This window comes from Equus quagga, chromosome 5 (assembly GCF_021613505.1).
Source record: "Equus quagga isolate Etosha38 chromosome 5, UCLA_HA_Equagga_1.0, whole genome shotgun sequence".
NCBI classification, from domain to species: domain Eukaryota; kingdom Metazoa; phylum Chordata; class Mammalia; order Perissodactyla; family Equidae; genus Equus; species Equus quagga.
Window position 1 is genome coordinate 66261992 of NC_060271.1, and position 138630 is coordinate 66400621.

At 39.1% G+C, this 138630-nt stretch overlaps 2 protein-coding genes across 3 annotated transcripts; both read left to right on the forward strand.

Moving 5' to 3' along the window:
* The first annotated feature begins 3569 nt into the window (after positions 1–3569).
* On the forward strand, positions 3570–22686 carry RNF103 (ring finger protein 103). 2 transcript variants are annotated; one of them, XM_046661007.1, is made up of 4 exons: positions 3570–3798; positions 6037–6176; positions 14858–14973; positions 20673–22686. In XM_046661007.1, the coding sequence occupies exons 1-4, from the start codon at positions 3573–3575 to the stop codon at positions 22246–22248; spliced, it is 2058 nt and encodes a 685-aa protein (XP_046516963.1). In that variant the 5' UTR covers positions 3570–3572; the 3' UTR covers positions 22249–22686. The 2 variants fall into 2 exon arrangements, with proteins under 2 accessions (XP_046516963.1, XP_046516964.1); XM_046661008.1 differs by lacking the exon at positions 3570–3798 and adding an exon at positions 3831–5454.
* Positions 22687–47267: 24581 nt separating this feature from the next.
* On the forward strand, positions 47268–121613 carry CHMP3 (charged multivesicular body protein 3). The gene is made up of 6 exons (XM_046661009.1): positions 47268–47427; positions 84213–84273; positions 102055–102234; positions 116434–116555; positions 119821–119935; positions 121069–121613. The coding sequence occupies exons 1-6, from the start codon at positions 47383–47385 to the stop codon at positions 121218–121220; spliced, it is 675 nt and encodes a 224-aa protein (XP_046516965.1). The 5' UTR covers positions 47268–47382; the 3' UTR covers positions 121221–121613.
* Positions 121614–138630: the final 17017 nt, after the last annotated feature.

The window sequence follows — 138630 nt, forward strand, 5'->3', positions numbered from 1 at the left end:
TTCCTCAGCAAAAAAATTAAATTAATTAATAAATTAAATAAAGAGGGCTCTTTGGACCCTAAATAAAATAACCCTGTTTCATCCAGCTCAGCCAAAGACTTTGATTTTCTTTTCCTCTAAAATTAATTCTTCATTTTAAATTAAATACAAGAAATACATTTGTTTCAAAGCACTTTTTACATTCATGACCTCATTTAATTTTTAGAACTGCTTCATGGGGTAAACATTCTATCCCATCTTACAGAAGATAAAAACAAGGTTCAGAGAGGTCTTGTGACTTCCTAACAAGATGACACAGCTAGTAGATACTAGTCCACACTAGACCAGGCCCTCTCATGATAGTTCCTATGCTCTTGCCACAATATCAAATGATAAGGCATTGAAGCCATCCCACAACAGAACAGAATCTGAGATGTAAGATCAAGTACCCAGATTAACAGCCTAGCACTTAAAAAAACAGATTATGAAAAACATCCTTTTGTCAGCCTGGTCTTTTACAGAAATTCAAATTAGTCTGCCCAGGTAGGCATAGTGGAAACTGAAATCACCCTCATGGGAGGACAGCCCACAGTTCCCTTGGAGTCCCAGAGGATGAATTCCTGCTGCTAAACCTCCAGACTGGCAAAGCAGTCTTAGTGGTTGTTTTACTTTTTAAAATACATTTTAAAATTATAAACATAACTCATGGGGGGCCGGCCTCGTGGCCGATTGGTTACATTCGCATGCTCCATTTCGGCAGCCCAGGGTTTCCCTGATTCAGATCCTGGGCGCAGACGGAGCACCACTCATCAGGCTATGCTGAGGTGGCGTCCCACACAGCACAACCAGAAGGACCTACAACTAGAATATACAACTATGTCCTGGGTGGCTCTGGGGAGAAGAAGAGGAAGAAGAAAAAGATTCACAACAGATGTTAGCTCAGGTGCCAATCTTAAAAAAAAAATAATAATAATAATTCATGATTATTTAGAAAAATAATAAAGATAAAACAAAAGAAAAAAATTTATATCATCTAAGTCCCATCACCTAAAGATGAATATGGTTAACATTTTAGATGTATTACACTTTTTCTGATACAAATACAAAAACAGGATCATATCATGTAAACTTCTCAGTAACCTGCTTTTTCCCCCAAACATGGGAGAAATGTCCATAACCATATGAAAGCATGGTTTCATGTCCACAACCATGTGTCTTTCTTTTAGGTAGCTGCCTAATAGTTCATCATTTGGATTACTGTATTTGACCAATCCTCTGTTGCTAGAGATTTGGGTTGTTCCTTCCTTCCTTCTTTTTTCTATTATTAACTTTACAGCAACAACAAAACTCTGCACACATATCTTTGTGCACATGTCCAATTATTTCCTCAGGATATGTTCCCTTAAGTGAGATTACTGTGCCAAAGGGAGCTTTCTAACTCACACTGTAAATTGCCCTCCTGAAAGGTTGGATATTCGCATCAATAGAAGATGTAAATGTCCATATCCCTGTATCTTGCCAACTTTATGTGTTCTTTTATCAGTGCTGTTATCTTTCCTAACAGCTAAACCTTGGGGGAACACACAAAGGGGGATGGGATAGGAGGCAGTTGAAACAAACAAGAAATGTCTAAAGAGAAATGTCTAAAGAATCCCTTCTTTCTAGTCCCTCTCATACTCTAATATTTTTCCAATTTGAAACTCTAGCCTGGCGGGTTCTATCCTCAGCTCACACCCCAACTTCCCCTGCCTGCCCTCTTTTACGTAACTCTAGTTTGGGTCCATCTTTAGTTAGAACTAATACAGTCTCCCACGTTGATCTGCCACCCATGGAAACAAAGCCACATTGAAGCTGGTTAACACACAGGAGCCAGGCCAAGCACTGGCCCACATTACTCAGTCTATATAAATTCCTTTTGCTGGCAGTGCCCACACTCAGGGAGGGTAACGAAAGAAAACACACGTTAAACTTTGCACTCGGACGTATCAACACTCAACAACATTTGTCCTGGGAACTCAGCGCTTCCATGCCTGGCTTTTAACACCCCTGAGACTGCGGAGGGTAGAAAGATTGTAGCAGGCCTAGTTCTAACTCCCCTTTCGGCCAAACCTTATTTCCACCTAGAGATGAGAGTGCACAAACTACCTTCTCACCTAGAGATGAAAAATCAGTTTTCTGGATTTCACCTTCTACCACCTCAAACCAACTGTGCTAAAATTTTCCCAATTCACCGGGACCTAGCACAAACGTACTCTTCTATTTTTACCGATTTTAAGAGGATAATTAAGTGCTTTATTTTAACAAAAAATATACACAGTGACACAGGCCAAAGTCCAACCCTGAGACAAAATCAATTACTAAACATCTGCAGGGCAAAAAGAAAGCGAGCGGAGAAGGCATCTGAGACGCAACTTGCGGAGCTCTCGAGGAGCCGCGCGAGGCTGCGGCTCCGCGCTTCTGGCCCGCTCCCCCCGCGCCCGCAGGCTTTCACCTCCGCACACTCTCCCGCCGCCGCCCGCGTGCCCGGCGCTCCCCTCGTGGCCCCGCCCCTCCGCTCGTGGCCCCGCCCCGGGCCCGCCCGAGGCCCCGCCCCGCCGCCGACGTCAGTTGTTATGTCTCGGCTCCTGCCGCGGCAGCCGCGGATCTCTGCTCCCGAGGCGACGGCCGCGGCCTCGCGAGGTGGCGGGGGCGTCGGGCGCGGCGGCCGGGACTCGCTCGCGCCGCCCATCCGAGCGGGGCGGGCACTGCGTGGCCGGGAGGCAGCCGGGGAGCCGTCTCGGGCCTATTTTGCTTTTTCCCTCCGGGACGGTCGGCCCGCGCGCCCCATTTCCCTCTGCGGAGACAGCGACGCCCCCTCCCGAGCCGGGCCGGGCCGCGGACTGAGGCGCCGCCCGCCGGCCGGAGCGACCCTGGAGCCGCCGCCGCCGTGCCCGCCGCGCTTCTCGCGGAGCCTGGGCGGCCGGCGGGGCCTGGGGCCTGGGCGTCAGGCGCGGTGCTGCGGCGGCCGCTCCTCCCCGCGCTGGGCTCCGGGCCTGGCCAGGCGGAGCGCCGCGCCCTCCTGACCCTCAGCCGCCGGAGCCCGGCCGCGGCCCAGCCGGCCCCAACCGCCTCCCGGGCCGCCGCCCCTCCGGCCTCGGCCTGCAGCGCGGACCCCGCTTCCTTTGTGGATCTGAATTATTGTCTTGGCCTCCTCCTCCTTCCCCCTTGAGATTACGGTGCTGCGAGACCGACCCCGTCGCCTCGGTCAGTGACCCCGGCCCGGGGAGACGTCCCTCGTTTTGTTCTGCCCCGCGGGCTCGCCCCGCGCTGCTCTCCTTTCGGTGTTTAATCGATGGGTTTTTTAAAGTTTTTTCCCTTTATTTTTCTCGCCTCTTGACTCAAGGCCCGGTGCGAGGCTCTGCGCCTCTGCCGCTGCTCATCTTGTCCTCATCTCCGCGCAGAGACCCCGATCCACCTGCCTCCCGGCCAGGGTGGCCCGACGGTGACGGCGGAGGGCTGGACCGCACGCTGAGAGTGCCCTGCCCAGGCTGCCCCTCCACCCGCCGCTCTCTTGTGTTCTGAGCTCTCTGGAAAGAGAGAGGACGCAGGGGAAGATGTGGTTGAAGCTTTTTTTCTTGCTCCTCTATTTTCTGGTCCTGTTCGTCCTGGCTAGGTTTTTTGAGGCCATTGTGTGGTATGAAACTGGCATCTTTGCCACCCAGCTGGTGGATCCGGTGGCGCTGAGCTTCAAGAAGCTGAAGACCATTCTGGAGTGCCGGGGGCTAGGCTACTCGGGGCTGCCCGAGAAGAAGGATGTCCGGGAGCTGGTGGAAAAGTCAGGCGAGTATCGGGCTCCTCTGGGGTCCCCTCCACTCGGAGGAGGGGGCGACCTGTACTTCCTCGTGCGTGGGGGTCCGCCGGAATGAGGCGTTACCTGCAAGGCTTTTAAGCACACCACTCCGAGAGCTGCCCAGGTTTTCTACCGAAAAAATACGTGCATCCCGGTTTTGAGAAGGGGGCTGGAATTATTTGTAGTGGTGTTGGCGTTTCTTTTTAAGGTTGTTTTCAGGTAACAGTTCAAAGTGCAGCTTCTTAGCATTGTTTACTAAGTTGAGTGATTTTCTCAAAATTCGAGGCTGTCAGCCGGTTCTAGACAAACTGGAAAGTATTATTTGTCAGTTGAAATTCATAAGGATATATAAGAAAAGAAAAACCCCAAAACACTGTCTGTAGATAGCAGTATTTGTCACGATAGTAATAGCAAGCTACCCAGAGGGAAAAATATCAAATACTGGAATACCAAATTCCATATTGATATTGAATATTAATATTGGAATACTTAATATCAAAGAGGCATTTAGGTGTAAGATTTAAGTTTTAAATAATGAGTTTATAGAGAAAGTGTACACTGTACAGAATTAGCTTTTAATACTTTGGTGAAAAATAAGGTGAATATTTTTGTGAATGCCTACCTTGTTTGTTTTGAAAGTGGTTGTTTATATTTATGTCACGATTTTTAAAAACCCTTGTATCTCGGATGTAAACTTTTTTTCCTTATGTGTGACAGGCCCTGCTGCATCAACTTCAGTGGGTTGAGAAAGAGAATTGAAATAGTGCTGAGAATATTTAACATCTTGCAGAATGCACTTTCAATAACTGTTGGTTTGGGGGTAGGATTGGGTGAGAAATAGGGTGAGTTTTTTTCACCCCTGGACAAAGTGTATCTTTGTTTAGATACACTTCCTGGAAGAGGCATGTCCGTTGGGTTGAGAAGGGCATTCTGGGTTGCTGTAGGAAGCAGTTGAAATTGATGGTTATCTTTTCTGTTGTTTCAAGTATATCTGTCAGCTGTGTCTTTTACAAGACAGATTTTTTCCTTCTTTAGTACCTGGTAGCCAGGTCGTGTGATAGACGAGAATACTAACTCCAGAGTTTACCACTCGGGGCTTAATCTGCAGGTGAATGGTTATCAAACTCATATCTCACTACTGAGGTAGAGGAGGGAACCCTCTCTGTAAAAGTGATACATTTTCCGGTAGAGAAAACATAAAATTGTGTATTATTCTTGCCTTTTGTTTACTGACAGGTTTATGGTGACTTTTATTTCTACCGCGGCAGGGTGGGGGTAGAGAATGGAGTATAGTAGATCTCTAATAAATAAACTCTTTAGGTTTAGAAATAAGAAGTGTCTTTACTGCCAAAGCCAAATCATCTTTCATGGTAAAATAATTTGATAACACGTTTTTTTTTCCTTTGACTTTTCTTTCATGTTGCTTTCCTTTGGGCCTAAAAATATTTGTCACTTGGAGTGTACAAGGAGTGCACATATCATTTGAAGAATACAGCCCACAAAAATATGACTCAGATCACACGTGATAAAGCAGAGAAGTCTTGGTTTGGCAATTTAGCTTTATAATTTAAATATTCGTTGTGGATGGTTCTGCTGCTATCCTGACACAGTGCTTGTTTTCTCATTGTTTAATGTTGAAGGCAAAGGTAAAATAATTTGACATTACTGTTTTCCTTTTTATTTGATGATGCAAGCTCTAAATTTACATAGTAAATTTGTGTGTGAATATGGAGTTTGTTCTTATAGATAGTCTTTCGTATCTAACCTCCAGCTCACGTAAGCCCTGTTGCTGTTTTAAGCAGGTGGTAATGGCAAATTCTGTAAACCTATTTCTGAATCTTGTAGGTCAGGAGTATAAAATCATACTGTTTAAAAATTATCTGAAGACTGGGCGTGTTATACACAAAGCTAAGTAATATTGTGATGGCTTTTTGGACTGGTATATATTCAGTAATATCCTAATAAATTATGTGATGACCCCATTAGACTATAAACCCCATGAGGAGATGGATTTTTGTCTGTTTTGTTCGTTTTTGTCTGACATATAGTGGGTTCTTATGACATATTTACTGAATGTATGAATCTTAAATGGGTGTGTTCAGGTCCTACTCTTCTTTTCTATAAAGTGCAATCACATGATTTATAACAGTGTAAAATGGAATTAATCATGGAAGTTGGGAACGTGGCATTTTTGAAATCTTATTAGTGCTGTTTCTTCCTTTCTTCAGGTGACTTGATGGAGGGTGAGCTGTATTCTGCACTCAAGGAAGAGGAAGCAGCTGAATCTGTTTCTAGTACCAATTTCAGTGGTGAAATGCACTTCTATGAGCTTGTAGAAGACACAAAAGATGGCATCTGGTTGGTTCAGGTATCAAAAACAGTGATAGAAGTGAAATTATTTTTACCAAAATAGTATTCACCAGTTGGTGACACTTCTTTGTACTTGTGTCTATTTCTGTTTCGGTTTTTTTTTTTTTTTTGAGGAAGATCAGCCCTGAGCTAACTGCTGCCAGTCCTCCTCTTTTTGCTGAGGAAGACTGGCCCTGAGCTCACATCCATGCCATCTTCCTCTACTTTATGTGTGAGACGCCTACCACAGCATGGCATGCCAAGCGGTGCCATGTCTGCACCTGAGATCTGAACCAGCGAACCCCGGGCCACCCAAGTGGAACATGCACACTTAACCACTGCACCACCGGGTCGGCCCCTCATATTTCTTAGACATAATTCAGTTTTCAAAGGGAAGCGCCAGCATCCTCTTAAAGAGGTTTCGGAGACCAAGGAAGAGTAGGGGCGGGAGGAAGTGTTGGGGAAGAGAGTTGACTGCTTTGTTTAGAATCAGCAGAAGCAAATCCATTTTAGTTATTAGATCTTCATTAAAGTAAGAAATGTATATATATATTCCTTTTATTTAGTGATTTGCACTGTGGTCTCAGTTTTTCTTAACTGCAGTTTTTAATTCGGTGATCCAAATAACTTTTGTATCTAAAGGAAGAACCCTACAGTCAAAGTAAAGGAATCCTTCCATTAGGGAAATAGCCAACTTGGCAACTATAGAGGAAGAGCTGTGGGTGGAATGGGGGGAGGTTCTCTTTACTTTGCTTATGAAATTGATGAGATTAGGATTTTAAACCCCAGCTCTTATGGTTTCAAAACTGTGAGGTTTAATTAGCATATTGGAATTTTAGAGCTATGAGGGGCCTTAAAATTCATCTTTTATGCTTCCCAAAGTGTGGTAAATGAGTAGGCACACATTATCATTTATGTATTTTAATGTAAATTAGAAGAATCAGTATTATATTAAACATGTAATTTCATAAATATTGCTTAGGGCAAGGCTAAAGTTACTTAAATTTTTTTAAATGTAAGTTCACTTAAAGTGACATATCAAGTAAATTAATGGCATGAATTAGGCTAAAATTATAATGATTGAACCAGGACCAATTCCTGGGTACCCTGATTTCTTTTCTCTTGTCATTTACACTGGGGTTGGCAAAGTTTGATTCAGCGTATAAAAATCAAAATAGTTACTTCTTCATATTGCTTTCTGAGAATAATGACTGCAAAATATGGTAGAAAAAGCTGGGTTCAGAGACCTTTGTTGCAGATCTGGTCCTGTCACTTATTACAGTATGATTGTAGATAGATACATCTGTTGCATATGGTCTCAAATAAGTATCCATCTAAGGATGGAATAATACTGTGGTCCACTGGGCTAAGGAGTTGAGGTCTGGGAATTCGTCAGGTGATTGCATTGGATATCCATGACCTTTCCTTTACTTGCACTTTCCTATTGCATTTGACCTTTTACCCTCCAGATATCTAATTCAGTAATTTTTAAGTTCAGCAAAGGGAGAACCTAGGATGGTATGGATACTGTCTAAGCATTATACATCAAATTCTAGTTTACTTCTCTGTTAATTATTTGGTAGAAAAATAAACTGTAGTGTCTTCAAAGCTTTTCATTTATGAGTAAATTGTTATTCCATTTCTTTTCCCAGATATTTATTTTTGATAGTCTGATCGAGGAAGACTTATTAGTTTTGATAATTTGTTTTATTACTAAAATTGAGTTGAATAGCTAGTCCCACTGCCCTGTGTTCTCTGTCTAAATGTTTGTCCACACATTGAATGATCCCATAGAGATCAGGGTAGAGATGCACCTTCCAAACTTGGAAAAGCCATGTCAAAAATCTGGAAATTCTTTTAGTATAGGGTGCTGCCTATAGACAGCAAACACAGTCTGGTTCACTGATTAGCAATATATTCTTGGCTTATTAATTATCTACTATTTTTTGATATTTTATTAAAAATCACCATGGGTTAAACTCCCTTAATATGTGATAAAATTCACACAGTTTATTTACCAAATGTGTGTGCGCCAGGCCCTAGAAGTACCAGGAACATACACCAGGCTAAGTCCTTTCTCTCACAGGCATCTCACATTTTAGTTGGGAGAAGTAGGCACTAAATAAGTAAATGTTTAATATAACATCAGTTAGTGGAAAGTGCTAAGAAGAAAATAAGCAGGGTAAGGAGACAGTGGCAAGGAATTCTCTAATAAGCTGATGCTTGAATGAGCAAATAATGATAGCATTATAGACCCTAATCACTGAATTATTTTTCTCTGAAAATATTTTTTAAACCTCATAGGTATTAATAGTTAACAAATGACTCCTAAAAAATGTAATTATATGATTTTCTGTGTGTTAATGGTACAGTAGGACACACACTTAATCATTTTTCCAGTGACCTTTAAGATTTGCACTGATCACCATTGTCTGGCTTCTGTTCCGTGGGGCCAGTGTCTTACATCTGTCAAATGGGTGGCTTGGGTGGGAAGAACAATCTCTGGCAAGACAACTGAAAAGACTGAGATTGAAACCCTGTCCTCAGTACTCTGGACTGCTCTTGAAAGAAGGCTGTTTTTTTTATTTTTTACAAAGATTAGCCCTGAGCTGACGTCTGCCAATCCTCCTCATTTTTGCTGAGGAAGATTGGCCCTGAGCTAACATCCGTGCCCATCTTCGTCTACTTTATATGTGGAATGCCTGCTACAGTATGGCTTGATAAGCAGTGGGTAGGTCTGCACCCAGGATCCAAACCAGCCAACTCTGGGCTGCTGAAGCGGAACATGTGAACTTAACCGCCACACCACCGGGCCAGCCGCCGTTTTTTTTGTTTTTTTTTTTAAATTGAAAATATCTGCTGGAAACAGAAGAGAAATATGCTGTTGGTTGCTTGTCATTCTTTCAGCTCAGATCATATATTTATCTAGTCTCTTGTAACAGATAAATTTCAGGAATTCAGTTTTTAACAATTTGAATTATTCTTTTCCATTTATTTTGAAAGAAGCTAATTTCAGTTTGCTTTATTATTTTTTTCTTTTTTAATCTGGGAGGGTGCATAGATCCTGGCCAGTTCAATCCTCTTCAAATTACCCTTATTTTAGGTATCCTATGTAAGAAATGTTTAAGTACTTTCTTCTTTTCCTCTTGATTTTCTAATGTCACTTTCTTACTCAACTGAGTTATAGTTTCCTTTCGTATTTATTGAGGAAAAGTGTAGTTAGGTGGCCTATAACTGATAATTAACACTTCAGACTTCGTGTATCCTGTCACTGAAAGGATGTTGGGATTTACTTATTTAGGGAAAATGTGATTTTTATAACTGAGTCAAAAAAATGTGCATGACTTAGCCATTCCATCATTTGGTCAGTTCATTATTTTTCTGCAACAGATTGCTAATCTAGGTTGATTATCTTTTTTTGGTGACTACGTGTGGAATGACGCTACCAAAGGAAAATGAGTTTCTATAATTTATTTAATTCACGCTGTGTTATGATTTGTATCTTCTCTATAACTCAGGAGATACTTTCTGAATAATAGCTGTAAATGGTCTTCAGATCTTTCTCTTCTTAATTGTTTTAAGATGTATTAGTGCTCTTGAATTATGTTTACATTAATGCAGAGTATTAGGATACTCTTTTTCACGTCAAGCTTTTCCATGTCTGTCCTATGTTTTCTGTAATATGAGGTGGAAAGAACTAATTTAGTTTTCAAGGCAACAATACATATGGGACATCTTTACCGATAATACGCTTTGTAATCCAGGGAAGAACCGAGTCCTGTTTTTTCCTGACTATTGTTTCTCACATTCTGAGTTTTCCTGCTTTGTTCCTAACCTCAGCTCGTATCTTTCATTAGCTATTTATTTTCCAGTGTTGTAGGTTCTTTGATTCTGCTCCCACCCAATCTTCTTAGCATTACGAATAGAAGACGGTTCCTTTTCTTTCAAAAGACTCTTAGAGAGGCAGATGGAATGGTGGAAAGGCTTCTGAAGTGGAAAAGTTAGCCTTCTTTATGGATTTTATGGATTTATCCTTATGTTAACATTTCTATTTCTCTGTTTTGACTTTTGTTCAAAGAAGGGCAGTGGTATTTGTTTTCAACTGGCTTTGTCACATCATAAGGAATTTAACAGCACTGGAATTGAGGTAGCAGTGAAGAACATCATATGATTTAAAATAAATCTTTGGGTCAGTATTTACTGAAGTTATTATGTTAATATATTTCCTGTTTGGCTGCAAAGAGTTAATAGCTGTTTTAAAACTTGCTTGTCTCTGCTTCTCGACAATGGTTTTGTTCAGGGAGGTTCTAACCTATTTATTCCTTTCTTGACACTACTCTAAGGGTGAAATACATGACGAGCCATTTATCCTTTATTTTGTATTGATGAAAAACTTTTATTTGTGTTTACTCATAAGACAGCTAGTGAGGATACCAAAGAAATAATTAAATTCCAATGAGTTTTGTTTTTGTCAATCTCTCATCCTCACTTTTAATAATTTTATATAATTTACGTATATATATTTAGGTTGGTCTATGATTTTAAAAGTAGAAACTCCCTGTTATAATGAAATATTGAGAGATGCAGAAAATATCACAGCACAGCCCTCCTGTTCTGTGGAGTTATTTAATTTAGCCTAGATGTTGTTGCATGGGGATTAACAATATTAAAAGGGATATGCCAAATGTTTTGACTGGTGGTACAATACGCAAAAGTGTGTGGCTTTTTTCTTATGCCAATGTACCACCTATAATATATGTGGAAGGGACTGGGCAATAACCTGAAGCCTAGTTTTTCTTTGTAAGTTTAACTGGACTACACAAGGTTGATATCAGAAATACGGGCACTTAGCATCACACACTGTCCAACTCAGTTCCATCCAGTGGTGTGCTGGAGCAAGCTCTTACTGCTTCATGAGGGCGATTGTTAAAATCTCTTCCCAACTCCACGTTTAGAGATGTCACGTTGGTAACTTGAAATCAGCCATGTGGGGGTATTTACACCAAGGAAATCAGCAAATGATAGAAATCAGAACTGCCTTTTTCTTCTGGAGAGTTAGTCATTAAATATTTACCAGCAAACCATAGGTTTCATCCATTCATCGAACCATCTAACAAATATTTATTGAAATCTAATGTGTGCCAGCTGAACCTCGTGATAAGCACTGAGGGCACAAAGATGAATCACCTATGGTGTGTGCCATGCAGCAGCTTACAGTTTGGTTTACTAGAATGTGTGGACCAGTAAAAAATCTTATCCAGCTGAGTGAGATGGTCCATAAGGGTACTAGCATTTTGAGGATCCTAAAGAACTCTGTTAGACGATGAAGTGTAACCTAGGAAAATTGCAGTAGTTTTTTTCTGGAAAAAAGTGTATTTTTAAATACGCTGAATTAGAAGTTTTTATGTCTGACTAGGGTCAAGAATATTGATGTGCAGTTGCATAGCAAGGTACTATTTATGCTAATATTTGTCCAGAAAACATTCCAGATGACAGGCTGCTGGAGAAGGGACTTTCATTACAATAGAAATCAAAAACTTGGAACCTTTAGAGAACCTGTATAATCAGAAGTAGAAGAACCAGTTCCTAAAGCATAAAAAGCTGAAATGGTTTAGTTCAACATAAATATTTAATGAGTACCCGAATGAGTTAGGCACTGTAGTAGCTGCCGGAAATACAAAGGTAAGCAAGGGTAGGGATGCCAGTTAGAGAGACAGATACCCTGGGAAGCCGGGTGGAAAGGTGTCTTCACTTCTAGCCCATGTTGCCAAGTCTGTTCCACACTTGGAACTCAGGCTGTACTTTCATCTCGTTTTTTTCTAAGTCTCTGAAAATATTCCCTACAGACAATGCAGCATCCTTCCTGAACTGCCAAGGAATGTGTCTCTCCTTTTAATAAGACCAGTGGTGTGAATGCCACTCAGATTCATCATGCATACTTTTGGATATGAGCTATACGTTGGGAACTCTTACTCATGTGACACAGTGGTGATAGGCTTAGAGTAATTTGTTGTGCCGTGTGACTCAGCCAGATGAGTTATTTCGTGAAACATTTTTAGTAGTTATTTAATTCGGACACCACCAAATTTAATTTAGGCTAAAACTTCAGTTGAATAATATAAGTGTATAGGCCATGGGACAAAGCTATTTCTAATTGCATAAATGTAACTATCGAGTCAAATAAAATGCTTTCATGCAATGCCTAGGGAATTTTTCATTCTCAGGGAGGGCTTATTAAACTCTTTGAAAGCAGGTATTGGAACAACTTGCTGAATAAATAGGGCCCTGGGGTTAAACATTGTCATGTACCTGCCTCGGGGATATTCCCTCCTCTCTACACACCTTCTTTTGTCTGTGCTGTAACCAGGGGTGCCTGGGAACAACCCCCTCTCATTTCTACTTCCTTTCCCGGCATTTGGAGCTCTGATAAGTGTGAAAGATACCTGTGCGGAGATCTGGATCCTCATATAAAAATGCCCCTAGACTTTGGGCCATAGCCTACATTGGTTAAAGCAACCTCTTGATTAACCCCTTGATGCAGTGTCATTATAAACACATACCTGAAACGTTTGGGTTATTTGCAGCCTTGATCAGGAAACGGGAGTGAAAAGGGACTTCTTTTAAAAAAAAGACAAAGGGCAGGGAGTATGGTGATATGATTGCACAGAGACTTCATCTTCCTAAGTAATGTGAAAAATAAGTTCAAGATTTCTTTGATTACTTGACGGAAAGAAGAACTACTGTGTTGACTCTTGAGTGGTAGGAAAAGAAAAGAAAAATGCCTGCCTTTCTTGATCTCCCTTATTCTTCCGGTAAAATTTATAAAGCACTTTTGGACCATGGAAAAATGTGAAAGAATGTGAAAGTTAAGGACTCCCTGGGTAATATAACTGGTGTGCACCTTCTCAGAAGAGCTTCCACCTAAGACCATGTCCTCAAATTGCCCTCTTTCTGGTTACCTCAGCCATCTGAACATTTGAATAATAACTCATGTGTCCCTCAATAAGGTCATTTATTCTCATTAAAAAGTACTATCAAGGGGCCACCCTGGTGGTGCAGTGGTTAAGTTCACACATTTCACTTTGGCAGCTGGAGCTTCGCCAGTTCGGATCCCGGGTGCGGATGTGGCACCACTTGTCAAGCCATGCTGTGGTAGGTGTCCCACAAATAAAAGTAGAGGAAGATGGGCACAGATGTTAGCTCAGGGCCAGTCTTCCTCAGCAAAAAGAGGAGGATTGGCAGCAGATGTTAGCTCAGGATTAATCTTCCTCAAAAAAAAAAAAAAGGTACTATCAAAACCATTTGTCTAATGACCTAAATTGTGTGTTTGTGTGTGTGTCTATTTATTAAGCATGAAAGTTGTGTTACACAATGTTACCAATGCATGTATGTCTCTATAGTTATGAGGATGATAATAACAGTGGTATACGGCTGGGGTTATTGGACAGTGATCTGTTGGCAGATAAAGTAAACTTCAGGTCACTTGTCACCACCATGCGCTCTCTCTTCTCCTGCTGCCCTTGAAATTTCTTCGAGTTCCCGGCAGAGGCCACAGATGAGGCAGCTGCAGCCTCTCCTGCCTCTCGCAGGGAACTAACTGTTGGCAGCCGTTTCACACACCCACCTGGGATTTCAGTTTCCTGGAGGCTTTGTGAACATGAGAATGGCCCTTCCTCCAAGAAAAATTAAGAGGCCCACAGAGTATTGTGTTGTAATTTTGAATTAAATAGTACTAGTAGTATAGCACTCTTGAAAATACCCTGGGCTTAAAATAAATCAAACAGATGGTTTCATGAAGACTTTTAGAACTTTTGACTTTCCTTTAAGTTTCCATTTAGTTATTTTTGCTTTTGTTTTTAATGTATAATTTTTTTTTATTATCTTTTACGGGAAGGAAGATTAGGGAATAAAGGGAAAAGGTGCTAATGATTAGAAAGGCTGAGAAGTCATTACATGTTTCGAAGATTTATTTACAATTTTTTCCTTTCTTTTCTTTTTTAAAAAACCTTTTTCTTCTCCTAATCCTAATTATGTTTGAAAGCTGTCTGCAAATTTGAAGTAGAAGTTCAAGAATATAGAATTCATTATGGTAATTCTTTATATATGTTAGAACCTTTCATGATTGTTCAGAAGCAGTAGTATTGACTTAGTTTATTAGTACTCTTAGTTTAACAGAAACATATGTTTGACTCTTGGCTCCATAATTATACTTTAAAAAAAGTGAAACTTGAACGTTTTGAACCCACAAGTCATAATTTTTAGTAAGTTTTATTTGGATTATTGTTTAAAATTTTCTTTTCAGAGCAGAGAAATGACTCCAAGGCCCATTTTCTTCTTGTATAATTTTAAAGAATAGGCCACATGGTAGACAATGTGGCTGGCTTTTTAATACGGTTTTGACTCCTCTATGTAACTACCAGAGACTGCGGGAGTTTATCGTATCAGTGTTTTAAGTCTTTTCTGGTTGGACAGCTGATCCTTCTACAAGAATTGCAATGATAATGTGATACGGTAAACCGGAACTGGGAACAGAATATCTTTTTCAAAAAAGTGAAGTTATATTATAACTTATATTATAGATACAAATTACATTATAGATACAATTATATTTATTATATTATATTATATTATAGATACAAATGGTTGATTTGACTCCATTTTAGGTAATTAAGGTTTTTGTTTTTCTTTTTTGGGGAATAGGTCATAGCAAACGACAGAAGTCCCTTGGTGGGTAAAATCCACTGGGAGAAAATGGTGAAAAAGGTGTCAAGATTTGGAATACGTACAGGCACTTTTAACTGTTCCAGTGACCCCAGGTAAGTTGACTAGGCAATTCTTAGAATTTGAGTTCTGACCAGAATTTTTTTATATAATAAAAATAATGAGATTAGAAGCCTGCTTAAACTGAAAGCTAATTAGAATGTTTAATACTCTTGGTTACATGAGTGCTTGATTAATAATTTTTGATACACTGGTAGTGATTTACTTTCTTTCTGAGATCTTTTTTTTCTCCATTTGGTTTTTCTGTGTTCTTTCTAGTGGGGGTGATTCTTAAGAGTATGTCTTCAGTCCTTTTTGTTTTAATTTTCTTTCCAAAGAGACTTCTGCACATTTATGGCTTTAGGTGACACCTTTGTGCTGATCTAAATCTTCTTCCATAATTCTGATCTCTACTTTGCATTTTGACACTCATTTCCATCTGCCCTACAGCTATCCCTAGATGTGTCCTTTTCCCTAAACCAAGTGTCCAGATTCAGATTCATCCTCTTTTTCTTTAATCAACATGTGCCCTTTCTGCCTTTCCTTTTTGTGTCCTTTACTGTTGGATTTTTTTTCCCATTTTCTCAGACAGAAATCTTTGCAGGCATTTTTGTTTTTCTTTTTGTCATCATATCCAGTATTTAGTCTGTCACATTAGTTCTTGTTTCATTGTTCCATTATTTCTTCTTTGAAATGCTTTTTCAATTTCGGGTGCCTCCAAGTTGCAACTTACACTCACTTGTTCATTTACTTATTCATTTAGTAAATATTTAATAAAAGGTTAGCATGTCCAGCATGGTCTGTTTAGTGCTGATGGAGAGGCATGATATGTATGTATAAAATCCTGCAACATTAGGTAGTTTCTAATGTAGGTAGATATGCCTGACTTGCCTATGTCTCTTATATGTGACCACAACGAGAAACCCATTAGTTGTAGAAAATGCTCCTCCACCACTGCTGGACCTCACATTTTCTGTCCTTTTCCTCTAGGCTCATGTTTGCTTCAATTCTCACTATCCTTGTTTTGCCTGCTCGTAATGTAGAGTGAAATCTCTGGTAGGAAGACACCCTAAGAGCTGGGGATAAGAAGGGAAGTTCTCGTATCTCCTAACTCACAGTTAGTCTCCTCATGTACCCACGAAGCTCCCGTTCTCGTCTTCACCCCCAGAACCTTGATCATGTTCCTGTGCCTTTGTTGAAATGTCTACAGTAGACTAAGTGTTAATATTCTTATGAAAAGGAAGTCATTCTCATTTCTGTCCTTTGTTTACCAAAGACAGTTGTGTTTGGTCCGATTCCATCTTTCCCAAAAAAAGCCTAAGCAAAAATCTTTTTTTCTCTCGCTGGTGATTGCAATACCAGAATAAGTGACAGTGCTGATATTCTGATTTTTTTCAGATAGTGCAAAAGTCAGTCTTAATATCACTCTTTTATTGGAAAATATTCAGAATTGATTTTTTAAAAATCAGTGAACTAAAAATACATTTCAAGAACTGTAACATGAAAATATTAAGTAAAAACAAATTTATAAAAATATAAATATTAAACATTACAGTCTAATATAAGTTATTAGATAATGTTAATAAAGAGTTCAAAAATAAATTAAGCACAATATAAGCATAAAAAGCTGAAAGAAATAGTAGTATTTGATTTTTTTAGTATTTAATTTCTTATAAAGCAAAATGCATCAGAAATGTCATAACTGAGCCCAGTGGATTTCAGTGCAGATTTTTCTAACATTTCTTTCGAAAAGCTCTTTTTGATTCTATACTAACTGAGGAATGGTGAAGAGATCCATATAAGCTACCTCCATATATTTTCCTCCAAATTCTTCGTCTTCATCTTCAAATAATCCCACCTCTTATTTATGATGGAAGAGATCTTTTTGAGCAACTTTGCTTTTTTCTTGACTGCAGCTATAATTTTTTGTTATTAAAAAAGTACTTTTAGGGGCTGGCCCCGTGGCCGAGTGGTTAAGTTCGCGCGCTCCGCTGCAGGCGGCCCAGTGTTTCGTTGGTTCGAATCCTGGGTGCGGACATGGCACTGCTCGTCAGACCACGCTGAGGCAGCGTCCCACATGCCACAACTAGAAGGACCCACAACGAAGAATATACAACTATGTACTGGGGGGCTTTGGGGAGAAAAAGGAAAAAAATAAAATCTTTAAAAAAAAAAAAAGTACTTTTATTGCATTGTCTTCAGTTTCATCACAAAGATGAAGATTTTGATGCAGTTTTTGTATTAGTTTCAATATTGTTATGTCATGTTTCCTTTTATTTGGAAAGTCTTCCAACTAGAATAAGAACTATTCTTGCCATAGAAGCTGTGCTCAGTCAGGGTCATTTTTTTCTTTTTTGAGGATTATGGAGGTATAGAAGAACAAAATAGGGAGATACAGAAAAGAGTGTTCAGAATGTCAACGCAGGATGTAACTGAGCAGAGAATAGTGTTATTCAGCAAGTGTTTTAACCAAATGTGGAATAATTGAGTCATCGTCTTAATCTCAGATTTTTAAAAACGTCAAAACTCTCTACTCCACTGTCCGTGTTGCTTTCTTTGCTGTAGTTCCTTCTCTGGGGTGGGCTCCAGGGCAGCCTCCTTTGATGTGCTGGGTCCCATTTTTCAGCAGTACTTCGCTGACCTGTTTCATTCCCTTGAGAACACTGAGGGCCACCACCTCTGGGCAGCGTCTGACTCTGTGCATGGCAGCAGTTTTAATTTCTTTCCCTGCTTACTCAGCTTGCCTGGCCCTAAGTCCTCTATTCCCCAACCAAGCAATATAGCTCAGCAGGCTTTTCCTGTCCAATGTATTCTTGGTTCCTTTTTTATTTATTTTTGCTGAGGAAGATTGTCCCTGAGCTAACATCTGGGCCCATCTTCGTCTATTTTGTATGTGGGATGCCGCCACAGCATGGCTTGATGAGTGGTGCATAGGTCCGTGCCCGGGATCCAAACCTGTGAACCCTGGGCTGCTGAAGTGGAGTGCAGACTTAACCACTGTGCCACCAGGCTGGCCCCTGTTCTTTTTTTTTTTGAGAAAGTGGGAAGTGAGGTGGGGCGTTTATCTTCAAGGGGTTGGAGAGATGGGAGGTAGTAAAGAGCGGATGGAGGACATGGAATTGCTGGAGCTGAGTGGTAAACGGGGACCCGGGAGCTTATGGTGAGACTATCGAGGATGAGGCCCGTGGAATAAGCAGGGAAGGGCAGGAGGCGTTGGAGAGCAGGCCAGGAAGGCCAAGGAGGCCAATGACCTTATCTGAAGAAATAGCATTATATGCACAGAATACAAAGGTTTCTTTTTAAATGTAGCATGCCACACCAGAAACTGGAGTACCAAAACTCGCTAGCCTTGTTTTCTATCATTTTTATTTCTTAAATTCTGTAAGAGATCTCAAAAGGTTTACTTTAAGAACTGGAGGATATTTTCATGGTATTGTCATTGAATTTATTCAGACCTTCAAAACGTTTTTTTTTTAATTGGCAGTAAAAGTTTTTATATTTGTACAAGGTAATATAACATTATTCTTAAAAAATAATATGTACATTAGTCTTTATTTTTATTTAGCAGTGTTTTTTTTAAATTAATATGATATACTTTATGTGTTGGATTTCTTCAGACCAGTGTTTAGATAAATATGTATTAGTAGCCTGGTGTTTTATAAGTATTAGAGTTTTTTTCAAATCTGAAAAACATGATTTAAGTTGAAAGATATATGATACTGAAAAGAAAGCATGTACTACATTTGTTTTCCTACATGAAGAAATGCATGTACTAAAACTTTGCCTGTTTTACAGACTAAGGTTTTCTATGAGAAAGACTGTCATTTAATTTGTGACACAAATCAGAAGCCACAGATTCTCTGAGGTAGTTATAGAAAGGTAAAAAGAATGCCCAAGAGTAGAAATAGGTCATCACAAGTCTCATATGCAGTTAAAAAATTAAAGCTGCTTAAAGATATTTAAGATGTAAATAAGGCAATTATCTTTATGCATTTGACTTGTTGCTTTTGGGGGAAAGGTAAAAATAGAATTCATGTCAATGAATTATTTTGCATTAGACAAATACAATGTTAAGGGATATAAGATATTTTATTTTGTAGGAATATGTAATTCTCAAACCATTTCAGTTAAAGCAATATTGATATTAATGGAATCTATCTTGTTAAGGAATTGAATCAGCTCAACAAGAAGCTGAGTCATAGTCTGTGATTCTGAGTCACCCACATAGTTTCCTAGAGTCCTTAATTACTAACCTTGTCTTTATGACATAACATGTTGTCTTCACTTATCTTAAATTATATCACAAAATTCCTAAGATCAAATTAATCAAATTTATCATTATAAAACCAGATGCCACATGCATCAAGACTTTCCTCTCTCTTAATCTGATCGTGTAAATGTGTGATATGCTTAATTTGATAAAATATAATGCTTGCTTACTAAGTAAAGCATAACATATACGAGTTTTACATCAGTATTCTGAATGGCAAAATAAATTAAACATTTATTTCCATCATTTACAAATCTAGAGTGAACAAAATGTATCCATATGGTAGATTTTCTTTTTTCTACCTTTATCCAAGTACATTTACATATCGTAAAATTCCACATGGTAGGTTTTTGGAAAAAAAATACTTTCTTAAAAAAAGGGAAAATGTTTCACTTATTGTCTCTCCACTGTAATACGACAGTTGTTTTCATTTTTCAGTCTTGCCTTTCATTCGTCATCTAGTTTTTTCAGGGGGAGAGGGATGTCATAGATACAACAAGAACCTGTCCATTTCCAAAAGGATTGGAGTCATGACCCTACTGGATAAATTTAAACAAATGATTTAATTTTAGTTAAATTCTTTTATACTTTGTTGTAAAATGGAGGTCATCCTTGGACTGAATCTCTTCTTAATCTGAGAACTTTGTTTCCTTTATGTTAAATATTCCTTTTCATGGTCTTCATTAAAGAGAGATAAAAGAATACAAAAAAAATATGGGATTTGCTCTTTTCTAGATTAGCTTTTGTGCAGATTCCTTTGTAGCAGTGCCTGTGTGCATCAGGCATTGTGGTGGGTGCTTGGGTTGATAAATGGGTACAGCATGGCTCCTGCCCTCAAGGAGCTTGCATTCAAGTAAGAGACTCAGCGTGTGCGATAATCTATTTCTTTTTCTCTTCTTTATACATGAGAATCTAACCATCCTCTCAGACCTAGTTCAACTCCCAAATCTTTTATCAAATCTTCACCAGTTCAAACTCCCAATGGTATTCCCCTTTTTTAACTTCTTTACGTTATTTGTTAATAGAATATATACAGTTTTATATTTCTTATAAAATAAGTTTTATTTCCTTAATAGGATTTTAAATTCCTTGTGAACAGGAATTATTTTCCTGTTATCTTTTGGATCTTATTAACACATAGTGCAGTAGTAAGTACCTAATAGATGCTGAAGTATTTGCTGATTCCCTTGACTCAGAGGCTTTCAAGCTACACTTTCCTTTAAAAAAAAAAAAAAAAGAGAAAAGAAACATAGAAATATCAAACAAAAATACTACAAAAAGAGAGATTGCTTTTCCTCTTATACAACTGCTAAGTATTGTTGCTACTTTTGATTATCTGGAGGAAATTTGCTTTTGGGGAGAGGGTATCTTTCAAGTGCTAAAGAAATTTGTTGGGGGAAGACAAATTGCTTGCACAACAGTGAAGATGAGCAAGTGAGCTCATCTAGCAGCCAAGCTGTTTACTTACGGTCTACTCTCTTATAGATACTGCAGGAGAAGAGGCTGGGTGCGATCCACACTCATTATGTCTGTTCCACAAACGAGTACTTCTAAAGGGAAAGTCATGCTTAAAGAATACAGTGGACGCAAGATTGAAGTAGAGCACATTTTTAAGTGGATAACTGCTCATGCAGCTTCTCGGATCAAAACCATTTATAATGCTGAACATTTGAAAGAAGAATGGAATAAAAGTGATCAATATTGGGTAAAGATATACCTATTTGCAAATCTTGACCAACCCCCAGCTTTCTTCTCTGCACTAAGTATAAAGTTTACTGGAAGAGTTGAGTTTATTTTTGTTAATGTGGAAAATTGGGACAACAAGAGTTATATGACAGATATTGGTGTATATAACATGCCATCATACATACTGAGAACTCCTGAAGGAATTTATAGATATGGAAACCACACAGGCGAATTTATATCCCTTCAGGCCATGGATTCATTTTTGCGCTCATTACAACCTGAAGTCAATGATCTGTTTGTTTTGAGCTTGGTTCTAGTTAATCTTATGGCTTGGATGGACTTGTTTATCACACAAGGAGCAACCATAAAGCGATTTGTGGTTCTCATAAGCACTTTAGGGACATATAATTCTCTATTAATTATTTCCTGGCTACCTGTGTTGGGCTTTTTACAGCTCCCTTACTTAGATAGCTTTTATGAATATAGCTTAAAATTGTTGAGATATTCCAATACAACCACACTGGCTTCATGGGTGAGGGCAGACTGGATGTTCTATTCTTCACACCCGGCCCTGTTTCTCAGTACGTACCTTGGACATGGTTTACTAATTGATTACTTTGAGAAGAAGAGACGGCGAAACAACAACAATGACGAAGTCAATGCCAATAACTTAGAATGGTTATCAAGTCTGTGGGACTGGTACACCAGCTACCTCTTCCACCCGATTGCTTCTTTTCAGAACTTTCCTGTAGAATCTGATTGGGACGAAGACCCTGACTTGTTCTTGGAGCGGTTAGCTTTCCCTGACCTTTGGCTTCACCCTCTGATACCAACTGATTATATAAAAAACTTGCCAATGTGGCGATTTAAATGCCTTGGAGTCCAGTCTGAAGAGGAAATTTCGGAGGGTTCTCAAGATATTGAGAATGACTCAGACAGCGAGAGCACAGACACTTTTAGCAGTGAGAAGGAAGTATTTGAAGATAAACAAAGCGTAGTTCACAATTCTCCAGGAAGAGCAAGTCTCTGTCATGCTGAGGCTTGTTCATGTGCCAATAAATATTGTCAGACCAGCCCATATGAAAGGAAGGGGAGGTCGTATGGATCATATAACACTAATGAAGATATGGAACCAGATTGGTTAACTTGGCCTGCTGATATGCTGCACTGTACTGAATGTGTTGTTTGCCTAGAGAATTTTGAAAATGGATGTTTGCTAATGGGGTTGCCTTGTGGTCATGTGTTCCATCAGAATTGCATTGTGATGTGGTTGGCTGGGGGCCGACACTGTTGCCCTGTTTGCCGGTGGCCTTCTTATAAAAAAAAGCAGCCATATGCACAACACCAGCCCTTGTCAAATGATGTCCCATCTTAACCATGTGCAATTTGTCCTTTATAAGCTTTGAGTATCTTACAGCTTGCCTTTTTAATGTTAGTCACAATGTTTTTGTGGTTTGAAGTTTAGTTTAATGTTAATGCAGTGACAGGAAATACACATTATGCTAATGTTGATGACAATTATTTGGTTGCCTTGTGTGTCAATTGAATGCAACTTAATTGTAAAAATTTTTATTTACAACATTGGAAATTCAGACGTTAATGTTTTTTGTAAGCACAAAAGAAGTATGATAGAAATTTATCCTAGCAAGACTTTACAAGTTAGGATCAAATTCTAATGGAATTGAGGCCGTTTCTTTTCCTAAATGTTTCCTCCCTTTTTACAATCTCTGTCCAGCACCTCTTGGTTAAATAATGTATGCTCTGAGACATGAAATTAAAACAGACCTATGAAATAAATTATTTTAAAATGAGACTATTCCAGCTTTTCCAGTGTTAAGTTGTCTTTGATGAGGTGGCTGAGTGCTGTAGGTGCTTTGCTGGTTTGTTAATTTCACAGGCGAGTCAAACACAACTCTTGACTCATGTGGGGGAAAAAAAAGCCAGAAATTACGTTGCTGCCACTAGCCAGAGGCGATGTTAGTCTGCCTTTTTAGCTTGGCTGGCTGTGATGGGAAGGAATTTCATGGTGGGCTTTTTTTTTTTTTTAAGTATTAAGTCATTTATGAGTATTTAATATATTCATCTAAATAAAATCGACTATAGCGTATTAGCCACACATAGATTATTTTTTTCCCCTGACTTATTTTGAAAGATTTCAGAACTACAGAAAAGTTGGAAACATAGTACAATGAACATCCATTTCTCTGTCTAATTCACCCAGTATTTACATTTTGTTAGATTTGCTTTATCTCCTCTCTCTATATTTATCTTTTCTGCTTTGTTTTGGATTTTTTTGCTGATCCCTTTGAAAATAAATTCAGTCATTATGATGCTTTTTTACCACTAAATATTTCACCATGTATCTCCTAAGAACAAGAACTTTTATTTTACATAACCCCTATACCATTATCACACCCAAGAAATTTAACATTGATTCAGTAATATCTAATATACAATCCATACTCCCCAATTGTTCCCAAAATATCCTTTTTATCTTTGTATGTTTCTGCTTTGTTTTTATCGTGAACTCAGGTAAGGTTCATGCATTGGGTTTAGTCTCCTTCCTTTCATCCTGTTCTCTAAAGTAGTTCCCCTGCCTTTTTATTTTTTTAAGTCTTTTCTGGTACTAGCATTTTTGCACAGTATAGCCTAATTGGCTTATAGAACGTTCCACATACTGGATTTGTCTGAGTGTTTCTTCATGATTAGATTTAAATTAAAGAATATTGCCTAGATGGTGTGTACTTCCCATTTGTATTATATTAGGAGGCACATGATGTCAATTTGTCCCAGTGTTGCTGATGCTAAGTTTGGTTTAAGTAATATCTGCCTCATCTTCCATTGTAAGATACTTTTTCACTTTCTAATTAAGAAGGAACCTGTGAGGCCACATGAATACTCTATTCCTCAACAACCTTTCACCCAACGCTTTTAACATCCATTGATGATTATTAGTCTGAATTAGTTATTAAATAGGAGTTGTAACACTGGGATTTTCTAATTCCATCTTTCATTTTACATTTAGTAGCTGGCATTTTTTTGTGAAGAAGAGCTTTCCATTTTTTTATTTTCCTTTCTTTCATGCTTTCAGTATCCCCATGGACTCGTAGATTCTTTTTATAGTCAATGTGTTAAAATTCATTATTCTTTTTGATGCTCTAATCCCACATTTGACAAATGGGACCCCTTCTAGGCCAGCTCTTAAGCACTTCTTGCTTTTTGACACAAGGTATTCCAGGCTCACTGTATTTTCCCTGATGCAGCCCTGTAATCAGCCATTACTTCAAATGGTCCAAGTTTCATGGTGGACTTTTAAAATCTTTTATTGACTGCCCCTAAAAAGGTAAGAAAATAAAATTTTCTCATTCTGAATTGCTGCTGGGTTATTAGCAGAAACATTTTTATTCATGGTGCATTGAGCCTCATTGTCATATACTAATGGAAAACAGTAAAGACTATCAGTTACTAACTTTGTATTAATATTTGGGAGCTTTTTAAAATTTTAAAAATGCAAACACTGCTCCTTGTGCTTTAATTTTCCTTTGGAAAAAAAGTAATCATGTTATTGGAAATGTTAGTGTTTCCCAGAGTTCTGCCATTGGTCCTCTGCTCTTCTCTCTTATGTTTTCAGTGGATGTCCCAAATCTGCATGTCCAGGCAAAGGCCCCTCCCCAGATCCTCAGTTTTATACACAGCTATGTGCTGAACAGCTCCTCCTGGATGCTTTTTAAGTACTTAGTAAGTCTAAAATAGCTTTTTTTTCTTCTTCTCCCCAAAACCCCCAGTACATAGCTGTATATTCTAGTTGTAGGTCCTTCTGGTTGTGCTATGTGGGACGCCACTTCAGCATGGCCTGATGAGCGGTGCTAGGTCTGCGCCCAGGATCCGAACCAGCGCAACCCTGGGCCTCTGAAGAGGAGTGTGCAAACTTAACCACTCGGCCACGGGCCAGCCCCCTAAAATAGCTTTTCATTCTCTCCCCCCACCCCCAGTCCTCCTCTTATGGTCCTGATTTCAGTTAATGAGTTGTATACATATAATGTCCATTATGAAATATACACAAAAGTATAAACATTTTAAAATACAATTAAAATTTCTCCTCTAGCATCCCAGAGCACACCACACTTTGGAGACTACTAATGTAGAAGATAAACCAATCTTAACACTGGCCTTCAAGGCCCTTCATAATCTGTTCCTGGTCCACCTCTTTGACACATCATGATACCCCGGACTGCTTGTCTCTCCAGGCCCATGCTCTGGTTTTTCTCAGCTTGGTGCTTTGCTATCCCCTCTGCCGGGTGTTCTCACCCCTTCCTCTCTGCTTTGTCTGGCTACATCCCACTTTCTCCAGAAATTCCACACCTTCCTACTCATCTTCCCTTCCAGACATACAGAGACAAAGATATCTGCAATGAAAGCTCAGGCAGCTGTCATCTTACTCAAGTGATCAAACTTAGCATCACCAACACTGGAGCAAACTGATACGTGCCCTTCTACTAATCCCACTGATACCCTGTACACACCGTCATACTTGGCTGCATTGTGTTAAAACTACACATGCATCTTTTTCAGGTGAATTTCTTTAAGGTGAGAACCATGGTTTATTCATCTAAATATCCGCAGTGCATGGCATAAAATAGACATAATACATTTTGAATGTTATACATGCAATAAATATTATAAGGAAGTTGAGGGGAAAATAATTGCCCAAGGTTCAGGTCTCCAGGGAAGCTTGACTCATCCCTTAATTGTTAGGCATAGCAAATAAAGCTTTTGTCAGACTTTCCTGGAGGTGGAGAATTGAAGGAAATATTCAAGGTCACAGACTCTAAATTTTAACTGTGTTTAAAAAGAAAGTTTGAACTCTTAGAGCAACCTACTGAATTTAATGAACTAAAGATTCCAAGGATGTGGGCTTTGTAGTTAGTGAACTCGATGGTTAACTATAACAATAGGACACATGATTGTGTAGGGGAGGAAGGCATATTCTTTTACCCTCTAGTTTTTTTCTGGGTGGTCTAAGAATTAAATTGACATGAGACAGAATAACAGGAGAAAATTAAACAAATTTAATGACATGTATACATGAGAGTAACTCAGAAAAACTGAGTAAGTCACCAAAATGGCCAAAGCCACCACCTTAAATACCATCTTCAGCTAAAGACAAAGGAGGATGTTGGGGGTAGTGTTTTTGGAGTTCAAAGGGGAGGAAGGCAATTCATATGGAGACAGAAAAGCAAATGTTTGGTAAACAAATGTTTGCCATACTGTGCAAAGACAATGAGACACGGAGAGGACTGATCAAACAGGCCTTGCTAGGTTCTTCCCTGTCTGCCACATCTAGTTTATATTATACTATAACTACCTATGGTGATAGCAACTTCCTGGAAGAGGCCTTTTATCCTAAATCCTTTTAGGCAATTAGGGGAAAGTTCAAAGTTTCTTTTTGGGTCATTTTTTCTTAAAAATAATCAAGCCAAAGAGACACATTTTGGGGTGGCAAATTCTGATCTCCTGCAATTCTGCTCAAACGTTTTTCTACTGTCCCCTCTAATTATTTCTTGTGTAAATCTTTTCTTTAAGGATGATGACGAGCCAGCCCTGTGGTCGAGTGGTTAAGTTCGTGTACTCTGCTTCGGCAGCCCAGGGTTTCACGGGTTCAGATCCTGGGTGCGGATGTGGCACCACTCATCAGGCCCTGCTGAGGTGGCATCCCACATGCCACAACTAGAGGGACTCAATTAAAAATACACAACTATGTACCGGGGGGCTTTGGCGAGAAAAGGGAAAAATAAAATCTTTAAAAAAGAAAAAAAAAAAAAGGATGATGAGCTCCCTGAGGGCAAGAGTAAAGCTATAATTTGGTATATCCTTAACATTTTAGACCCAGAGCAGACATTCAGCAAGTAATTCTTGGCTTGAATTTTAAAAATCTATTTTAATTTTACCCTTTACCAAACTTTTTACCACCCATAAAGTGTAGGTAAAAGATTTTTTTTTAATTAAAATAAAAAGATTTAAAAAAAGATTGTATTTTTAGTACCCATTGGTACTAAGATATCACTATTTATGGCCTGTTCCAAGACAAAAATCTTAATTTTTTTCCTGTAGTTACATACTTCTTTTCATCTCTTCTTTAGATTATTTGGGAGTATGGAAGATTACTCGTGTGATCTTTGTCCTTGCTCACACATTTTTCCCCTTGGCCATTTAATTATTCCTTAAAACTCTATCAAAGAGAAAAAAGGTAGAGAGAGGTGAAGTGTTAGGTCCTTTTTGCTATTGGATCTGATTAAAAATTTAGAGAAGAAAAAGTGGAAATTTAATTGTTAAAATGATATTTTTGAGGGGCCGGCCCAGTGGTGCAGTGGTTAAGTTTGCACATTCTGCTTCGGTGGCCCGGGGTTTGCTGGTTTGGATCCCGGGTGTGGACGTGACACCGCTTGGCAAGCCATGTTGTGGTAGGCGTCCCACATATAAAGTAGAGGAAGATGGGCACGGATGTTAGCTCAGGGCCAGTATTCCTCAGAAAAAAGAGGAGGATTGGCAGCAGATGTTAGCTCAGGGCTAATCTTCCTCAAAAACAAAAATGATATTTTTGAGTCACCTTTATTTGAATCATTCTGTTCTTGTTCTTTGTTGTCAATAATTTAAGTATATTGATTTATGATCAGTTTAGGCAATCTCTTAATTTTTGTACCATATTCTCACCAAAAGTTTTTTATTGTTTCATATATAGTAGATCATTTTACAGGTAGAACAGAAAGAATTCTCAGTTAATAAATGATCAGAACTAGGACAGCCAGGATAAAGATGTAACTAGGACAGAGCTTTCAAATTCGAATGTCTTCAGGGCCCAGGGAAACAGAGTCTGTGTAGGGAGTGGTGGGGGCAACAGTGCGTCTGCTCCACCTAAAGGTATTCAAATATATTTTGAAAGGATTGTGTCAGCCAATCAAAGCTGGTGGCGGCCTCTTTGTAACCTTTGGATAAGTTTCTGTCTATCTTGTTCAGGACTCTTTCTAGCATATTTTCACTTAGAAATAAGTGCATTTGTGGAAAACACAATTATAGGAAACTGCCTTTTGTCAAAATTATATTATCCTTTATGCTGGTGTTAATTGCATATTGGTTATTGTCAGGTTCTCTTAGTTTAGGGATAATGGGATAATAGGCTCTTTATATATTAAACAAGTGGTGCTTGAATATTCTTATTTATAGTCTGTGTTTTAAAACATAGTCTTAGTATTGGCATAGAGGATACCTAACTGAATTTATAGCATATTTATCTAATAATTAAGAACAAAAGTAAGCTTAAAAATAGGCACCCAAAGAGATGTCAAAGTTCAGGCACTACGTGTTTTCGATTTTTCTTTGGTTTTTTAATTCATTTTTTCCCAACTTTATTGAGTTATAATTGGCATGTAACGTTACCTAACTTTAAGGTGTACAGTGTGTTGATTTGATACATTTATATATTGCAATATGATTACCTCGGTAGCACCAGCTAATACCTCCATCATGTCAATTATTTAATTATTTCTATTTTGCAGAGAGAACATTTAAGAGCTACTCTCTTAGCAACTTTCAAGGATATAATGCAATATTGTTAACCATAATCACAATGCTGTGCATTAATCCCCAAAGCTTACTCATCTTCTAACTAGAAGTTTGTATCCTTTGACCAACATCTCCCCATTTCCCCCACACCCTAGCCTTGAGTAATAATCATTCTACCCTCTGTTTCTGTGAGTTTGGTGTTTTTTGGATTCCACATATAAGTGACATCATACGGTATTTGTCTTTCTCTGTCTGACTGACTTTATTTAGTATAATGCCCTTAAGGCCCATCCATATTGTGGCAAATGGCAGGATCACCTTCTTTCTCGAGGCTGAATAATATTCCATTGTATGTATATATACATCATCTTTTTTTTCAAATAGCATTTTTTTTTAAAGATTGGCACCTGAGCTAACATCTGTTGCCTCCTCCTCCCTCTCTGCCTTCCCCTCCTCCTCCTCCTCCTCCCGCTCTTCCTCCTCCTCCTCTTCCTCCCCAAAGCCCCCCCAGTACACAGTTGTATATTCTAGTTGAAGGTCCTTCTAGTTGTGCTACGTGGGACACCACCTCAGCATGGCCTGATGAGCAGTGCTAGGTCCGTGCCCAGGATCCAAAGCAGCGAAACCCTGGGCCGCCGAAATACAACATGCAAACTTGGCCATGGGGCCTGCCCCAGTCATCTTCTTTATCCATTCATCCGTTGGTGTTTTCTCATAAGCATCCACCGAGACAAAAGCCATGCAGATGCTTACTGAGAGTGAATTTATTCTTACTTTACATTGAATTTGAATGAGCTTGGTGATCTAGCTCCCCAGTTTATAGAACAGAAGCTACACACATAGACTATGAAGTAGAGGTGGAGCCTGCTAAAGGCAGGCCAGACAAAGAAGTCATAGTTACAATAGTTTGATAGTAAGCGGTAGAAGGTATTAAAAAAAAACAACAAAAAAGACCAAAACAAAGAACAGTAGTTTGTGGCCAGGTAGTACAGTAGCAAATAATTTCCTGAGAGAATATACCATCTTGCCAACAATGACTGTGTCATCAAGAAAAACATTTTACCACTACCATTTGCACAAGGAGTCAGGAAAATTCATTTTATGATATTCAAAATAGTTAACTTTAAAACATTTCAACAAAGTGAAAAGTTTCCATTTCCTGGAAAACTCATTTAAGGGGGTAGGGTGGGAAAGATAGAAATCTTATTCCTTTATTCCCTTATGAGAGGTTAATGACTGACCATCTCACCAGTTTTGCTATAAACCATGCCATCAGTTGCATAATCGAAAAACAACTTTTATATTTGTATTCTATCTAGTGACTAACAGTCACTACTGTTGATGAAATTCTGCAAGCTCTCTTCATTTGGGAGTGTCTTTTGAGAACATCATCTATTCATTGATGAAGCTGAGTCTGGTGACATGTTTCCACATGGGTAACTTCACTGGAGTTTTATGAGGTCCTTTCACAAAGACAAAGTAGGGGGGTTTCAGACACAACAAAAGCGAAGTTTAGAACTCTGATATTTTCAGGGCTGCTTTTGTTTTTATTGTTTAAATGCTCTCCATTTAGTTTTACTTAATTTCTGACCCAAGTGGCTAGCATGATAGGTTTCTGGAACAAAATGCCTCAAGCTGACTTCCAGCTTTGTTGCCAGAGGGTTGGCTAGGAGACATCTCTTAAAATGCCAAACACAGCAATATCTTGGACTTTTGAAACAGTATTGTTCAAATTATTTGTTAGTATTGAACATAGTGGACTGTGACCAATCTTGATGTATATTGTTTTGCTTTAAAAGTACCTCATTTTGTTTGATGAGAAAAAAATGTGATTCTTACAGTTTTCCTGTTTAAAATAATAGAATCTGAGTGTTGGAGGCAATAGTGAAGACCATTTTGTCCCATCTTCTCCCTTAGTTTAGGTTGTTGACGTCCCTGTTGTGAATGAATTGGCACACACATCATCTAACAAAAGGCATGCTACATGTGCAAAAATCTGTAAACAGCCCACCTGCCAGGCTCCACAGAAAAGCACGCAGTGTACTGGCAATATAGCGACAGCAGGTGCCGAACGCCCAGAATTGGACACTTTGTTGGACACTTCCCATGTCACCATCTTTGGGAAGGAGAATGAATCAGCAGTTCATCTGTTGAAAAAGCTAGTCTTAATATAACCTATGTGCTCTGAAATATGTATGATATTTACATTTATTCATCAAAATGGCACATATTTAATCAAGATTTTTATTTAGAGAACAACCTGTGAACCGTAAGTTATTAAAGACTATCCCCATGAGTTCAGCGCCAAACTTGTTCCATTACCCTGAATGTCTCCAAAACCAAGAGCAGGAGACATGAGAGCAGCTTTCTTCTGCTTCAGCCAAGCATATTCTCTGCTGTTACTGAATGAGGGCGGATTTACACAGACTCTGCTGTATTTTCATGGCTATGGAAATCACCAAAGCAAAAGACACTTTATGGCATAATGTGCACCAGACAGGATTATAAAGAAATTGGAAAAAGGACCCTTTACAATTTCAAGGTTTTCTAAGGGCTAAAAAAAGACTGCAGTAATCCAGTCAGTTACATTTCTTTAAGTCTAAGGAGGAATGTATCTAATTAACCCATTCTGGGGAAATATATGTGTTTTATTTAGAATCTTGTCATCAGAGACCTAGAGTTCGTTCAAGCAGCTTGGAGTTTTAGTCAAGGAGAATGAGGTGTTAACTATAAGTTTCTTGTTTATCTGAGAATTATTCCACAGTCCGAGTGTAGTACTGGTGTTTTCTGAAATGATATTCCTATAGGGTGACCCATAGTTGGGAATTGGAAAGGCTTGTGAGGCCTCATAACATGTATTAATCAGTGGACAAGGAGAGGAGTAGGACAAGAAAGGGATGGAACAAATGGACAGGACTTTACCATCTAGTCCTTCTTTAACCACTTTTAGCCATATAGGGAAAATATATTCTTTATTCCCTTTAGTGTTTTAGTTTTTACTAAAGGGCAATAAATCTCCATAAAAATATGTAAATATTAAATGTGCAGGATATAATTTATTACAAACTCAACATACTCACGTGACCCATCATCCAGATCAAGAAACAGAGCAATTGTCACATCCCAGAAACCTCCCCTGGTTCCTTCCTAGTCACTAATTCCACCATCCTCCCCAAATGTAATCTCTATGATAACTTCTGAAATCATAGACTAGTTTTGCCTTTTTCTGAATGTTATATAAATTGAATCATATGGTATGTAGTAGTTTGTGTACAGTTTCTTTCATTTAAAATTTTGTTTGTGATATTACCCAAAGCAATCTGCAGATGCAATGCAATCCAAATCAGAACCCAATGACATTCTTCACAGAAATAAAGAATCCTAAAATTTAGGGAACCAAAAAAGACCCTGAATAGTCAAAGCAATCCTGAGAAAAAAGAACAAAGCTAGAGGCATCACAATCCCTGACTTCAAAGTATACTACAAACCTACAGTAATCAAAACAGCATAGTACTGGCACAAAAACAGACACACAGATCAATGGAATGGAATTGAAAGTCCAGAAATAAAATCACACATCTTTGGACAGTTAATCTTCAACAAAGGATCCAAGAACATACTATGGAGAAAGGAAAGTCTCTCCAATAAATGGTGTTGGGAAAACTGGACAGCCACATGCAAAAGAATGAAAGTAGACCATATACATAAATTAACTCAAAATGAATTAAAGACTTGAATGTAAGACCTGAAAACATGAAACTCCTAGAAGAAAATATAAGCAGTACACTCTTTGACATCAGTCTTAGCAGCATCTTTTCGAATACCATGTCTACTCAGGCAAGGGAAACAAAAGAAAAAATAAACAAATGGACTACATCAGACTAAAGAGCTTCTGCAAAGCAAAGGAAATGATGAACAAAAGGAAAAGACAACCCACCAACTGGGAGAGAACATTTGCAAATCATATATCCAACAAGGGGTTAATTTCCAAAATATATAAAGAACTCACACAACTCAACAATAAAAAAACAATCCAATCAAAAAATGGGCAAAAGATATGAACAGACATTTTTTCAAAGAAGATATACAGATGGCCAACAGGCACATGAAAAGATGTTTAATGTCACTAATTATTAGGGAAATGCAAATCAAAACTACAAATGAGATATCACCTTACACCCATCAGAATGGCTATAATTAACAAGACAAAAAATAACAAATGGGGGCCAGCCTAGTGGTTCAGTGGTTAAGTGCACACATTCCACTTCTTGGGGGCCGGGTTTCACCGGTTCGGATCCTGGGTGCAGACATGGCACCGCTTGGCATGCCATGTTGTGGTAGGCGTCCCACGTATAAAGTAGAGGAAGATAAGCATGGATGTGAGCTCAGGGCCAGTCTTCCTCAGCAAAAAGAGGAGGATTGGCAGCAGTTAGCTCAGGGCTAATCTTCCTCAAAAAAAAAAAACACGAAAACAAATGTTGGAGAGGATATTGAAACAGGGAACCTTCATACACTGCTGGTGAGAATGCAAACTGGTGCAGCCACTATGGAAAACAGTATGGAGATTTCTCAAAAAAAAAAAAAATAGAAATACCATATGATCCAGCTATCCCCCTACTGGGTATTTATCCAAAGAACATGAAATCAACAATACAAAGAGATCTATGCACCCCTAAGTTCATTGCAGCATCATTCACAATAGCCAAGACATGGAAGCAAGCCAAGTGCCCATCAACTGATGAATGGATAAAGAAGATGTGGTATATGGATACAATGGGATACTACTCAGCCATAAAAAAAGACAAAATTGTACCATCTGCAACAACATAGATGGACCCTGAGGGTATGATGTTAAGTGAAACAAGCTAGACAGAGAAAGACAAACACTGTATGATTTCACTCATGTGGAAGATAAACAAGCACATGGATAAAGAGAACGGATTGGTGGTTACCAGAGGGGGAGGAGGTGGGAGGCTGGGCAAAAGGGTTAAAGGGACACGTATGTATGGTAATGGATAAAAACTAGTCTATTCCTGGCGAGCACAATGCAGTCTATGCAGAAACTGGTAGATGATAATGTATCCCTGAAATTACACAATGTTATAAACCAAAATGACCTCAATAAAATAATTTTTTAAAAAAGAATCTATCTGCTAAAAATAAAGCATATATATAAAATTAAAAAATTTTTAATATAAAAATAAGATAAAATTATGTTTGTGAGGTTCACCTCTATTGTGTGTAGTAGTAGTTTGTTTGTTTTCACTACACCGTATTATATTGTATGAACATACCACAATTTATCCATTCTACTGTGATGGACATTTAGGTTTTTTCCAATTTTTGGCAATTACAAATAATACTGCTATGAACATTCTTGTATATGACTTTGGTTCACTGTTAAGAGTGAGTTTCTGAGCTATTGCGTATGCCTATGTTCAGCTTTGGTAGACACTGACAATTTTCTAAAGTCGTTGTACCAATTTACACCTCCCCAGCAGTATGTAAGAGTCCCAGTTGTTCCCCATTCTTGCTAAAATTCCATGTTATAATTTGTTTATTTCATTTTAAAAATTCTGATGGGTGTATAGAGATATCTCTTCATGGTTTTAATTTGTATTTCTCCAGTCTAATGAGGGTGAGATCCTTGTCGTGTGTTTATTGACCATTTGAATTACCTCTTTTGTGAAGTCCTTCAAGTCTTTTGCCCATTTTTCTATTGGGTTGCTGTCTGTCTTTTTCTTATTGAATTATAGACGTTCTTTATATATGGCCCTGAGCTAACATCTGTTGCCAATCTTCCTCTTTTTTTCTTCTTCTCCCCAAAGCCCCCCAGTACATAGCTGTATATCCCAGTTGTATGTTCTTTTAGTTCTTCTATGTGGGACGCCACCTCAGCGTGGCTTGATGAGCAGTGCTAGGTCTGTGCCCAGGATCCAAACTGACGAACACCGGGCCACCAAAGCAGAGGGCTTGAACTTAACCACTTGGCCACAGGGCTGTCCCCTTATATATTCTTGATATAAGTCCTTTGTCGAATATGCGTATTGCAGATATTTTCTCCCAGTCTGCAGCATTCCTCTTGGGGTAAAGGAGGGATTTTTTTTTTAATTGAGTTCATAATAGTTTACATCATTGTGAATTTCAGTCATACATTATTTCTTGTCCGTCACCATAAAAGTGCTCCCCTTCACCCCCTGTGCCCACTCCCCAACCCCCTTCGCCTGCTGACCACTGAACTGTTCTCTTTGTCCGTGTGTTTGTTTATCTTCCACATATGAGTGAAATCGTATGGTGTTTGTCTTTCTCGGTGTGGCTTGTTTCACTTAACAGAATACCCAAGGAGGGATTTTTTAAAACCATTTTTTCCCTTGGAAAATTTCAATCATATACAAAAGCAGAGAGATTAATATAATGAATCCCCATGTACCCAACTTCAACAATTGTCAGCTCATGGCCGGTCATGTTTCAGCTATATCTCCACAAAAAAGTCACCCTCTTCTATCACCTTAATCTATCATTTTGTTTCAATTGTTAATCTTTCAGGTCTTTATTACTTCATTTAACATTCATACATTTATTCTTCATATGTTGATTGGATTAATTCTAGTTGAATTAATGATTAAATCCCGCAAATGTGGTTTTGTGCTTATATTCCCTGAGCTCTCTGCATCTGGTGACTCTATTCCTTGAAATTCCTTTCCTGTAGGCCTCTCTGTTACTACGCTACCTGGTTTTCCTCCTACTTTTCTGATCCTTCTTTCCTGTTTCCTTTCTGGGAGCTTCTTCCTCTCTTGCTCCTTCAGAGTTATTGTTTCCCCCGAGTTCTGTCACACTTCTGAATTCGTTTGAGTCATTTTGCCAATATTCATGTCCTTGACTCTCACTTATATGCTGATGGCATCTCCAGTCCAGAACACCCCATTCAATACCAGATCCCTATGGAGTCACCTGCTGGGCGTTTCACTTGAATGCCCCACAAACATCTATGGCAGACTTGCTGATTGTTGTCCTCCTCACCTGCTGCCACCAACCTATTCTCCCATTCTTCCGTTATACTAGAATTTTAGCTAAACAAATGCCCAGCTATCAACTATATGTCTCAGCCCACATTGTAGTTAGGTGTGATGAATGTGACTAATTCTTGCCAACACAATGTAAGCAAAAGTGATACATGCCACTTCCGGGTCTTGACTTAAAACATTGGGTATGTGTGTTATCACTTTCTCTTTTCTACTCTCAACCTGCCAGATATGGTGATGACTGATGCTGCCTTGAAAGTTAGGTGTGACCAGTACACAGAGCTGCCTTACCAACCCGGGTCCCCACGAGACCTCAAAGAGCAGAGCTATCTGACTACAAAGATTACTAGACTGTTCCACAAAACAAATAAACTTCTATCTAAGTCATTGCATTTTGAGGTCTCTCTTTTATAGCAGATTAGCTTTTAACTATTACAGCATCTCAATCACATCATATCCAAAATTTATTAATCAGGCTTCCACCTAAATATCCTGTGTCTGTAGTTCCAGCATGAGTAAAGGCTCCTGCAGTTGCCTAGTCATTTTTCCTCTCTCAAGCCCTACATTCAATTTTCCTAAGTGAAGTTCAAACTACTTCTCAAAATGACTCAGAATTTCTACTTCTGACCACGGCAGAGTAACTGGTACTGGACTACTCTTCTTGCCATAACTATAAAACCAGAGAAAAATACGTGAGCACTTGTTTTCAGGCAGTGGACAACAGGCAGTACAAGACTAAGACCCCTGAGAGAAAGAAAACTAACAGGTGAGCTCCATGATTACCCGGCTCCATGCATAGGGCAATTTCCTGATTGCAGTGCAGAGAGCTCGAGTCCAAGCACAGTTCAGTGGTCCCACTGAGATTCAACCATGAGGTTGCCTATATCAGGGGACATTTTTTTTTATTGCTGATTGGTATATTATTGTATGAATATACCACAATTTATGTATTCATTTGGTTGCTGATGGACATTTGTTTCCGGTATTTGCTATTATGAATAAAACTGCTTTGAATATTGAATATTCTACATGTCTTTCAATGCACATAAGCACTTATTTATGTTGAGTATATAACAAGAGATGGAATTGCTGTATCAGAAAGTTTATGTGTTTGGCTGTAGTAGATAGTGCTAAAGAATTTTCCAAATTAGTTGTACCAACATCAGCAGTGTATGAGTGCCCACTGCTCCATATTATTTTCCAAACTTGATATTATCAGTGCTTTTAATATTAACCATTCTTGTGAGGATGCAGTGGTATTTCATTATAGTTTTGATTTTTATCTCTCTGATGCATAATGATGTTGATCATCTTTTCTCATTAGCAATTTGAATATCCTTTTTTGTGAAGTGTCTATTCAAGTATTTTGCTCACTTAAAAAACTGGTGTGAGTCTTTTGTTATTAATTTGTAAAAGTCCTTTATATATCCTGGATATGAGTGCTTTTTAGTGTATTTCTTTGTATAGTTTTTTAGTGGTTGCTCTTGGTATTACATTACATATACATAACTTATCACAGCTACTGGTATCATCATTTTACCAGTTCAAGTAAAGTATAGAAACCTTACCTCCCTTTAGGTCCCTTTTTTCTCCCCCATTTATAATATAATTGTCTTAAGTGTTTCCTCTACGTACATTTAGAACCACGTTAGACAGTGTTATAATTTTTGTTTCAACCATCGAATACGTCTTAGAGAACTCAAGAGGAGAGTAAAAGTCCATTGTATTTATCCATGTTTTTGCCTACGCTGTTCTTTCTTGCTTCCTAGTGTTTCTAGATTCCTTATTTTATCGTCTCCTTTCTGTTTAGAGAACTTTCTGTTTAAAGACTACCCTTTCTTTTAGGATAGTTTTCTCGTGACAAATTCTCTTAGTTTCCCTTCATCTGAGAATGTCGTGATTTCCGCTTCATCCCTGAAGAACATTATCTTGGGATATAAGATTCTGGATTGACAGTTCTTTTCTTCTAACACTTGAAAAATATTGTGCTACTTTCTTCTATCTTCTACGGTTTCTGATGAGAAATCCACTGTCATTTGAATTGTTTTTCTCATGTAGATAAGAAGTCATTGTCCTCTGGCTGCTTTCAATATTTTTTCTTTGTTTTCAGTTTTCAAGAGTTTAATTATCATGTATTGTGGGTGTATTTCTCTGGTGTTATTTTCTTTGGGGTTTGCTCAACCTCTTGAGTCTATAGGTTTAAGCCTCGTGCCAATTTGGAGAAGTTTTCAGTTATTATTTCTTTTCTTTGGCCATTATTTCTTTAAGCATTTTTTCAGTCCTGCCCTCTTTCTCTTCTCCTTCCATGACTGATGACACAAATGCTACATCTTTTGTTTCAGTCCCACAAGTCTCTGGGGCTCTGTTCATTTTTTCCAGTCTAGTTTCTCTCTGTTGTTCAGATTGAGTAATATCTATTGTCCCATCTTCCATTTCACTGCTTCTTCCTTCTGCCTTCTCCATTCTACTCTTGAGCCTATCCAGTGAGCTTTTAATTTTGGTTATTATATTTTTCAATTCTAAAAATTCTCTTTGGTTCTTCTTTACATCTTCCACTTCTTCGCTGAGATTTTTCTGTCCATTTATTTCAACCATGTTTTAAATTGCTTGTTGAAGCATTTTTAAAATCATGGCTGTTTAAAAATCTTTATTAGATAATTTTACCATCTTTGTCGTCTCAATCTTGGCATCTGTATTAGTTTCCCAGAGCTGCCATAACAAACTACCATAAACGAGGCGGCTTAAAGCAACAGAAATTTATTCTCTCACAGTTTTTCAGGCAGGAGGTCTGGAATCAAGGTGTCGGCAGTGCCGTACTTCCTCTGAAGGCTCCAGGGAATAATCCTTCCTTGCCTTTTCTAGCTTCTGATAATTGTAGGCACTCTTTGGTGTTCCTTGGCTTACAGATACATCACTCTAATCTCTGCCTCTATCTCCACATGGTTTCCTCTCCTGTGTGTCTGTGTCCAAATTTCCCTCTTCTTATAAGGACACCAGTTATATTGGATTTAGGGCCTATGTAAATCCTGTATGACCTCATCGTAAGTTGATTTATTGGCAAAGACCCTATTTTCAATACGGTCATATTCACAGGTTCCAGGTGGACACGAATTTTTGCAAGCTACTGTTCAACCTAGTAAAGCATATATTTATTGTCTTTTTTCATTTAGTTTGAGATCTTCCTGTTTCTTGGTATGATGAGTGATTTTCCTCTGAAACCTGGACATTTCACATTATGTTCTGAGATTCTGCCTCTCACTTAAATCTCTGTTTCTGCTGGCTTTCTCTGACACTGCTTTGGTAAGAAAAATGGTGTTGCTACTTCATTACTTATATGTGGAGCTAGAAGTCCAAGTTCTCTACTCAGCCTCCAGTGAGACCTGGGAGGAGTTCCTCTTTAATGCTGGGCAGAGGTGAGCATTCCAGCTCTCCATGTGGTCTCCACTGACACCTCAGTGGGGGTGGTCTCATTTGTCGCTAGTGATGGTGAGAGTGCTGGGTCTTCACTAGCCCTCCTCTGACACCATCCCAGTGGGGAAGGAGAGGGTTGCCTTGTAACTACCAGATGTGGTGGGAGTCCAGGCTCCCCAATTTCCATTAAAATTTCTTCCTTGATTTATGTGTTATTTGGAAATATGTTTTTACATTTCCAAAAACGTGGTTTTTGGTTTTCCTTTTGTCATTGATTTTTAAACCAGTTGAAATGTGGTCATATAATATGATGTTTATCAAAATTATTTCTTAAGTTGCTTTATATTCTAGTACGTAGTCAATTTTGGTAAATATTCCATGTGTGGTGACTTATCCTCTGTTTGTTGTGTACAGGACATGACACATGACAATTAGATCAAGTGTGTCTTGTCTTCATGTCTTTTCTATCTTTATCAAATGTTTATCTTCTTGATCTATCAATTACTGAAAGAAAAGTTAAAATTCCCCTTTATGATGGTGAGTTTATATATTTCTCCTTGAAATTGTTTTGCTTTTTTTTGCTTTTTTTTTTTTGAGACTGTATGATTAGCCTCCTGGTAAATTGAAATTTTTATCATTATGTAATAAACTTCTTTATCTATAAAAAGTTATTTTACCATAAGATCTATTTTGTCTGATAGTAATATAGCCATAAGAGTTTTATTTTGGTTTGTCTTGTAAATATGGTTTTCCATGTCTTTCTTACTTCTAATCTTTCCATATCCTATGTTGTAGTTGGGTCTCTTTTAAATAGCTTAACACTAGATACAAAGAAATCCAGTCTGAGGGGCCAGCCTGGTGGCGCAGCGGTTAAGTACGCATGTTCTGCTTTGGTGGCCTGGGGTTCGAAGGTTCAAATCCCAGGTTTGGACATGGCACTGCTTTGCAAGCCATGCTGTGGTAGGCGTCCCACATATAAAGTAAAGGAAGATGGGCACGGATGTTAGCTCAGGGTCAGTCTTCCTCAGCAAAAACAGGAGGATTGGCAGTAGATGTTAGCTCAGAGCTAATCTTCCTCAAAAAAAAGATCCAGTCTTAAATCTCCATCTTTTACTGGTGACTTTAATCCATTTGACTGTGAATACTGATGTATCTTTATGTCTACCATTGTTTTTTGTGTCTTCTACTTTTCCGTGTCCCCCTTCCCACCTTATTTAGATTAATCTTAATCCCATTTTTTTCCTCAACCATTTTGGAAGTACTACTTTTTATTTTAGTGGTTATCCTTAAAATTCTAACAAAGATTTAAAATCTAAAGTTATTCAATATCCTTACTCCTTCACAAAGAATATTAGGTCAAGTGTGTCTTGTTTTCCGTACCTCACTGCTGTGCAGAAATAAGAGAAGGTGTATGAATCCTCCATGATCATTTTAACTCTAATGAGTTCCCACCAATTTTTTTCATATTATTGTTGTGGAATGCTTTTTTTTTAATTCCGCAAATTCATTATTATTATCATCGTTTATTCAATCAACTTTTTTTAGGTTAACTACGTGTTTACTAAATTATCTGTCATGATTTCTTCCCATATCTAAGGCCTTCCTTCTGAGATCATTATTATTTCTAAAGCACATTCTTTAGAATTTTGTTTAGTGTTGATTTGTCAGTTTGTGGGTTTTTTGGGATGTCATTAGTTATTTTTCCCCTTGAAGATGTCTTTATTTTGCCCTCATTTGGGGATGATATTAGCAGGGTATACAATTATAAGTTAATAGTTTTTCTTTCTCAGCACTCTGAAGATGTTCTTTCACTTTCTTTCATCTTCCATTGTGGCTACTGAGAAGGGTCCTGTCAGTCTCACTACTGTCCACTTGTATGTAACCTATCTTTTTTCTCTGGTTACTTTTAAGATCTTCTCTGTGTCTTTGATATTTTGCACTGCCACTATAACGTGTAGCTGTTTTTGTTTATCCCACCTGTGATTTATGTACTTCTTGAACCTTAAGAGTAGTATCTTTAATAAATTGGGAAAATTCTCAGCTATTATCCTTTCAAAATTTTTCTCTCCCATTTTCTCATTTCAGTCTTTCTGGAACTTCAGTAATGAATGTCCACATTCTAACATTGTGTCTCATCTTCTTTCTTCTATACTCATATCTTTTCTTACCAAGGCATTTTAGATAATTCAGATCTATCTTCCTATTCACTTATTCTTTCTTTAGTTCTGTTAAATCTTCTGCTTAATTTATTTACTGAGGGCTATTCAGTGACTAATTTATTTCCATTATTATATTTTTCATGTCTAAAAATTCTTTCCTTTTCATTTGTTATGGTCTCCTGTTCTTTTCAAGTCCTTCTTTTATTTCTGTGAACATTTTAAGTGTAACTTATTTTCATTATGCATTTGAGAATTCTAATATCTGAAATGCTTTGGAGTATAATTATGATTCCTTTTAAATTTACTCTTGACAATAGATGTTTCCTTGTGCAGTTGGTAATTTTTGTTTATCTTCATCTGTAGGAGTACTACAGTGCCTAGATTTGGGTTATAGTCCTTCAAAATAAGCATACAACACTTCTGCCAAGTACTAATGATGTTAGCAACCTAGGAACAGTTTAAATTAACATCTAGGATTGGGAATCCCAACACTATGAAAATAGTAAATTTAAACCTGCGTGAAGACAGCCTTATAATTATGGTTTCTTAAAGAAGCTTTCTACATTTATTTTTTCACCAGAGCTGCAGCCTGATTGGCCCCTTTCTTCTTTCTTCTTGGCCCCTTTACTAGCAGATAGATTGTTTTTCCTGTCCTTTCACTGACAGCGAGGTCTTCGAGGCTCCTAGTTTCATGGGTTCTCAATTTTCCTTCACCATTTTGCCCAGCCAAAAGCCTTGCCTCCTGTCCCTCAGCCCAAACATTAGAACCAAGCATACTATGATTCCACTTATGTGAAGTTCAAGAAGAGGCAAAACTAATCTACGGAGACAGAAGTCAGAATAATTGTTATCATTGGAGGGTATTGACTGGAAACAAGCATGATGGAGCCTTTGGAAATGTTTTAAATATTGATCTACATAGCAGTCTTACAGGTACATACATATAAAAATTGATCAGATCATACACTTAAGATCTGTGCATTTTACTGTCTGTAAGCTATATCATATTTTTTAAAAAGCAAGGTTCTAGGCTTCTGTTATTGGCAGATATTACTGATCTTCCTTACTTTTTTTGAGAGAGCCACCATGCACATAAAGAAGTTCCAGTTGTATTTTATCAAGACTCCTTGTGTATCTGTAGTGTGTTTTTCAGAATATCCAGTCCACCATGTTGTTGAATGTGTGAGTCACATGCTACTCTTCCCATTCTGATACTGTTTTTGGAGACTTTAGTAAGGTATCACGTAACTATTCCAGCTGGATTTATTTTTTTTTTTAAGTTCAGACTTTGTCTCTGCTGTGCTGTGGGCAAGTAAGGAAGGCATGTGAATCTCCCCTGACAGGAGCTTTAGTGGTGGGATTGGTGTTCTAGAGGGCCCGTATGGGGTGGCAGCAGTGATTACTGTGATTTCTCAGGGAAGGTACATCTTGCAAGCTAGACACAGGCCTCAGATACCTGCTTACCCCTCCCAAGTGGAAACTATCCCTACTTTGGGGTCACTCGTGGCGGACAGAAGTTTATTTTGAAAAGATTCAGCTAACCAGTCTCCCTCCAGCCTCTATTACCTTCTTTCTTCTCTAAAGTGGAGGACCATGTCTATAAATGAGGGCTTTGATGTGTTAAATTGTTTCCCTTCAAAAGATATGTTGAAGTTCTAACTTCCAGTACCTCAAAATGTGACCTTATTTGGAAATAAGGTCATTGCAGATGTAATTAGTTAAGATGAGGGCATCCTGGATTTAGAGTGGGCCCTTAATCCAATATGACTGGTGCGCTTATAAGAAGAGGAGGAGAGACACAGAGGGGAGACCATTGCTATGGACTGAATTGTGTCCTCCCAAAATTCATATGTTGAAGCCCTAACCCCCAATGTGATGGTATTTGGAGATGGAGCCTTTGGGAGGTAATTACGTTCAGATAAGGTCATGAGGGTGGGGACCTCATGATGGGATTAGTGCCCTTAGAAGAGGAAGAGACACCAGAGATCGCTCTCTCTACCATATGAGGACACAGTGAGAGGACCAAGCCAAGAAAAAAGCTCTCACAAGAACCTGACCATGCTGGCACTTATCTTGGACTTCGAGCCTCAAGAACTGTGAGAAAAGAAGTTTCTGTCATTTAAGCCACTCAGTCTATGGTATATTGTCATGGCAGCCCAAGCTGTCTAATACAAATACCATGTGATGACAGGCAGAGATCGGAGCGATAAGGCTGCAAGTCAAGGAATGCCAATGATTGATGGCCATCACCATAACAAAGAAAAAGGCAAGGGACGATTCTACCCAGAGTCTCAGAGGGAAAAGGGCCCTGCTGACACTTTGATTTGGATTTCCAATCTCCAGAACTGTGAGAGAATAACTTTCTGCTGTTTTAAGCTACCTGGTTTGTCATACTTTGTTACAGTAGCCCTAGGAAACTAATACAAGTGTCATTGTGAAGTTGGTGGAGGAAGGTTGGAAATGGGCAGGAGATGACTCAAGGTCTTCCTCTGCCTTATCTCCAGTCGTAAGCCGTGGTTAGAAGCTCCTCAGACCTGAAGGTTAGTCAGAAATTAAGATAAATCCACTCCAAAATTATTATATCAGGCATGGGAGGGAACTCAATTTTCCAAAGGTCAGTTTATATCTAACATCTTCAGAGTCCATCTGTTGTATAAGACAAGGTGTATCTTGGTTTTATTAGGCCAAAATTCCTGCCAGGAAATGGGTTGTGATTTTCTTGCCCAAAGCATTTCATTTAACAGTGTACCTGGTGAATGGGGACGAGCTGTGAACCAGGAAGCTCCCTAAGATTGGAAATCTTACTGAAATGAGCAAGGATGAACTGGGGAATGTAGGAAAAAGGGTCCTCTCTATTTTTCATTTCAAATTCAGAGAAATATTTAAGGCATCAGCATTTCAGTACCTTTCAAGTCAAGGATATGCATCTATTTCTAATATTTTTCAGGGATCAAGAGGAGAATGCACATAAAGCCTTTGAAAATGTGTGTGGATAAACGTCTATGTGAACATATGGCAAGGGAGTGTGATCCTGTTAAACACTTGCTGTGTTTGGCAGGAGCAAAGAGCTAGAATGCCTGCTCACTTAGTTCTTCCCACCCCCTCAGATGTGAGTCTTAGCAGGTGGGAGGATGTGGTGCATGCTTCCTGAGGTCCATGTAGGAAAAACAAACTACAGTCGCAGCCACAGTTTTGTCCCATGCCAAAGCAATATCAGGACACGAATGGAGAGTATATGTTGCTCTGAGGGTGGAGCCTGTAAAATGTGCGGAAGATGCACAGTGCCCTTCCAGTCACTGAGGAGCAACTGCACTGATGTGTTTATAGGGTTGTGTCAGTAGCTATGCGCTCTGTATTTCATAGCATTTCAGTGAGATGCCACGTGCCAAATCAAACCTTCCTCCACACGCTGTTTGGCCTCTCTGCCCTGGATGCCAACTTTAGAACAAGTGCAGCTTTAGGAACTGAAATGACTGTGGCCTAAAACTGCCACCTGGAAATTGGGAAGGCTCTTTGGCACATGCTGTTTCTTTTCGTTGTATATTCTTCATCTCTCTGCTATCTCATCCTTCAGGTCTCAGCTTATATATCTCCTGCTTAGAGAAGCTTTGCTGATCACCAAGTTCTTCTTCTTATTTATTTTATTTTTTTTTATTTTGAGGAATATTAGCCCTGAGCTAACATTTGCTGTCAATCTCCCTCTTTTTGCCGAGGAAGACTGGCCCTGAGCTAACATCCATGCCCATCTTCCTCTACTTTACAAGTGGGACGCCTGCCACAGCATGGCTTGCCAAGCAGTGCCATGTCCACACCCAGGATCCAAACCGGCAAACCCCGGGCGGCCGAGAAGTGGAACGTGCGAACTTAACTGCTGCGCCACCGGGCCAGCCCCACCAGGTTCTTCTTATAGTCAGAATTTTGCAGGTTTGTAATAATTCACTCAATTTTATTTATCATCATTGTTTAATACCTGTCCTTCTCACCAAATTGTATGAGGTTCTTTTTTGTTCTAGAGAATGCCTGGCACATAGTAGGCATTTGATAAACATTGCTGACTAATTGGAAGTCCAGTGTCATCCTACCTGAAAAATTGCTGCCTTTTGGTTGATTCTCAAAAAAAAGAAGAGGCATATGGTGAAGGAGACAAAGAAATTGTCACAGATCTCTCATTTTCAAAGAGCTCCTTCACATTATAAAAGAGAAGGAAGCAAAGAAGAGAGACAATTCAAAGGAAAATGGGCAAAGGATACGAAAAGGCAATTCACAGAAGAAATTCAAATAGCCAACAAATATAGAAAAAGATGCTCCTCTAGACTAGTAATCATAGAAATGAAAATTAAAAAGAATATTTTATACCCTTTGATTGGCAACAATGTAAAAGATTGGTAAAATTCATTGTTAGAAAGGATTTAGGGAATAGGGTGCTCTTATATACTGTTGGTAGTTCAGAACTGTGCAACCTGTATGAAGGGCACTGGTAGTATTTTTAACATGGAAACTATGTCTACATTTTTTGTTTAATAGGGAACAATTGGAAACCACTTAACTTCATACAATAGGGAAATGGTTAAACAAATCTTAGTACATTCCTGCTACAGAATCCTTCAGCTATAGATATTAACATCCATGAAAATCTATGTAAATTTTTTTAAAAAGGAGATTGCAGAACAATATGTATAATATGATCCCAATTAAATAAAAATATATAAAAGTATATTCTCCACCTATTAAATAGTTGGTGTGAATATTATAATTATAAATAGTTCGTGTGAATTCTTTAAGACCTTTTCCCCTGAGGAAGTGAGAATGGGGGTTTTGCTTTTTACAATGAACACGTACTGCTATTTTTCAAAAGAACTTTACTGAAGTGCAGTTGACATAAACTGCACATATTTAAAGTGTCCAATTTGTTTTGACATTGTATGTATCTGTGAAACTATCACCACAACCAAGATAATATCACCCCCAACAGCTTTGTGTCTCTGCAATCCTTCCTTCCTGCCTCTTTCAAAAGCAATGCCTGTTCCCTAGCTACCACTGATCTACTTTCTATCACTACAGATTAGTTTGCGTTTTCTAGAATGTTATATAAATGAAATCATACAGTATGTACTGTTTTTCTCTGACTTCTTTCAGCATAATTATTTTGAATTCATTTATTTTGTTGGATGTGTCAATAGTTTGTTCTTTTTTATTGCTGAGTATTATTCCATTGTATGGATCTATCACAATTGGTTGATCCATTCACCTGTTGATGGACATTTGGATTATTTCCAGTGCTTGGCTATCACAAATAAAGATGCTATAAACATTCATGTATGAGTCTTTGTAAGGACATATGCTTTTTCTTCCCTTGGGTAAATAGCTAGCAGTGGAATGTCAAAAGATAGGTGTCTGTTTAGAATTTTAAGAAATTGCCAAGTTTTCAAAGTGGTTGTACCATTTTACATTCCCACCAGAGATGGGAGCATGGGGTTGAGGCACTAAATAAGTGGTCTCTTCATCATCATGAGGTGAGGTAGTGACAGCAACCATCAGCTCAATGTGTAGATTAAATCAGAGATTGCCCGGCTAAAATGCATCCAGTCCTTTTTAGTCAGATTCCTTTCAGAATCTGATTAAGGTCATAGTCCATGTGGAGTGTAGGACCACACACACACACGCACATGCACAAACGCCAGGTAGGAATCATTCACATGGGAAACGGCGATGGCCTGAACAAAAGCTGTGACACTTGGGATGGAAAGGGGAGGGCTGGAGTTCAAACATATTAAAAAGCTACAATTCTTGGGACTTGGTAAGAGGGAGAGAGAAGACGCTGCCCACGTTTTAGCGACTCGGTGATGGTACTGACAAGAAAGGGGAGGAGTAGGTCTGACGGGAGAAAAAAGAGGTCATTTCTGACTTGCTGCACGTGAGATGCCTGCGGGACACAAGGGCAAAGCCGTTTGGAAAGTGGTTGTAAATGTACCTTGTCTGGGTAGAGATCCAGACTTCCAACAACATATAGGTTGGGTGAAGTATCAGGAGCAGCTGTAATCACCAAGTGTGGTCTATAAATTCCGACCTTCGGAAGGAATCACTTCTACACCTCACAAGAAAACACCTGATCTGTTGCCTCGGTCTACACAACCGCTCCCAGAAGGTGCGCAACTGAGGTAAAATTTTGGACAAAACTCCGCCCGCCCCGAGTCTGCGCAGGCGTTCGGCGCATGCGCACTAGCCTCCCCGCAGCCGCACCCTCCTCTGGGCGTCGGGACTCCCTTCGTCTTACCGGCCCCGCCCAGGCGGCTGCCCGTGACCTGCCTGGGCGCAGGGAACGGCAAGCCAGAAGGGGCAACACGAGTTCAGTTCGCCATGGGGCTGTTTGGAAAAACGCAGGAGAAGCCGCCCAAAGAGCTGGTAAGGGCCACGGCGGCGGCACACGAGCGGGTGGATCTGCGAGGGGCGTAGTGGAGTTGCTAACCGACTGGATACTCCTTCCCCTCCAGCTGGCCAGCTACCGCTCGGCCCCCATTTCCGGGGCCTCCCACTTGACGAGGGGCCGGAGGAAGAGTCTCTAAGGAGACCGCTGTGGCGGAAGAGCCCCGGCCCCTCAGCAGTCCACCGGGGAGCCGAGGGCTGGAGGAACGGTCCCTCAACCTCGGCAGGGGCGCGGAGGCAGCGGCGGAATCCCGGCCCTGAAGCCCTCTCCCCTGCGCGCGTTGGTACGTCCCGCCCAGCGCGGCTCCGGGGCGCAGGCTCCGCCCCTCAGCCCGCCCGCGGACGGCCCGCGCCGTGCCCCTACCCCTGACCCTACCCGGAGCGCGGCCACCCGGGACTCCGCACGGCCGCGGGCAGGTCCGAGCACCTGCCGCTTCCCCGCGTCTCCCGCTGTGTTGAGACGGAGGCCCGGTTGCCTCTTTGCCCTGCCCTACCACATGGTGTGGGCCCCAGACACGTCAGTTGATAAGCAGGGACCTGACTCGGAAGAATGGTCCCGACGATAACTCTGGACCTGGCTTCGAGTTCTGGGTCTGCCTTTTAACTCACATGTCGGGGTAGTGTGTAGCGGTTAAGGGTGCCCTGCAGAGTCAGTCTGGCTGAGTTTGAGTCCTGGTTCCCCACATGGCCTTTGTGATCTAGGGAAAGTTCATCTCTGCCTTGGTCTTGTCTGTCAAGTAGGAATGATAATAGTATCAATTCAGAGTCACTGACGATGAAAGGATGTAAAGTTTTAGCTAGTAGTGCTGTTTAGGGTTAATTCTTTATATGTCGTACAACCTTGCTCCCCAAGTGAAGAAAAGCAGCATCAGTATCGCCTGGGAGCTTGTTAGAACTCGGGCCCTACCCATGACCTTTTGAATTAGCGTTTGAGTTCTGACAAGATCCGCAATGGTAAGTGTGCTCATTAAAGTTTGGGAGGTATTGCATTATACAACACTGAGTACAAGTTTATCCGTAATGGAAAAACCTCTAAAATCCTTCATTTAGTAAATGATCTTACCTATTCAGCTCTGGCAGGCATATTTTTATAACCACTATTAGGCATCATGAAGTTGCTGGCGCATAATGTGTGTTAATGTTGTTTATATTTGTTAACCATAGGTCCTAGAGCAGTAGGTACTCAATAAATACTCCTTCAGGCAACTTACTCAATTTTATTCCCTGGTAAAATAGAAATTGTGGAGCTTAAATGAGGTAAGAGTGTGTGACATTTATTTGCAAACTAGAGCATTTCTTTGTGAACTAGAGCGTTACACAGATGTGACATGTATGTATTCTAAGATGCTTATTACTGTAGGAGTGTATTTTTGGTGTTGTAGAAAGATTATTACCTTCCGTGTTTGGCTTTAGCCTTGCCAGTCATAAAAAAAGATTCTGGGAATACAGTCTCATCGCTATTTAAACTGATCTCTGGTATATGTATTACTTTTATAACACTTAGACTATTTTTAAATGATAAATATAATTGCTAAAAACATGATGTTGGTGGACTCTTCCAGTTCAGTGACCTACCTGGGAAAGTAAATTAACACCAGGAGATCACAGGGTTGATGCATGAGATTGGATTTTAAAATATGCCTGCCAGAGAGATGCTATAAAGTTGAAACAACCATGTAGCAAGCGAGATAAGCATTTCAAAGACAAGTTTGGATTGGGTACTACATATGTAGGGATAGGAGTTCAGAGATTGGAGTGATCACCCCCAGTGTGGTCAGAAATGATTTTGCCCTCCACAATCATGTTTTCCACACACCTCCTGCCTTGAATTGGTTGTTGGTAATTTAGCAGGAGTTTTAGTATTAGATTATTTAGCTGGTGCTGGAGATACGCTGCCTAAGATTTTCTTCAAGTTCTCCTTCACGGTTCTCTGAGCTGCCCTTTCGGTTCTGTTTATATCAAGTTCTAATTTGTCAGAAGAGTGTCTCTCTTTGCTTTAGGTTCAGCTTCTACCAGGCTCTCTTTATACCTCGTGATTTATGACCAAGGAAAGTGTTTTGTCACCTGCCACAGTTATTTAGCATTGAGTTTGTAATTCTAGAAAGTGCCAATAAAGCAGGGATGAGAAATTCTTTTTTCTCTGTAGAGCTCCTGACACCCAGATAAAGTATTGAGAGCCATATATGAATTAGAAGACAAGTAATAGACATCAGGCATTTTAGTTTTAGTTAGTTTGGCATTTCTTTTAAGAGGGAGAAGGAGAAAAATTAAATATTCAACTGTATAAAAGAAGTTAAGTAAAGGAAATTAAAAAAAGCAAGATAATGTTGGCAGAGAAGAGTTAAAGAAAGGAGAGAATTGGCTAGATGCTATACTTTCAACTGGGCATCTCTTGAGTTAGGATAAATTTATAGTAGGCCTTCCACTGGGGACTGGAGATGAGGCCATGTGGGTCCTGGGCTCAGCACAGGATAAGCAGGGGCCAGGTGCAGCAGTGCCACACCATCATGGTTATCATTTAGGCCATGGTGACAAGTCAAGCAAGTTAGATAGATTATGGGTGGTATTTCCCAGAGCTCTGGTGTGTTATTCAACACAGAGTGCTAAATAAATGTTGAGTTAGGAATGAACATCAGAATAAGATTTAAGTAAGGTTTAAAGTCGAGTAATCCTAAGGTGAGCAGTGTTTCAAGGGATGCTCCAGGGAAACATTATATATATTAGGAATCTTACAAAGTAAAGTCTTTGCCCCGAGGCACCTCAGACACTTTGAGGGAGACATCTTAGTGGTGAAACTTGTTTCATCTTGAAGTATCCTAGTTAGGACTAGATTGGGCCTGCTGAGTATGAGGGAGCCTTGTACTCCATTTAGAAACCTGTGACTGTCTTGGGATAGCAATCAAGAGAACATGAGCTTCTACTGCAAAGAGATCTTTCTCCTGGATTTGAGGTTCTGCTGGAAAATTGTGCTGTCCTTACACAGGGACTTCACTGATTTAACCTTTGAGGAGCCACTTTCCATGGCATCAGTTCTTAAATCATATGACTAACATAGCCTTAGACTGGGTCATGATTCATGGTTTGGGGATACTATCAGATAAGGGAAGAAAATGAGAAAGGAAGTTGGAGAAAAAGAGAAGGCTCCATTCGCTTAGCTCATACAGCAGACGTTTATTGAGAGATTTTGGTGTGCATTGGGTTGGACAGCAGGTTTACAAAAATAAGACGCTAGATGACAGCTTCAAAGAATACCAGGCTTACTGGGGTGAGACTGACATGTAAACACATACTTAGATTTTAGGGTAAATAAGAGCAGTGATATCAGTGTGTACAAGATCTGTGATGTTACAGTGGAGGGAGTGATTAATTGTTCAGAGTGGGGAAGAAGACCTGATGAGGGAGAGTATCTGGGTCTTGTCACAAGAAGCATTAGCCAGGTGGATGGGTTGGTATAGGATTAATAAAGGCAAGGCATTCCAAGAAAAGTCGACTGCATACGCAAGGTATGGAATTGTGGAACATAGGTTGGAGGAACCAGGAAAAAGTTCAGAGTGGTTGGAGGATGAAATATTATTATGTCTGAGTGTGTTGTAGGAGGAGTGACGGCAGTGGTAAGATGAAAAATTGCAGAGGTAGGTAGAGGGCAGATTGGCGAAGACCTGTGTGTTATGCCTGCTAAGCATGGGGAATGTTCAGAATAGTGGTTGGGAACAAGAATTGGAGGGGAGACTCTTAGGTCTGGAGGCCAGTTAGTGGCCCTGGTGAGAGATGATGTGAGTCTTAACTAAGAGTAAAAACAGGGATAGAGAGGATAGGATGAGTTTTAGAAATATTGAGGACGTATAGTCAGGATTTGCTGATCTCCTGGAAGTGGGATGAGAGTGCGAAGATGATTCTTAGGTTTCTGTTTAACCTCACCCCCAGTCAAACCAGTCATTCCCACTGAGTGTCAGTACTGTGAACTGAAATTAAGAAGATTCAGGAAAAGAGCAGATTTAATGGGATGGTGATGGTGGAGGGCAAGGAGCCACAGAGCTCAGTGTTAGAATTCAGGAGTTCAAGGAAGACTCTAGAGAGAGGGTTATCCTGGGAAAATACTTTTCTTTTCTTCTTTGTCTCCTCTGCAAAATTGTGTCTTGAGAGCAAGGATCATATTTGTCATATTTTTCTTTATCATCCACTAGGCCAGCATAGTGTTGAACTCCTTAATAAGAGTAAGGTGGCTGTCAGATATTTACTTGATGAGCAGAAGCAGAGATGGTGAGAGGAAATGCTTACACATTTGAAGTATCGCCTAATTGACCGTCTTATGTATATCCATCTGACAGTGATCAGAATCGGCAAATTTTTATCTAAGTTCACTTATATTTGTTGTTTTTGGCTAACTTCTAGTTTTATGTATGTTTTAAATCTTGAAGGATACATAAAATCCTGGTTTTCAGAGATTACCTTCAGGGAGAGGAGCTAGGTAGCTGAGGGTCAAAAGTGGGAGGGGAGCTTACTTTTCACTATATACCTGTTTTAGTCTCCTTGGGCTGCTATAACAAAATACTATAGATTGGTTGGCTTATACACAACAGAAATTTATTTCTCACAATTCTAGAGGCTGGGAAGTCCAAGATCAAGGCAGATTCGGTGTCTAGTGGGGACCCAATTCCTAATTCATAGACAGCCATCTTTTCACTGCATCCTCACATGGCAGAAGGGGAGAATCAAGCTTTCTGAGGTCTCTTTTTTTTTTTTTCCCTCTCTGAGGGAGATTTGCCCGGAGCTAACATCCGTTCCAGGATTCCTCTGTTTTTTAGTATGTGGGCCACTAGCACAGCGTGGCTGATAACAAAGTAGTGTGGGTCCACACCTGGGAACCAAACCTGGGCCACCAAAGTGGAGCCCACTGAACATAACCACTAGGCCACCGGGGCGGCCCTGAAGTCTCTTTTATAAGGGTACTAAACCCATTCGTGAGGGCTCTGCCCTCATGACCTAATCACTTCTCAAAGGTCCCACTTCCAAATACCATCACACTGGGGTTTGGGTTTGAACATAGGAACTTGAGGGGGGCACAAACATTCTGTCTATAGCAGTGTGATTTGTATATTCTAGCCTGAGACCTGAACCAGCCGTTTCTCTAAGGAACACTGATTTCTTTTAGTGGGAATGGTATTTAGAAAACAAAATTTAGGTGCTCATGGTACTGATTGCTACTGGAGTATTCTTGCTTCTAGGCCTTTTAATGGGACAGAACTAAGAAATACATGCTTTAAAAAATCATGAGGGTGATCAGAGACTAGGTTGTTTTGAACCACCCCTCCTGCTGAAAATAACTGGAAGAGCTAGATAAAAAGTATAACTGTTTGTAATCACTGAATGCTACCAAGGAAGTGAAGAATTGCAGAATCAAGATCCCAGAGAAGAGGGAAGTTCAATTACATGAGCCCAGTGGTTTGGGATTACCTTCCCTCCAAAGAGATCCTCTCATTCCTATGCAGTGGTTTTGAAACTCAGAAATTGAGTAGAGATTTTGACAGACCTGTGGTTAGGGGGTTCAATTATTGGAATCTCAAGGATAAGAGACTTGGGTAGATCCCCGGGGCTTTTGGTTCAGATTCTGAAAGGATACACTTTAGCAGTAACAGTGAGCTGGAAATAAACGGGCCTTCACAAAGACTGAAGTCCAGTTTCAAATCATCTCTATCCCCAGTTGGATTCGTTAAGCTTAATTATGTTTTTCAGAAGCAAATATAAGTCATCTCTGGAAGAAGATATCATTGAGAGACAAATTATCCTGCATATTTTCATATACATTGTTCAGAATTCAATAAAAAAGGAAAAGAAGACATTGATTCATAGGAAATCTTTATATATTCTGGATACAAGTCTTTATATATTCTGGATACAAGTCTTTATATATTCTGGGTATGAAGTATTTATGAATGCTTTTTGTTACCATTTATATAGTTTCAAATATCTTCTCCCAATTTGTGCCCTTTCTCCTTCCTTTAAATGGTGTCTTATGATAAATAAAAATTCTCAATTTCCATATAAATAAATATCGCTTTTCCTTTCTGCTTATTGATTTTTGTGTCTTGTTTAAGAAATCCTTTCCTAATCTGAGATCATAAAGGTAACTTTTTAAGGGAACACAGTCTTGCATTCTGTATTTGTCTTCAGTCCACCTGGAATTACTTTTCACCGAAGGCTGGGAAAGAGATTCAGTTATTTTGTTTTTCATTTGGCTTACCATTTGTCTCCACACTGTTTATGGAAAATGCTCTCTTATTTTAGTTTCTTGTGCCTAGTTTGCTTGGCATCTAGTAGATAGCCTATAAATGAATCTGAATGAAGTATATACTTGATAGTATGAAACTCTCTGTAGATTCCTTATGGTTTTTACAGCATATTGTCTAATTTACAAATTGACTTTTCTTTGTACTGCACTCTTTATGTTCGTTTTCACTTATCACTTATAAACACTTCTTATTTATTACTAAAATCCTATTGGTACTAAATAAATGTTTGTTGAATTTCATTTTTATCTGTTTTCAATTTCTGGTTGTTTGTTGTGGTGATCTTTACAGTTTTGAGACTTGTTTCATACATTTTCTTGAACTCTTTGTCTTGGACTGTATGGTCCCCTAACAGAATGTTAGAATCACCTGGAGAGATTTTAAGTACTACATACCGTTTGGGCTCTACTCCAGCCCAATTAAATTGGTATTTTTTAAGCTGCACAATTTTTTTCTTTTTGGAACATTTTATGAAACTTTTCCTCTGTCATTTAGAAACGTGTATAGAAAGTTTCTGTAGATTTTTATTTACGTGTTAATCATGGCTGAAATTTTATGCCCTGTTTCACACCACATATTCCATGTAGTTAAATTCAACAGTTAGTTATTAAGCATCCGCTCTGTGCCGGACATTGTGCAAGGACTTAGTGGATAAGAAAATGTCTTTGACTTTCTGGAACGTACAATCTATAAGTAACTATGTGGTTTATAAAAGAGAGGAGGTACAGGGTTCTGTGTAATTGTACTGCAGGGGGGTTTAACTATCCGAGGGGTCAAGGAAGGCCTCACTGGAGTAACATTTAACCTGAGACTTGAATAAATTTAGCAAAAATATTCTTTAACTGTGTTCCTGACTATTGCTAACATTTGGCCATGCTGTTGTGGTGGCTCATATACAAAAAAAAAAAAGAGGAAGATTGGCAACAGCTGTTAGCTCAGGGTGAATCTTCCTCATCAAACAACAACAAAAAAAACCCAACTAGTTTACTTCAATTAATTGTGGGAAAAAATATGTTTGTTATATAGTCAGTTGAGTATATTTGTCTGGGTCTAATTCTAGGCGCTCTCTTCTATTCCATTGATCTATGTGTCTATTCTTTGGCCAATACTTTTTCTTGAAGACTGTAGCTTTATATTAAGTCTTGAAATTGGGTAGTGGGGAATCTTCCAGCATTGTTTTTCTTCACTGTTATGTGGGCTATTCTAGGGCATTTTCCTTGCCATATAAACCTTAGAATCAGTTTGTTGATAACTACAATATAGATTCTGGTGATTTTGATTGGAATTGCATTGAATCTACAGATCAAGTTGGGAAGAACTGATATCTTAATGTTCCATCTTCCAATCCATGAATATGGACTATCTCTCCATTTATTTATATCTTCTTTGATTTCTTTGGTCAACATTTTGTAGTTTTCCACATGTAGATCTTATACATAATTAGATTTATATCTGGGTGTTTTATTTTTTTGTTGGGTGCTATTGTAAGTTTTTTCTTTTAAATTTCAGATTCCAGTTGTTTATTACTGGTATGTTGGAAAGCAGTTAACTTTTGTATATTAACATTCTATCCTATGACCTTGCTGTACTTGCTTCTTAGTTCCAGGGGATTTTTTCATTTGTTTTTTGGGATTTTTTTTTTTTTTTTTTTTTTACGTAGAAAATCATGTCACTTGCAAAAAAGACAGTTTAATTGCTTTCTTCCCAATCTGTATATTTCCTTTTCTTGTCTTATTGTACTGGATATGGCTTCGTTACAATGTTGAATAGGAATAGAGATGATATCCTTGCCTTATTCCAAATCTTAGGGGGATAGCTTCTAATTTCTTACTATTAATTATGGTGTTAGCTGTAGTTTTGGCTATTTTTTGGCTTTTTTTTTTGTTTTTTTGAGGAAGATTAGCCCTGAGCTAACTACTGCCAATCCTCCTCTTTTTCCTGAGGAAGACTGGCCCTGGGCTAACATCTGTGCCCCTCTTCCTCTACTTTATACGTGGGATGCCCACCACAGCATGGCTTTTGCCAAGCGGTGCCATGTCCGCACCCGGGATCCAAACTGGCGAACCCTGGGCCGCCAAGAAGTGGAATGTGCGCACTTAACCGCTGCACCACTGGGCTGGCCCCTATTTTTGGGCAGATTTTTAAATTAAATTAAGGAAGTTTCCATTTATTCGGGTTTGCTCAGGGTTTTTATTGAGTCAGTATTGGACTTTGTCAAATGCTTTTTCTGTGTCAATTCATATGATTTTTTTATTTAGACTATTGATGTGGTGGAATTACAGTGATTGATTTTTGAGTGTTGAACCAGCCTTGCATACCTGGAATAAATCCCAGTTGGCCATGGTTTATAATTCTTTTTATATATTTTTGCATTTAATTTGCTAACATTTTGTTGAGGATGTTTTTGTGGGTGTGTGTGAAGAAGATTGGCCCTGAGCCAACATCTGTTGCTAATCTTTAATCTTTCTCTTTTTGCTTGAGGAAAATTGTCTCCGAGCTAACATCTGTGCCAGTCTTCCTCTATTTTATGTGGGATGCTGTCACGGCGTGACCTGATGAGCAGTGCTAGGTCCTCGCCCAGGATCCAAACCTGCAAATCCCGGGCCACCAAAGCAGAGTGCACAAATGTAACCACTACGCCACTGGGCTGGCCCCTTGTTGAGGATTTTTGCATCTATGTTCATGAGAGATATTGGTCTGTAGTTTTCCTTCTTTGTAATGTCTTTGTCTGGTTTTGGTATTAGAATAATGCTAGCCTGGAGCCCACCTGGTGACGCAGCAGTTAAGTGGCTCATGTTCGGCTTTGGCGGCCTGGGGGTTCACCGCTTTGGATCCTGGGTGCGGACGTGGCACCGCTTGGCAAGCCATGCTGTGGCAGGCATCCCACGTATAAAGTAGAGGAAGATGGGCATGGATGCTAGCTCAGGGCCAGTCTTCCTCAGCAAAAGGAGGGGGATTGGCAGCAGTTAGCTCAGGGCTTAATCTTCCTCAAAAAAAAAAAAAAGAAGAATGCTGGCCTCATAGAATGAAGTAAGTATTCCCTCTTATGTTTTCTGGAAGATTTTGTAGAGTTATCATTTCTTCCTTAAATGTTTGGTAGAATTCATCAGTGAAACCATCTGGGCCTGATGCTTTCTTTGTTGGAAGGTTGTTGGTTATTGATTCAATTGCTTTAATATTGGCCTATTCAGATAATCTGTTTCTCATTGTGTGAGTTTTAGTAGTCTTTCAACTACTTTGTCTATTTCATCTAAATTACCAAATTTGTGGGCATGGAGTTGTTCATCGTATTCCTTTATTATCTTTTTACTCTCCATGGGAACAATAGGGATGACCCCTCTTGCATTTCTGATATTGGTAATTTTGTCTTCTCTCTCTTTTCTTGGTTAGGCTAGCCAGAGGCTTATCAATTTTATTGATCTTTTTAAATAGCTAGATTTTGGCTTCATTGATTTTCTCTATTATTTTCCTTTTTCAGTTTCATTGATTTCTCTAATTTTTTTTATTATTATTTTTTTGCTTCCTTTAGGCTTAAATTGCTCCTCTTAAGTCTCTGTTTTCTAAGGTGGCATCTTAGATTATTGATTTTATATCTCTGTTCTAATATATGTATTTAATGCTGTAAAAATTAATTTCCCTCTAACCAATGCTTTTGCTGCACCCTACACATTTTGATAAGTTGTATTTTATTTTCACTTTTGTTTAATTCAAAGTACTTTTAAATTTCTCTCGAGACTTTTTCTTTGCCCCATGTGTTATTTAGACATGTGTTGTTTAATCTCCAGATACTTGGATTTTCAAGCTATCTTTCTGTTACTACTTTCTAGTTTCATTCCATTGTGGTCTCAGAACATACTTGGTATGATTTCTGTTCTATTAAATTTGTTAGGGTGTGTGTTATGGTCCAGAAAGTGGTCTGTCTTGAGGAATATTCCATGTGAGCTTGAGAAGTCTGTGTATTCTACTGTTGTTGGACAGAGTATTCTATAAATGTCACTTAGATCAACTTGATTGCTAGTGCTGTTCGGGTCAGCTGTATCTTTACTGATTTTTTTGCCTGGTCCATCTGTCAATTACCTAAAGAGAGGTGTTGAAGTCTCCAGCTATAATAGTGCATTTGTCCTTTTCCCCTTTCAATTCTATCAGTCTTTGCCTCATATATTTTGATGCTCTCTTATTAGGTGTATGCACATTAAGGATTATTACGTCTTTTTGTTGAATTATGTTTCGTTATGTAATGTTTATCTTTAGCTCTGATAAGTTTCCTTGTTTTGCTCTCTTTTTTCTTAATATAGCTACCTTCCCTTTCTTCCTTCCTCCCTCCCTCCCTTCCTTGTTTCTTTCTTTACTTCTTTCATTATCTTGAGGTAACATTCATGTGATGTAAAATGAACCGTTTTACCCTGAACAATTCACTGGCATTTGGCACATTCATAAAGTTGTGCAGCCACCGCCTTTATCTAGCTGCAAAACATTTTCATCGCTCCAAAATAGAACCCCGTACCTTCTAAGCAGTTACTGCCCGTTCTCTTCTCACCCCTGCACCTGGCAACTACCAATCTACTTTCCTATTCTAGATATTTCTTATAAATGGATCATACGATATATGGCCTTTTATGTCTGCCTTCTTTCATTTAATATGTTTTCAAGGTTCATCCATGATGTAGCTGGTACTTCTTTCCTTTTTATGGCTGAATAATCTATTGTATGTATGTATACCATAACTCGTTTATCTATTCACCCATTGATGGACATTTGAGTTGTTTTAACCTTTTATCTATTGTGAAAAGTGCTGCTATGAACATTCATGTACAAGTATTTGTTTGAGTACCTAGTTTCAGTTCTTATGGGTATATACCTAGGAGTAGAATTGTTGTATCATATGGTAATTCTTTATTTACCTTTTTGAAGAATTCCAAAACTGTTTTTCACAGTGGTTTCAGCATTTTACATTCCTGCCAGCAGTGTTCAAGCATTCCTATTTCTCTACATTCTTGCCAACACTTATTTTTCTGATTATAGCCAATTTTCGGATCATAGCCAATCTGCTGGGTGTGAAGTGATATCTTATGATTCTAGCCAATCTACTGGGTGCAAAGTGATGTCTCATTGTTATTATAGCCAATCTGCTGGATGTGAAGTTGTATCTCTGGTTTTAATTTCATATCCTTAATGACCAGTGAAGTTGAATATCTTTTCATGTGCTTGGTGGTCATTTGTATATCTCCTTTGGAGAAATGTCTGTGTATGTCCTTTTTTTTTGGTTTTTTCATTGGGCTGTCTTTTTGTTGTTGAGTTGTACAAGTTCTTTATATATTATGATAATAGACCCTTATCAGATATATGATTTGCAAATATTTTCTCCCCTTGTATAGGTTATCTTTTTACTTTCTTTCTTTCTTTTTTTTTTTTTTTTTTTGAGGAAGATTAGCCCTGAGCTAACTACTGCCAATCCTCCTCTTTTTGCTGAGGAAGACTGGCCCTGAGCTAACATCCATGCCCATCTTCCTCTACTTTATACGGGGGACACCTACCACAGCATGGCTTTTGCCAAGCGGTGCCATGTCCGCACCTGGGATCCGAACCGGCGAACCCCAGGCCACTGAGAAGTGGAACATGCAAACTTAACCACTGTGCCACCAAGCCAGCCCCTTTACTTTCTTGATAATATCTTTTGCTGCACAGAAGTATTTAATTTTGATGAAATTCAATATATGTATTTTTAAAAATATTTTGCTCATGCTTTCAGGACATTTCTAATTATTCATTGCCAAATCCAAGGTTATGAAGATTTATCCCTATATTTTCTTCTAAGAGTTTTATAGTTTTAGCTTCTATATTTAGCTTTTGATTCATGTAGAGTTAATTTTTATATATGGTTGAGATAGGAGTAGAGCTTGCTTTTGATAGTGTTTGCATGGTATATCTCATCATCTCTTTACTTTTTTTTTTTTAAAGATGTTATTTTTTTTCCTTTTTCTCCCCAAAGCCCCCCGGTACATAGTTGTATATTCTTCGTTGTGGGTCCTTCTAGTTGTGGCATGTGGACGCTGCCTCAGTGTGGTTTGATGAGCAGTGCCATGTCCACGCCCAGGATTCGAACCAACGAAACACTGGGCCGCCTGCAGCGGAGCACGCAAACTTAACCACTCAGCCACGGGGCCAGCCCCCCATCATCTCTTTACTTTTAACCCTGTCTTTATATTTAAACAAGTTTCTTGGCATTATATAGTTGGGTCTTGCTCTTTTTTGGTGGTGGGGGGTGGACAGGGAAGATTGGCCCTGAGCTGAGATCTGTGCCAATCTTCCTATATTTTTGTATGTGAGACGCCACCACAACATGGCTTGATTAGAGGTCTGTAAGTCCATACCCAGGATCTGAACCCACAAACCCCAGACCACCGAAACAGAGCATGCAAACCTAACTACTACACCACTGGGCCAGCCCTGGGTCTTGCTTTTTTAAAATTCCATTCTACACTCTGTCTTTTAATTGGTTTATTTAGACCATTCACATTTAAAATGGTTATTGATATAGCTGGATTACTATCTATGGTGTTGTAACTGTTGTCTATTTGTTACACTTGCTGTTTGTTTCTTTTTCCCATCCTTTTTTTAAAATTTATTTTTTATTTTTGCCTTGTCTGGTTTTAATTGAGCATTTTATATTTTTCATTTTATCTCATCTTTTAGCATGTCAAGTATATGTCTTTAAAAAATTTGTAATGATTGCCTCATATTTTGAAATATACATTATAATTAACTAGCTCAACTTCAGATAACATTATACTGTTTCACATGTAGGGCAGGTACCTTATAACAATGTATTTCCAATTCCTCCCTCCCATCCATTATGACATTGCTTTCATTCTTTTCACTTATTCGTATGCTATCTTCACCTGATACATTGTTACTATTATTACTTTAAACAATTATCTTTTAGATCAATTAAGAATAAGAAAAATAATAGATTCTGCCTTCATTTATGCTTGATCTGATACTCTTCCTTCATGTAGATCCAAGTTTCTGACCTATATAATTTTCATTCTCCCTGAAGAATTTTTTTTTTTAACATTTCTGGTAGGCCAGATCTGCTGTGATGAATTCTCTCAATTTGTATTTGTCTAAGGAAGTCTTTATGTGTCCTCTTTTGAGAGGTAATTTTGCTAGATATAGAGTTCTAGTTTGGTGGGGTTTTTTTCAACACTTTAAATATCTCACTCCACTCTCTTCTTGCTCACGTAGTGTCAACCTTAAAATAAATACAGTCATGTGCCACGTAATGATGTTTTGGTCGATGGTGAACCACATATTTGACAGTGGTCCCATGAGATTAGTACCATATAGCCTAGATATGTAGGAGGCTATACCATCTAGGTTTATGTAAGTACACTCTATGATGTTCACACAACAACAAAATCACCTAATGATGCATTTCTCAGAACATATCCCATTGTTAAATGATGCATGACTGTAACTGACAAATTATAAAAGCAATGTTGAGTTTGTTTGGATATAGCAGAGGAATTGCAATTTGGGACAAGCAGATTATAACAAACTATAGGCAAGTCCAAGGAGACAAAGGGGATGATCTGCTTTTATTAGTTTTTAGGAGGAAATTGGAGAGGGTTGTTTTGAACAAAAATTCATTGGAAGAGAACCAGGGTTCAAAGATGTGATGGTTTCTCATTGGCTGCACGTGGTGGACAGTTTGTTGTTACTAAAGCATGTGGAAATCTTCTTTCTTCCTGCTGGTTTATGCAAACTGCCATGAGTGATACACGTGTGAGAGGTCTCCCTTTGTGGCTTCCCAACTCCATTTTAAATTAGGTTTCCTTATTCATTTTTCACATTTCCCCCTTTTTTTTTTTTTTTTTTTTTATTAATGTTATGATGGATTACAAGCTTGTGAAATTTCAGTTGTACATTTTTGTTAGTCATGTTGTGGGTACACCACTTCCCCCTCCGTACCCTCCCCCCACCCCCCCTTTTCCCTGGTAACCACTGATCAGATCTCCTTCTGAATATACTAATTTCCACCTATGAGTGGAGTCATATAGAGTTCGTCTTTCTCTGACTGACTTATTTCGCTTAACATAATGCCCTCCAGGTCCATCCACATTGTTGTGAATGGGCCAATTTCGTCTTTTTTTATGGCTGAGTAGTATTCCATTGTGTATATATACCACATCTTCTTTATCCAATCATCAGTTTCTGGGCATGTAGGCTGGTTCCACGTCTTGGCTATTGTAAATAATGCTGTGATGAACATAGGGGTGCAACGGACTCTTGAGATATCTGATATCAGGTTCTTAGGATAGATACCCAGTAATGGGATGGCTGGGTCATAGGGTATTTCTATTTTTAACTTTTTGAGAAATCTCCATACTGTTTTCCATAGTGGCTGTACCAGTTTGCATTCCCACCAACAGTGTATGAGGGTTCCTCTTTCTCCACAACCTCTCCAACATTTGTCGTTCTTGGTTTTGGATGTTTTTGCCAATCTAACGGGGGTAAGGTGATATCTTAGTGTAGTTTTGATTTGCATTTCCCTGATGATTAGCGATGATGAACATCTTTTCATGTGTCTATTGGCCATATTCATATCTTCTTTTGAGAAATGTCTGTTCATGTCCTCTGCCCATTTTTTGATCGGGTTGTTTGTTTTTTTGTTGTTAAGCAGTGTGAGTTCTTTGTATATTATGGAGATTAACCCTTTGTCGGATAAGTGGCTTGTAAATATTTTTTCCCAGTTAGTGAGCTGTTTTTTTGTTTCAATTCTGTTTTCCCTTGCCTTGAAGAAGCTCTTTAGTCTGATGAAGTCCCATTTGTTTATTCTTTCTATTGTTTCCCTCAACTGAGGAGTTACAGTGTCCGAAAAGATTCTTTTGAAACTGATGTCAAAGAGTGTACTGCCTATATTCTCTTCCAAAAGACTTATTGTCTCAGGCCTAATCTTTAGGTCTTTGATCCATTTTGAGTTTATTTTGGTGTGTGGTGAAAAAGAATGGTCGATTTTCAACCTTTTCCATGTGGCTGTCCAGTTTTCCCAGCACCATTTGTTGAAGAGACTTTCTTTTCTCCATTGTAGGCCCTCTGCTCCTTTGTCGAAGATTAGCTGTCCATAGATGTGTGGTTTTATCTCTGGGCTTTCAATTCTGTTCCATTGATCTGTGGACCTGTTTTTGTACCAGTACCATGCTGTTTTGATCACTGTAGCTTTGTAGTATGTTTTGAAATCGGGGATTGTGATTCCGCCGGCTTTGTTTTTCTTGCTCAAGATTGCTTTAGCAATTCGTGGTCTTTTGTTCCCCCATATGAATTTTAGGATTGTTTGTTCAATTTCTGTGAAGAATGTTCTGGGGATTCTGATTGGGATAGCATTGAATCTGTATATTGCTTTAGGTAGTATGGACATTTTAACTATGTTTATTCTTCCAATCCATGTGCAAGGAATGTCTTTCCATCTCTTTATGTCATCGTCAATTTCTTTCAAGAAAGTCTTGTAGTTTTCATTGTATAGATCCTTCACTTCCTTGGTTAAGTTTATCCCAAGGTATTTTATTCTTTTCGTTGCGATGGTGAATGGGATAGAGTTCTTGAGTTCTTTTTCTGTTAGTTTATTGTTAGTGTATAGAAATGCTACTGATTTATGCACGTTAATTTTATACCCTGCTACTTTGCTGTAGTTGTTGATTATTTCTAATAGTTTTTCTGTGGATTCTTTGGGGTTTTCTATGTATAAGATCATGTTGTCTGCAAACAACGCGAGTTTTACTTCTTCGTTACCTATTTGGATTCCTTTTATTTTTTTTCCTGCCGAATTGCTCTGGCCAGCACCTCCAGTACTATGTTGAATAGGAGTGGTGAAAGTGGGCACCCTTGTCTTGTTCCTGTCCTCAGAGGGATGGCTTTCAGCTTTTGTCCATTGAGTATGATGTTGGCTGTGGGTCTATCATATATGGCCTTTATTATGTTGAGGTACTTTCCTTCTATACCCATTTTACTGAGGGTTTTTATCATAAATGGGTGTTGGATCTTGTCGAATGCTTTCTCTGCGTCTATTGAGATGATCATGTGGTTTTTGTTTTTCATTTTGTTGATGTAGTGTATCACGTTGATTGACTTGCGGATGTTGAACCATCCCTGTGTCCCTGGTATAAATCCCACTTGATCATGGTGTATAATCTTTTTGATGTATTGCTGTAATCGGTTTGCCAAAATTTTGTTGAGGATTTTTGCATCTATGTTCATCAGTGATATCGGCCTATAGTTCTCCTTCTTTGTGTTGTCCTTGTCAGGTTTGGGGATCAGAGTGATGTTGGCTTCATAGAATGTGTTAGGGAGTTCTCCATCTTTCTCAATTTTCTGGAACAGTTTGAGGAGAATAGGTATTAAGTCTTCTTTGAATGTTTGGTAGAATTCTCCAGAGAAGCCGTCTGGTCCTGGACTCTTGTTTTTGGGGAGGTTTTTGATTACCGTTTCTATTTCCTTACTTGTGATTGGTCTATTCAGATTCTCCATTTCTTCCTGATTCAGTTTGGGGAGATTGTAGGAGTCTAGGAATTTGTCCATTTCTTCCAAGTTGTTCAATTTGTTGGCATATAGTTTTTCATAGTATTCTCTTATGATCTCTTGTATTTCATTGGTATCTGTTGTGATTTCTCCTCTGTCATTCCTGATTTTATTAATTTGCGCTTTCTCTCTTCTTTTCTTGGTGAGTCTGGCTAGGGGTTTGTCAATTTTGTTAATTCTTTCGAAGAACCAACTCTTTGTTTCATTGATCCTTTCGATTGTCTTTTTTGTTTCAATATCGTTTATTTCTGCTCTTATTTTTATTATTTCCCTCCTTCTACTGACTCTGGGCTTTGTTTGTTCTTCTTTTTCTAGTTCCGTTAGGTGTCGTTTGAGGTTGCTTACGTGGGCTTTTTCTTGTTTAGTGAGGTGAGCCTGTATTGCGATGAATTTCCCTCTTAGGACTGCTTTTGCTGCATCCCAAATGATTTGGTATGTTGTGTTCTCATTTTCATTTGTCTCCAGATAATATTTGATTTCTTCTTTAATTTCTTCAATGATCCATTGTTTGTTGAGAAGCGTGTTGTTTAGTCTCCACATTTTTGCACCTTTCTCTGCTTTTTTCTTGTAGTTGATTTCTAGTTTAATAGCGTTATGATCAGAAAAGATGCTTGATATTATTTCAACTCTCTTGTATTTATTGATGTTTGCTTTGGTTCCCAAAATATGGTCAATCCTTGAGAATGTTCCATGTGCACTTGAGAAGAATGTGTAACCTGCTGTTTTTGGATGAAGTGTTCTATATATATCTATTAAGTCCATCTGGTCTAATTTTTCATTTAATTCTATTATTTCCTTGTTGATTTTCTGTCTGGATGTTCTGTCCATTGGTGTTAATGGTGTGTTGAGGTCCCCTACTATTATTGTATTGTTGTTGATGTCTTCTTTTAGTTCTATTAAGAGTTGCTTTACAAATTTTGGTGCTCCTGTGTTGGGTGCGTATATATTTATAAGTGTTATGTCTTCTTGGTGGAGAGTCCCTTTTATCATTATATACTGTCCCTCTTTATCTTTCTTTATCTGTTTTGCTTTGAAATCTACCTTGTCTGATATTAGTATAGCGACACCTGCTTTCTTTTGTTCATTATTAGCTTGGAGTATTGTTCTCCATCCCTTCACTCTGAGTCTGTGTTTGTCTTTGGGGCTGAGGTGTGTTTCCTGGAGGCAGCATATTGTTGGATCTTGTTCTTTGATCCATCCTGCCACTCTGTGTCTTTTGATTGGGGAGTTCAATCCATTTACATTTAGAGTGATTATTGAGACGTGGGGGCCTACCACTCCCATTTTGTGTCTTGTTTTCCGGTTTTCTTCAGTTTCCTTTGTTTCTCGTCCCATGGTTTAATCTGTTCTGATGTAGAGCTGCTACTCTCTGTTGTTGTCCTTCTACTTATCTCCTCTGCTCTTGGTTTTGTAGCCCCTTTCCTTTTTTGGATTTTTCAGGAATGAGGGTTTTCCTGAGGATTTCCTGAAGAGGAGGTTTTGTGGCAATGAACTCCCTTAATTTTTGTTTATCTGGGAAAGTTTTTATTTCTCCATCGTATTTGAAGGATATTTTCGCTGGGTAGAGAATTCTCGGCTGTAGATTTTTGTCCTTCAGATTTTTGAATATATCATTCCACTCTCTTCTAGCCTGTAAAGTTTCTGCTGAGAAATCTGCTGATAGCCTGATGGGGGTTCCTTTGTAGGTTAGTTTCTTTTGCCTGGCTGTCCTTAATATTTTCTCCTTGTCGTTGACTTTTGCTAGCTTCACTACTATATGCCGTGGAGTTGGTCTTCTTGCATTGATAAAGTTTGGAGATCTATTGGCTTCTGTCACCTGAAGATCCATCTCCCTCACCAGATTTGGGAAGTTCTCAGCCATTATTTCTTTGAATAGGTTTTCTGCCCCTTTCTCCTTCTCTTCTCCCTCTGGTATACCTATAATCCTTACGTTGCATCTCCTAATTGTGTCTGATAATTCTCGGAGAGTTTCTTCATTTCTTTTAAGTCTTGCTTCTCTCTCCTCCTCTGCCTGCAACAATTCTATATTGCCATCTTCCAAATTGCTAATTCTTTCCTCCATATTATCGGCCCTACTGTTCAGAGCATCTAGATTTTTCTTAATCTCCTCTGTGTTCTTCATTTCCAATATTTCTGTTTGGTTCTTCTTTATCGTATCAAACTCTTTTGTGACATAGCTCCTGAACTCGTTGAGTTGTCGGTCAGAATTCTCTCTTAACTCATTGAGAATCTTAATGATGGCTGTTTTGAAGTCATCGTCATTTAGGTTATATATCTCATTTTCTTTGGGATTGTTTTCTGTGTATTTGTTGCTTTCTTTCTGTTCTGGAGATTTAATGTATTTTTTCATATTGCTTGATGTTGTTGATTTGTGCCTCCGCATGGAGATAGAGTTTAGTTGCTCCTTTCACTTGTTTCAGCTGCTGCGGTGGGAGGAGCAGCTGTTTATATTTCACCAACCAGGAACCCTGTCCGTAGTTGCTAACTGGGCCTGGGCCCCTCTTCGTAGCCACAGTGGCCCTTTGGATTCCCTCCTCTGCCGTGGGGGCCGTCACAGGGGGGCTTCAGGCTGCAGGTACCTACTGTTGCAGCCCACCTAGATGTGCTCTCTCCTTGGGGTCTGCAACGGTGTTATGGGCTTTTCCAGCGGCCAGGGGTGGGATCACTTATATTTGTCGCTCCGTTGCTGTCGGCACCCACCAAATCTCACTTGTCCTCTATGGGTCGCAGGAGAGCTATTGGCATCTTCTACAGTCTGTGGTTAGTACACCTAGCTATGCTGCTTTTGCCCTGGGGTCTTCCAGCCTTGTGGCTGGCGGCTGGGTGCCTTCTACTGGTGCTGTGCAGAGGCTTTCCCTAAGGCTGCTGTGAGCCTGTAGGGTTTCCCCCTAGGCTACTAAGCTGGGTCTCTGGAACTCTCTCCAGCCCCAGTCCTCTCTGAGATCTCCGGCAATCCCTAGCCTCACGGGGTGGGCAACGGCAGCTGGGGGTCGTCCCGCCCTCAGGGCTTCTCTCCGGGCCTCTCCCGGAGCCGTGAATGCTCAGCGTGGCCCCTCTGCTAACGGCAGGCAGAGAGTTTTGTCTGCTGCCCGGGCGGAGCTCCGGCACTTCCCCTCCGGGTCGCAGGACCGGCCTTTGAAAGTTCCCCCCGCCCCGGTCCTCTCCGAGATCTCTGGCAATCCCTAGCCCCACGGGGCGGGCAACGGCAGCTGGGGGTCGCCCCGCCCTCTGGGATTCTCTCCGGGCCTCTCCCGGAGCTGTGAATGCTCAGCGTGGCCCCTCTGCTAACGGCAGACAGAGAGTTTTGTCTGCTGCCCGGGCGGAGCTCCGGCGCTTCCCCTCCGGGTCGCAGAACCGGCCTTTGAAAATTTCCCCGGCCCCGGTCCTCTCCGAGATCTCCGGCAATCCCTAGTCCCACGGGGCAGGCAACGGCAGCTGGGAGATCTCCGTGCCCTCCATGTCTCTCTCTGGGACCCTCCAGGCACCCCGAGCACCAGGCTGGGTCTCCCCGCCAATGGCGGGGAGAGAGTCTCCCCGCGGGCTCAGGTGTGCAACTCCAAAGTTTCCCTCTGCGTTTAGGAGTAATTGCAGGGGGTTTAGGTAGGGTTCTGGTCACCTGTTTCCACTGTCGCTCCTCTGTTGTGTTCTCGCTCCTGCCCTAGATGTGTGTGGATCCTCTGGGGGCGTCCGTTGGAAGAAAGCCGCTTGCGGGTACTAGGCTGCCCGTCGGGGTCGGAGAGTTTTCACCTATTTCCACATCCTCCCGGAGGAAAGTCCATCCGCCTTCCGATGTATAGTCGCGTGGGTGTCTCAGACGTCCTGAGATGCTGTCTGGATATCCTTTGTCAAGCGATAAGTGTCCAAATAATTGTAGACTCGAAGGGGGAGAGACAAAGAGGACTACTCACGGCGCCATCTTGGCTCTTCCCCACATTTTCCCTTTTGATCAAGATCTTTCTCTGAAACCATAGGTGATCAAGCATCAGGTCATTTAGTTATTAAACATTTTTGTCCCTTTGTGTCCCTCGGTGCCAGGGAAGACCTTTCCCAAGAGTCACGTCCCATGTTGAGGAGAGGGCAGGTGGTGATTGGAAACCACAGAGGCCACATTCGAGCAACAAGGAAGGTAGAAGTAGGGGCTCTCAGGTGTTTTCTACTCTTAAGTTCATATCTTGTCTAGGTTGTAAGCATTGGAAATCATCTTGAAGCACTGAACTAAGATCATTCTATTTGTGCATCTTTTCTGCAGAGATTTGAAAGGCAACAGGTACAAAGTTTTAAAGTGAATATGCAAAACAAAATTAAAACTGATGTAACAAATCCAGTTTGCGTAATTGTCCTGAGTCATGATCCTAGGCCTGAAGGTGGCCAATTGAACAAGTCAGAGGACCATGGGGAGTCAGGTAAAACGTGTACCCAGTGCACTTATTTCCTACCTTTGTGCAAGTGGGTTTCCATTTCCCCAGAGGAATTTATCCATGTATAACAAGTAGTAGTAACTACCATACCTACCCCACCTTGTTCAGCTAGGAGATAGTCTGAGGCAATTAGGTTATCCATTACTACCTTAGCTAAGGAATCTAGTGACCATTGTTGGGTTGCTATTGCCTTAGTGGTGGAGTCAACTGTGTTACCAAGGGTAATAGATGGATTTCTAATCATTCGCTTATTTACGTGTGCTCCAGGCCAAGGGAGGAGGAAAGAGGCAAACCCATACTCATGGACCCCATCGGGCAGTCCCCATTTAGTTCTTTGATGTAGGCCTAAGGGGTTGGCCCAGTGGTTGATATCAGATAGATTATGAATGGACAGTGGAGCAACTAGGTTTGCTAATAAGCATTGTCCTCCCATTTGCCAACTATCTAGACATTCAAAGGCCCAGGAGTGGTGCCATTCTCCACAGACAAAAATGAAACCGGGTGGAGCACAGAGGACTCTGGCTAAAGTATCATTATTTGTGAATCTGCAGGAATGGACCTATTAGCATTCATTAACCAGGGGTCAGTCATGTTTTAGAGGATTCCTCCAAGTCGAAAAGACCATTCTCTAATGTGATGGCATAAAGTACTTGGGTTTGAGTTGTCTTTTGGATGAAGGTTATAAAGGGTAACAGTGCAAATGGGGTGGTTGCAATAGCATCATATTTTTAAGTTTATCTGGGATGGTGCTATCATTGCCATAGTCGACAGGTGTTTAGGAAGAGACAGGGCATGGGAAGGGAGGTTGACAGAAATTTCATTCTGTAGCTTTCACTCTGTAGGAAGTCAGGTAAAATTTGCAGTGGCATTAGAGAAAAGTGAGAAATTTGTTACAGGATGGACTAAAGGGTCACTGCTGTCATGGATGGACCAGAGTTTCTGGTGGCAAACCTGACAATTAGATTAGTTTATCCCTTTTGCAATGGATTGAGAAGTGTACATAAGAGCATTGTCTTTCCAAGAAAGAGTGGGAAAGAATAAGGTAGGAAGGAACAACAGGAAAAGGGGACTGAGGCCTTGTCTGGTCATCTTGGGAAAGCTGTCTCCTTCGGTTGTCATCTGCTTCAATTCCTGGAAATCTTTACTTTTAGGTCACCCATTGTTGTGCAGGTCCAGTGAGGGTTTGGGGCTTTCTTTAGATGTGACACATGGATCCAAGAGTCTATTCCTTGGAGTTTAGTGGCACAAGTGTCGGTTAACAGTACCTGATAGCGGCCTTTCCAGTGGGCTTGAAGAGAATCTTTATGGAGATGTCTTTTCCAATAAATGAAATCTCTGGTTGTAAAGTGTGATGCTTAAGGTCTTAATTTCCCAGGAGAACACTGAAAGATTGTTCTACTGGTTAATTTCAATAGAAGCAATTAGGCCTTTATAGTATAGAAGTATGTCCCCTTTTATCACCTGTGGATTGAAAGAAGCAGGAGCTAGGTGCGTTGGGCACCCTGTGACCGTCTCAAAGGGTGGGAGTTTGTGTTGCAAAAAGAGTAGACCTGAGATTTAGAAGGACCAATGGCAGTGCCTTTGGCTAGGGTATTTGAAGGGTTTCTACAAATTTTGCCAAATGAGTCTTAATGTTGCGATTAGTTTGTTCACTAGTCTTGAATGAGGGTGGTAAGCATGGTGAAAATGTTCTAGAACTGGCCAAATGGCACAGACTTGTCGAAGCACTTGACCAGTGAAGTGAGTTCCCCAGTCACTTTGAAGTTTTCAAGGGGGGTTTCCCAGACAGGGATCATCTTTTCTAATAGAATTTCAGCCATGGAAAAGGCAGTAGCCTGTCTACAAGGAAAAGCTTCTGTTCAGTGAGAAAACATACAAACTATTACCAAAAAGTATTTATATCCCTGAGATGGGAGGAGCTGTATAAAATCCATTTGCCAAACCTTGAATGGCCCATTAGGCAATTTAAAGTGTCTGGGAGCAGGACAGGTTTTCCTAAAGATTGTATTTTGGGCATGTGGGGCAAGCAAAGGAGGCACTTTTTGTGGCTTTACAGATATTTCCCCACTGGTATTGTTCGTAAACGTTATCGTTTTTCAGCAGACCAATGATCTCATACGTCTACAGTAGTCAGTGATGAGAATTTTAGAGTCTCTGGCAGGACTGGATTTTTATTTGACCCAAACCAGAGTTTTCTCTTTTTATTGAACTAACAGGTATTAGATTTCCAATATTGCTTTTCCTTTTCTGGGGCCAATTGTTGGGCATCTCTAGTCAATTTTTCTAGATTATCATTTGAGGGAGCATCCCTTTGGACCATGATAGAGGTTTGGTTGTTGGTTCCTTTGAGAGCAGCGTTCTTGGCAGAAATATCAGCAAGGTGGTTTCCTTTAGCCTCCAAGGAGTCAAATTTGTAATTCCCAGGAAACTTAGTAATTGCTAAGGCAAATGGTAGGTCTATGGCATCTAATAATTCCTGAATATAAGGGCCATTCTTTATCCTATTTCTGCTGGAGGTAAGGAAATCTTGCTGTTTCTGTAGCATTTCAAAATTGTGTGCTACCACAAAGGCATACTGACTATCAGTATAAATGTGTGCAGTTTTGTTTTTGGCTAAAATCTAGGCTCGAGTAAGAGTCTATAATTCAGCCTATGGAGCCAAGGTAGCTAAGGACAGAGGTGCTGCCTCCATGACTTCAAAAGGAGTTGCAATAGCATACTCAGCACAGTATTTACCATTTTCATCTTTCAGGTAAGAACCATTAGTAAATCATGAAAACTCAACATTAGCTAAAGGGGTTTCTTGTAAGTCATCATGGCGGCGTCAAGAGGTGATCTGTCAAAGTTAAACAGTCCTGTGGAGTTTTGTCTGTTGAAGAGGGAGAAGGGCTGGCAGGGTTAAGGTTATTACATGAGCAAGAGTTTGCTATGAAGTGCAGCCAGCAGGAGAATTTCATAGGAAGTAAGGTGACTTGCTGAAAGGTGTTGAGTATGGTAGGAATTTAGAAGAGCTTCAACAGCACGAGGAACAAGGATAGGAGGGGATCTCATCTGACTATTTCCTCAGTGGCCTTTACTAGGACGGCAGTAGCAGGGATGGCCCTGAAGCAACGGGGTATCTTTGTGCCATAGGATCTAGTTGTTGACGGTAAAACCCTATGGGTCAATGATGATCTCTGTATTTCTGAATAAGGACCCCAAGGGCATTTCCTTCCTTTCTGTAAATGAAGTGGAAAAGGCAAGTTGGTAATTGGGGTGCCCAAGGGCTGGCAGGCTTATTAAGCTCCCCTTCAAGGTCTGAAAGGTCACGTCATCCCAGTCCTCCTGGATAATAGGGTCAGGTTTGATGTTTTTTAACCAAACATATAGGGGTTGGGCCATGAGAGAAAAGTTTGGAATCTAGTTACTGCAATAGCAAGCCAATTCGAGAAAATCTTGTAATTGGAGTTTGGTTTGGGGCTTGGGAAGTTCAGAATGCCATGGAACCTGTCTGGATCTAGCTGTGGCCTCTGTTCTGAGATTAAATGTCTTAAATAATGAACTCGAGTTTGAACAAACTGCAGTTGTTTCTTAGAGACTTTGTGTGCCTTTACGGCTAAAAGTTTTAACAGTTGGTTACTACTCTTCTGTGAAGAGGTTTGAGGATGGGAGCAGAGAAGCACATCATCTACATATTGTGATAAGGCAGAGCTTCTAGGAAACGTTATATCATCTACATCAGCTTTTAAGGTTTGTGAGAAGTAAGAAGAATTTTCAGTAAAACCCTGGGGCGTTACTCTTCAGGTGTTTTGTTGTCATATAAAGGCAAAGAGTGATTGCCCTTATCCACAGGGATCCTAAATAAAGTGCCGCACAAATCAATTATGGTGAAAAATTTACTTTCAGTAGAGATGGAGGCTAAGAGTAGAGGACTGGGAATAAGGGTGATGAGGGATAATATTGTTTATGGCTCAGAGGTCTTTGACAAATCTCCAAACATAGCCATTGGATTTTATAATGGGTAAAATAAGGGTATTGCAGGGACTGTTACAAGGGATTCTGAGGCCCTGGGCCTTATAATCCTCTATGCTTGGTCTGATTCTTTGTAAGGCCTCTTCATTTATAGGATAGTGATTAATTCTGGGGAGAGACTTTGAGGGATCAATCTGGATCTCGATAGGAGAAGCACTATGGATTCTACCAATGTTGGTTGATGATTTTGCCCATAGGGATGCTAGCAATTGATCCAATAGGGGTGAATGGCCACCATTTTCAGTATTAATTTTGGTATTGTCAGAGACAGTGTAGATAAAGGATGTCAAAGATGATTGATTTGATTCATTGGACTGGCTGTTTTGGCTCTCACTGTCAAATTCTAAAATTATTTTCCCCTTTTGGGAGAAAGAAATCCCTGCATGATATTTTTCCAAGTCTCAACCCAGTCGATGCAGGGGGTGGAGGTACTATGTAGGAAGTGATGGGTATTTCTTAGAGGGCCTAGACTAAAGGGATTGGGTTCAGAAACAGGAACCTGTTGAGGTTTATTAAAGACCTCCCTATTTGAACTGTTTTGGTACTCTGAGGCAGGGGCTGTTTAAATAGCAGTGGGGTTGAGCACCCAGATTGTAGCTCCAGTGTTGATAAGGACAGATAGAGATTCATTCCCAGTCGGGAGAGTTGTTTCTCTGAGCCGCTTGAGAGGAAGGATCAGGAAAAACCCCTGTGATTCCTCAGAGTCCCATCACTGGGAAATGAGAAGACAGTGGAAGGATTGGTTGGATGACTGTAGAGGCCTGGAGCATTTTACTTTATAGCAGTCTTTTTTCCAATGTCCTCAATTCTGTTGAAGTTGGAGATTAAAGATTTTAGGGTGTTTTTCTTAGTAGAATCATCTAGGGTGTGGACTAATTGGCTTGCCAAATTAACTCAGTCTGGCGTGGATGTAGTTTCCCATTCTATTAAGGTTCTTTTAATCAGGAGAGAAAGGTCTCAGTCTAGCCCATTAATGAACATAGAGTTGAATTAGAGTAGATGCCACATCCACTGAGAGACCAGAATTTTCCATAAACGCAATTTGGAGTTGGCTGTAATAATCATGCACGGGTTCATTGAGTTTTTGAGTGCAAGCTTAGATCTTATTCCAATCAACAGGTTTTGGGAAGGCTCTGGAATTGCCTGGTGGAGTCATGTAGTGATTCCACGAGCCTGATCATATAATAGGGCAAGGAACTCATCTTTCATCTGCAATTCTAGAGGTATCTCAGAATCATCCCAGTTGGTAGTTTTCATCCACTGTTGGGCTTGGCCTTTGCCGCAAACATATGGACTAGTTGATATAAGTCTGAGAAACCAGGTTGGCAGGTCTGGACAACTATATAAATTCCTTGGCGAATCTGTAAGGGTCTTCAGTTACTTTAGGGAAGGCCTTGACTATAGCTTGCAGTTCAGGCTTAGTCCAGGGGACATATGAAATTAGGGGCTTAGCATTGGAATCTTCAGAAAGTCTAATTTTAAGAAGGCAGATTCTTTAAGAAGTTCAGAGAAAAAGGGAAGCTTGGTGAGAGGATTAGAATGAAGAAGTGCAGGGTCCAGAGGAGTGGGGATATCGCAGTAGGAAAGAGGAAGTTAGTGTTGGAGGTGAAGGGGAAGAAGAGACCTCTGATGCCTTTTTGTCTTCTTTCAATCGTTTATTTGCCTCAGTTTACAAACGGTTAATTTGTAAAGAGGCAATTTTGGAGTCCTGAATACCTGTGGAAGCCTCGAGGTACCATTTGAAATAGACATCCCATTCAGTTTGTTTAATTCCAGTGCCGCTGTCTTCTAACTTAGTTCTGAGAAAAACGAGTTTGGGGAGATTAAAAGTTCCCCATTAAAGTTCTAGATTATCTTTAGTTAGGTTGGTCCATTTAGTTAAAAATGCACATGAGGACAGCTGTACTTTTTAAACATAAAACTAGCCAGGGTTCTGGAAGGAGGCTGCCCTGAAAGTGTTTAGAGGACTGGGATCCCATAGCTCAGAAACAGACATGCAGAAAACAGATGAGTACAGTTGTGCGCTGCGTAATAACATTTCAGGCAGTGACGGACCACATATATGGCAGTGGTCCCATAAGATTATAATGGAGCTGAAAAATTCCTATTGCCTAGTGACATAGCTGTCGTAACATCGTGGTGCAACACGTTACTCACGTGTTTGTGGTGATGCTTGTGTAAACAAACCTACCGCACTGCCACTTGTGTAAAAGTATTGCACATACATTTATGTACAGTACGTAGTACTTGATAATGATAATAAACAACTATGTTACTAGTCTATGTATTTACTATGCTGTACTTTCTATCCTTATTTTAGAGTGTACTCTTTCTACTTACAAAAAAAAGTTTACTGTAAAACAGTATGCTGTGTTCCACCAGCAGCAGCCTCATGCATCTCGTGTTTATTGCGTTTCTTGATTGTATGCTTGATTTAATCTTGTGTTGTTTTGTTCATCACGGCCCCTAAGCATAAATAATCCATTGCTAATGTTGCCAGTAAGAGGCCACATTGAGTGATTGACTTGGAAACGAAATTAAAAGTGGTTAAGGACTATGAAGGTGGAAAGTCAGTGATGGTTGTTGTGCGCCAGTCAGGTATGTCACATCCCACCATAGCTATGATCTTGAAAAATAAGAACAAAGCAACAGAAGCTGTTAAAAGATCTGCTTCATTGAAGGCAATAAGACTAACAACTCTATCAGAGAGAAACTTCTAATGACCTGGATTGAAGACCAGACACAGAAGTGTGTCCCTCTCAGCACCATGACGGTCACGGGCAAAGCAAAAAGTTTGCAGTGTTGAAAGAAAAGGCTGGATCTGACTACGATGTTGAATTTACTGCTAGCTCTGAGTGAGTTAAACAATTCAAAAATTGTTATTCGTTACATAAGGTGAAAGTGAGTGGTGAGTCTGCAAGTGCTGATGTGAAGGCAGCTGGAATCATTTTTGGAAACTCTACATAAGCTGATTGCGGAGGAAAATTACTTGCCAGAGCAAATATTCAATATGGATGAAATATTCCTATTCTGGGAATGGATGCCTGAAAGGACTTTCATCCATAAAGAGGGTAAGTCAATGCCAGGTTTCAAGGCTTTTAAGGACAGGATAATAGTCTTGCTGGAGGACAGTGTTGCAGGCTGCAAATTGAAACCCTTTGGGATCTGGCACAGTGAGAACCCCAGGGCCTTCAAGCATATCTGTCAATAAGCACACACTGCCATTGTACGACAGGAGCAATAAGAAGTCATGGATGACCCAGCTCCTCTTCCAAGATGGCCTCCTGAATTGCTGTGCCAGCGAAATAGAGAAATATTGTTTGGAGAATAACATATCTTTCAAGATTTTGCTTATTGTTGATGATGCTCCTGGACATCCTCCTTTTATTGATGATCTTCCTCCCAATATCACAGTGGTGTTTCACCCTCCAAACACCACCTCTTTGATCCAACCAATGGATCAAGGAGTTATAGCAGCTTTTAAGGCCTATGACCCAAGGAGGACCTTTGCCCAGGCTCTTGCTGTAACTGAGAAAGACACTGAGAAGACACTTATGCAATTTTGGAAGGGTTACAACATCTGTGACTGCATCAACAATCTTGCTAGGACTTCGGGGTGTTGTCACCACGGAGTGTATGAATAACATCTGGCAGAAGATGTTCAAGAGAATTGTCCATGACTTCAAAGGATTTGCAAAGTATGAGGAGGTTGCAAAAATCAACAAGGCTGTGGCTGAGGTGGCAAACAACTTTAACTTGGGTGTAGATGAGGATCACATTGAGGAGCTCCTAGGGCGGTTCCTGAGGAATTGACTAATGAGAAGTTGTTGGAACAGGAATGCGTGGCTGAACAAGAGGCAAGAGAAAAGGAAACTGCAGAAGAAAAAGAACCCTGAAGAAAATTCACAGTGAAGGTTTAGCAGACACTTTTGCAGACCTTGACAAGCTCCTTGAAAACTGAAAACATGAACCCCAGCACCAAAAGGTTTTCTTTAATAGAGAGGAGTGCTCATGATGCATTATCTAATTATAAGCAAATCTGTGATAAAAAAAGAAACCAAGCAAACCGCCGTGTTTCTGGGCATATTTCAGAGAAGAATCACACCTCCTCAAGAAGAGCCTCAGGCGGGTCCTTCAGGAGGTATTGCAGAAAAAGGCATTGTTGTCATAGGAGATGACAGCTCCATGTGGGTTATTGCCCTGAAGACCTTTCGGTGGGACAAGTTGTAGAGGTGGATGACAGTGATATTGATGATCCTGACCCTCTGTAGGCCTAGGCTAATGTGTGTATTTGTCTTAGCTTTTAACACAGAAGTTTTAAAAGTAAAAAAGAAATTTTTTTTAAATAGGAAAAAGCTTATAGAATAAAGATATAAAGAAAGAAAATACTTTTTATAGCTATACAATGTGTGTTTTAAGCTAAGTGTTAATACAGAAGAGTCAAAAAGTTAAAAACATTGAAAGTTTAGGGGCTGGCCCCGTGGCCGAGTGGTTAAGTTCGTGCGCTCCGCTGCAGGCGGCCCAGTGTTTCGTTGGTTCGAATCCTGGGCGCGGACATGGCACTGCTCATCAGACCACGCTGAGGCAGTGTCCTACATGCCACAACTAGAAGGACCCGCAACGAAGAATGTACAACTATGTGCCGGGGGGCTTTGGGGAGAAAAAGGAAAAAAATAAAATCTTAAAAAAAAAATTAAAAGTTTATAAAGTAAAAAAGTTACAGTAAGCTAAGGTTAATTTATTATTGAAGAAAGAAAAGATTTTTTTAAATTTAGTGTAGCCTAAGTGTGCAGTGTGTGTAAAGTCTACAGTAGTGTGCAGTGACGTCCAAGACCTTCACGTTCACTCACCACTCACTCACTGACTCACCCAGAGAAATTTCTGGTCCTGCAAGCTCCATTCACGGTTAGTGTCCTATACAGGTGTACCATTTTTTATCTTTTATACCATATTTTTTACTGTACCTTTTCTATGTTTAGATAAGTTTAGATACACAAATACCTCTGAGTTACAGTTGCCTACAGTATTCAGTAGAGTAACGTGCTGTACAGGTTTGTAGCCTAGGAGCAATAGGCTATACCGTTTAGCCTAGGTGTGTAGTAGGCTATACCACCCAGGTTTGTGTAAGTACACCCTGTGACGTTCACAGAACAATGAAATTGTGTAACGATGCATTCCCCAGAACATATCCCCATCGTTAAGTGACACGTGACTGTATATGAACATATAAAAAAAAAGGGGGGGAGCAAACCGTTAAGTAGCTGTAATAAGATAGTTTTTAATCTCTTTGAATTAGAATTTTCTCCACACTGAGCATGTAAAACAAAATATTGAAATATGCTGGATTCTGAAGTTGGTATAACATTGTAATAACTAATTTAAAGTTTTATCTTTCATCAGGACAGATAGATTATTCTCATTTACTTAATTTACATTAGGAAAAGTTTTGAATGTGAACGTACATGATAAATGTTTACATTTATGTGTTGCTTAATGATGGGGACATATTCTGAGAAATGTGTCATCAGGTGATTTCATTGTTGTGCAAACATCATAGAGTGTACTTACACAGTCCTAGATGGTATAGCCTCCTACACATGTTGGCTATATGGTACTAATCTTATGGGACCACCATCGTATATGTGGTCAGTCGTTGACTGAACCATCATTATGTGCGTGACTGTATTAGCATAATACTTCCTTTATTTGTGGAGTTCCATATTACATTTATTTGAAGGATTTTGATACTAAAAACAAACTTAAAAACTGCACTGGTTCATTCTGCCTCATTTTAAGGTTTAAATTTGAATTGTGAAACTTATCCTAGGTGATCTTCCTGAAATTCTAGTAAACTGCTGCAGGTTGGTACTTATCATGGTGGATTGCTTCCAGTAGATTGGTTGTCCTCAGGGATTAGCAATTGAAAACAGAAATAATAGGAGCTAATCAATATTTTAATCCATGAAAATAAGAATCTAAAATAAATTTATATTTATCTGTATAATAAACAGGATTAGGAGTAACTCACTGCCTTATGTAACTTACTGCTTTGTATATAATAGATGCTCAGTATTTTTTCTCTAAACCTGAAGTGAAATAGTGTTAGCCATCAGAGTTGCTAGTTCAAACAAAAATTATTTAACCAAACCCATTTTTTACCCCTGCCTCTTATTCTGTGATGAAGGACTCTCTTTCGTCTAGGTCCCTTAGTTGCTTTGTTCTCACTGAGTAAAATGCCACAGCCCCTGCCCCCGCCTGGATAGTGGATAGTCACAGGGCTCCCTTGCAGATTTCTTCGTCTCTGCTCAAAAGTCCCCTTAGCAGTTGAGCTTTCATCACCCTGTATAAAATAGCCATTCTCCCCCAACTGCCCTCGTCATATTTCCTTGCTTTGTTTTTCTCTCTAATACTAATTTTCTGACAGTATATATACATTTGCATGTTTATTTGTTTGTTTTCTGTTTTTCCTCATTAGAATATAACTTCATAAGATGGAGTCTTTATTTTGTCTCCTATATTGCTAGCACATTGAACAGTACATAGCAGGTGCTCAGTAAACATTTGAATGGATGTATGAGCCTTGAATTTCCTTCTTGCTGTTTCTGGAAGTTCTGGTTAGATTCTAACAGTGTCTTCAAATTTCTTCATGTGTTGCCTAAAATAATTTGGAGTACTTGTGTACCCTCTTGGACAGTTGCAAATCAACATTTTATGTTTTTTATCATACGTTTAAATAGAGTTGCGTAGGATGTAATTTTTGGCATATTGTAAATATTGTGTTTAAATAGAATTGTGGCGTTACTCTTTAAAAGTATCACAGTGATTTGATATCTATCAATATTCATTTAAAACATACGTGCACAAGTTCTTATTTATAGTTGGATATTTTTCATTATTCTCTTTCTCCTTGAAAGGAGAATTTCCGTTTATTTCCATTCCACTTTTACCACATGAATTTCTCCTAATGTAATAGTTTTGTGCTTAAGAATAACTTAGTAATCATCCTATTGTACTTGGAACAAAAAATCTCTTCGTAGCTTTTATGATAAAAAACAGTCAGCAAACTAGGAATAGAAGGGAACTTGCTAAACATGGTAAAGGGCATTTATGAAAACCTGCAGCCCACATTGTACTAAATTGTCAGAGACTGAAAGCTTTTTCCTTAAAATCAGGAACAAGAGAAAGATGCCTGCTTTTGCCACTACTATTTAACATTGTACTAGAAGTCCTAGCTGGAGCCACTGGGCAAGAAAAATATAAAAGCCATCCACATTGAAAAGGAAAAAGTCAAACTACCTATTTGCAGTGACATGATTCTGTATATAGGAAACTTCAAAGAATCCTCATGCACAAAAAAACTAGTTATAAGCAAATTCAGCAAAGTTACTAATTTCAAGGTAAACATTAAAAAAGTTGTTTTTTAATACAAGCAATGAAAAATCTGAAAAGGAAATAAAGAAAAAATTTCTTTTATAATAGCATTCAGAAGAATAAAATACTGAGGAATAAATTTAACCAAGGAAGCAAAACACTTGTACACTGAAAACTACAAAACATTGCTGGAAGACGTTCCAGGTTCATGGGTTGCAAGACTTAATGTTAAGATGGCGGTACCACCCAAAGCAGCCTGCAGGTTCAGTGCAATGCCTATCAAAATTCCAAATGCCTTTCTTGCAGAAATGGAAACGTTGATCCTCAAATTCATGTGGAATACAACAGGTCCCAAATAGCCAAAACAGTACTGAACAAGAAAAACAAATTTGGAGGACTCACAGTTGCTGATTTCAAAAGTTACTACAAAGCCATAGTAGTTTTAAAACAGTGTGGTATTGGCATAAGGATAGACATATAGACCAATGGGATAGAACTGAGAGTCCAGAAGTAAACCCCTTGATCTATGGCCCGTTGATTTTCTACAAGGGTGCCAAGACCATTCAGTTGGGGAAGGATAGTCCTTCAAAAAATGGTGCTGGGACAAGTGGGTATCCACATACAAAGGAATGAAGCCGGACTCCTACCTCACTTCATATCCAAAAATTAGCTCCAAGTGAATCAAAGACCTAAATGAAGGTCTTTGGCCTAAAACCGTAAAACTCCTAGAAAAAGACATGGGGTAAATCTTTATGACCTCATGTCTGGCAATGGATTCTTAGCTATGACACTAAAAGCACAAGCAACACAAGAAAAAATAGGCAAATTGGAATTCATCAAGATTAAAAGCTATTGTGCATCAAAGGACATTATCAAGAAAGTAGAAAGATAACCTGCAGAATGAAAGAAAAATTTTGCAAATTCTATGTCTGATAAGGTTCTACTATCGGAATATATGAAGAACTCATACAACTGAACAACAAAAGGACAACTAAACTTAAAAATGATAGAAAACATGAATAGACGTTTCTCCAAGGGAGATATACGAATGGCCAAGCACATGCAAAGATACTCAGTCATTAAGGAATTGCAAATCCAAACTGCAGTGAGATAATATGCTTCAGCAGGTCCAGCAGTTTGGCTATAATAAAAAGAAATTGGAAAATAAGTGTTGGTAAGGATGTGGAGAAATAGGAACTCTTGTACACTGCTGGAGGGAATGTAAAATGGTGAAGCCCTTTGAAAAGTTTTAGAGTTTCTCAGAAAGATAAACAGAATTACCATATGACCCAGCAGTTCCACAACTAGGCATATACCCCAAAGAATTGAAACTAGGTGTTTAAATGAATACCTGTACACAAATGTTCATAGCAGCACTATTCACATAACCAAAAAATGGAAACAACTCAAATGCCCAACAGTGGATGAATGGTATATACATAACACTGGAATATTAGTCAGCCTTAAAGAGAACTGAAGTATTGATACATGCTACAACATGGATGAACCTTGAAAACACTGTACTAAATCAAAGAAGCCAGACACGAAAGGCCACATAGTGTGTGAGTTATTTTACATGAAATACCCAAATAAGCAGATCAAAAGAGATAAAAAGCAAGGGAGTGGGGGGAACTGGACATAGGGAGAGATTATTTAAAGGATATAGTGTGTTCTTCTGACATACTGAAAAAGTTTTGAGACTAGAGAGAGTTGGTGATTGCACAACATTGTGAGGGCACTAAATGCACTGAATTGTACATTTTAAAATGGCTAATTGTATGTTATGTGAATTTCACTTAAAAAATGTTTGTAAACCTAACTTTAAAACTTTTAAAAATAGTATAACCATACAGTTTTAAGTGCTTTAATATTTCTTCTGAGTGGTTACTATAGTTGTTGCATGATAAATGTTTTTTTGTTAAATAGTGATTTTATTTTTTTTAAAGGTTTTTTTCTGATTGTCGTCTTCTTTTTTTGGGGGAGTGGTGAGGAAGAGTGGCCCTGAGCTAACATCTGTTGCCAATCTTCCTCTTTTTTTTCTTCCTCTCCTCAAAGCCCCAGTACGTATTTGTATATCCTAGTTGAAGGTCATTCTAGTTCTTCTATATGGGATGCTGCCACAGCATGGCTTGATGAGTGATGCATAGTTCCACACCCAGGATCTGGACTGGCTAACCCGGGGCTGCCGAAGCGGAGTGCACGAACTTAACCTCTCGGCCACAGGGCCGGCCCCGTAAATAATGATTTTAATTAAATCATTAAAAGTGAAATTTGTAGGAAATACATCTTCTCTTAATGGTCTGGATTTTTTTTTTTTTTTTTAAGATTGGCACCTTGGCTAACAACTGTTGCCAAGCTTCCTTTTTTTTTTTTTTTTTTTTTAAGGATTGGCACTTGGGCTAACAACCGTTGCCAATCTTTTTTTTTTTTCTGCTTTATCTCCCCAAACCCCCCCTGTACACAGTTGTATGTCTTAGTTGCATGTCCTTCTAGTTGTGGGATGTGGGACGCCGTCTCAACGTGGCCTGATGAGCGGTGCTATGTCCGCGCCCAGGATCCGAACCCTGGGCCACCGCAGCAGAGTGTGCAAACTTAACCACTAGGCCACGGAGCCGGCCCCAGTGGTCTGGATTTTTTAACGCTTTTAGTTCATATATCCATGGATGAATGCTAAAAGGTTCAGCATCAGTTCTCTTCCTGTTTTATCTTCTTTTATTTTTTTTTTACACCTTTAATCCCATAATCATTGTTTATTTACACGTGAACCCTGATCCTCATAATAGGCTTATTGGTAGGCTTTCTGGGAGCGATTGCAGGTGGCAGGGTCTCCAAACGTTTTGGATTTGCAGCGATAAGAGATCAACTACCAGCAGGGTCCAGTCATACTAGAAGAGCCTATCTTTGATCTCCTTGGAATCCTAGCCACATATTTCTCGCAATAGGCCAGCAGGGCTTTGGAGGTGGACTAGCGGATTTTGTAAATCTGGACCACGTGGCCACCACCATTTACATGGACACAGAGGTCCATGCCAGCTAATCGCTCCTTGCCCAGAAGCAGAACAGGTTCTAGTAGCTTGTATTGCAGCCATCATGTTAGATTATCTCCAGAGGTTTCCCATTCACCTGATGAGGCCGTTGCCCCCTGTGCAGTGGGTCAGGGCTGTAGCCGTCTTCTTGCATCCCAAGACCCGCACCGATTGCAGAGGTCCCTTGGATGGCATGGCTGCAGGTGTAGACAACAGATCCTCATCCTAAGGTGCTAAAAGTGGAAGAAAGCCTTATGTTATGTTTTGTTAGACTCAAGTTTCTGAGAAACATGTTAATCTAAGTAAGTAGGTGGTAATGAAAGGAGTTTTGTTATGTCAGTGTCACTCAGTTTTGAACTTCTGTGTCATATGCCAAAAAGCACACAGTGATTTCATGTAAAATTTAGTTTTAATGACTTATCAGCTGGCAGCTCAGAATTTCCTTCAGTTTTTTTTGAAACTGAACAGTTGGAAAATACTTTACTTGCATAAGAATTTGATGGTCGTTAGAGTCATTCACTATTTCCTCAACACTTACACCACTGTTTCCAGTTGGCCCTATGTTTAGTGCTTCAGAGGTTTTTGCCTCTCAGGGAAATATATCATGGTAATAAAAGACAAGTTAGAGGAATATCTTTCTTTTGTAAAATGAAAAAAACATTATTGTTAAAGGGGAAAAGGAAAAGGTGAACTCTCGTGACACAGGCAGAGCAGTTTTTGAAATAAATATGTACAGAAGTTGAAGATCTTCTGATGCCCTTAAAACCTATCTATGCCCATGCACCTCTTGACAAGTCTTTAAGTACCTGCAGGGTATTGAATTCTCTGTGAGGTCTTGTATAAAGTGCTTCTTACTGCCTGTCTTCAGATAAGAATCTTTGAATAGCTTGGAACTTCTGTATACTGTGAATAAAAAGATGAAAAAAATAGAATTTGGCCCCAAAGCTCTTTCTTTGAAAATGGCTTTATTTCTTTTGTGTCTGGAATAAATATAGACTTAATATAAAATTCTTTAAAATTCAGTGAATTAAAAGTGTTGCCTTCTTATATAATTCCTTCTTTAAAATTTTTCCCAGGTCAATGAATGGTCATTGAAGATAAGAAAGGAAATGAGAGTTGTTGACAGGCAAATAAGAGGTAAATTGTCATTTTATGTCTCCTATTCTCAACTCCTTGATATATTTTGCATTAGTTCATAAAAATAAAATGATTCTACATACTGTAAGACATAGTATATTCTTATATTAATTATTTATAGCTGTCCTGATTATTTTGCTTTCTTATCATTATAAGAAAACAAGACATAATGAACTCAAAGAAACTTTACATTTTATGAGAACTAAATTTTTCCTCTGGTCTGGAATTCAGCTATTCAAGGAGGGAGGGGCCGTGTTCATCCATCTCTGATTTCCTAGCCTCCAGGTTAGTGTTGGAAACAAAGCAGTTGCTCACATACTTTGGTAGAGTAATGGCCTCCCAAAGATGTCCTTGTCCTCATCCCCAGAACCTGTGAATATGGTACCTTACCTGGCAAAAGGGACTTTGCAGGTGTGATTGAATTAAGGATCTTGAGGTGGGAGAGATTATTCTGGGTTATCTGGGTGGGCCCGAGGTAATCACAAGGGTCCTTATAAGAGAGAGGCAGTATGTTGAGAAAAAGTGAGAGCAAAGCGGATGTGACCACAAAACCAGGTGCTGGAGTGACGTGCTCTGAAGATGGAGGAAGAGGCCATGAGCCAAGGAGTGCAGTTGACCTCTGGAAGCTAAGGGGCAAGGAAGTGGATTCTCCCCTGAAGCCTGCAGAAGAAATGCAGCCCTTCCAACACCTTGATTTTAGACTTCTGACCACTAGAATTGTAAAAGAATAAATTTGTGTTGATTTAAGCTATTAAAAAAAGAGAACTATATAAACCTCTTCCTACTTACAAAGAAATGATTTTATGGAATTCAAATTAAATAAATTGTGTTAGGTGAAGAATGCAGTTCCATTTTCACTACTCTAGTTTATCTTAGCATGACTGTAAATTGAAGAAAATATATTTCTAAAGAACGTTGATTGCTGTTTGAGTACCACTTAAAATAAAGGTAACTTGCAAAGAGATAGTAATGTTTAAAACTTTGGTGATTCTTATTACTTTCATGTTTGGAGAAGAAGTAATACCATAGAGATATCCCAATATCACTCCCTTAAAAAAAGAATGGAGAGAAGAATTCCACTCCCAGCCACAATGGAGTAATGTTTTCGGACTTGCACTCGCACTCCCTTTGTAAATAAATTAAAAACTGGACAAAATCTTTGAAACAACCCTTTTGAAATATTGGACAACTGGCAGTGCAGGATTTTGATTGTTGAGAGAGAGAAGACAAAAGGAGAGAGCCCTAATATGACCCTGATTTTCTTCCTGGAGAAACTTTCTGGGTTGTAGCACATGGGTGAGGATTCCAGACAGAGCGTGGTGGTCTCACTGAGTTGAGGAGACAGAGATCAGGGTTCACGGAGGCTGCAGCAGCTGGACTTTGTGGGGCAAAGCATCAGAGAGAAGGTCAGTATCCAGAGAAAGAGCTCCAGATATCTGCATGGGGTCCCACTGAGTCTTTAGCTGAACCCTAAGCTGGACATATTTAGAGGGAGATTCAGGAGGTTGGGCAAAGAACAATTGTTGGTGACACACCTGCTACCAGGAAGCTGTAGGCTAAACAATTCCCACAGCTAACAAAGGATTGAGAGATGGTAGATTTCTGATCAGATGCTATGAAGAGACTATGTTGAACATCTGGGACATTCAGTCGAGACCCCAGAAGGGTCACCATATTAAGGCTGAAGTAGCCCTAGATTAAAGGCTACTGTAAACCCACACCTACAAAGCTTAAAAACAAGTCTGGAAAGCTGATCTGCAGGCCACTTAACTGCCTGCCAAAATAAAGCTGAACATAAGGAAGAACAAAAAGTTCAGACACCTGAAAATGAGACATTCAGAGTGTCCAACATTCAATGAAAAATTACTAGGAAGCAGTGGGAAAATGTGACCTAAAATCAGGCAATATAAATAAACCCACAATAAAGAGAGATTATCAAATAAGCAACGATTCTAAACAGCTGCTATAAATATGTTGAGGAGTTTAAAGGAAAACGTGAACATAATGAGATAAATAGAAGGTAGAGAAATAACAAAATGGAACTTCTAGAGATGAAAGATCTTAAATAAAATAAAATGAAAACTTCACCGAATGAGTTTAACAAGCAGATTTAAATACTAAGAAAATAAGATGAGTGAAAGTGGAGATAGTAATGCAAACTGTCCACACTGTAGTACAGAGAGAAAAAAGTGGAAAAAAAAACAGCGTTAGTGACCCGTGCAACAATATCAAGTGGTCTAACGTAATTTGAGTCTCAGAAGAAGAGTCAGGAAAGGATCTCATGAAATAATAGCTGATAAAAACTTTAAACCCACAGATCCAAGGAACTCAATGAACTTCAAAGAGTATCAACACAAAGGAAACAATACAAGGGCGTATCATAATCAAATTACTGAAAGTTAACAATAGATAAAACTTTCTGAGGAAAAAAGACACATTAAATACAGAAAGCAATACGAATGATTCAAAATTTCTTATCAGAAACAATGCAAAGCAGAACATCTTTAATATGATGAAAGAAAAACCTGCACATTATCCTAGAATTCTATATCCAATGAAAATTAGCATTCAAAGGTGAAGGTGAGGTAAAGATATTTTTATACAAAAGCCAAGAGAATTTGTTGCCAGTAGATCCACAGTACAAAAAATGTCAAAGGAAGCTGTAAGCTGAAGGAAAATCATACCAGATACAAACTGGGATCTGCCCCGAGAAATGCTTCATGGTGGAAATAGTAAGTACATAAGTAAATATAATTTTTTTCTCTTTTTAAAAATTGTTGCCTGTTTAAAAATAATAATGTGGGGCTTATAACATATGTATAAGTAAACTGTATGACAATAATAGCACAAACAATTGGTTAAAACCTCATAAATTCAATTAGTGTCTCACAAGCCTTATTTGTTTCTGTTTTGTGCTTTGCCCATTGTATACCTTTTTACCTCCATCACTCATGTATCTTGTTAAACAGTCTTAAAGCCCTGTCTTTTTCGTGGTGTTTCCTGTTATTTCTCATTCATAGCAATTTTTTAGTTAACTCTAACATGGTATCAGGAAAAGATCCTGAATTTTGGAGTTAACACTACCAGGTTTAAACTCTGTCTTTGCTATCAGTTAGCCATCTATCTCCATTAAAATTGTTTGAATATCATAGAATTGTTCTGACAACTGAATCTGTGAATGGATGTAAAGTGTTTAGGACAGTACCTGGCATGCAGTAGAGGGTTTACTACATTGATGATGATACCAAGAAAAAAACACCAGGGTACTTTAGATAAAGTATGACTTTGAAGTAATGTGATTGCTTTAAATGTTATGTACATATAAGGATTTATCATAGAAACACTTCCAGGGTCTTTCATTTGGTTTTATATTAGCAGGCAAGGTGAATGGATTTTTTTCTTTTTTAATATTAGTGCAAAAAAGAGTACCTGTAAGTCTAATCTATGATCTTAGAAGTCAGGATGTTGGTTACCCTTGTTGTGGCATGACGAATTATGGGGGACATAAGGGGACCTTATGGCATGTGGTAATATTCTGTTTCTTGATCTGGTTGCTAGTTACATGGATGTGTTTAGTTTGTGAAAATCTACATAGCTCTACAGTTATGTGTACTTATCTATATGTATGACATACTTCAATAAAATGTTTAAAGAGAAAAACAGTAGTACCTTCAATAAAGCAAAGTAGTTCTCATCTCCTCATGGAGGACTCATGGGAGTCCACATTTTTAGCTTTCAGTCAAATGTAACACATTTAGAGCACTCAGGATAGGCAATATTAGATTGAATTTCGATCATTTGTTTTGGTTCTCTCCTTAAATGAAAATAGCTTCGCTCCCCATCTCCACCCACGCCCCCCCCCCACCCCCATGACTAAAAGGTAATAATACACATAGTGGTGCAGAAGAGTAGAAATAAGAAAGTTAAAATCACCCTGAAATCCTACCACCCAGAGAGAACTACCACAAACATTTTGGCAATCATATTTCTAGATATATTTGCCTGTAATTGTATTTACACCCAATCATGTGTTTATAAATGGATCATTCTATTCTTCCTACTGTTTTATTTACTTCTTCTTGTAGTAAAATAGACGTAACAAAATTTACCATTTTAACCATTTTTAAGTATACAGTTCAGTGACATTAAGTGCATTCACATTGCTGTGCAACCATCACCACTGTGCATCTCCACCACTTTTCCTTTATCCCGTGCTGAAACTGTGTACCCATTAAACACTAACTCTCCATTTCTCCCTTTCCCATGTCTCTTGGGTAACCAGTGTTCTACTTTCTGTCTCTATGTATAATTTGACAATTCTCAGTACCCCATATAAGTGGAATCAAACAATATTTGTACCTTTGTATCTGGCTTATTGTACTTACCATAATATTTTCAAGATTCATCATGTTACAGCATGTGTGAGAATTTCCTTCCCTTTTTTTTTTTTTTTTTTTTTGCTGAGGAAGACTTGCCCTGAGCTAACATCCACTGCCAGCCTTCCTCTTTTTTGTATGTGAGCCACTTCCACAGCATGGCCAGTGACAGACAAGTGTTGTAGGTCTGCACCTGGAAACCGAACCTGGGCCACTGAAGAAGAGCGTGCTGAACTTAACTGCTATGCCACTGGGGCTGGTCCCAGAATTTCATTCTTTTTTAAGACCAAATAATATTCCATTGTATGTATATACCTCATTTTGTTTATCTAGTCATCTGTCAATGGACATTTGGGTTGTTTCTACCATTTGGCTATTGTAAATAATGCTGTTAATGAACATGAGTGTACAAATATCTGTTCAAGTCCCTACTTTCAGTTCTTTTGTGTATGTGCTCCAAAGTGAAATTGCTGGGTCAAGTGGTAATTCTATATTTAATTTTTGAGGAACCACCATAGTGTTTTCCACAGCACTGCACTGTTTTACATTCCTAACATCGAGGACTAAGATATTCAAAAGCAACCACTTATACGGGGAATATAGAAAGTCACTGTGCATGCCCAGGGAGAGAAGCAGGCTCTGAAAAGACCTGATAAGACTCAGCACAGAGATACCCTATAGAAATAATAAAACCAGCACACCCTGGGGAAGTAGGAGAATCTGATTTCTGGAGTTATCATGTTATAAGATTCAAATGTCTTGTTTTCATCAAAAAAATCACAAGGGGCCTGGCCTGGTGGTGTAGTGGTTAAGTTCATGCACTCCGCTTTGGCGGCCCACGGTTTGTCAGTTTAGATTCTGGGTGCAGACCCATGCACTGCTTATCGAGTCATGCTTGGCAGGCGTCCCATATATAAAGTAGAGGAAGATGGGCACAGATGTTATCTCAGGGCCAATCTTCCTCAGCAAAAAGAGGAGGATTGGCAGCAGAGCAGATGTTAGCTCAGGGCTAATCTCCCTCAAAAAAAAAAAATCACAAGGCATACAAAGAAACAGGAATGTTTGGCACATTCAAAGGAAAATAAATCAACAGAAAATGTCCCTGAGAAAGACAAGATTACAGATTTACTTAAAAAAGACTTTAAAACAGTTGTCTTAAAGATGTACAAAGAACTGAAGTAAAATGTGGACAAAGTCAAGAAAATGATCTATGAACAAAATGAAAATATCAAAAAGAAAACATGGAAAGAAATTCTACAGCTGAAAAGTACAATAACTGCAATGAAATATTTACTAGAGTTATTCGGAAGCAGATTGGAGTAGGCAGAAGAATTAGTGAACTTGAAAATATTACAATTGAAATTATCAAGTTTGAGAAACAGAGGAAAACAAATTGAAGTAAACAGAGCCTAAGCAACCTGTGAGACACCATCAAGCAGACCAACATACACATTGTGGGAGGCCCAGAAGGAAAGTCGAGAGAGAAAGGGTCAGAGAGATTGTTTGAAGAAATAATGACAGAAACTTCCCAGATTTCCTGAAAGATGTGATTATAATCATCCAAGAAGTTCCACACACTCCAAGTAGGATCAAAGAGACCCATGCCAAAGCACGTTATAATCAAACTGTAGAAAGACAAAGACAAAGAGAGGAACAGCTTATCAGATACAAGGAATCATCAATAAGATTTTTCAGCAGATTTCTTATCAGAAATGTTGAGAGCCAGGGGCCGGCCCGGTGGCGCAGCGGTTAAGTTCACACGTTCTGCTTCTCGGCGGCCCAGGGTTCGCTGGTTCGGATCCCAGGTGCGGACATGGCACTGCTTGGCAGCCATGCTGTGGTAGACGTCCCACGTATAAACTAGAGGAAGATGGGTGCGGATGTTAGCTCAGAGCCAGGCTTCCTCAGCAAAAAGAGGAGGACTGGCAGTAGTTAGCTGAGGGCTAATCTTCCTCCAAAAAAAAAAAAACCAAAAAACAAACAAACAACAAAAAAGAAATGTTGAGAGCCAGAAGGCAGTGGGTTGATATATTAAATTGCTGAAAGACGAAACCTATCAACCAAGAATCCTATATCCAGCAAAACGAGGGAGAAATTACAACATTCCCAGATAAGCAAAAGCTGAGGGGGTTTGTTACCACTAGACTTGCCCAGCAAGAAATGTTAAAGGGTAAGATGAAAGAACGATAGACAGTAACTTGAAGGTGTATGAAAAAATAAATATCTCTGTTAAAGGTAAATACATGAGCAGTTGTAAAAGCTAGTATTTTTGTAACTTTGGTTTGTAACCCCATTTTTTTTTGTTTTCTACATGATTTAAGAGACTTGTGCATAAAAGAATTATTAGGCTATGTTTCTGAACACAGTGCAGAAAGATGTACTTTTGTGACATCACTAACTTAATGGGGGTGAGGACAGAGCTGTGTAGAAGAAAAGTTTTTGTATGCTATTGAAGTTAAGCTCATTAATTCAAATTATTGTTATAATTTTAGGATATTAAGTGTAATCCCTATGATAACTACAAAGAAAATAGCTATAGGTTATACATAAAAGCAAATGAAAAGGGACTTGAAAAGTTTCACTACAAAATAGAAACAAGTCAGCACAATAGAAGACATAAATGCAAGAAATGGAGGGAAAAAGCTATAAGTCCTACAGAAAAAATGGCCAAAGTAAGCCCCTTGTTATTAGTAATTATTTTAAATGTAAATGGATTAAACCCTTCAGTTAAAAGGCAGAGCTTGATAGAACAGGTTAAAAAAACATGACCCTACTGTATGCTCTCTACAAGAGACTCAGTTTAGAGCCAAAGATAGAAATAGGTTGAAAGTGAAAGGATGGAAAAAGATATTTCATGGAAATAGTAACCAAAAGAGAGTGGAGATTGCTATGCTGACATAAGACAAAATAAACTTTAAATCAAAAAAGATTACAGGAGTCAGAGAAGGATATTATATGTTAGTAAAACTTTCACTACAATAAGAAGATATAACAATTATACACATTTATGCACCTAATAACAGATCATCAAAATATATGAAGCAAAAACTGACAGAATTAAAGGGGGAAGTAGTTCTACAATAATAGAGACTTAATAACCCAATAACGCACTCTCAAAAGTGGATATAACAACCAAACAGAAGATAAATAAGGAAATGGAGGACTTGAACAACACAATAAATAAACTAGATCTAATAGGCTTACAAAGAATATTCTTACCCAACAGCAACAGAATACACATTCTTATGTGCACATGGAACATCCTCCAGGATAGACCATGATAGGCCAAAAATCAAGACTCAATTAATTTTAAAATATAGATATACAGTATCTTCTCCAATCGCAATGAGGGTTGGTTAGAAATCAATAAGAGAAAGAGCAGTAGAAAATTCACAGGTATGTGAAAATTAACACACTTACAAATAGCAAGTGAGTCAAAGAAGAAATCACAAGAGAAATTAGAAAATGCTTAGAGATGAGTGAAAACCACAACACAATGTATCAAAACTTATGGGATGCAGCAAAAGCAGTGCTCAGAGGGAAATTATAGCTGTAAAAATGCTTACATTAAAAAAAAAGAAAGATCTCAAGTCAACAACCTAACTTTACAACTTACAGAATTAGAAAAAGAAGAACAAACTCAACCTAAAGCTAGCAGAAGGAAGGAAATAATAAAGATTCAAGTAGAGATAAACAAATTGGAGCATAGAAAAACAATAGAGAAAAATCAAAGAAACCAAAAATGAGTTCTTCAAAAACATCAACAAAATTGACAAACCTTTAGCTAGATTGACTCAAAAAAGAGAGAAGACTCAGCTTCCTAAAATCAGAAATGAAAATGAGAGCTTTACTATGAATCTACAGAAATAAGAAATATACTGAGAGTACTATGAACAATTGTACACCAACAAATTGGATAACCTAGATGAAATGGACAAATTCCTAGAATCATAAAACCTACCAAGACTGAAACACAAATAAGTAGAAAATCTGAATAGACTTACAACCAATAAGGAGATTGAATCAGTAATCAAAAATCTCCTGACCAAGAAAAGACCTGATATATTCACTGATGATTTCTACCGAAGGTTTAAAGAACTAACATCAATCCTTCTTGTGCTCTTCCAAAAATTGATGAGAAGGGATCACTTTCTGACCCATTCTCTAAGGCCAACATTGCCCTGATATGAAAGCCAGACAAAGACACTGCAGGAAAAGAAAACTACAGACCAATATCCCTTATAAAGATCAATGCAGAAATCCTTAACAAAATACTAGCAAAAAGAATTCAAAAGGATTATGTACCGTGACCAAGTGGGATTTATTCCTGGAATCCGAGGATGGTTCAACATACAAAAATAGGTCAGTGAAATACACCACATCACCAAAATGAAGGGAAAAAAACACGTGATCACCTTAGTTGATACAGAGAAAGCATTTGACAAAATTCAACACTGTTTTTTTTTAATTTTTATTGAGTTGATGATAGGTTACAATCTTGTGAAATTTCAGTTATACATTATTGTTTGTCAGTCGTTTCGTAGGTGCACCCCTTCACCCTTTGTGCCCACGCCCCACCCCATCTTTCCCCTGGTAGCCACTAATCTGTTCTCTTTGACTACATTTTTAAATTCCTCATATAAGTGGAGTCATACAGAGATTGTCCTTCTCTAACTGGCTTATTTCACTTAACATAATTCCCTCAAGGTCCATCCATGTTGTTGCAAATGGGACGATTTTGTTCTGTTTTACGGCTGAGTAGTATTCCGTTGTATATGTATACACCACATCTTCTTTATCCAATCATCTGTTGATGGGCACTTAGGTTGCTTCCATGTCTTGGCTATTGTAAATAATGCTGCAGGAAACATTGGGGTGCATAGGTCTTTTGGAATTGCTGACTTCAGGCTGTTTGGATAGATACCCAATAGTGGGATAGCTGGGTCGTATGGTAGTTGTATTTTTAATTTTTTGAGAAATCTCCATACTGTTTTCCATAGTGGCTGCACCAGTTTGCATTCCGACCAACAGTGTATGAGGGTTCCTTTTTCTCCACAACCTCTCCAACATTTGTTACTATTGGTTTTAGATACCTTTGTCATTCTAATGGGTGTAAGGTGATATCTTAGTGTAGTTTTGATTTGCATTTCCCTGATGATCAGCGATGATGAACATCTTTTCATGTGCTTATTGGCCATCCATATATCTTCTTTGGAGAAGTGTCTGTTCATGTCTCCTGCCCATTTTTTGATCAAGTTGTTTGATTTTTTGTTGTTGAGTTGTGTGAGTTCTTTATATATTAGGGATATTAAGGCTTTGTCGGATGTATTACTTGCAAATATTTTTTCCTAGTTAGTGGGTTGTTTCTTTGTTTCAAGCCTGTTTTCATTTGCCTTGAAGAAGCTCTTTAGTCTGATGAAGTCCCATTTGTTTATTCTTTCTATTGTTTCCCTTCTCTGAGAAGACATGGTGTCCAAAAAGATCCTTTTAATACTGATGTCAAAGAGTGTACTGCCTACATTTTCTTCTGGAAGCCTTATGGTTTCAGGTCTCACCTTTTGGTCTTTGATCCATTTTGAGTTTATTTTGGTGAATGGTGAGAAAGAATGGTCAATTTTCATTCTTTCAGATGTGGCTTTCCAGTTTGCCCAGCACCATTTGTTGAAAAGATTTCTTTTCTCCATTGCATGCCCTCAGCTCCTTTGTCAAAGATAAGCTGTCCATAGATGTGTGGTTTTATTTCTGGGCTTTCAATCCTGTTCCATTGATCTGTACACCCATTTTTGTACCAGTACCATGCTGTTTTGATTATTGTAGCTTTGTAGTATGTTTTGAAGTCAGGGATTCTGATGCCTCCTGTCTTGTTCTTTTTTCTCAGGATTACTTTAGCAATTTGGGGTCTTTTGTTGCCCCGTATGAATTTTAGGATTCTTTGTTCTAATGCTGTAAAGAATGTCATTGGGATTCTGATTGGGATAGTGTTGAATCTGTAGATAGCTTTAGGTAGAATGGACATTTTAACTATGTTTATTCTTCCAATCCACGTACATGGAATGTCTTTCCATCTCTTTATGTCATCATCCAATTCTTTTCAGAAAGGCCTTGTAATTTTCATTGTATAGGTCTTTCACTTCCTTAGTTAAATTCACCCCGAGGTATTTTATTCTTTTTGTAGCGATTGTGAATGCTATTGTGTTCTTGAGTTCTTGTTCTGGTAGTTCGTTATTAGAATATAGAAATGCTACTGATTTATGCAAATTGATTTTATACCCTGCAACTTTGCTGTAGTTGTTGATTACTTCTAAAAGTTTTCCAGTGGATTCTTTGGGGTTTTCTATATATAAGATCATGTCGTCTGCAATCAGCGAGAGTTTCACTTCTTCCCTCCCTATTTGGATTCCTTTTATTCCTTTTTCTTGCCTGATTGCTCTGGCCAGGACCTCCAGTACTATGTTAAATAAGAGTGGTGATAGAGGGCATCCTTGTCTCGTTCCTGTTTTCAGAGGGATGGTGCTCAGTTTTTGCCCATTGAGTATGATGTTGGCTGTGGGTTTGTCATATATGGCGTTTATTATGTTGAGGTAGTTCCCTTCTATGCCCATTTTGTTTAGAGTTTTTATCAGAAATGGCTGTTGGATCTTGTCAAATGCTTTCTCTGCATCTATTGAGATGATCATGTGGTTTTTATTCTTCTGTTTGTTGATGTGGTGTATCATGTTGATTGATTTGCGGATGTTGAACCATCCCTGTGTCCCTGGCATGAATCCCACTTGATCATGATGTATGATCCTTTTGATGAGTTGCTGAATTCTGGTTGCCAAAATTTTCTTTAGAATTTTTGCATCTATGTTCATCAGCGATATTGGCCTGTAGTTCTCTTTTTTTCATTCTGTCCTTGTCAGGCTTTGGTATCAGCATGATGTTGGCCTCATAGAATGTGTTAGGAAGTGTTCCATCCTCCTTAATTTTTTGGAATAACTTGAAAAGGATAGGTATTAAATCCTCTCTGAAAGTTTGGTAAAATTCCCCAGGAAAGTCATCTGGTCCTGGGGTTTTTTTATTCTTTGGGATGTTTTTGCTTGCTGTTTCAATCTCTTTCCTTGTGATTGGTCTGTTCAAATTGTCTGCTTCTTCTTGAGTGAGCTTTGGGAGATTGTAGGAGTCTAAGAATTTATCCATTTCCTCTAGGTTATCCATTTTGTTGGCATATAGTTTTTCATAGTATTCTCTTACAATCCATTGTACTTCTGCGGAGTCTCTTGTTATTTCTCCTCTTTCATTTCTGATTTTGTTTATTTGAGCTTTCTCCCTTTTTTTCTTTGTAAGTCTGGCTAGGGATTTGTCAATTTTATTTATCTTGTCAAAGAACCAGCTCTTTGTTTCATTGATCCTTTGTACTGCCTTTTTCATTTCAATAGCATTTATTTCTGCTCTGATTTTTATTATTTCTCTCCTGCTGACTTTGGGCTTTGTTTGTTCTTCTTTCTCTAATTCGGTTAGGTGTAGTTTAAGATTGCTTATTTGGGATTTTTCTGGTTTGCTAAGATGTGTCTGTATTGTGATGAATTTTCCTCTTAATACAGCTTTTGCTGTATCCCATATGAGTTGGTATGGCATGTTATCATTTTCACTTGTCTCCAGGTATTTTTTTATTTCTTCTTTAATTTCTTAAATGCTTCATTGCTTGTTCAATAGCATATTGTTTAGTCTCCACATCCTTGTGCCTTTCTCAGCTTTTTTCTTGTAATTAATTTCCAGCCTTATAGCATTATGATTAGAGAAGATGCTTGTTATTATTTCAATTTTTTTAAATTTGTAGAGGCTTGCCTTGTTTCCCAACATATGGTCTATCCTTGAGAATGTTCCACGCGCACTTGAGAAGAATGTGTATTCTGCTGTTTTTGGATGAAGTGTTCTATATATGTCTATTAAGTCCAATTGTTTTAGCTTTTCGTTTAGCTCTGCTATTTCCCTGTTGATTTTCTGTCTGGATGATCTGTCCATTAATGTGAGTGGGGTGTTGAGGTCCCCTACTATTATTGTGTTGTTTTTAACATCTTCCTTTAGGTCTGTTAATAGTTGCTTTATGAACTTTGGTGCTCCTGTGTTGGGTGCATAGATATTTATTAGCATTATTTCTTCTTTGTGAAATGTCCCTTTGATCATTATATTTTCTCCCTCTGTGTCTCTCTTTACCTGCCTTATTTTGAAATCTGTTTTGTCTGCTGTATGCATTGCAACACCTGCTTTCTTTTGCTTGCTATTAGCTTGGAGTATTGTCTTCCACCCCTTCACTCTGAGCCTGTGTTTGTCCTTGGGGCTGAGGTGTGTTTCCCGGAGGCAACAAATTGTTGGATCTTGTTCTTTAATCCATTTTGCCTCTCTGTGTCTTTTTATTGGAGAGTTCAGTCCGTTTACATTGAGGGTGATTACTGATGTATGAGGGCTTAATGCTGTCATTCTGTTGCTCGTTATCTGGTTTTCCTGCATTACCTTTGTTTCTCGTCCTGTGTGTTTTAGCCTACCCATTGACTTCTGCAGTTTCTTATGCTGGGTTTCTTAGATTTTTCCTTATTTATGTTTTGTGTCTCTGTTCTGTTTTTTAGTTTAGTGGCTACCCTGAAGTTTGTATTTAGAATCTTGTGTATAATATACACCATTCTCTGGTGGTCTCTTACTTACTTGGCCTAGACTGATTTAGTCCCTTTCCTCTTCCCCTCCTAAATTATTATTTTCATGTCTTATTCCAACTCATGTTATGAATTTGTGGTTAGAATGATAAGATCATCTTTGCTTTGGTGGTTTCCTTCCCTTTATCCTAATGCTATTGTTGAATATTTGCTATCCTGTTCTGGTTCTATCTGTCTCCCTACTCTGTGGTATGTGACCCCTTTCTCCCTTTTTTTCTTTTTTCAGGTATGAGAGCCTTCTTGAGGATTTCTTGTAGTGGAGGACTTTTGGTTACAAATTCCTTTAACTTTTGTTTGTCTGGAAAAGATTTAATTTCTCCCTCATATCTGAAGGATATTTTTGCTTGATAGAGTATTCTTGGCTGAAGATTTTTATCTTTTAAAGTTTTGAATATGTCACTCCATTCTCTCCTAGCTTGTAAGGTTTCTGTAGAGAAATCCACTGAAAGTCTGATAGGAGTTCCATTGTAGGTTATTTTCTTCTCTCTTGCTGCTCTGAGTATTCTTTCTTTGTCATTCATTTTTGCCATTTTTACTACTATATGCCTTGCAGTAGGTCTTTTTACATTGACAAATCTAGGAGATCTGAAAGCTTCCTCCACACACATTTCTCCTTCCATCCCTAGATTTTGGAAGTTCTCTTCTATAATTTCATTAAGCATGCTTTCTTCTCCATTTTCCTTTTCCACGCCCTAAGGAATTCCAATGATTCTTAAATTGGTTCTCATTGAATCTGCTATTTCTCTAATGTTTTCCTCATTCTTTTTAATCCTTAGTTCTCTTTCTTCCTCTGTCTGGAGCCATTCAGCCTGTCTATCTTCAGTTATGCTAATTTTCTCCTCTATGGTGTCTGCACGGGCATTCAGGGAATCCGTATTCTGTTTTTTCTGATCCATTGTATTTTTCATCTCTAGTATTTCTGATTGATTCTTCTTTATAGTTTCAGTCTCTTTTGTGAAGTAACTCCAGATCTCGTTGACTTGTTTCTCTATATTTCCCTTTACCTCATTGAGTTTTTTGATGATAGCTACTCTGAACTCATTTTCACTTAGTTTACCTGTTTCCAAGTCCTCAGGACTTAAGTCTGTGTTTTTATTGTTTTCCTTCTGGTCTGGAGCTTTTATAAATTGCTGGATGGTAGAGGAGCGGTTTTTGCGCATGATGGTAGTATTCGGTTGCTGTTACGGCCTGTCGCCACTAGATGGGGGTCGAGATCCCCGTGTTCTGAGTCCTCCGCCCTCAGCTGCGATGGCGGCGCACAGCGTGGGTTGGGGTAGGAGGGGCACTTTCTCTCCTGCGCAGACCTGGGTTCTGATCAGCTCTGGCTCCCTGGTCGCCCGGGTCCCCAGCTTGATGAGATCCCCATACATGGAAGCTTTCCCTCATCAGTGGGTTTCCACTGCACCGGCAGTGGGAGTCCTGGAAGATCCCCAGACGTGCGGCCCCTCCCCCACTCCTTCCTGCACCCACGGCAGCGATCCCAGTCTCTAGGGGAGTGAGCAAAGTTCTCTCTTACCCTGTTCCAGCTCCTCCAAAGCCAGCTGCAGCCTCTCCGTCCTCCGTTGTCTTGCTGCTGTAGGTCTCTGGCGGTCTCTGTATTAGGGTTATTGGTTGAAATTCAGTTGTTCCGGTTCTTTGGTTGTAGTTTGGAGGGGAGAGAGTCCCAGGTCAGCTCACCCGCCATTTTGCTGACGTCACTCCTCAACACTGTTTTATGATAAAAAGCACTCAACAAACTAGGAATAGGATAAAAGTACTTCATAATAAAAGCCATATATGAAAAGCCCACGGCAAACATTATACTCAAAAGTGAAAGATTGAAAGCTTTTCTTCTAAGATCAGGAACAAAACAAGGATGCCTGTTTTTGCCGCTTTTCTTGAACATGGTACTACTGGAAGCCCTTGCAGAGCAGTTAATCAAGTAAAAGAAATAAAAGGCATCCAGATTAGAACAAAAGATGTAAAATTATGTTTCCCAATGATACGTTCTTACGTGTATAAAACCCTAAATTTCCACAACAAAACTTTTAGAATAAATGAATTCAGTGAAATAGCAGGATACAAAATGCAGAAAAATTGTTGTATTTCTATATCCTAAGAGTCTGAAAAGTAAATTAAGAAGAAACAACCCCACTTACACTAGCATGAAAAATAAAATACTTAGGAATTAACTTAATCAAAGAGGTGAAGGATTTGTACACTGAAAACTACAAAACATTGCTGAAAGAAATTAAAGACATAAATACATGGAAAGACATCCCATGTCCATAGATTGGAATACTTAATATTTTAAGATGTCAGTAGCACCCAGTGTGATCTACAGATTTGATGCAGTCCCTATCAAATCCCAAAGATTTGTTTTTTGCAGAAATAGAAAAATCATCCTAAAATTTATATCGTATCTCAAGGGACCCCTAGGAGCCAAAACAATGTAGAAAAAGAACAAAGTTGGAGGACTCAGACTTCCTCATTTCGAAACTTACTAAAAAGCTGTAGAAGTAAAACCAGTGTGCTACTGGTATGAAGATAGTCATAAAGACCAATGAAGTACGGTAGAGAGCCCAGAAGTAAACCCTCATCTATATGATTTTAGACAATTGTGCCAAGAACATTTAGTGGGGACAAGATAAGTCTTTTCTACAAATGTGCTGAGAAAACTGAATATCCACATTTAAAAGAATGCTTGGACCCTTACCTAATAACCATATGCAAAAATTAACTCAAAAAGCTAAATGTAAAAGCTAAAACTGAAACTCCTTGAAGAGAACATAGAGCAAAATAATAACTTCCCAACGTTGGATTCAGCAGTGATTTCTTAGGTACGGCCCCAAAGCCACAGGCAACAAAAAAATATAATAGACAAATTGGACTTGATGAAAATTAAAAATTTTGTGAATCAAAAGACATAGTAAAAAGAGTACACAGAGTAAAAAGGCAACCCACAGAATGCATTGTATATCTGCTTTAGGTATTCCCTATGGCAAGAACAAAGGCCCTTGAGCTAAAGGTGCAACTTCCCTCCCCCTCCCAATGCTGGCATTTCCTTAAGGATTAAGCATCTTTCCTTAGGCTAGGAACTGATTGCTGTGCTCACCTGTGACCGCCCAGCTCGAGACAATAGACTTGCCTAGACCCACTACCTGCTGTGTCCATCAAGCGCTGTGCCGAAAGGGCAATCTTGTGACTATTGTGGGAGGGACATTTCAATCATATGTGAAACATCCTGTTTGGGGGTATATAACCACTCTGTATACCTCACTTCTTCGGTGCCCTTTCTTCCTTCGGGAAGAAAGGCCCCGGGCCATGGTCCTCATATTTTAGCTCAGAATAAACTCTCCCAAATTTTCATTTATAGATTAGTTATGGATTATTTTCATCGACAATGTTTATGTGCCCCCAAATTTCATATGTTCAAGTCCCAATCCCAGTGTGTTGGTATTTGGAGGTGGGGCCTTTAGGAGATATTTAGGTCATGCGCGTGTAGCCCTCATGAATGGGATTAGTGCTCTTATAAGAAACACCAGAGATGATCTCTTTCTTGCCCACGTGGGGCTACAGCAAGAAGCCATCCATCTGCCAACCAGGAGTGGATTCTCACCAGGAACAAAATTGACTGTTGGCATCTTGATCTTGGACTTGCCACCCTCCAGAACTGTGAGAAATAAATTTGTGTTGCTTAAGCCACCCAGTCTGTGGAAATATATGTAGATACACAAAAGATTTGAAAGCAGGATCTCAAAGAGATCTTTATACTCTCATGTTTATAGCAGCATCATTCACAATAACTAAAGGTTGAAAGCAACCCAGGTGTCCATTGATGGATGAGTGGATAAACAAAATTTGTTATATACACACAATGGAATAGTATTCAGCCTTAAAAAGGAAGGAAATTCTGATATGCTACAACATGGCTGAACCTGGAGGATGTTATGCTAAGTGAAATAAGCTAGTCACACAAAAAGAAAACTATAATTCTACTTATATAAGGTGTCTAGAATAGTCAAATTCATAAAGATAGAAAGTAGAATGGTGCTTGCCAGGGGCTGGTGGGAGGAGGAAATTGGGAGTTATTATTTAATGGGTCTAAGTTTCAGTTTTGAAAGCTGTAGAGTTCTGGAGATGGATGGTGGTGACGGTTCACAACAATATGAATGTACCTAATACCACTGAACCGTGTACTTAAACATGGTTAAGATGGTAAATTTTTTGTCATGTGGATTACCACAATAAAAAAACTCTCTACAGTTCATAAAGCTCATCGTATAGACATATCTTACCTCTAGTTGATGCTGTTATGATACTTTTAACCTGTTCAAGTTTTCCTTAAGTTGCAGGTTAATCTAAATCATTAATGACTGTACGGAGATTGTACTCCCGTATTTGTGGGAATACTACTTATTGATTATTAGAGCAAGCTCTGGAATGCGTTTACAGTATTGAGCAGTACCAACAAATGTTAGAATGGGCTCACAAAAGCAGTTTTGAAATTTTGTCTAGTGTAATAGGATTAACTTTTCTTTTTACTCTTAAATTACTTTATGTTGTATCTGGAAATAATGAATACTCACCACATTAATTATTTTATTTTTGTTTATAGCCTCCTGTTTTTCTATTTAATAGACACGTTTAGGTCACAGTAAGAACGTATTTGAATGCCAATAAATCTTCTGGTTTACCCTTAATTTTTTGGTCTTTTGTGTCGTGTTTAAATTTAGATATCCAAAGAGAAGAAGAAAAAGTGAAACGTTCTGTGAGAGATGCTGCCAAGAAGGGTCAGAAGGATGTCTGCGTGGTTCTGGCCAAGGAGCTGATCCGGTCAAGGAAGGCTGTGAGCAAGCTCTATGCCTCCAAAGCCCACATGAACTCCGTGCTCATGGGGATGAAGAACCAGCTGGGTAGGACAGCCCTTACCTTACAGCCACCTTGTTAATGCTGGTGCCCTCGCCATGATTAACACCAGTTTCCTTGAATAGGAAGAATAGTTTCAGCTCTGGTTTTTATTTTTTATATTGTCTTAGTTGGGGTGTTATACAAATGCAAAATATAATTATTACTATCATTATTTTATTGTTACTCATTTGCTGCTGCTGCTGCTGCTGCTTCTTTTTTTTGGTGAGGAAGATTGGCCCTGAGCTAACATCTGTTACTAATCTTCCTCCCTCAAAGCCCCAGCACACAGTTGTAAATCCTAGTTGTGGGTCCTTCTCGCTCTTCTTTGTTGGATGCCATGACACATGGCTTGACAAGTGGTGCTAGGTCCACACCCAGGATCTGAACTGGCAAACCCTAGGCTGCTGAAGCAGAGTGAGGTGAACTTAACCACTACGCCACCATTATCCATTTTCTTTTGCCAGTGTTGTTGAAGTAATGGCAAAATCTACATATAAACCTGCGGTATTTAAAATTTAGGATATATTTCCTCTTGTGAACAGTGTTATACAGCGACCTGAGAATTGAGTCACGGAGCAGGAAGTGGGCCTGTGTGTTGGAGGAGGAGAAAGAAGCGTTTCCTCTGTCCTAGGCCCCGCCCCAGGCAGAATTTTGGAACAGGCTGAGTTTGTCTTTAGCTTTTACCCCCCACCTTTTCTGCTGCATCTCTGGCTCTCCACCTCCTGCTGCCGTACAGCGTAGGGCTCTGCAGACTGCGGAGTGGGTATTCAGCATGCATGTGAACCATCAATTTAATTTTTAAAAACCCATTGTAATATTTAACATTAAAATAAACATAGTTTCCCTTCAGCTCCCAGTGTAATACTGGTTGTGATCTTTCACAGGCATCTGTCTCCACATCAGTGACAGCTTGAGCCATAGGTTAAATTTTACATCCAGTCGGCTGCTTTTCTTACTTAATTTCTGTTAAATGAAGAAGTCCTAACTCAGAATTATAGTTCTTTGAGAATGGCAGCAAGTGACTGTCAGATATTTAGACTGAGTACACACTCAGAAATTACAGAGAAATTTTTCACTAAAGAATGTTTTCAGCTCTGTCAGATACCACATTGATGAGTACGTCACACTCAAAGCTTAGAAGACTTGAATCTTTCCGTTTAGAGGCTGGTGGCAAATGAGTACCTAATCCATTATTTGGTTGTATTTGGCTCTGAGGGTATTTCTTTATGTTCAATTTTAATATTTGGATGTGGTTTTTTAATATGTCTAATAATGAATATATCATCAGATTCTTTCTCCAGATACTGAAGAAATTATCATGAATTGGAAAAGAGTAAAAAAATACGACAATCAAACTGTACCATGCCTTAACTTTTAAAAACTGTGTCATTTCAGCCCTCGAGTAATGTATTTAGGCTCTTTAAATACTGAATGTATAACCTCGATATATGCCTCTTGAACAAGCCAGGTGTTCAGTACCATGAAGACATAGTCTTGTCTTAACTGTCATGTTGAAAGCTTAAGTAAATACTCTTGCCTTCTACAGCTAGCATTGAAAGTTTCATATTTATACCCCCAGTTTTTACAACATGCTGGAAAGATCCTTGTTCGGTTGACCATGATAAGCTTATTTTAAAAGTCTTCAGTATTTCATTTACCAAATCAACATCTCAAAACATGTATCTTAGTCTGCCTTTTTTCTCCTATGAATAAAGCACTGTATGTGCAGCTTCTTTTTTCCCCCAATTGCGGGATAATATAGTAGATGTTTATGGACCTATCACCCAGAACCAATATAGTTTGACATTTTGTTATATTTGCCTCAGGTTTTATATTATAAAGGAAATAAAACAGCATTACTAAGATTGCAGCTCCTTTAATATGCCTTCCCAATTCCATTTCCTTCTTTCACTCCCCAGAGGTAACCACTATTATGAATCTTAAAATTTGTATAAATGATATTGTTATACTATATATACCATCCTCCATTTTTTTCCCCCATTTATCACTGGGGTTTGAAATATACCCATAAAAAATATATTTTTTAACTACTGGATAGTATTCATCACTGGATGGATGCATGACAGTTTATTTTTCTCTTCCCCCATTGATGGACATTTAGGTTGTTTCAATTTTTGCTGTTACTGACAGTGCTGCTGTGAATGTCTTTTCACTTTTGCACATGTGTAAAGGTTTCTCTAGGACAGTTATATACTCAGAAGTGGAATTGCTGGGTTAAAAATAGCTGGGTTTAAATTTTGCTCGAATTGCACAATTGCTCTCCAAAGAGGCTTTACTGTTTTATATTCCCACCAGCAGCGAGTGAGGGTTCTTTTTTCCATACCTTCTCACCACCCTTTGTCAGACTTCTTAATTTTGAGAAAGGTTATCTTGTTATATTTCTCTGGGAACTATCGAAGTTGATCACTCTCCTCTCTCCACCTTTTCTTCGTGTGTACCGACTCCAAAATACCTTTTCAAGCTATTAATAGTTCTCAAATAATCATTAATCTACGTGAGACAATTCTCTTCTCCTGTAGCATGTACTTTCACTAGCAAACATAACAAAAGCTCTTTTATGTACTGCAGCTAATAGCCTGTTATCCTTTAAATATACATCCTTAACAATGTATTTTCTTTGTTTCAAATATATATTATATTGTGGCTTTAACTCAACTAAAAGGTGAAATATCTGCTGCTTGATCTTTAAATGTTGAAGTGCTCTGAGGCTCCTATCCAGATCCTCTGCTCTTTTCCACCTTCACTGTCTCTCCCCAGGTGATCTCATCTAACCTCATGCATTTAAATGCCAGTGATTTCCAAATTTTTATCTTCAGGCCTGACTTTATCACCTAGTGTGCAGTTGGCATCTCCACTCATGTCTTAGTGAGTATGTCAAAATTCACATGCCCATACAAAAAATCATGGCTGGTCTTACTTCCTCTATATCTCCACCTACTCCCTATATTTTCCCCTGGGAATCCAAGATATCATATAATTGCACCTGTAAATATTTCCACATGGATTTCTAAAAGACAAGGGTTCTATTCCCTGTATTCCCTGGACCTTTAGTTCCTGGGTGTTTTCATGTGATCATTTCCTTTCCACTGTATTTTTCTGTTTCTTTCTGAAAGTAAAAGATTTTAGTCAGCTGTCAGATTTCCCAGACTGATTCTTTAATTGCCTGTTCTTTCCCATTTTCCATTTTGAAAGTATTTATAGTACATTCCTCACAGGATAGTTGTGAGGCTTAATTCAGTGCCTGGCACATGGTAATTGCTATGATATAGGTTTTACATATTATTGTCGTTGTCGTCATTGATTTTGTCTTTGTGTTCTATTTCTTGAGAAATTTCCTCAGCTTTATTTTCTGTTTTTCCTCTTTAATTCTTTTTTTTGGCTATCTTAATTTTCATTTCCAGGAGAGTTCTCTGATAGTTCTTTTTAAAAAAAATCATCCTGTTCTTATTTCAGGAATAAATTTGTTCCTTATTGACGTAGTCTTCTTTTTGAAGTTTTCTTGTTTCTTACACTGTTTCTCCGAGCTCCTTCTCCTCACCACCCACTTCTTCTCTCTCTCTCTCCTCTTTTTTAAGAAAGAAGGAGAGAGAGGAAAGCAGGGAGAGAGGGAAGGAGAGAGGGCGGAGGCTGGATTAATAATGTGTAGGCTTCATGAGGACCTTCCCCAGTCTTACCAGGCAGGTAGACTAAGCTACAAAGAGCAAAATGAGAATTCATTTAATAAATCCATTCTTTTAGTCCCCATTATGTGCCAGATATATTGTTGGGCACTGAAGATAAAATAGTGAACGTTGCAGGCACAGTCATCGCCCTCCAGGTATGGGGTGAAAAGCAAATAAGTGGATAAATTTAATAAAAATAATAAATTTAATAAATAAATGGATATTTATAATTGCAAACTGTGATAAGCAACATGAGACTGTAAAAAGGAAATGCAGAGCCAGCCCTGACGGCCTGGTGGTTAAATTTCGGTGTCCTCACTGCTTCAGCAGCCTGGGTTAGTTTCCTGGTTGCAGAACCACACTCCTCGTCTGTCAGTTGCCATGCTGTGGCAGTGGCTCACGTAGAAGGACTTACAACTAGGATATGCAACCATGCACTGGGGCTTTGGGGAGAAGAAGAAAAGAAAGAGAAAGGTAGTCAAGGATAACTCCTTTCAGGCACTGATGATGTCTGAGGGGAGGATGAGCAGTTAAGTGTGTGAGTGTGCATGTGTGTGGGAAGGAGTATTCCAACCAGAGTGCCAGGCAGTATGTGTAAAGGCCCTGGGACCAAAAGGAACCGTGTGCTCAAAACACTGAAGGAAGTTCTAGGAGGTTGGGATACCTGAGAGCAAGGGGGAGGGATGGCCAGAGACAATGAGCAGGGAGGTGAAGACGACAGTACACTGTTAGGAGAGCAAGGGTTTTCAGAGACAAGTTCAGGTTGAGACGTGCTGCAGTGATGGTGCAGATAAACTGCAGTGGGAGTTCAGAGGAAAAGAACTTTGGGGAGAATCAAGGAGGCATCTGAATAGAGGCATTAGGGTGCACGAAGGCTCAGATGAAATATTTCAGACTGGGTTCAACAAACAGCACTTGGTTCAGTTTGACGAGAATGCACTAAGGGGAGCAGTGGGCGGTAAAGCTAGAGAGCTAATTTGGAGTCAGAGTTTTGGGAGTTAAGCTGAGGAACTGTAATTTGGTTTCGTAGGCAGTGGAGAGCCTTGGCAGGCTGTAAGCACAATACAGGAGCAGGGAGGGACTGACGCGGTGAGATGGGAGGCAGTGGGACCTGAGAGGTAATGAGCAGGGCCTGAATAGGTTAGTGCAATGGGATGGAGTGGAAGAGAGGACACTATGAAGAACTGTTCTGGATGCAGAGTAAATGGACTTGGTGAGGACAGAAACAAGCCTGAGATGCTCCAATCCCTTGAACCTGGAATGACTGCAGGGCCATTAAAAGACATTGGAAATCGAGGGAAAGGAATGGACCTGAGAGAGAGGAGAGTCTATTTGGGGCTCCAGTCTAGCTCTGTAGGATCAACCTGCTTCCCCAGCACTAAGCACAATGCCTGGTGAGAGGAATCCCCAGGGAGGGTTGTTGAGAGGGTTTAAAGTAGGATATTGCTTGTTGGCAAATTAAATACAGCAGAGAAGGGAACTGAGGCTAGAACCCGGGAAAGAGCAGGAGGGAGGAGTCTCCCTTTCGGGAGTGAGAAAAGAGAAAACTAGAAATACTGTAATGAGAGTTCCCAAGAGGTCTTTGTCCATTTTGCCCTTGGATAGCCCCCTCCTGCCCCTAGAGTGTTGCTGCTTTGAAAAGCCACCATTTGATGAAGTCATTTCTTTTCCTTAAGGTGTTCCTCTGTTAAAATGCAGATGTCCCTGCAAAGGGTAATATGTTAAGTCTTGTCGGCTATTAATAGGTTGTCATGAATAGATGCTTTCCAAGTGATAGCTTTCTGACAGCAGCTTCTTGCAAAATAAGACAGATGATGAGTTTAATTGGGGGAGAAAGTTAAGAGAGAGGTTCAAAGGTGAGGCAGGAAATAGAATTATCTCATGATTCAGTAATTCCACTTCTTGGTATACACCCAGAGAATTGGAAGCAGGGACTCAAACAGATGTTTGTACATTCGTGTTCATAGCAGCATTATTCACAGTAGGCAGAAGGTAAAGGCAATTCAGTGTCCATTGAAGGCTGAATGGGTAAGCAAAATGTGGTACACAGTGGATATACACAGTGGAATGTAATTCAGCCTTAAAAAGGAAGGAAATTATTTACTTAATTTTTATTGCAGTAACATTGGTTTATGACATTCTATAAATTTCAGGTGTACATCATTATATTTTGATTTCTATGTAGGCTACATCATGTTCACCACCCAAAGACTAATTACCATTTGTCACCATACACATGTGCCCTTTTACTTCTTTCTCCCTTCCCCCTCCTCTTTCCCTCTGGTAATCAGCAATATAATCTCTATATCTATGTGTTTGTTTGTTGTTGTTTTTATCTTCCACTTATGAATGAAATCATATAGTATTTGTCTTTCTCTATCTGACTTATTTGGCTTAGCATTATACCCTCAAGGTCCATCCATGTTGTTGCAAATGGCAAAATTTCATCTTTTTTATGGCTGAGTAGTATTCCATTGTATATATAGGCCACATTTTCTTTTCATCCATTGATGGGCACTTAGGTTGCTTCCAAGTCTTGGCTATTGTGAATAATGCTGCAGTGAACATAGGGGTGCAAATATTTTTTGAATTAGTGTTTTCATGTTCTTCAGATGAATACTCAGAAGTGGAATAGTTGGATCATAGGGTTGTTCTATTCTTAATTTTTTGAGGAATCTCCATACTGTTTCCCATAGTGGCTGCACCAGTTTACATTTCCACCAGCAGTGTATGAGGGTTCCCTTTTCTCCACATCCTCTCTAAAGATTCTTATTTCTTGTTTTTTTAATAATAGCCATTCTGATGGGCATGAGGTGATATTTCATTGTAGTTTTGATTTGCATTTCCCTAATAATTAGTGATGTTGAAAATCTTTTCCTGTGCCTGTTGGCCATCTTTATATCTTCTTTGGAAAACGTCTGTTCAGATCCTTTGCCCATTTTTAAATTGGGTTGTTTGTTTTTTGTTGTTGTTGAGTTGTGTAAGTTCTTTATATATTTTGGATATTAACCACTTATCAGATATATGGTTTGCAAATATCTTCTCCCAGTTGGTAGGCTGTCTTTTCATTTTGTTGGTGGTTTCCTTTGCTGTGCAGAACCTTTTTAGTTTGATGTAGTCCCATTTATTTATTTTTTCTTTTGTTTCCTTTGCCTGGGTAGACATGATATTCAAAAAGATACTGCTAAGACCAGTGTCAAAGAGTGTACTGCCTATGTTTTCTTCTAGGAGTTTTATGGTTTTAGGTCTTACATTCAAGTCTTTAATCCATTTTGAGTTAATTTTGTATATGGTGTAAGATAGTGGTCTACTTTCATTCCTTTGCTTGTGGCTGTCCAGTTTTCCCAGCACCATTTATTGAAGAAACTTTCCTTTCCCCATTTGTATGTTCTTGGCTCCCTTGTCGGAAATTAGCCGTCTATAGTTGTGTGGCTTTATTTCTGGGTTCTTGATTCTGTTCCATTGATCTGTGTGTCTGTTTTTGTACCAGTACTGTGCTGTTTTGGTTACTGTAGCTTTGTAGTATGTTGTGAAATCAGGGAGTGTGCTACTTCCAGCTTTGTTCTGTTTTCTCAGGATTCCTTTGGCTGTTTGTGGTCTTTTGTTGTTCCATGTAAATTTTAGTTTTCTTTGTTCTATTTCCATGAAAAATGTCGGTGGGACTTTGATAGGGATTGTGTTGAATCTGTAGGTTGCTTTAGGAAGTGTGGACATTTTAACCATGCTTATTCTTCCAGTCCGTGAGCACAGAATAGCTTTCCATTTCTTTGTGTCTTCTATTTCTTTCAAAGTTTTATAGTTTTCACTTTATAGATCTTTTACCTCTTTGGTTAAATTTGTTCCTAGAAATTAATTCCTGTATTTTATTCTTATTGTTGTGATTGTAAATGGGATTGTGTTTTTGATTTCTGCTATTTCGTTGTGTTAGTGTATAGAAATGCAACTGATTTTTGTATGTTGATTTTGTACCCTGCAACTTTGCTGTATTTGTTTATTATTCCTAATAGTATTTGGTGGATTCTTTAGGGTTTTCTGTATATAGAATCATGTCATCTGCAAATAGTGACAGTTTTAGTTCTTCCTTTCTAGTTTGGATCCCTTTTCTTTCTTTTTCTTGCCTAATTGCTCTGGCTAGGACTTCCCATACGAAGTTAAATAAGAGTGGTGACAGTGGGCATCCTTGTCTGGTTCCTGTTCTCAGAGGATGGCTTTCAGTTTTTCACCATTGAGTATGATGTTAGCTGTGGGTTTGTCATATATAGGCTTTATTATGTTGAGGTACTTGCCTTCTATACCCATTTTATTCAGAAGTTTCATCATAAATGGATGCTGGGGAAGGAAGTTCTGACACGTTACAACATGGATGAACTTTGAAGGCATTATGCTAAGTGAAATATGCTTCTCACAAAAGGACAAATACTCTATGATTCCGCTTCTGTGAGGTACCTAAAGTAGTCAGATTTATAGAGACAGAAAGTAGAACAGTGGTGGCTAGGAGTTGGAGGGGGTGGGGAATGGGAAGTTAAGAGTTTAATGGGGACAGAATTTCAGTTTGGGAAGATGAAAAAAGTTCTGAAGATGGATAGTGGTGATGGTTGCACAACAATGTGAATGTACTTAAGGCCTCTGAACTGTACACTTAAAAGTGGTTAAAACTGAATTTAATGTTATGCATATTTTGCCACGATAAGAGAAAAATGGTGGGTCACGCCTGGGTGCTGAGCCATAGTGGGGTCCTGGTGGCAGGGACTGAATATGAGCTCTGTGCCCTTGGGTGGTTGGGGCAGAGTGTCTAGAGGAGCAAGAAAGGCAATACAAGCTGGGAGGGCCAGGCCCGGCACTGCCTCTCCCAGGCCTGCTGTGGTCTCCTTCTTTGGCCTCTTGCTCTGTTTTGCTTCCTTGCTTTGATTGGAGCACTTGAAAGTGAGTTTGCAAAGAATAGATCTTTGATGTGAAACGTAATGTTTGTGAAATTTAAACCAATGTTGAATCACGTACATTTTCCATAATTTTTTAGTATTTTTAATTTAAAAGTTATGTAGGTTTACTGTAAAAAAAATTACAGAAATATATGAAATAAAAAGTATATGGCCAGCAGTTCCCTTGTCTTGGCCTCAGCCCTCTTGTCCACTAGTTGTGACTGTTAGCGTTCCATCCAGACTGTCGCGCAGTTTGCTCTTTCAGTCTAACAGAACATCATTATATATGGACAGTTATTTGTTACCCAGGTCTACAAGACCAAGCCCTTAAATAAACAAATAGGAACAGACTTTTCCCTTTATTTGGCATTTAATATTTAACTGGGATCTAGCATGTGCAAAGTTGAAATTCAGTTTCTTCAAGGCTTGCTGAACAATAGTAATCTTCTAAAATAAACATGTATCTGTGTTACGCATTGTCCACAGTTTATTCAGTGGTTTTAAATGTGTCCCTTCATAACTTTTACAAATTCAAATTCCATAGAGCAAATTGTCTTTTTCAAATGAAATATTTTTCCTTTACACAAAATACAATATTAAGAAATTTTTTAAAGGGTGAAAGCATCTACCTTCCTAGCAATTTGATTGTTTCCATTTGTTTCATATTTAATTTTAGTTGTTATTCGCATGAATACTTATTTTACTCAGCTGTAAGTGTGGTGTAAGAACACAGAATTGGCATTAAGCGACAGTGACACGAGACAGTCGTCCGTCGAGTGTTGTAAAGCTTATCCCTGTAGCAAGCTCATCGGAAAGCCGTTTTCGCCCCCTTTAGCTTTGCTTCCCACAGACATGCCTTTTCTGAGCTGTGTTTTCATAGTGTTCCTTTTTATTTTTAATGGATAAGGAACAGCCATACAAAGAATATTTCTGTTACTTTTATACGATTAATTACTGGTATAGTCAAAGATTGTGTACAAAATTTATCTTAGAACCTAGTGCTGGAAAAAAACTATCTTTCCCGGTGAAACAGTGTGCCTCTGCCGGGGAGCGTCCCACAGCCCTGAACCGTATTAACCTTTGTGCCTTTGCTGTTGAGAGGCTCGAAGCTACATTTATTCTCCGCATGGGAATACAGTCTTTTCTGAGGATTTTTATACTCTTTTCTGAGGAGTTTTTTTTTAATTAAGGTTTTTGTTTTGTGCTAATTGTAGATTCACATACATGCAGTTGTAAGAAATAATACAGATAGATTCTGTGTACCCAGTACCTGTTTTGCCCCAGTGGTAACATCCTGTAGAATTATAGTGCAATATCACAACCAGGCTGTTGGCACTGATAGAGTCAAGCTACAGAACATTTCCAGTTTCCATCTCTACAGGGATCCCTTATCTTGCACTTTCATAACTACACCCACTTCCCTCCATCCCCACTCCCTGCTTAATCTCTGGCAACCACTAATCTGTTCTCCATTTTATAATTTTGTTATTTCAAGAATGTTATATAAATGGAATCAGACAGTATATAACCTCTTGAGATTGGCTTTTTTTCACTCAGCATAATTCTCTGGAAATTAACCTCAGTTTTTGCTTGTATCACTAGTTCATTCCTTTTTTATTGCTGAGTAGTATTCCATGGTGTGCATATACCAGTTTGTTTAACCATTCACCTGTGGAAGAACTTCCAGGTTGTCTCCAGTTATCAGCTATTATGAATAAAGCCGCTATAAAAGTTTACAGGTTTTTGCTTGAATATAGTCTTCATTTCTCTGTGATAAATGCCCAGGAGAAGAATTTATGGTTGCATATGAGAAATTGTCAAGCTGTTGGCCAGAGTGGTGGTACTATTTTAAATTCCCACCTGCCAGTGAGTGATCCAGTTTTTCTGCATCCTTTGTAACATTTGGCAGTATCACTGTTTTTATTTTAGCCATTCTGATGGGCTATCTGATTGTAGTTTTAATTTGCATTTCCCTAATGGCTAATGATTAGGTCGTTTTTTCATGTGCTTATTTGCCATCCACATCTCCTCTTTGGTGAAATGACACTTCTCTACTTTTTTGTGTATGTTCGAAATTCTCAATATAATCTGCTATAAGATTAATACTTTTATGTTTATTTCTGTTTTTTAATTTCTTTTCCTAGATCAGTTGGTCTGGTTTTGACACCAGTATGCAGTCATTTTGTGTCTGTACTTAAAAATTTTGGAAGAACTAGTTTCTGTTAGTTGAAAACCCTCCCTCTCCTTTTGCCATATGAAATTGGTTACTGTTTTATTTATTTCTATAAAGAAACATTCTGGAGTTTTTATGATCAATACAAAAAAGGAAAAATGCACTTCTGACCTAATACTAAATATGTCATTATCTGGAGGAGCACCTGAGTCTTTGTAAAACCACCTCAATGTTGTTTGCTATTAAGACACTAGTATGGTTAGCATTTTTTTAATCCAATTTGAACATGATAGTTTTCTCTGTTGTTCTCTAAATTCATTCATTGGTTTATTCAACCAGTATTTGATGTCAGCCATGTCAGGCACAATGCTAGGCACTGCGAATAAAATCATGAGTTCCTCTCCAAATGCAAAAGAAATCTAGTGCTCAACATCAAATCTTGGGCAGTACACGTCCCAAAATGAGAAGCTGACCAAGATTAGCGTGGTCCCTGCACAAGGATGACATGCAAATCCGTGAAGGGTACCATATAAAAAAACAAATCTGCCCATTGTGTCCCCACCGTATAGAGCTGTCAGCGGGGCCTGCACTGCACCCGAGGGAGGGATGAGTGCCAGGGCCCTTCAGCGGGACGGAGCCTGGGAGACCGGAAGAGCTGCAGAAAGGCCTGGGGGGTGAGCTGGGGAGGGGCTTAGCAGACAGAGCTGTAACCATGAAACACTGCTCATTTTATTTCATCATCCTCTGTGTGACTTTGTTCTTTCTCATTTTAAATGTCAGCCAGTTTTTGTAATGCTAACATTAACATTTTCTGTAGAATTTTAACCTTTTTATCTTGGAGATTCTTTTTTATCGTAAAATATACATAGCTAAAAATCTTCTATACTCTGCTTATTCATCCCTCCCCCCGCCAACCCCTGACAACCACTGGTCTTTTTAGTGTCTCCATAGTTTTGCCTTTTCCAGAATGTCCTATAGTTGGAGTCATACGGTATGTGGGCCTTTCAGATTGGCTTCTTTCACTTAGTAATACACATGTACATTTCCTCTGTGTCTTTTCATGGCCTGATAGCTCCTTTCTTTATAGTGCTGAATAATATTCCATTAACTGGATGTACCACACTTTATCCATTATCATTGTTCACTTGAAAGCAACATCTTGGTTGCTTCCAAGTTTTGGCAATTATGAATAAAGCTTCTATAAACATCTGTGTGCAGGTATTTGTGTGGACATATGTTTCAACTCATTTGGGTAAATACGAAGGAGCACAGTTGCTGGATCACGTGGTAAGAGTATGTCTAGTTTTGTAAGAAACTGCCAAACTGTCTTCCAAAGTGGCTGTAGCATTTTGCATTCCCACCAGGAATGAAGGAGAGTTCCTGTCGCTGCACCTCCTCACCGGCATTTCATGTTGTCTGTGTTTTAGGTTTTGACCATTCTAATAGGTGTACAGTGGTATCTCATTGCTTTAATTTTCAATCGCCTAATGACATATGATGTTGAACATCTTTTCATGAGCTTTATTGCCATCTGTATATCTTCTTTGGTGAGGTTTCTATTTAGATCTTTTGTCCATTTTTAATTGGATTGTTCATTTTCTTATTGTTGAGTTTTAAGAGTTCTTTGTATACTTTGGATAATAGTATCAGATATGTGTTTTGCAAATATTTTCTTCCAGCTTTTGCCTTGTCTTCTCATTCTCTTGTAAGGGTGGACTATTTTTTATTATAAAATAATTTTTATCTGCCATACATGCTTCTTTCCTTGTGGAACATGGAAAATACATTTTGGTGTAGTCTTTTATTTTCCTCTCTATAAATGTACCGTCTTTGAGTTTCCAGTGTACAACATACATTTATTTTGGCTTTTTAAAAATCCTCTTCCCCAATCCTCTCTGATTAGTTATCAAGTTAAATCTTTTTGGAATTAGTTTTATTTCTAAGTTCATTTTTGTTTCCTCTTTTCCCCACTATATTGACTCTTCCTTTTCTTGTTTCTTTTGACAATCAGAAATTTATACCTTTGTCAAAATACAAATTTTTCAGTATTTAACTTAACACTTGTCACACCATGTTTTTTTCTCTGTCTCACATCTTTTTTCTTGTTTTTACTAATTCAGCTCAAAAAATGTTTATTGAACACGTCATGTTCGGGCACTCTCTCTGGGATACGGACTCAACATGCAAATTAGGATAAAACATGGGCCTATGTAGACCCATGTAGACCCATGTAGACATCAAACTTCTATCATTCAAACAGAATTATGGGGAATTTGCTTTATTTTTACCCTTCTCTTCTTCCCATCACTTACCTTTTTACAATAGTCAGTAGTAACATTAACGTTTTAGAATTTCTGTCTTTTTTATATCATTATAATGGCACATATAATTTATTGCTTATTTCAGCCATATAGATTCTTGACACTTCCTCTATAATTATATTAATCTTAATAAATAGGTAACTATTTTACTTTCCCATTCCAAAGTTAAGGGGAATGAAGCATTCTCTGCAACTAGCAAACTTCCTTACTCCTTTAGAAAGATCACAAATGCTGTGTGTGTCACTAGGCATTTCCCGGGCATTCTTGTTTTCCCGTAGATGAGAAAGCTTCCTAGCGTCAGGATTCGAAGGGAGGTCAGTTTGCAGGGACTCCTGGCGGAGGGACACTGCAGTGCTCGGGGAGGTCTGCGTGCCAGTTTTGGTGAACAGCTGATGTAGAGCAATTCTCAGAACTTTCAAGTGTCAGGAAATTCCAAAACAGATTTGAGGGGTTGCCAACTTTTTATTTTGACATGTTAAAGACTTTGGGGGGGAAGTGATCGTTGCTGCTATGGTGATTTCTTATGGAGAATACAGCATGTATATGATCTCAGACTACAGAGAATTTTTCTGTAGCAAGCAACTGTGACCACCTTACACTGACACACACGCAAACTCACTACATCTTATCCTGATTTCTCTCATTTCCTCAAGACCAGTGACTGGTTCCTCACAGAACAGCTGCCATCCATCAGCTGGTGGATAGGGAGCTCTACTTGGGGAGCCTAAAGCCTCCTGTTTTCCGTTGTGGCCCCGGCAAGGTCTAGGGCTGTTGTTCCCATGTGTGACTTGCCCAGAGTGTCACAGTCACTCCTAGCTGGCTGCCTTCGCTGAAGGTCAGATGCAGGCCTTCAGGCCACTCTCCAGACTGGCTAGTTGCTGTGAGTGCTCAGTTTGTACCTATTGTCGGCGAAGTAACACACAATTTAGAAACGTCAGTCTCTTGGTCAGCTAGCTCAGTAATGTATTCCGTAGGTACAGAAATAGCCTTGGGAGTCCACCTACTGCTGCTGCCTTTTACTAGAATAGCTTGTAATTTGGCTGTCTCTCTCTATTCCATCCTGCATCATCTTCTGTTGAGCATCCTAACCGTTATCTTTCCCTTTCAGCGGTTTTGCGAGTGGCTGGTTCCCTGCAGAAGAGCACAGAAGTGATGAAGGCCATGCAGAGTCTTGTGAAGATCCCAGAAATCCAGGCCACCATGCGAGAGCTATCCAAAGAGATGATGAAGGTGACCTAGGGCTCCCCTGTCCCCTTCCAGACCACTGAGAGTCACCTTAGGGACTGGGGCTAGGGGTGGACGGGAATGGACAGACCACTTTTGCCAGACAGAAATGATTCTGAGGACAGAGGAGCAGCTGTTAACACTGGTTGAAATCATCTGAGCTGAGCTTGGCAGAGGCTGGGTCAGATTGCCAGAGTGTTCCTTAGAAGAAGCGAAAGTAGATCCAGAGCCCTAGGAAAGGTGGGGGGTCCAGGGAGCACCTGTTCAGGATTCGGGGAGCTAGGAGGGTTTACAGGCTCTGACATGAGCAGGAAACAGAAAAACCCAGGTCCCTCCAACTGCTCCAGGGCAGTGTTAGTGAAGCTGGCGAGGGCTCTCCTTCTAGACCGGGGATTGGCAAATATTTTCTGTAAAGGGCCTGATAGTAAACGTATTTTACATTTTGTGGGCTGCACATTTCTGTTGTAACTGCTCAACTTTGCTCTTTAGTGTAAAAGCGGCTATAGATAATATGTAAAAAACTGAGCATGACTGTGTTCCAGTAAAACTTTAGTTACAGAAATGGACAGTGGGCCAGATGTGGCCTGTGGGCGGTAGTTTGCTGACCCCTATTTGAGACTAAAAAGGAGAGACTGAGAACCAAATAAAAAGCAGTAAATACTTGCCACTCCCAGGATCAGGGCCTGGCAAGGACCTATACGGTGGCCTTCAGACAGGGTCAGGGCTCCGGAGGGCGTTGTCATTGAGCCCCCTGCCAGCCGGTGGTGCATCACACACACTGGCCCAGCGACCCTGTGAGGTAGCTATTTTTTTCTCCCATTTTACACAGCAGGAAGCTGAGTCTTCAAGTTACCAGGTAACTTACCTAAGTGACCTTGGTAGTAAGTGACAGATCTGGGGTTGGGGCACAGATGTCTGACCTTACTGCCAGAGCCGCCTCAGAGGAAATGGTGACAGGAAGTGCCTCATTCTGGTGCTGGTTCGTGCTTTGAACCTGTGGCCTGAGAGCCAAGATTGTACACCTGAAATTCTTGTTTATAGCTCATGCATAGAAATTACTTCCCGTCCTCCTAAAGAATTTCATTTATGAACTTGAATTATATATGGAGTTCTAGGGCGTTGCTGCGAGGAACTGGAGAAGATTGATGGAAAAGGAAGGCAACGTAAAAAGCCCAGGTCTTTGGAGTGAGAAATCTTTGGGCAGTAGTACTAAGGAGGGAACCACGTCAGGAGGGTGTGTCCTTTAAAAGTGGTGTGTGGGGGCCAGCCCAGTGGCATAGTGGTTAGGTTTGCACAGTCCACTTCAGCAGCCTGGGCTTCATGGGTTCAGATCCCAGGCACGGATATACACACCACTCATCAAGCCATGCTGAGGCGGCATCCCACAGGCAGAAAAATAGAGTAAGATTGGCACAGATGTTAGGTCAGGGCCAATCTTCCTCACCAAAAAGAAAAAAGTGGTGTGTGGATGTCTCATCCCCCAAGTTGTAGTGGCTGTCCATGTAGAACTGGATAACAGGTAATTCTTTGAGTGACTTCAGGCCTGCTCATTCTAACTCCTGGAACCACCAGGATCTGAAAGGGGATGTCTTTGTTGCAATCTGGGATCTTTTCCACAATGGTTTCCGAATCCTGAAAGTAATAGAGATTTGGAGGACGACTTGCATGTAGTAGATAGTAAACATTTACTGAATTCAGCCGAGGATGCCTCCTCAGGTAGAGACTGAAGCCTCTGACGGGGGCCCAGCTCCTCAAAGGCAGGGATGTGATCTTAGTCTCTCCCGTTGTCCCCAGACCCTGGCCTGTGGTGTGGCACAGAGCAGGCATTTGATGAATGGTTACCAGCTGATTGATTGATTGAATGAATGAGTGAATGAATGGCACCTTCTCCCTCCAGGATGTGGAGGGCTGTTAACAATCAGGATCCTGGTAGACTCTTTTAACCAGTTAGGGGGTATGCATTGAACCTCTTCTACAGTAGCCTCCAGCACTAAGATGATGTCCTCAGGCCAGAGACTCCACCTGTGTGACCAGGAAGGTGAATTTGATTATTTGTTCACTTGGGTTGAGGAAAGGGTCTGTGAATGGGCACAATATGATACTAGCTAGATTCACGTCATTAGGAGTCACTCACATGGTCTGGCAGCAGACGGGCTGGCTCTCAACCTGCTGTCATCAGCATGGCCAGTGAGAGTTGTGCCCTGGCTGAGAGCAGGGAGCCCGGGCTGGGGTGGCCACACATGACCTGCTCCTTGGATCAGTGGAGTGTTGAGGGACAAAGCACGGGGCTCAGTTCTCACCGGTGACAAAGCAGTCAGATTTTTCTCTGGCAGCTTCTCAGAGGCCTGACCCCAGGCTTTCCGTCAGCCCCTTCCCACCTCTTCTGCCCAGGGATGCCACCGGCCCTCTTTTTGACATTGGAGGGGGCTGTTCTGACCTTTTGCTTGAAAACCAAAAGAACCAGTCAGTAGTGCTTTATTTGGGAGCTGAGGACGCTGTTCAGCAGGGAAGACTGTGGGCCTGCTTGTGTTGGCCCGTGTTAGGGAACGGTTCTCTTGTGCCCCACAGTGGTGCCCTGCTCCCCGCGAACAAAGGAGGGTGACTGGCTGGGTCAAGTTGCCAGCACAGGGCAAGCAGTAGAGTCTGGGCATTACGTTGATGGGTCCAGAAATGCTGTCTGGCCATCTCTCTGGGGAGTGGGTGATCAGGCTTTGGTGAATTGATCAATCCTTGCCAGACCCACTGGACTGACCCGGTGCCAGCAGCTGTACCTGGAGCTCTGAAGTACTCGTCAGGTCTCTCTGGGATTCTGGGGAGCCCTCACCATGTTCTTGGTGTTTGTTATTAGAGTATCTGCTATGACTCCAGCCAGTTTTCACACTGTGTTTCACCTCCTGCACTCACAGATTATATTTGCAATGTCAGGGCAGATGCTTCACCAGACAGCTCAGGACGTCCTCTCATCTGTCAGCAGGTTGTTCCCCAAGTGCTGCCTTTAGGGTCTGAGTCACTTTGTGAAGCTCTGCTGCTAAGGCCCCCTCCAACCTTGGTGCTAACTTCGGAGAGCAGTTTCCCTTTGGCCTTTGGCCTTTCTGCAGAGAGGACAGACAGCATGCAGTGCTTCCTGCGGCCAACTGTCTCGTGTGTTAGCCCTCGAAACAGCGGACTGGATTGGAGACACAGGAGCTCGGCTGGTGCTGGACCCATAGAGCTGTCTGTTGGGAGCAGATTTAACAGTTGAGGGAAGTGACCTGGTTTATTCTGTGTTTAGGCTGGGATCATAGAGGAGATGTTAGAGGACACTTTTGAAAGCATGGACGATCAGGAAGAAATGGAAGAAGCAGCAGAAATGGAAATTGACAAAATTCTCTTCGAAATTACAGCAGGTATGACCCCGAGAGTCTCCTCTTTCTCCCCTCCTTTCATGGCTGTTCTTCCTGCAGTCACTAAATTATCTAGTAGCTTTTTCTGTAGGCTGGAACTCCCTTACTTCTTCATTTTTAATTTCAGATTATGCAAGTTATTTCTTGAAAGCTAGGCACAGTATCTAGAACCATCTTTTAAAAGAATACAAAGCATTTTTTAAATTCCTAGAGTTTTCAACCTGTTAAGGGGGAATATTGCGCTCACATCGTACTGTTGGGAGCCCCACTTGCGGTATAGACTTTGTTGAAAGCAGTTTGGCAGTAGCTGTCAGAAGCCTTTGACCTAACAGATTGACTTCTGGGAGTTACTCTAGAAGTTAAGGATGTGCTGAAGATTTAACTCAGGGATGTCTGTAGTGAGCACTATTTATAATGCTCAAAACTTTGAAATGCCTCATGATATAATATTGATTGGATTAATTGTTATATCTGTTTTAATGGAATACTTTATAGTTGTGATAATGTAGAAATATCTTCATTGATATGGCAAGATGTTCACAATATATTATGTGGAAAAAGCCTTGTTACTTAAATACACACTTTTGTGTAAAAAACATGCCCAGAAAAAGTCTGCAAGGGGGATAAATTAAAATAGTTATCTCTGAGTGATGGTTAATGAGTTTTTAAACTTTATTTTTACTTCTGGATTTTCTGAGTTTTATGTTTAATAAAAAATATAATTGGTGAGATTTAATTTTTATTTCTTTGTGTTATCTTGTTGGGAGAAAGAAGGCTAGTTACTCCAGGAAAACATTTTGTGAAGGTTTGGAAACAATTTAGTTTTACTGAGAGAGGAGATTTGACATCTTCATGAATCTTGAAAATTAAATATTCATCACTGTTTAGGAATTTAGATCAAGAGCTTCAGAACCAAAATTCTTACAATCAAAATCCTTACCATTATTATAACTTTGATATCATTACAACTTGGTGTTTGCACATTTGTCCTAGGGAGCAAAACCCCACCACAGCAGCTTGATTTGTTGCCCTTTTCTGTTTCTCGTTAGACCAACCCAGGCATGACAGGCAGGGGAGAGCAGGACCACTTCCTTCAGCCGATGTTTTGTTCATCTGTTTGCTCTGTTTCTCTTCAGGGGCCTTGGGCAAAGCACCTAGTAAAGTGACTGATGCCCTTCCAGAGCCTGAACCTCCAGGAGCAATGGCGGCCACAGACGAGGAAGAGGAGGAGGAGGAGGAGGAGGCCCTGGAGGCCATGCAGTCCCGGCTGGCCACGCTCCGCAGCTAGGGGCCACCCAGCTGGGCGCCCAGGCTCTTCTCCTGGCCCACCCACCTGGTGTGCGCACACTCCTCTGAAGCAGCCGCTGTTTTATGTCTCTTGCACTACACCTCTGAATGAGGCCTTGCGTTTGGGAGAAGGTCCTCTGCTAATCTCTTTTCACTCTCTGCAGAGGTTTTGGGATCTCAACGGGATTGTTCTTGAGAGGTGGTGTAATAAATGCATCATTTTCAGGAGTATAAACAGAAGCATCTTTCTGGAGGGACAGCAAAGAAATCTATCTTCTTGCGAAACACTTCTGAGAATAGAGTTGATTGCCTGAATGTTAAGGACTCTGTACATTTTTTGGTCTGTAAAACACTATATAAATGAATTTTAATAAACTTCTGCTTTAACATTTGGTCTCATTGTAGACTGTCATGTGTGATGAACTCTCAAGGTGTTTGCTGTCCCAAGTTATTTCACGTTGGGCTTGGAAAGAGAAGAGGTGCTAAGGCCAGGCATATGGGGCTCGGACACTCAGCAGCAGAGGCTTCTGCTCTGTGGATGCTGTTCCTCAGCCTTCACACATGTGGTGTGGGAGCCACTCTTCTACATTTTGTCATCTCTGTAACCTAACGGATACTTGGGAATTGTGACCCCTTGTCCTGTTGGCTGGATGGCTGTATTATGTCCTGAGGTGTGCGTGTAGCTTTCCCTCTTCCCATTGCAAGTTGCACCCAGAGCCGACAGCCATGTGATTAGGACTCTTTCACCTCTGATTGTCTTTCCTTGCTTTGAGCTGGTTGTCTTGGATGTGTGGAATATGAGCCTACACGTCAGTGTTTTCTCAAAGCCAGGAGCTGAGCAGCGAGAGGAGGCATGGTGTGGTCACGCATTATAAACAACTCTCACACATCTGAGACATTCCTAAGTTACATTTATAAATAATTCAGCAGTAGCAATTTATATTGGTGTGTGATAGTTTCCATAACTCTTTGATATATGTGATTTCATTCAGTCTTCACAAATAAGGACAACAGCTCAGTTTGCTGAAGTACCATTCTTAAATCACAAGAAGTGGCAGAGCTGGGGTTCAACCCGCATCCCTCTGGTCCAAGTCCTGTGTGCACTAAACTAACCAGGCAGGAAGAAAACCCAACTACTCTCTCACAGGCTGGTTTTTGTAGATTATCTAGAGAAATCCTGATGTCTCAGATGTTGCTGCAATGAGGTCCTTCTGGTCTCATCATGCAAAATGGCACTCTTGAACCCAGAGGACCATCCTGTTACTCTTGATTTCATCTTCAGGATAGTTTTTTAAGTAAACGTGTTTTGGAGCAGTTTTAGGTTCACAGCACGGTTGAGTGGAAAATACAGAGTTCCTGTGTACCTCTTGCCCTGATAGATGCAGCTCCCCTACTTGTGTGTATTGACAGCCCACAGCACAGAAATACCTCTGTTATTGGAATCATACAGTAAGTAGCTCTTTCACATTGGCTTCTTTCACTTGGTAATATGCGTGTAAGTTTCCTCTGTCTTTTCATGGCTTGATAACTCATTTCTTTATAGCACTGAATAATCCATCGTCTGGATGTATCACAGTTTATCCATTCACCTACTGACAGACATCTTGGTTGTTTCCAAGTTTTGGCAATTATGAATGAAGCTTTAAATGTCTGTGTGCAGGTCTTTATGTGGACATATGTTTCACCTCATTTCAGTAAATAGCAAGAGCACAATAGCTGGATCATCTGGTAAGAATATGTCTAGTTTTGTAAGAAGCTGCCAAACTGTCTTCCAAAGTGGTTGCACCGTTTTGCATTCTCACCACAGTGCATGAGAGCTCCTACTGCTGCACCTCCTCACCAGCATTTGGTGGTGGTGTGTTTTGCATTGTGACCATTCTAGTAGGTGTATGGTGGTATCCCATTGTTGTTTTGATTTGCAATTCCCTAATGACATGATGTTGAACATCTTTTCATGTGCTTTTTTGCCACCTGTATATATCTTCTTTGGTGAGGTTTCTGTTTAAGGTTCTTTTGCCCATTTTTAATTAGGTTGTTCATGTTCTTATTGTTGAGTGTTGAGTTCTTTGTATACTTGGAATGATAGTCCTTTATCAGATATGTCTTTTGCAAATATTTTCTCCCAGATCATGGCTTGTCGTCTTCTCATTTTCTTCACATTGCCTTTCGCAGAACAAAAGTCTTTAATTTTAATGAAATCCAACTTAAGGATTCTTTCTTTCATGATTGGCCTTTGGTGTTGGATCTTAAAGGCATCGCCATACCCAAGGTCACCCAGATGTTCTGCTTTGTTATCTTCTGGGAGTCTTATAGTTTTGTGTTTTATATTTAGGTCCGTGATCCATTTTGATTTGATTCTTGTAAAGCATGTAAGGTCTGTGTTTATATTTTTTTGCATGTGGATGTCCAGTTGTTCCAGCGCCATTTTGAAAAGACTGTCTTTGCTGCATTGTATTGCCCTTGCTCCTTTATCAAAGATCACTTGACTATATTTATGTGGGCTTATTTCAGGGCTCTTTATTCTGCTCCACCGATGATGTATTTGCCTCCTCTTTCTCCAGAAGCACACTGTCTTGATTACTGTAGCTTTATAGTAAGTCTTGAAGTTGGGGAGCATCAGTCCTCCACCTTTGTTGTTCTTCAATACTGTGTTGGCTATTCTGGGTCTTTTACCTCTCCATATAAACTTTAGAATTCATTTGTCAATATCTACAAAATAACTTGCTGGGATTTTGATTGGGATTGCTTTGAATCTATAAATCAAGTTGAGAAGAACAGACATATTGACAGGGTATACAGTTCTATGATTGCATTTATCTGGCTAGTTTATTTACAAAATGATACTGAAATTAAGGGATGCTCATAATCCCTCAGCATTTTTATTCTTATGTAGATAAAGTTTATCCAGGTGAATGGATGGACAATCAGAATAATGACAACTACTCTTCTATACATTCATATAAAATGATCTAAATGTAGGATTGGTTTGTTTTAATTGTTTGAAGAGGTCCTGTTTTCTCCATTCCTGCTTTAAGGCTAAGGAAAGAGCATTGTTGGCTCATCATGTCATCTATTCCATTTTCCCTCAATACTCTCTGTTAGGCATTATTGGAAACAAGGTGATTCACAGATACTCTCCAGGCCCTGGAAGGGTCCACAGTCTGGGAAAGGAAATAATGGTGTAAACACCTGAAGTAAATGTTGTCTTCTATCCTGAGGTCCCTGATGTAGGTCCAGCACTAGCGGCACCAGCTCCCAGTCTTCCCACCCCCAACCACAGAATGAATCTACGTGGTGCCCTAAAAAAAATAATCAATTTCAAGGGTACTGAGAATAGCATTCCACACTACTAAACCATTTGTTTTGTTTTTAAACACAGCTTACTCTTTAAATATCACTGTCCAGCGTGTGATCACCTAGCAGTTCACTCTAGACAAGTTGTAACCTCACTTTCTGTGTCCCTCCCACTCTCCCCATGTCTATCAAAGATGCCTTCCTGAGCACTTACCAGTTGTACAGCTCCTATCTTAGGTCCTCTTGTCTTGTGTATTTCCAGGTATGTCTCAGAACTCCTGGAGAGAAGAGTTATGACTCATATTTGTTCCCAAATTGTACTAGTCATGCCTGCCTCTGCACTTCTCCTTGACACTCAACCCCATAACAGCGGCTAAGGGAACAACTGTGAAAAATGATAAAGCTTTCAAAGCTTTGAAGAGCTGGAACCATTTTTCTTGTCCTACCCTAGTGATAGATGTTCCTCAAATGCTAAGCTCTATTACCAATAAGAAAGGCTCTTACATGAAATAAACTTGGGAAATGTTTCATTAAAATAAATTTAAAGCAGGGTTTTTTACAATTTTTCAGAGCCTTTCATATGCTTTTTTTAAGCTAAGGACATTCTCTTCTACATATAATTATAGTTTTTAAAAATAGAGAGTGATGTCAACAAAATAGTGGAGTAGATAGCTTCAGACACCTGTCCCTCCAGAGAAACACTGAAAAATGTACCAGAAACTGTCAGAATCAACTTTGTCAGAACTCTGGAAAACAAAGGTGTACAGCAACCAAGTGAATGCTGTATTAAGAAGGAAAAAACCCCTTAAAAACAGTAAGAAAGCTTTGTGTCATTTTTGCTTGCCCTTGCCAAGCCCCTTTCCCAGGTTGGCAGCAGTCTTGAAGATAGCAGCCTACACTGTCAGTGTGGGACTCTGGTTCCTAGTTCCAGAGGAACACAGCAGACGTTATTCACAAATTATCGTGTCTGTCTGCCCTACCCTGATTAGGGGCCATCCTGAAGGACTAAGACAAGGCACTCATCTCTGGTTTGCCTATCTTGGAACTTAGGGTGGAAAAGCAGCAGGCATTGCTTGAAAATAAGGAAATCAAAAAAATGTGTAACTACCTGGGGCAAAAAATTACAGTTGAGACATACAGTAGACTGGTTAAAACTGAGGAGGAAAAGCCAGGGAGAGCATTTCTTTGGGCTATTAGAGCAATCAAAAGCATATGTATATACTCGGGAACTTGGAAAGCCACATGCATGCCCAAGACAAGAAATATGCTCAGAAAAGACCTGAGAAGACTCCAAACTTTCACCACTGACTGACCAACGGGTTCAATGCAAGCAGGAAGTGATGACTAAGGCAGAACTGTAAATGGTCTAAGTTTGAAAAGAGCATCACAGCACAGAGCCAATCCCTGAAGACTGGGACAGGTGTTTTTGTTTGTTGTTTTTTAAGGTCCTGGCATTCAAAGAAATCTCTGTCAAAACACTGGCTGACCACAGCTAAGCCTTCAACAAGTAAGAAGAGTAAACCCTGGGGATAGAGCAGATTCTGATTTCCAGAATTATTCTGGGATATTCAAATGTCCAGTTTGCAACAAAATAATCACAAAGCATACAAAGAAACTCAAAAGTATGGCCCATTCAAAGGAAAATATTAAATTTACAGAAACCATCCACGAGGAAGCCCAGACACTGCACTTCCTAGACAAAGACTTTAAACCAACTGTCTTAAATATGCTCAAGAGGTAAGAAACTTACCAATCAATCAATAAAGAGAAATTATAAAAACGAACTACATAGAAATTCTGGAGCTGAACAGTACAATAACTGAAATGAAAAAAAATACACTAGAGGGGTTCAACAGCAGATTTGAGTAGGCATAAGAAAGAACCAGTCAACTGGAAGACAGAAAATTGAAATGATCCAGTCTGAGGAGCAGAAAGAAAAATGAAAAATGATCATAGCCTAAGGGACTTGTGAGAGACCATCAACCTTACCAACATATCCACCATGAGAGTTCAGAAAGAGAAGAGAGAGGGAAGGAACAGAAACAATACTTGAGAAAATAATGGCTGAAAACTTCTCATAAATGAGAGAGATGAATCTCCACATCCAAGAAGCTCAGCTAATTTCAAGTAGGATAAAATCAGAAAGATCCACACTGAGACATTATATAGTAAAATTGTTGAAAAACAGAGACAGAATCTTGAAAGCAGCAGAAGAGAAGCAACTCCTCATGTACAAGGGATCCTCAATAAGATAAACAGTTAATTTCTCATCAGAAACCATGGAAACCAGAGGCAGTGGGATGTCATATTTAAGGTGCTGAAAGAAAAAAACTGTCAAGGAAGAATTCTACATCCAGCAAAACTATCCTTTAAGAATGAAGGAGAAATGAAGATACTCCCTGATAAACAAAAGCTAAAGGAGTTCATTACTACTAGACCTCCCCTACAACAAATGCTAAAGGGAGTCTTTCAGGCTGAAATGAAAGGATACTAGAGAGTACCTTAAAGCCATATGAAAGATAAAGACCACCAGTAAAGGTAACCACATTGGTAAGAATAAAAGCCAGTATTGTACTTTTGGTTTGTAACTCCTCTTTTCTTCATACATGAGTTAAAGGAAAAATGTATACAAAAATAATTATAAATCCATGTTAATGGGCACACAGTGTATAGAGATGTTAAGCTGTGACAATAACAATATAAAAAAGGAAGGGACAGAGGTGTATATGAGTGGAGTTTTTGTATACTACTGAAACAATATTGGTATTATTCAAACTAGATTGTTATAAGTTTAAGATGTTAACTGTAATCACTAAGCTAACTACTAAGAATAGAATGAAACAATATATAGAAAAGGAAACAAAAAGGGAATCAAAATGGTATAGTAAAAATTTCAACTAAATGTTATGAAAAGGCAGTAATGCAGGAATTGAACAAAAGAAAATATACAGAAAACAGCTAAACAGAGAAGTCAGTTCTTCCTTATGAGTAATATTTATAAATACAAATTGATTAAGCACTCCAGTTAAAAGGCAGATAAAAAATATAATCCAGGTATATGCTGACTCAATTTAGGTACAAAGACACAAAAGGTTGAAAGCAAAAAGATGAAAAAAGTTATTCCATAGGAACAGTAATCAAAAGAGAGCTGAGTGTCTATATTATTATCAAACAAAATAGATTTTAAGTCAAAAAAGATTACAAGAGACAAAGAAAGACAAAATATTGATAAAAGGGTCAATCCATCAAGAGGACATAACAATTATATGTGCATCTAACAACAGAGCCCTAAGATATAAAAGATAGCCAGAATTAAGGAGAGAAAGAGACAATTCTACAACAGAACTTTCAAACATGAACAGAACAGTCAAGCATACAATCAATAAGGAAATACAGGACTTGAACAATACTAAATACACCAATTAGACCTAATAGACATATACAGAATACCACACCCAACAACAGCAGAATACACAGTGTTCTCAAATGGAATATTCTCCAGGATAAACCATATATAAGGCCACAAAACAAGTCTCAAGAAATTTAAAAGGATTAAAATCATAATAAATATCTCTTCTGACCACAAAGAAAGAAAATTAGAAATCAATAGCACAGGAAACAACTCACAAATAGGTGGAAACTAAACACCAAAAGGTCAAGGAAAAATCACAATGAAAATTAGAAAATATATTGAGTTGAATGAAAATGTAAAGACAATATGACAAAACATAGCGGATGCAGCAAAAGTAGTGCTGAGAGAGTTTTACAGCTGTAAATGCCTACATTAAAAAAGAAAAATACCTCAAGTCAGTAACCTAAATGTACACCTTAAGGAGTAGAGAAAGAAGAGCCAACTAAACCTAAAGCTAAAAGAAGGAAGAACATAAAAAGATGAGTGGAAGTAATGAGATTGCCAGCAGGAAAACACTAGAAAAAAATCAACAAAACAAAAAGATGATTTATGAAAAGATCAACAAAACTGATCTTTAGCTAGATTGACCAAAAAAGAGAGAGAGGAGAGAATGAGATGACTCAAATTACTAAAATCAGAGGGGACATTACTACTAACTTTACACAAATTAAAAGGATTATAAAAGAGAAATATGAAGAACTATATGCCAACAAATTGTATAACATAGATGAAATAGGCAAATCTCTAGAAACAAACAATGAAAACTGAAGAACTGAAAATCTGAATAGAACTGTAACAAGTAAGGAGACAATCAGGAATCTAAAAAGTTCTCAACAAAGAAAACTCCAGGACCAGATGGCTTCACCAGTGAATTCTACCAAGTATTTAAAGGAGAATTAGCATCAATCCTCAAGCTCTCCAAAAAGTTGAATAGGAGGGAACACTACCTAATTCATTCTATAAGGACAGCAATACCCTGATACCAAAGTCAGACATAAATACTAAAAAAAAGACTACAAATATCTCTTACGGATATAGCTGCAAAAACCCTCAGTGAAATACTGGAAAACTAAATCCAGAGGCATATTAAAAGGATCATATACCATGACCAAATGAGATTTATCCCAGGAATGCTAGGATGGTTCGACATATGAAAATCAATCAAAGTCCTACACCATACTAACAGAACAAAGGAGCACATGGTCATCTCACTGCAGAAAAGGCATCTGACAAAATCCACTACCTTTTCAGGATAGAAAACACTCAATAAACTAAGAATAGAAGGGAACTTCCTCAACATGATACAGAACATATATAAAAAACACACAGCTAACATCATACTCAAAAGTGAAAAACTGAAAGCTTCCCCCTTAAGATCATGAAGAAGCCAAGAATATACAATTGGGAAAGGACAGTCCCTTCAATAAATGGTGTTCAAAAACTGGACAGTCATATGCAAAAAACTGAAACTGGACCACTATCTTATGCCATATACAAAAATTAAAGTGGATTCAAGACTTGAACATAAAAGCTTAAACCATAAAACTCCTAGAAGAAAACATGAGCAGTAAGCTTTCTGACAAAGACCTTAGCAATGATTTTTAGAATCTGACTTCTAAAGTAAAAGCAACAAAAGCAAAAATAAACAAGTGGGACCACATCAAACAGAAACTTTCTGCACAGCAAAGGAAACCATTAACAAAATAAAAAGGCAACCTACTATATTTGCAAAACATATATCTGATTAGAGGTTAGTATCCAAAATATATGAACTCATACAACTCAATAGCAAAAAACAAAACAAAAATCTGATTTCAAAATGGGCAAAAGGGGGTTAGCCCCATGGCATGGTGGTTAAGTTCTGTGCACTCCACTTCAGCAGCCTGGGTTCAGGGGTTTGGATCCTGGGTGTGTACCTACACCACCCATCAGCCATGCTGTGGTAGTGATCCACATACAAAATAGAGGAAGATTGGCACTTATGTTAGCTCAGAGTTAATCTTCCTCAAGCAAAAAAAGAGGAAAATTGGCAACAGATGTTAGCTCAAGGTGAAGCTTCCTCAGCCAAAAAAAAAAAACACCCAAAAAAGGGGCAGAAGGTCTGAATAGACATTTTTTCAAAGCAAATAGCCAAAAGGTACATGAAAAGATGCTCAGCATTATTAATCATCAATCAGGGAAATGCAAATAAAAACCATGATGAGATATCACCCCACACCTGTTACTATTAGCTATTAGCAAAAAAGACAAGAAATAACAAGTGTTAGCAAGGATGTGGAGGAAAGGAAACCCTGCGCACTGTTGGTGAGAATGTAAATTGGTGCGGCCTCTGTGAAAAACAGTATGCAAGTTCCTCAAAAATTAAAAATGAACCACCATATGATCCAGCAATTCCACTTCTAGGTATTTATCCAACAAAAATGCTAACACTAATTCAAAAAGACACATGCACTCCTATGTTCACTGCAGCACTATTTATAGTAGCCAAGATATGAAAACAAACTTAATATCCATTGATGGATGAATGGGTAGAGACATTGTGGTATATATATATATATATGGTGGAATATTGTTCAGCCACAAAAAGATGAAATCTAGCCATTTGTGACATAGATGGACATGGAGGGCACTATGCTATGTGAAATAAATAAGAGAAAAACAAATACTCTATGATCTCTCTTATATGTGGAATCTAAAAAAGAAAACCACCAAGCTTATAGATACAGAGAACAGGTTGGTGGTTGCCAGAGGTAGGGGGAGAAATGGGTGAATGGGATCAAAAGGTAAAAAAAAAAATTTTAATAAACTTAAAAATATCTATCTCTTCCAAGATCGGGCAACAAAACTGAGTAAGATCGAATGGCTGCATGTCCTCATCTCTAAAACAGGAAATAATAATGGCAGCTGATCCATTAAGTTGTTGGAGGACTATGAGATGCTACATGAAAAAGTGCTCAGTGCAGTGCCTGGTTCACAGTAAACATCCATTCCATGTTTACTACTATTGAGGTGATGAGGGACTTTTTAAAAACCTTGCTATTGATTTCACTCAGCCCAGTTTTTTTTTTGTTTTTTTTTTTAATGGCAGGGTCAGGTTTGAAATTATCCTTGATTTTTTTGGAAGGGAAAGAGTCACTCTGATCTAACATTTGTTGCCAATCTTCTTTGTCTTTTTCCTCCCCAAAGCCCCAGTGCATGGTTGTATATCCTAGTTGTAAGTCCTTCTGGTTCTTCTATGTGAGCCACCACCACAGCATGGCAACTGACAGATGGGTGGTGTGGTTCTGTGACTGGGAAATGAACCCAGGCCACTGAAGTGGTGAGAGCACCAAATTTTAACCACTAGGCCATCAGGGCTGGCTCCCCAGTTACTGTTAGTATCTGAACTAGATTACACCTCTTGCATCTTCCATACATAGCACACTCATTAAGTGATCAAACTTAGGAAAAACAAAATAAAGAATTTCTCCATCTCCGGCACTAAAGGAAAAGAAGTTGTTTAACAAGACACTAAAAATCAAGAGAGATGCTAAAGTGGGAAATGGGCCATCTGGGGGAAAAATGCTGAGGGATTACAAAATAAAGCTGAAGATAAGGCACAGATTTAATCCTCCTGGGAAAGTGCCTTCCTAATTGTCTAGAATGGGTAACAAAGTGTGTCAGGAAAATGCAGGGAATGGGGTAAGGAGAGAGGTGTTTTGATTTATTTTAATTAAAGAGCATAGGCAGGGGAGAAAAAAAATGATCAGGAACAAGACAAGGATGCCTGCTTTCACTACTTTTATTCAACATGAAACTGAAAGTTCTAGCCAGAGCAATTAGGCAAGAAAAAGAAATCAGCAGTACCCAGATTGAAGAGGAAGATGTAGAATTATCCCTGCTCACAGATGATTATGATCTTATATGTAGAGAGCTCTAAAGTTCCACAAACAAAAGAACACAAAAACTGTTAGAACTGATAAATTCAACAAAGTTGCAGGATACAAAATCATGCAAAAATCAGTTGGGAAAAAAATCAGTTGCATTTCTGTACACTAGCAATGAATAATCCAAAAAGAAAATTAAGAAAACAATTCCACTTTCAATGGCATCTAACAGAATGAAATACTTAAGAATAAATTTTATCAAGGAGGAATAAGATTCATACACTGAAAACTAGAAAATATTGCTGAAAGATATTAAAGACGACACCAGTAGGTAGTCATTTTGCAACATGTAAATGTATCAAATCAATACATTGTACATCTTAAACTTATAGAATGTTATATGTCAATTATATCGCAATAAAGCTGGGGGGAAAAAGGACACCAATAAATGGAGAGACATCTCATGTCCATGGATAACCAGACTGAATACTGTTAAGATGACAATACCACTCAAAGCAATATATGTAAGTTTCAATGTAATCTCTATCACAACCCAGATGGCTTTTTTTTTCATAAAGAGAAAAACCCATCCCAAAATTTATACGGAATTTAAGGGGACCCTGACTATTCAAAACAACCTGGAAAAATGAACAAAGTTAGAGGACTTATGGTTCTTAATTTCAAAACTTACTACAAAGCTACAGGAATCAAACCAGTGTAGTACTGGTATAAAGATAGATATATAGATTAATGGAACAGATTGAGAGCCTAGAAGCAAACCCTCACATCTGTGGTCAATTGTTCTCCAACTAGGTGCCAAGACCATTCAATGGAGAAAGAACAATCTCAAACAAATGGTGCTGGAAAGCTGGATATCCATATTCAAAAGAATGAAGTTTCACCTTTACTCCACATACAAAAATTAACTCAAAATGGATCAAAACTAATCTAAGAGTTAAAGTATCAAACTTCTAGAAGAATACATAACAGCAAATCTCATGACCTTGGATTTGGTAATGGTTTCTTAAATATACACCAAAAGCACAGCCCTCCTCCCAAGAAGATAAATTAAACCATCGAAATTAAGAATTTAAGATTTTTTTTGCATCAAAAGACACTATAAGAGAGTGAAAAGACAAGCCCCAGAATGGGTGAAAATATTTGCAAATGATATATCTGATAATGGTTTAAAATTCCTAATATATAAAGAACTCTTAACTCAATAACAAAAAGACAAGCAACCCAGTTATAAAATGGGCCAAAAGACTTGAATAGACATTCCTCCAAAGAAGATATTCAAACACCCAATACACACATGAAAAGATGCTCAACATCATTAGGGAAATGCAAATCAAACCACAACAAGTTAACACTTCACAGCTACTAGGATGGCTACACTTAAAAAAAAAGAAAGGAACAGGAAAGTAACACATGTTGGCAATGTGATGATGTGGAGAACCTGGAACTGTCATGCATTGCTGGTGGGAATGTAAAGTGATACTGCCACTGTGGAAAACACTTTAGTGGTACATCAAAAAGTTAAATATACAATTACCATGTGATCCAGAAATTCCATTTCCAGGTTTATCCCCAAAGGGACTGAGAACAGGGACTCAAATAGATCATACATCAGTGTTCATATAGCAACATTATTCACAATAGCCAAAAAGTGGAAACAATTCAAATGTCCATCAGCAGATAAACTAACAAAATGTGGTGTATATATATACAATGAAGTATTATTCAGCCATAAAAAATAATGAAGTTCTGATATGTTACAATATGGATGAACCTTGAAAGCATTACGTGAAGTGAAATAAGACAGACACAAAAGGATAAATATTGTATGATTCAATTTATATGAAATATCTAGAATATACAAATTCATAAACAAATAGATTAAGAGGCTACTAGGGGCTGGAGGTAGAGGAGGAAAAGGAATTATTGCTTAATGGGTACAGAGTTTCTGCTTGGGATGATGAAAATTTTTGGAAATACATAATGGTGATGGTCACAAAGACTTCCGAATGCCATTTAATTGTACACTTAAAAATGGTTAAAATAGCACATTTTATATTCTATATATCTTGTTGTTAGTGCCATCAAGTCAATTCTGACTCCTAGCACCCTATACCCAGTCTTTTTTTGTGCGCCACCCTCTCACCTCCCGGCACTGTATCAGACAAGGCTCCGCTGCTGTTCACAGCGTTTTCATGGCCAGTTTTCTCAGAAGTGGGGAGCCAGGTCCTGCTTCCTCGTCTGTCTTAATCTGGAAGCTCCGCTGAAACCTGTCCACCATGGCTGACCCTGCTGGTATTTGAAATACCGATGGAATAGCTTCCAGCATCACAGCAACACACAGTTGCCACAGTATGACAACCAACAGATGAGCAGTGTCGTTCCCTGATGGGAAACGAACCTGGGCCAAGGCGGTGAGAGGGCCGAATCTCAACCACTAAACCACCAGAGCTGGCATATGTTTTTTACCACAATAAATAGTAAAATATATTTATAAATCCTTCTAGTTGTGGCATGTGGGACGCTGCCTCAGCGTGGTTTGATGAGCAGTGCCATGTCCGCGCCCAGGATTCGAACCAACAAAACACTGGGCCACCTGCAGCGGAGCGCGCGAACTTAACCACTCGGCCACGGGGCCAGCCCCTGTAAACCATATTTTTAAATTTCACTTTTAAATTTATTGCTAATATTTAGAAATACAATGGATTTTGGTACGTTGTTATTGTGACCTTGGCTAAATTAATTTATTCTAATAGTTTGTAGATTCTTTTGGATTTACATGTACACAATCATGCCATCTGTGAATAAAGACAAGTTTACTTCTTACTTTCAAATCTTTTTCATTCCTTTTCTTCCTTCATTGAACTGATTAGAACCTCCGGTATAATGTTGAGTAGATATGGTTAGAATGTGAACATGATTGATTTATTCTTGCCCTTAGGGAGAAGGTACTAAATATTTCACCATTATGTATCATTTTAGCTGTAGTGTTCCATAAATACCCTTTATCTTATTTACTTTACTGAGAATTTTTATCAAAAAAGGCTGTTGAATTTTATCAAAAGCTCTTTCTGACCTACTGAAATGATAATATGGTTTTTTTTCCTTGGTTCTGTTAATGCAGTGAAATACTTGGATTAATTTTCAAACATTAAGCCAGTCTTGTATTCCTGGGATAAACCCCACATGGTCATATTATCCACATATATATTAATATAATTATATAATTAACATTAAAATACACCACAAAAATACTGTAATCCCAGACAAAGAAGGGCATTACATAACAATAAAGCAGTCAACCCAACAAGAGGATATACATTGATAAATATTTATATACCCAACAGAGGAGCAACTAAGTATATAAAACAAATATTAATAGACCTAAAGGGAGAAATTGACAGCAATACAATAATAGGGAATTTTAATAAAACTAGAAATCAATTACAAGAAGATAACTAGAAAATTCACAAATACGTGGAGATTAAACAACATGCTACTGAACCACCAGCGCATCAAAGAAGAAATTAAAAGAGATTATCTAAAAATACCTTGAGACAACTGAAAATGGAAATACAACAAACCAAAACTATGGGATTCAGCAAAGGCAGTTCTAAGAGGGAAGTTCAGAATGATAAATCCCTACATCAAGAAATTAAAATCTCAAATAAACTAACATTACACCTCAAGGAACTAGAAAAAGAACAGATGAAACCCAAAGGTAGTAGAAAGAAGAAAATAACAAAGATCAGAGCAGAAATAAATGAAAAAGAGACTAAAAAGACAATAGAAATGATCAATGAAACTAAGAGTTGGTTCTTTGAAAAGATAAAGTTGACCAACATTTAGCTAGACTCACCAAAAGAGAGGACTCAAATAAATCAGAAATGAAAGAGGAGACAGTACAAGTGACACCACAGAAACACAAGGATCATAAGAGACTACTATGAACGATTAATTATATGCCAACAAATCCGACAACTTAGAACAGATAAATTCCTAGAAAAATACAACCTACCAAGACTGAATCATGAAGAAATAGAAAATCTGAACAGATCAATTACTACTAAAGCAATTGAATCCATAACCAAAACCCTCCCCACAAAAAACAGTCCAGGACCAGATGGTTTCACTGGTGAATTCTATCAAACATCCAAAGAACTAATACCAACCCTTCTCAAACTCTCCTAAAACACAGAAGAGGAAGGGACATTACTCTGATACCAAAACCAGGCAAGGACACCACAAGAAAAGAAAATTACAGGCCAATATGCCTGTTGAACACAGATGCAAAAATCCTCAACAAAATATCAGCAAACCAAATTCAACAATAAGTTAAAAGGATCATACACCATGATATAGTAGGGGTTATTCCTGGGATCTGAGGATGGTTCAACCCCACAAATCAATGTGATACACCACCATTAACACAATAAAAGATAAAAATCACATGATCATCTCAACAGACACAGAAAAAGCATTTGACAAAATTCAACATCCATTAATCATAAAAACTCATAAAATGTGTACAGAGGGAACATACCTCAACATAATAAAGGCCATATATGACAAGCCCACAGCTAACATAAAACATACAATAAAAATTACAAAATCTGGGGGTGGCCCGGTGGCATAGTGGTTAAGCTTGTGCACTCCACTTCAGTGGTCTTGGGTTTGCTGGTTCGAATCCTGTGAGCAGACCTACACACTGCTCATCAAGCCATGCTGTGGCTGGCATCCCACGTGTAAAATAGAGGAAGATGGGCACAGATGTTAGCTCAGGGCCAATCATCCTCAGGAAAAAGAGGATTGGGAACAGATGTTAGCTCAGGGTTAATCTTCCTCACTAAAAAAACAAACAAAAAAAACCCTGAATAGTCCTAGATCAGTTAAAGAAATTGAATCCATTGTTAAATATCTTCCCAGTTCATGTGTTCACTGATCAAGTGCTTCTACTAAACATTTAAGAAAGAAATATTACTAGTATATATACACTTTTTCAGAGATTGGATGAAGAGGGAACACTTCCCAACTTGTTTTTCAGGAGGTTATCATAATTTTGTATCATAACCTGACATTACAAAGACATTTCAAATAAGCTTACAGACCAATAACCTTCATTAACAAAGATGCAAAATCTTCAATATATTAATATTAATCACTTATAAATAAGTGGAAATTTAAGCTGCCTTCTTTTTTTTTGAGGAAGATTGGCCCTGAGCTAACATCTGTTGCCAATCTTCCTTTTTCCTTGACAAAGAATGTCGCTGAGCTAACATCTGTGCCAGGCAGGCTTCCTCTATTTTGTGAGACACCGCCACAGCATGGCTTGATGAGCGGCATGTAGGTCTGTGCCCGGGATCCGAATCCACGAACCCTGGGCTGCCAAAGCAGAGTGTGCGAACTTAACCACTACGCCACCACGCTGGCCCCTAAACCTTCTTCTTTTAATGTATACATTTAAAGCTAAAAATTGCCCCTCTAAGTGCTGATGTAACTGAATCCCACCATTTCTGAAGTGTTGTTAATTTTATTATTCAGTTCCAAATATCTAGTTTCTATTCCGATTTCTTCTTCAATGAGTTACTTAGAAGTATGTTACTTAATATCTCGACATTTGGGGATTTTTGTAGTCATCTTCATTACTGATTTTTAGTTAAATTCCATTGTTATCACAGACCATACTCTATATCATTTCAATTTCAACTTACATAATCCTTTGAAACATATTTACAGTTGCTTTTTGGTGCAGTGATGGTTTCTGGATGAACAATAAATATGCACTTGAAAGGAATGTGTATTTTACAATCATTGGATTTAATGTTCTAATAAATGTCAATTTGGCCAATTAGTTTGGTTCCAATATTTTATATTTGTATTGGTTTTATGTCTGCTTATTATATCAGTTACAGAAAGAGGTGGGTTAGAATCTCCAACTATGATTGTAAATTTGTTTTCCCCTTTAATTCTGTCAAGTTTTGCTTCATATTATTTTGAAGTTCTGCTAGTAGGTGCATACCTACTTAGGATTATCATATCGTTCTGCCAAGCTGATCCTTTTATAGAATTGTGAAAATACTCTATCTTAAAATCACCTTGGTACTAAGACAGCCACATTTGCTTTCATGATTAGTGTTTGCATGGTAGAACTGTGTCTATACTTTTAACCTAGAGTTAAGTTCTATCTTTTATAAACAGCATATAGTTGAGTCTTTTATTCAATCCAATCAGACCATCATCTTGCAATTGGAGTACTTAGAAAGGTTGCATTTGTTCCTTCTTTCCTACCTGTTTAATCAACTTTTTAAAAATAAGAATGTCATTTTCCCATTGAACTCCAAAAGCTTTTCCTAGTTGGAGTTAATTTTTATTTTGGTAAAATATACATAACATAAAATTGACTATTTTAACCTTTTTTAAGTGTACAATTCAGTGGCAGTAAGTACATTTACAATACTGTGCAACCTTCACCACCATCCATCTCCAGAACTTTTTCATCACCCCAAAGAGAAACTCTGCACCCATTAAACACTAACTCCCATTCCCCCTTCCTTCCAGCCTCAGTGACCATCTTTCTACTTTCAGTCCCTATGAAATGTGACTATTCTCGAAATATGATTTTTTCCTCATATAAGTGGAATCATACAACATTTGTCCTTTTGTTTCTGATTTCTTTCACTTAGCATGTTTTCAAGATTCATCCATGTTGTAGCATGTCAAATTTCCTTCCTTTTAAGACCGAAAAATATTCCATTGTATGTATATGCCACATCTTGTTTATCCATTCCTCTGTTGATGGACATCTGAATTCTTTCCACCTT

What these genes read in the sequence shown, in the direction of transcription:
- RNF103 (XM_046661007.1), top strand. Translation starts at nt 3,573, where the DNA reads ATGTGGTTGAAGCTTTTTTTCTTGCTCCTCTATTTTCTGGTCCTGTTC. An exon ending in ATGGCATCTGGTTGGTTCAG is followed by an intron (nt 6,177 to 14,857) that starts GTATCAAAAACA and finishes TTTGGGGAATAG; the next exon opens with GTCATAGCAAACGACAGAAG. An exon ending in AACTGTTCCAGTGACCCCAG is followed by an intron (nt 14,974 to 20,672) that starts GTAAGTTGACTA and finishes ACTCTCTTATAG; the next exon opens with ATACTGCAGGAGAAGAGGCT.
- CHMP3 (XM_046661009.1), top strand. Translation starts at nt 47,383, where the DNA reads ATGGGGCTGTTTGGAAAAACGCAGGAGAAGCCGCCCAAAGAGCTG. An exon ending in TGTTGACAGGCAAATAAGAG is followed by an intron (nt 84,274 to 102,054) that starts GTAAATTGTCAT and finishes GTTTAAATTTAG; the next exon opens with ATATCCAAAGAGAAGAAGAA. An exon ending in TATCCAAAGAGATGATGAAG is followed by an intron (nt 116,556 to 119,820) that starts GTGACCTAGGGC and finishes TTCTGTGTTTAG; the next exon opens with GCTGGGATCATAGAGGAGAT.